At 38.0% G+C, this 144,179-nt stretch overlaps 8 protein-coding genes across 17 annotated transcripts in view; 4 read left to right on the forward strand and 4 right to left on the reverse strand.

Moving 5' to 3' along the window:
• Positions 1–16,427: 16,427 nt before the first annotated feature.
• Positions 16,428–85,951, reverse strand: LOC149934913 (glycine receptor subunit alpha-3-like). The gene is made up of 8 exons (XM_090180567.1): positions 85,649–85,951; positions 26,065–26,147; positions 25,061–25,128; positions 24,701–24,924; positions 20,414–20,496; positions 18,192–18,511; positions 17,430–17,666; positions 16,428–17,308 (listed from the first exon to the last, which is right to left on the reverse strand). Exons 1-8 carry the CDS (start codon positions 85,729–85,731, stop codon positions 17,036–17,038), a joined length of 1,371 nt encoding a protein of 456 aa, XP_090036693.1. The 5' UTR covers positions 85,732–85,951; the 3' UTR covers positions 16,428–17,035.
• A 21,169-nt stretch (positions 85,952–107,120) lies between these two features.
• Positions 107,121–108,824, forward strand: Fkbp12 (peptidyl-prolyl cis-trans isomerase Fkbp12). The gene is made up of 5 exons (XM_090181388.1): positions 107,121–107,321; positions 107,559–107,606; positions 107,672–107,761; positions 107,823–107,924; positions 108,006–108,824. The coding sequence occupies exons 1-5, from the start codon at positions 107,285–107,287 to the stop codon at positions 108,053–108,055; spliced, it is 327 nt and encodes a 108-aa protein (XP_090037514.1). The 5' UTR covers positions 107,121–107,284; the 3' UTR covers positions 108,056–108,824.
• cora (erythrocyte membrane protein band 4.1 like coracle) lies at positions 108,823–124,545 on the reverse strand. Of its 8 annotated transcripts, none has more exons than XM_090181384.1 (19): positions 124,371–124,545; positions 117,516–117,570; positions 117,204–117,429; positions 117,019–117,123; positions 116,899–116,941; positions 116,376–116,451; positions 116,270–116,314; positions 116,034–116,207; positions 115,736–115,976; positions 115,564–115,667; positions 115,312–115,496; positions 113,312–113,565; positions 113,078–113,245; positions 111,293–112,762; positions 110,786–111,052; positions 110,650–110,716; positions 110,420–110,580; positions 110,098–110,358; positions 108,823–110,009 (listed from the first exon to the last, which is right to left on the reverse strand). In XM_090181384.1, the coding sequence occupies exons 3-18, from the start codon at positions 117,402–117,404 to the stop codon at positions 110,176–110,178; spliced, it is 3,744 nt and encodes a 1,247-aa protein (XP_090037510.1). In that variant the 5' UTR covers positions 117,405–117,429; positions 117,516–117,570; positions 124,371–124,545; the 3' UTR covers positions 108,823–110,009; positions 110,098–110,175. The 8 variants fall into 8 exon arrangements, with proteins under 8 accessions (XP_090037510.1, XP_090037512.1, XP_090037506.1 ...); XM_090181386.1 differs by having other exon boundaries at positions 110,420–110,716; positions 117,204–117,274; positions 117,371–117,429; positions 124,371–124,544; XM_090181380.1 differs by having other exon boundaries at positions 110,420–110,716; positions 124,371–124,544.
• Positions 124,546–124,997: 452 nt separating this feature from the next.
• Positions 124,998–131,089, forward strand: LOC149934916 (calcium and integrin-binding family member 2-like). Its single transcript, XM_090181636.1, has 6 exons — positions 124,998–125,120; positions 125,198–125,232; positions 125,297–125,396; positions 126,327–126,474; positions 126,826–127,024; positions 130,955–131,089. The coding sequence occupies exons 1-6, from the start codon at positions 125,070–125,072 to the stop codon at positions 130,974–130,976; spliced, it is 555 nt and encodes a 184-aa protein (XP_090037762.1). The 5' UTR covers positions 124,998–125,069; the 3' UTR covers positions 130,977–131,089.
• On the reverse strand, positions 130,499–134,921 carry TrissinR (Trissin receptor). The gene is made up of 3 exons (XM_090181635.1): positions 134,253–134,921; positions 133,866–134,189; positions 130,499–132,827 (listed from the first exon to the last, which is right to left on the reverse strand). Exons 2-3 carry the CDS (start codon positions 134,050–134,052, stop codon positions 131,296–131,298), a joined length of 1,719 nt encoding a protein of 572 aa, XP_090037761.1. The 5' UTR covers positions 134,053–134,189; positions 134,253–134,921; the 3' UTR covers positions 130,499–131,295.
• A 351-nt stretch (positions 134,922–135,272) lies between these two features.
• LOC149934918 (deoxyribonuclease TATDN1-like) lies at positions 135,273–137,715 on the forward strand. Its single transcript, XM_090180877.1, has 9 exons — positions 135,273–135,593; positions 135,893–135,987; positions 136,052–136,115; positions 136,179–136,325; positions 136,385–136,554; positions 136,622–136,698; positions 136,791–136,861; positions 136,922–137,054; positions 137,126–137,715. Exons 1-9 carry the CDS (start codon positions 135,533–135,535, stop codon positions 137,235–137,237), a joined length of 930 nt encoding a protein of 309 aa, XP_090037003.1. The 5' UTR covers positions 135,273–135,532; the 3' UTR covers positions 137,238–137,715.
• Positions 137,716–138,158: 443 nt separating this feature from the next.
• Positions 138,159–143,230, reverse strand: Tmem214 (Transmembrane protein 214). Of its 2 annotated transcripts, none has more exons than XM_090154556.1 (14): positions 142,900–143,229; positions 142,621–142,832; positions 142,406–142,556; positions 142,108–142,331; positions 141,457–141,562; positions 141,321–141,402; positions 140,999–141,242; positions 140,844–140,935; positions 140,600–140,753; positions 139,638–139,755; positions 139,477–139,573; positions 139,234–139,402; positions 139,018–139,169; positions 138,159–138,474 (listed from the first exon to the last, which is right to left on the reverse strand). In XM_090154556.1, the coding sequence occupies exons 1-14, from the start codon at positions 143,024–143,026 to the stop codon at positions 138,360–138,362; spliced, it is 2,043 nt and encodes a 680-aa protein (XP_090010682.1). In that variant the 5' UTR covers positions 143,027–143,229; the 3' UTR covers positions 138,159–138,359. The 2 variants fall into 2 exon arrangements, with proteins under 2 accessions (XP_090010682.1, XP_090010683.1); XM_090154557.1 differs by lacking the exon at positions 138,159–138,474 and adding an exon at positions 138,661–138,845 and having other exon boundaries at positions 142,900–143,230.
• Positions 143,210–144,179, forward strand: part of LOC149934920 (calcium and integrin-binding family member 2-like) — a 1,340-nt gene continuing 370 nt past the window's right edge. Inside the window, exons 1-5 of one of the 2 annotated variants that reach the window (XM_090154562.1) lie at positions 143,210–143,534; positions 143,619–143,653; positions 143,718–143,817; positions 143,881–144,028; positions 144,127–144,179. The exon at positions 144,127–144,179 is cut by the window's right edge and continues 33 nt beyond it. In XM_090154562.1, coding sequence (XP_090010688.1) covers positions 143,484–143,534; positions 143,619–143,653; positions 143,718–143,817; positions 143,881–144,028; positions 144,127–144,179 — 387 coding nt within the window. In that variant the 5' untranslated portion in view covers positions 143,210–143,483. Of the gene's footprint in view, positions 143,535–143,618; positions 143,654–143,717; positions 143,818–143,880; positions 144,029–144,096 lie in introns of both variants that reach the window. The other variant, XM_090154561.1, reaches the window with a different exon arrangement.

The raw sequence follows: 144,179 nt of genomic DNA on the forward strand, positions 1-144,179 counted from the left end.
CTACCCGACCACCTTTTTCAAAAATAGCGCGCTGAGCTTAGCGGAAATGAATTTTAGAATTTTATCATTTGAATAATCGTTTGCAAAAGGAAACTTATTATATCGTTGAAATTGATGGTAAATGTAAGTTAAATCATAAGTAACATAATAATGATATGTTTGACTCTTCCTACTCTTCCAGCGCTAACTTTATAATGATGGTCTGTTTCGACAATGTTAAATCATTTTATAATTTGAATAATCGTTTTCAAAGGAAACCTTATTATTTCGTAGAAATTGATGGTAGATTTAGATTAAATCATAAGTAACAAAAAGCCGAAACATGTCACGCACCTCTTTCGTATAATTATAGAGCTTTTATAGTGTACAGAACAAGACGTACAACGGTCAGAATACACACAATCCTTCTAATGTATTAAGTTTGTTTGAGTTATTCAGAGCAGCCTGCAACGCCGATATCACAATCATTATATATCCACACCTATTTACTTATTTGTTACTTCTATTCATAATTTGAAAGCATCGAAGATTTCTTTTACTTCTGATCACACTTATTTTTTACTTTGGATCACACTTATTTGTTACTTCAGGTCATACGTTGTAAGCATCGCGTATTACTCCGATAAGTGTCCCACTTATTTGTTAGTTTTGGTCATAATAGAACGGCCTTGGAAAATGCCAGAGATAAATTCGCGTAAAGTCTCTATAACCACACGTATTTCCAATGTTGGAGTTGAGGGGGGTACTTATACGCTGTCCAAAAAACCTTACTAAGAATTAAAATTACGCAACGAAATGGCAATTCTAAGTTATATGGAAACCACAGCTATTCAAAAATATAACTTTCATGAAAATCGGACTTAAATTAAGGAACGTTATGTCGACTTTCAGGCGGAAATATAAAACCACGAACATTGGGGTCCCGTAAATAACCGCGAAAGCTATACTTAAATTTAATATTTACTGATATAACCGAAGTTGTAGTTCAACTTAATCCTAACCTATCCAATAATATATTTTTTACGTATTTTTTAAAATATCTACCACATAAAGGAAATCACCGAAAATAGTAAATTGGGCAAATGCCCAACTTCTTGGGCTCCGATTTGAAAACTTTATGAAAGGCTACGCCGCAAAATTTTCGTTTTGAAAACGAAAACATTTGAGAGAGTTATCTGGCAGCATTGCCTGCCTTCCGGACTGTATCTCCATACCGAAAATGGCCGACGATTACGCCGCCGAAAATATTTTACTAAACTGATCGGCGGCGTTTTTGACCGTTATTTTGAATTATCGACTAAGACTATGAAGAGAGTATGGAGTGACGTATTTCCTGTTAGAAATCGTCCGATTGCGCAATAGCTAGGTGACAGACTATGATTAACATAAATCGTTTAGTGTCACCAAGGATCCTATATGTTAGAAGGATAGGTAGCTCTCCGGCCAGCCCGTGTTTTCAAAACGCCGGCAGCGCCGTCGATATTGAGAGAGCCTCTAAACGTGGGACGTCTTGTTTCTATTCCCTCAAGGACAAATTTTGGCGGTGCTTCCTCCATGTTTTGTCCATGACGGAATCTAAAGACGAATTATCTATCGCGTATGACCCACCGACATCGCTGCCATTTTTCGTCCCTCGCTTCATATCCTTCTAACATATAGGATCCTTGGTGTCACACTTATAAAAATGATGTTACTTATGGTTAAATAAACTATTTTACAGGAAATTCTTTAGAATCGGATATCAAAGAGACAACTGGTTTTACAATTAATTTTACGATGTAAAAAATATTGTCTTGTTAAAAATCAATAAAATTCTTTTACCGTTATTGAAATTTTGCCCCAATAAAATCGGATTTTTTATTAAATGTCGTATGAAAAAGGACATCGAGCTATTTAGAGAAGCTTCGGAGGATTCGAGCTGTCAACCTGCCAGTAATGGGTAAGCCCTTCGAAAGTCCTGTTGGTAAATTGGAACAAGGGGTCATTCACTTCGTAGCTTGTATCCAATTATTGGAAACTCTCGAATAGATTTCTAATTAAGCAGTTAAATTTAAGGAAATCGTAGAACCGTCCTATAAGCCAAACATGTCACTATTTAAGCTAATTTAAGCTACTTTTTCGGTCATTTCTTTATAGTTACCAATGCAACGGTTTTTAATCAACTGAGAACGAATGCTCAAGCCCTCTGGGAAGACCATGTAGCCTATATTTTGTAATAGGACGTTCATTTTCTCTCGCGCATAATGTATAAAATCAATAAATACTGCAATTATTTTAATCTAACTACCGGATAGGGCGATCCAGAAATTGCGATCGTAGGAAAGGGAAATGGATCGATTCTGAAATCTCGATCGGATAAACCGGAATTGGAGCGATCTGAGAAACCGAAAATAGGGCCATCCTGAAATCTCGATCGGATAAACCGGAATTGGAGCGATCTGAGAAACCGAAAATAGGGCCATCCTGAAATCTTGATCGGATAATCCGGAATTGGAGCGATCTGAGAAACCGTAAATAAGACAATTCTGAAATCCCGATTGGATAAACCGTAAGTGGAGCGATCTTGAAATCCAAACCGGATAAACCGGAAATGGAACCTTTCGGAAATAGTTAGACCAGAAGCTTAGCAATACTGAAATACCGATCGGATAAACCGGAATTGGAGCGATTCTGGAATACCGATCGAATAAAACGGAATTGGAGCGATCTTGGAATACCGATCGGATAAACCGGAATTGGAGCGATCTTGGAATACCGATCGGATAAACCGGAATTGGAGCGATCCTGGAATACCGATCGGATAAACCGGAATTGGAGCGATCCTGGAATACCGATCGGATAAACCGGAATTGGAGTTATTCTGAAATACCGATCGAATAAACCGGAATTGGAGCGATCTTGGAATACCGATCGGATAAACCGGAATTGGAGCGATCCTGGAATACCGATCGGATAAACCGGAATTGGAGTTATTCTGAAATACCGATCGAATAAACCGGAATTGGAGTTATTCTGAAATACCGATCGAATAAACCGGAATTGGAGCGAACTTGGAATACCGATCGGATAAACTGGGATTTGAGCGATGTTGAAATACCGATCGGATAAACTGGACTTGGAGCGATCTTGGAATACCGATCGGATAAACCGGAATTGGAGCGATTCTGGAATACCGATCGATAAACCGGAATTGGAGCGATCCTGGAATACCGATCGATAAACCAGAATTGGAGCTATTGTGGAATACCGATCGGATAAACTGGGATTTGAGCGATATTGAAATACCGATCGGATAAACCGATCAGTAAATCAGAACAATTTCACCGGAAGTGTCACGATTCAAAAACCGGAATTGGAGCGATCTGAGAAACCGAAAATAGGGCCATCCTGAAATCTCGATCGGATAATCCGGAATTGGAGCGATCTGAGAAACCGTAAATAAGACAATTCTGAAATCCCGATTGGATAAACCGTAAGTGGAGCGATCTTGAAATCCAAACCGGATAAACCGGAAATGGAACCTTTCGGAAATAGTTAGACCAGAAGCTTAGCAATACTGAAATACGGATCGGATAAACCGGAATTGGAGCGATTCTGGAATACCGATCGAATAAAACGGAATTGGAGCGATCCTTGAATACCGATCGGATAAACCGGATTTAGAGCTATTCTGGAATACCGATCGAATAAACCGCAATTGGAGCGATCTTGGAATACCGATCGGATAAACCGGAATTGGAGCGATCTTGGAATACCGATCGGATAAACCGGAATTGGAGCGATCCTGGAATACCGATCGGATAAACCGGAATTGGAGTTATTCTGAAATACCGATCGAATAAACCGGAATTGGAGCGATCTTGGAATACCGATCGGATAAACCGGAATTGGAGCGATCCTGGAATACCGATCGGATAAACCGGAATTGGAGTTATTCTGAAATACCGATCGAATAAACCGGAATTGGAGCGAACTTGGAATACCGATCGGATAAACTGGGATTTGAGCGATGTTGAAATACCGATCGGATAAACTGGACTTGGAGCGATCTTGGAATACCGATCGGATAAACCGGAATTGGAGCGATTCTGGAATACCGATCGATAAACCGGAATTGGAGCGATCCTGGAATACCGATCGATAAACCAGAATTGGAGCTATTGTGGAATACCGATCGGATAAACTGGGATTTGAGCGATATTGAAATACCGATCGGATAAACCGATCAGTAAATCAGAACAATTTCACCGGAAGTGTCACGATTCAAAAACCGGAATTGGAGCGATCTGAGAAACCGAAAATAGGGCCATCCTGAAATCTCGATCGGATAATCCGGAATTGGAGCGATCTGAGAAACCGTAAATAAGACAATTCTGAAATCCCGATTGGATAAACCGTAAGTGGAGCGATCTTGAAATCCAAACCGGATAAACCGGAAATGGAACCTTTCGGAAATAGTTAGACCAGAAGCTTAGCAATACTGAAATACCGATCGGATAAACCGGAATTGGAGCGATTCTGGAATACCGATCGAATAAAACGGAATTGGAGCGATCCTTGAATACCGATCGGATAAACCGGATTTAGAGCTATTCTGGAATACCGATCGAATAAACCGCAATTGGAGCGATCTTGGAATACCGATCGGATAAACCGGAATTGGAGCGATCTTGGAATACCGATCGGATAAACCGGAATTGGAGCGATCCTGGAATACCGATCGAATAAACCGGAATTGGAGCGATCTTGGAATACCGATCGGATTAACCGGAATTGGAGTTATTCTGAAATACCGATCGAATAAACCGCAATTGGAGCGATCTTGGAATACCGATCGGATAAACCGGAATTGGAGCGATCTTGGAATACCGATCGAATAAACCGCAATTGGAGCGATCTTGGAATACCGATCGGATAAACCGGAATTGGAGCGATCTTGGAATACCGATCGGATAAACCGGAATTGGAGCGATCCTGGAATACCGATCGATAAACCGGAATTGGAGTTATTCTGAAATACCGATCGAATAAACCGGAATTGGAGCGAACTTGGAATACCGATCGGATAAACTGGGATTTGAGCGATGTTGAAATACCGATCGGATAAACTGGACTTGGAGCGATCTTGGAATACCGATCGGATAAACCGGAATTGGAGCGATTCTGGAATACCGATCGATAAACCGGAATTGGAGCGATCCTGGAATACCGATCGATAAACCGGAATTGGAGCTATTGTGGAATACCGATCGGATAAACTGGGATTTGAGCGATATTGAAATACCGATCGGATAAACCGATCAGTAAATCAGAACAATTTCACCGGAAGTGTCACGATTCAAAAACCGGAATTGGAGCGATCTGAGAAACCGAAAATAGGGCCATCCTGAAATCTCGATCGGATAATCCGGAATTGGAGCGATCTGAGAAACCGTAAATAAGACAATTCTGAAATCCCGATTGGATAAACCGTAAGTGGAGCGATCTTGAAATCCAAACCGGATAAACCGGAAATGGAACCTTTCGGAAATAGTTAGACCAGAAGCTTAGCAATACTGAAATACCGATCGGATAAACCGGAATTGGAGCGATTCTTGAATACCGATCGAATAAAACGGAATTGGAGCGATCCTTGAATACCGATCGGATAAACCGGATTTAGAGCTATTCTGGAATACCGATCGAATAAACCGCAATTGGAGCGATCTTGGAATACCGATCGAATAAACCGCAATTGGAGCGATCTTGGAATACCGATCGGATAAACCGGAATTGGAGCGATCTTGGAATACCGATCGGATAAACCGGAATTGGAGCGATCCTGGAATACCGATCGGATAAACCGGAATTGGAGTTATTCTGAAATACCGATCGAATAAACCGGAATTGGAGCGATCTTGGAATACCGATCGGATAAACCGGAATTGGAGTTATTCTGAAATACCGATCGAATAAACCGCAATTGGAGCGATCTTGGAATACCGATCGGATAAACCGGAATTGGAGCGATCTTGGAATACCGATCGAATAAACCGCAATTGGAGCGATCTTGGAATACCGATCGGATAAACCGGAATTGGAGCGATCTTGGAATACCGATCGGATAAACCGGAATTGGAGCGATCCTGGAATACCGATCGATAAACCGGAATTGGAGCTATTGTGGAATACCGATCGGATAAACTGGGATTTGAGCGATATTGAAATACCGATCGGATAAACCGATCAGTAAATCAGAACAATTTCACCGGAAGTGTCACGATTCAAAAACCTTGAACAGTTTGGCTGGTAGTGAACGAACCCTGAAATCCAGAACAATTTCATCCGAAATGAAAAAAAATTCCAAAGTTACAGCAGAAGTTAAACTATTCAAAAACTCACTTGATCGGAAGTTAGGCCATCAATCCAGATCAATTTCAACGGAATGAGTTAATCGATTTTAAAAGTGTACGCAGTTTTCCCCGGAAGTGAAGTAATTCTAAATTCTGAAAACTTACACCGGAAGTGAAACTATCTAAAAATTCGGAGTAGTTTGACCGGAAGTACGAGTAGATCTAAAAATCCCGTTGAAATTGAGGGGAATTGAAGCGAGTCCAAAATCCATCCTAGCTTTTTTTGAGCTGGAAATGAAGCTATCCTAAGACATCCTTTAAATGAGGCCCGAGGAGGTCGAGCTAATGAGCCTCGCCCGATCTCCCGAGTCTCTTATTTTTCTCTCATTCGGCGCACCCTTTGAAGGACGCTGCAGAAATAAGAAAATGAATTGGCCCTCTTTTGCGCCGAATTCGCAACTATGGGCGAAAGAATCACTTCATTAACGCCGTTTTTCCACCTTCTTTTTAATAGTCCATTCCTTTTCATTAAACGCGCTCGCCCGGCAAACGAACCAAAATGAAAGTCTGCCATCTTTCTCCATTCGTTTTACAAATATTTTACTCTTATTTAGCTGGTAACGACTTCCAGAAAAAATAAGAGAAAATGTTACGTTTTCAAAACACACCGTGGTGCTCAGGGATAAGTTCGTTTCCAGGGGTTTAATCAATTTAATTATTTTATTTTGTAACAAAGAAATCTAATAGATTTTCAAACAAATTATTAAATTGGCCGATTTGCTGATAAAATCCAGAAACTAACTGATATAAAATAAAAACTTGTAAAATGAAATTTGGTCGAAAAACTCTTATTTTTCAAATAGGCAGATACAAGACACTCTTATTCCGAGTGAGGCTCGAGATAAATAATTCGAAAGAAGATTTTATCTCTTCTAAAACTAAACAAAACGTGTTTGGGACGAGAAACAACCAAATCAGCGCAACCAGAGGGAAACAGCGCTGTCTCAAAACTACGAGAGAGAAGGGAAGAGATAGATGATAGCTCCTGGTTAAATGAACGAGGGCCTTGACCACTCGGCCAAAACGAACGAAGCCGCAGTTTTCCCGGAGCTGCTAAAAGCAAACAACAAAATAGTAGCTCCTTCGAAATAATTCGACTTGAGTTCCACTCAGACGGCTTTTGAATAAAGAATCAATTAGCTTTCAACTGAGCTGGACAAAAGCGAACCACGGTATAGTCAATAGCCGTAAATGAAGACCGAATTGTCTATATAGTCGGTATTTAAAGTGGCTAATTTCTGGCTATTTGGGGAAATGGTTCTCGCGCGCTATCTTTAAATATTGTAAATATTGGTAATGGAGCCTCCCCCTCACTAAATTGGCCGGGTTTCAATATATAGACGACGTGCAGGTTCAAAATATTAACCCTAATCGCTTTGATGACGCAAACTATTCGCGTACCATTTGGGCCACCGAATATTCCCAAACCTCCATATCTAAACGGACATTTACTACCGATTATACGTTTATGTTAATATAGCTAATTATATTACACTTCGTATCTGAGAATTTAACGCGGTAGACCAATTAATTTTCAAGACGATTTTATTCGCTTCAAACGCTAAGAGCCGACCAAACAGGTTAATTGTATGCGCCGCTTAAGATTTACTGTAGGTCGACGAACATTTTGGAAATATTTGGCTTTAGTTAAAACAAACGCTTATATACTTGATGATAACGAATACCACATGATCTGATAGTATTGTGCCTCCCCTTTAACAGTCAATCAAATTGCTCCGTTATCTCATTGGTTCCTTGATACTAAATATTCCGACGCAATTGAATCACACGGGGTGACGTTTTTCCTCGCCCCTTGACAAGGGAAAATTAGACCATGATGCGCACGGATCGTGTCAACGTAGTCTTTCTCTCTAATTCGAGATATATACATTCATGTATAAGATTAATCGCTAAATAAATACGAATCAAAGTTACGGTCTTTAGCATTCAAATTCCCGTGCTTTTGCGATCAAATTTACGCGCTGCTCCGATCAAAGTTACGGTCTTTAGCATTCAAATTCCCGCGCTTTTGGGATCAAATTTACGCGCTTCTCCGATCAAAGTTACGATCCTTAGCATTCAAATTCCCACGCTTTTACGATCAAATTTACGCGCTTCACCGATCAAATTTACGGTCTTTTGCTTTCAAATTCACGTGCTTCTTCGATCAAAAATACGGTCTCTAGCACTAAAATTCCAGCGCTTTAGCGATCAATTATACGCGCTTCACCGATCAAAGTTAAGGTCTTTAGCATTCAAATTCCCGCGATTCAGCGATTAAAGTTAAGGTCTTCAGCATTCAAATTCCCGCACTTTAGCGATCAATTATACGCGCTTCACCGATCAAAGTTAAGGTCTTTAGCATTCAAATTCCCGCGATTCAGCGATCAAAGTTAAGGTCTTTAGCATTCAAATTCCCGCGATTCAGCGATCAAATTTACGCGCTTCTCCGATCAAATTTACGGTTTTTAGCATTCAAATTCCCGTGCTTCTTCGATCAAAAATACGGTCTCTAGCACTAAAATTTCCGCGCTTTTGCGATCAAATATACGCGCTTCACCGATCAAAGTTAAGGTCTTTAGTATTCAAATTCCCGTGCTTTAGCGATCAAATTTACGCGCTTCTCCGATCAAAGTTACGGTCTTAGCATTAAAATTCCCGCGCTATAGCCATCAAATTTGTTCGCTTTTCCGAACGAAGTTAAGATCTTAAGCAAAAAATTTCTCGCGCTTTCACGTTCAAACACGCCGTTATTTTTTATTTCTTTCGGATATTTTTGCTCGAATTGTTGTTCAATTTGGCCTCTTTAGCGTTCCTTGTGTAATTAAGTGCTTTGGTTTTCAATAAAGGAAATTAAATTTTTCATGTATGAATATTTATTGGTAAAAACATTGAAAAAATAGCTACGTTAGACAGTCAATAAGTTTGTCGTATTTAATAGTTTTTTTTACTTCTCGCGGATATTATATCTAGAAAAAATAATAATCCGTGAATTTTGTTGTGACTGCACCTTCAATGGAGTTTACTTCGAAATGCACTCTTTTAATAACCATCATCTGTGATGGAAATCCACTCTTTTAATAACCATCATCTGTGATGGAAATCCACCCTTTTAATAACCTTCATCTGTGATGGAAAATAGTCATCATTAAAGAAGTGAACGATGGGATGCCTTGGTCCCTAGATGTACGAAAGAAAACTGAATATATGCAAATATAATTTATTATTATCAAGAACACGTCGCTACCTTAGCAATAATTAAAGCTAACTCGACTTACTCGAATTTGCTTGAATAAAATTTTTCGAACGGTTATTTCAACCTTCGTTTAAAATAATATTACAAATAAAAATCATTTATTTTCAAAGTTATAATTTTTTCCATTTTTAAAAAGAATTCTTTAAGTTTAAATAATTTAGTTAATAATGTCAAACCTTAATGTGAGTTTAAGTTAGGGAAATTCACAAATTACATAACACAAAAACTCATTTTTTTCGACACCTCCTCCTCCCCGTTATGTAGATTATCAAATAAACAGACCACTCACCCCTTAAATTACCAAACTAATGGAACCCCCTCAATCATTATAGTAACACTAACCTTCAATTGCTTGCCACCCCACTAAATAACCTTCAATTTATTAAAAACTATTCACACCGTATAAATAAAAAAACAAGTATGATATTGCGACTATTTGTAAATTCAAATTCGGTAGTTAAGTAAACCTTTATGTTACTTGAAATTTCCCAAAAGGAAAAGTTTCGACCGGCTTTAGTTTTTCCATGGCAACCAAAAATGTTTTTGATTACTTAGAAATTGACATGGAGAAATCGCAGATTTTTAGGGTCCGTCCTTTGAAAAATTTTAAAATATTAAAAAAATATATATTAAAAGAATTGTGCATTTTGTAAATTCAGGTTATTTGGGTAAATGCGTGTACATTTTTTTTAATATAATTTATTTTTCAATATTTTAAACTCCGTGTTAATTTCCATAAATAGGGAAAAGTAGATTTTAAGTAATCAAAAACATTTTTGGTTGCCATGGCAAAACTAAAGCCCGTCGAAACTTTTCCTTTTGGGAAATTTCAAGTAACATAAAGGTCTACTGATCCCCCGAATTTAACCAAAATCGGTGAAAATTAACCTTAAATAATTGATCATTTAGGTAAAGAATGGATAGCCAGGTAGAAACAGATGAATATAAGGTATGGTGGGGATACAATAAACCATTTATAAGAGATTGTTGTGTAATTTTTTTTAAATTAGTTTGCGTATGAATGCTCCACATGTTTGAACACACATTTGGTTATAGTAGGAATGGTTTCCCCTTGATTTGTTTGAAAATGAGCTTAGACTTTTTCGTTGTGATCTCTTTACTTTTTTAACACTCGTTCCTCTCCTTTAAAATTATTTTATTCGCAGAGTAATAATGTTTTCTTTATTAATTTATTATTAGGATAATTTATTTTAAATTTTAAAATTAATATATCTTAATTTGTTTGCTTCCAAAGCGAGCAAAGCAGACGACTTTTACACGCGCTTTCGAAATAATGACGTCACGGTTTGTTTACATCGACTCTCATTGCGCGAAAAGTATCCGCTGAGACGTGGGACGTTTCGCGGCGAAGTTTTCGTTTCAGTGACTAGTCCTGTATATTGAATGTCCGTGGTATAGATAACAGGAAAGGAGAGTAGAGAAATCTACATGTGACCTTGAAAAATTTGGGAATAACCAACGACTTTTGCTATTATAAGAAAGAAAATAATTAGCTTATTCGTGAACTGAAAAATGCTTAATATCTCAATTAGGAATTTACCGTAACTTTGTTAGCGATATTGAAGTGAATTTTAATTGGTAAATGCATGCGGGTAAATAATTTTGACTTTCAAAGTCTACCAATAATTTCATTAAATATTACCAATATCTTACATTAAAGGAATTCGTTGAAATACACTCAAAGATCAACATATGAATACGAATTAAGGACACAAAGCTTTAGTTCGGAAAAAAATGTTGTTAAAGGGTTTTTAAAAATAACGGTAATCTTACCTTTTGTATTATTAACCTTTCTCCAGATTTAAACCTAAATTTCAAATGATTCTAAAATTTGCGACGCTAATTTCAAACAAGTCTACTAAAAGTGTATTTTAATTATTGGTTAATTAATTTTGGCTCTAGGGTTTCATTACCGTCAGCAAAGGCAAGAAGGATTCTATGATTATACGCTACAGAAATAAGTCGGGTGTCCAAGTAATATAATTTAAAAAGCAATGGTAACAAATACACTTGAATAAAATAAAAGCACTCAAATAAAATATACACGGCACTAAAATAAACTGGGTATACAAATAAAATTCGTTTCGCGGGAATCACGCGGGGGAGTAACGCGGGCTCTCTCTCTCAAATTAATTTAAAGCCTTTCTTGGCTTTGGGTCGGTGTGGTCGGTGTCAGGTGACCTGGAATTTGTCGCCGGGTGACTTCGGACATGGACTTGCTCCAGCTGACTCCCGTTCGTACCGCAATGTTAGCTGACGTCCGCGAGCCTCGAACTCTACTTCGTCTTTTATAATATAAACTTCTATTAACTCTGCCTGATACTCCGCCCGAACTCTTTGTTGTCAATTTCGAACTTTTGGCCTTAACCCAGGACTGCTCGTCTTCGGACTCTACCTACAAGTTCCACTCACAAGGAGACATCCCGAAGTGTAACCCACCGATTTTGTTCAAACTCGGGGGATTGGTAGACCTTCATGTATCATGAAAAATCCTAAAGGGAATTTATTCAATGGGCAACCGTTTTGCCATGGCAACGAAAAATATTTTTGACAACAAAAAATTTAAATTTTCCCATTGAAAATAACATGGGGTTCAGACCGATTCCCCCTGTGAAAAATTTTAAAGAATTTCAAAAATTCAAAAATGCCAAAAATAGAAAAAATAGATAAAAATTGACAAAAAAAAACATCAAACTGATCAACATTTGATCAATTTCAGGTCAAAATCCCATGTTATTTGCAATGAGAAAATTTAATATTTTGTGTTGTTAAAAAAAAATTTTGTTGCCATGGCTAAACGGTTGCCCATTGAATAAATTCCCTTTAGGATTTTTCATGATACATGAAGGGCTACCAATCCCCCAAGTTTGAACAAAATCGGTGGGTTACACTTCGGGATGTCTCCTTGTCAGTAACCCTGAGGGACTCAAAATTGGCCAACTCTCTGGTTTTGTTCTTCGGGGATGTCACGTGATTATAATTTCGGGTTAAGTTAAGTTTGAAATATCTTAATTCTTCGGTTGATGATTGGAGAAAGTGAAATGTCTGAAGCGGCCTTTGAGGGGTGTTTCGTTGAGAGGTTATTGGTCGACGTATAGTTGTATGGATGGAAGCTAGTAGTTGATAGTCGGTAGTAGAAATTGGTGACGGCCGGTGACACGTTTCCGCGTGTGGCACCACTTTTTGGTTCCACTTTCGGGAGAGCAGAGAGTACAGTGTCATTAAAACATAATGTTTGTTAAAAAGTCAGATGACGAAGAATGTAGGGGGACTAAATATCAAAGAATAGAGAGGGGGGTTTGGTGGTGCGCAATAGGACAAGGTGTGTCCCGCGCATAAAACACCGTATGTAGAGGAGAGCCATTCGCACACACGTTTGGGTAAAAAACTTTCGCGAACAAGAATATACTTTTGTAAGAATAAGACCCTAATGAGAAACATTTGGGCTTGGACACCCGTACGGGGATAGCAAATATAAAAGGTCTTAAAGTAAAATTGCTTTCTGGATGTGGGAAAACTTAAAAGTCAAGATGGTAGAAAATATACGAAAAATTAAAGTTCCGCCAGATGTTTTAATCAATCGATGATGACGTTAAGAATATAGGAAATTTAAAACTATTTTAATAAATTAAGATTTACAAAATTAAGTGTAGCAAGCCACAAGGCGTTCATCCCCAAATACCCCACCTCAACCGGTGGCCGACGCGTTTTTTGGTACCGTGATGGGAAATTAAGTTGTGAACTTCGCTCCTAACCTCATCGGTGAAACAAACAAGACGTACGATGGTCAGAATACACACAATCCTTCTAATGTGTTAAGTTTGTTTGAGCTATTCACAGCAACCTGCAACGCCGGTATCGCAACCAAAGTATATCCACGGTCACACATATATACATATTTACACTTATTTGTTACTTCTAGTCATACTTTGAAAGCATCGAAGATACCTTCGATCAGTGTAACTTTTATTTTTTACTTCTGATCACACTTATTTCTTACTACTAGTCAGCCGTTGAGTGTCACACTTATTTCTTCTAGTAACTTATTTGTTACTTCTGATCACACTTTTTGGTTACTTCTGGTCATACGCCGAAGACTAGGCCGATCAGTGTCATACTTAATTGTTACTTTTGCTTATACGTTGAAAGTGCGGCCCACTCTGAATGGCCTTGAAAAACGCCAGAGGGAAACGGGCGCGTAGACCTCTATAAACACGCGGATTTACAATGTTGGAAATTGCGGGGGTCCGTATACGCTGCCCAAAAAACCTTACTTAGAATTAAATTTAAGGAACGTATTTGCAATTCTAGGTTAAATGTAAACCACAGCTATTCAAAAATATAACTTTCATGAAAATCGGACTTAAATATGTAGATTTTTAGGCGGAAATATAAAACCACGAAAATTGGGGTCCCGTAAATTACCCTGAAAACTATACTTAAATTTAATATTTACTGATATGACCGAAGTTGTAGGTCCGCTGAATCCTAACCTATCCAATAATATAATTTTTAACGTTATCGGACTTAATTTTAAACAAAATATCTACCACATAAAGGAAATCACCGAAAATAGTAAATTGGGCAAATTCCCAACTTCTTGGACTCCGATTTGAAAACTTTATGAAAGGCTATCAATGGCAATGTCTGTACATCCGAACAGTCCGAACGAGATATCATTGACTCATCTAGCCCTAACCGTTGAAGAGGTATGCGCGACACGGCGCCATCGGCGGCATCGGCGGCAACGGCTACACTGTGAGACTAATACACACAAATCCTTAGGATTGTGTAAAAACGTTTTCAGCCCACTCTTTAATCATCATTTTTTTCCTAGAATCGGGGGATTCGTACTTGACACAATTGTTTTCAAAATTGAAAGCTTAAAGGGTAAAAATCGTCGCTTTGCACGCTGCCAAGAGAATTGAACGCTAAGCTATTCGAGGTGTTTAATTTCGATAGCTAGTGCTCAAAAATGAACGCAGTTTGCAAACATATTTAACCCCTGTTTTCAATAATGCTAAGTTTATCTTAAAAAAATAGAGATTTATAAGTAAACCTTTTAAAATCTAAATAGGGTAGCTTTTAACGTAAGTGGTTAATTTTATATTTCTCTACATTTGGGTCAGTTTTATAGCTACCGAATCTATTGATTTGAGCCCTTAATAGTTTTTGGGCGCCGCTAAGTCGATTTGGTCAGTCTTTTTTAGAAGTTGTTTTAGCTTTTTTGCCAATGTGAGAAATACCAGAAAAAGCCATAAACATCCGTCAATTTACACAAGTACTTTTCCGTTTCGGAATTTACGAGACGAGCCATTTTTTTCTTATATTATATTAAAGGTGACATATCCGTTTTCAAAGTCTATGAAAAAAAAGACACGTTAAATTTATCAGACAGCCTACGAATTTTCCAGAAATAAAGTTATTGATGATAAGATGATCGACTCTTCTATGAAGTGTAGATCATAGATGTAGACGTCATCAGGAGACATTCCTTTTCCATTGGATAGTTGGTTAAAGGGGATCATAAATTGGACATTCCTCCGTAGCAATTATTCACTCGCTCTCGTATCTCTAACCATCCCCAGTACTTGAATTTCTCCCCCGTCTGACGTGTCCAAAATTTAAAATATGGCGGTTGGAAAATTTTCAGAATTATTTTGGAATCTCGGGTGAATTCATTATATAAAGACGACTAACGAAGACAAATCATGTAGAATAATATTTTATTGTTACTTATTTACATATACACGATGGGAAATATGCTTCCTCGGTTTATCCAACTTTGAACATATACCGGTTGATACATGTATACATCCATTCCAAGTTAACGTGCGTATATAATGGTGATTTTTTTGGTATTCACTTTTTGTAATCATTTATTTTTGTTCTCTATGTATGAGTAGCGCGCGCGAAAACACAATTTTCGATAAATCATTTTTTAGTTTTTCTTTAACGAGAAAAAAACATCCATTTTTATTCAATATTAAATCTAATATACGATCGTTTCCAAATTCTTCGAAATTTCAAACGCCGGTTTTATTATAATTCGCAATTAATTTAAACGCAATTCGTATATCCCAGTGAAATAAATAACCGTTAAATTGTAATAAAAATGGATGTTTTATTTTTTAACAAATACACCGATAACGATACAGAAATATCGTTTCGGAAAACGTTTTTATTAATGGCATTACAATTTGTTTGACTTTTCGTGAAAAACTACTACCGCGAAGTTTTAATTATATAGACTCTATAGTTACATCTTTTTTTATATATATTTATAACAATACTTGTAATAGAAAGCGTTTATTTCGAGTGCAGTTTGGTGATAGTTATATGTTTACATTATGTATGCGTTAACGCACGAAAGGTTTTGTTAATAATTCCTACTACCTATAATCGCTATAAACGATACCGATATCTTGTATGAGTCGATCCCATCGTTTACAAACATATGGAAATATTTATAAACGATTGCAAGAACGTATTTACGTTGCTGAGAACGTTGCGGAAACGAGAAGTACTACCTAGGCCAGATTGAAAATCGCTTTTTAAATTGTAACGGACACTAAACGTTTTATTCACACGATAATCGACAACCAACTAACTATTCTTCTATTTAATATTAATTAAATTAATTAAATCGGTAAATTTAGCTTTCATCAAAGTTCCACAAACTAAATTAAGAATTTTTCTTTAAATAGTTATAGACGCTTTGTCGAAAATAAATCCAAACGTTCTGGTGACCGATACCAGATGGCGTAATAAAATTCTGAACATAGAGAGGAATAGGTAGTAGATCATGAAACTGGAAAGTAGACTCTTACGTTCTCAGTAACCTAAATACGTTCTTGACGATTGCATGTAAATGTAAAAAATATTACCGGGTCAAAACACCCATTTATTTGTATATGTTTTTATATATATATATTATAATATGAACGATATTACGTGTGTATATCATCTCGGGATTATTACCAGTGATTAACTCCGACAGTGTCTTGTATTTTTGTATGTTTTCTTGTAGTTTTAATTTATGAGACTCGGAATCACGTGGTATGTGCAGCAGTGTGATAATTGCGGTAATATAACTGTCGTGGAAAACGTGGCAAAAATTGGATTAACGTCGACACACACAAGATATAATATTGGGCGGTAGAAAAGCAAACTTTAATGACGATCAGGCGAAAATCCTCTGGGTCTAGCGAAATAAATGGACCAGAGTAAAGAGAGTAAAGAAACGCTTTGGGAGTATTTCCTGAACAGAAACGTAAAAAGTACTTCGAGGAACGAAAGGGAAGGAGCGGGCTAGGACGCGAAAAAGAAAAAGGCTGACCAAGAGGAAGGGCAAATGACCGGTAGCTCAGAAGAGGTAATACGGCCAATATATGAGGTTGAAAATGAGGAAGAAAATGGGGAATACGACCCGACACATCTGGTCGATGCGTTTGGCTTGGAATTTGGGAGAACCGCCGCTGGGAACCACGATGGCTTCGGGCAGCCGGCCGATGGTCACCGTCGGTGGTCCTCCCGTTTGATCGATCTCGCGATGGGTCAGTTCCTGGTTCTCCCGGACAACTCCCTTCCAATGGCTTTCTTCCGGTTCGGTTCCTTCGGACGTATTCACAAATTTCTCCTATCGATCGCGAAGACCAGAAAAGGAATGGATCGTCATTACTCGAATACATTCCATCATTACAAATCAAATTAGGAGTCAAAGAGCCGATCTCCGAAGAATTCCCGGAATGAGCACTCACCGGCTTTTTGTCCGGATTGTTGGGAGCCACGTTCGAGATCCGATTGACGGCGTCCTTCCGGGGAATGAACTTGAAGCAGCCGCCCTGACCGGCGACGTGAGGTCGTTTCCTCCAGAGATAATTGACCAGCGTGAACTCCAGAAGGGCGGCGAAGACGAAGGTGGTGCAAGCTCCCATCCAAACGTCGATAGCTTTGACGTAGGAAACCGGTGGGAGGTTGCTCTGGATGCCGGAGCCCTTTCGGAGAAGGTTGGTGGAAAGAAGGTAGAGGTCAAAAAGGTCGACAGAAAGCGACGGCACAGCGAACAACGACCATAACTACGTTTGATTTCAATTACGAAAGCGAGAAGCGACTTAACAATGCAACGTACAAATCAAGATACATATCAATACGACACAATAACTACAAATGGTGATTTAAAAAAGGGCCATTGTCATGGTGGACACAAAATTATATCGCCTATACCTGAACTGTTATTGTGGCAGACGGATTAAGAACCAGGTGCTAACATCGAAAAAATACGGAAAAGGTTTTGAGCCATAAAAATGTAACAACGATCGAAGTAGGGATATTAGAAAATAAAAGTGTGGATAAAAACCTCTCGGATTAAACTATACCAGGAAACCAAATTCGCTTAAAAATGCACTAACAATAAGACAACATCGATTAAGTACCAAATAATATCAACGTGCCTAAGTACGGCATATCGGGGGAAAAGGACAGTTTCGAATAGAGACGCGGTGGCGAAGAGGCGGACCCACCTTCGAGGAAATGGTCAGAAGCGTCGTCACACCCAGAGTAATGCGAGCGGGGATGGACTCGACGTCCAGCCAGAATGAAACCCACGAGATGACCACGATCAAGATGGTCGGCAGATAGCTCTGGACCAAGTGAAAGCCCAATGATCGTCTCAGGTAAAATTCGGCTTTCAAGCACCCGTACTCGCCCATGTGGAACTTCTCTCGACAGAGAGCGGTGCTGACGTTCTCGATTTCGAATTGCGGTAGCTTCAGGTTCTCGTACAAAATGATGGGACTCCCCACCGACCATTGGAGGTGCAGCTCTTCCACCGTCTTGGAGACTGTCACGTTCGACGAAAATGGACGAACCACGTTCGTAATGACAGTCGAGAGGTGGAATAAGATCGAGAAAAGGAAAAATATAATAACGTTAGTACGTTACGACGTGTGTCGCGGCTTTCTTGTTTCGTATTGGACGAATAAACAACTGGACCCGCATCTAGATAGAGTGCTTAGTTCTTTTAAAGCAGCGCCGCCTGTAGCGCCACTTTGTCCGATATTGGAAAGATTTCCACAGAAATATCAAAGACGCTTAAGGCCCAAACACACATACGGTTCGCAAGCGATTTCGCCTGCGAATTTTCGCGCACGCGCCCATGCGCCATGACTTCCATTCTATTTAAGTCACGCGACGCGATGCGATTTGCCAGCGAAATTTCGCGCGCGAAGGCTATGTGTGCATCCGCCTTTACTTATCATCTAACACGCGTGCTTTGTATTTAGATAGATATGTTTCTCGATCAGTGGCGTAGCCAGAAATTCGTCAAGGGGGGGTCGAAGTACGTGAATGTTAAGAGGGGGTCGAGAAGGGGGTGGAAATTTAGTTCGGTCAAAGTTAGGCCCAAGGGGGGACTGAATACGTAACCCCCCTTGTCTACGCCACTGTTCGCGATTGTCTCGGTAGCTCTGGCAGACGATGCAGCTTGGATAATTTGGTTTTCTATTATGATTCGAGCCCATCATATTATTGGTCCACGAGCGTAATAAAATAAGCGAACGACGTTAGAACTAAAATCTTCGGCTCATCATACAACGTTTTAACTCGGGTGCTTTATATTTGGGTGGAAAGGCTTAGCGATTCTCTCGGTACGAGCGCTTCAGTAGTTTATTTGTCCAAGGTAACATATAGGCGTATAAGCGCAAGTCTATAATGATGTCCCGTAAGTGTGTAAGTTAGGCGAAATTTTTATTAACAACTGTGAATCGATGTTGAATTGACATCATACCTACTTTAGACCAATTATCTTCCTGCAACGTTAACACTTAAACCTCGTCCATTAAAATATATATTACCCAGTTCAAACCCCTATTAGAAACCACGATATAAATTTTAAAGCCATATTAAAGCTAGCGTTGCTACTCCTCTTCTATATTTTCTATGAGTATAAAAAAATTCGATTTGGGTACATTTGTTCGAATTTCATTCGTCCGAACGGTGGTACAAATGTCCGAATGATCATTTGTCCGAATGCCGGAAAACATGATCGTATGACCGAAAACGTATTTCATTTGCCCGAAAAATTTATCACAACTTTTGTTGGTGATTTAGTCGTTCAATTTATGTTAACTTTACTGGCGAATTTCATTTGTTCGAATAATCGTTTGTCCGTTTTTTCGAACATTAGGAATTTGTTGTTTTTTTTTAAATATTGTTAATATAAGAAAATAGTAACATTAACGTTAAACTAACCTAACCTAAAATATCCACAACATTCAACGCAATTACCACTTACTAACAAACAACGATATTTGCAATGTAGTTTTTTATTTTTAATTCTTGCACTAAAAAACATCCGGACCAAAAAAACAGCATTAAGAAATACTATTTTAGCGACAGAATTCGGACCAGTGATGCTACCGATTCGGACGAATGAAACAAACAAGATGTCCAATTCGAACAATTGAAACATTTGTTATTTCGGCGGTTCGGACGAATGAAATTCGAACGTTTGTTCCACGTTCGGACGATTGAAATTCGAACATTTGTTCCACCGTTCGGACGATTGAAATTCGAACAAATGTACCCACCCCAAAAATTCTAGAAATGCCTCACAGTAACAATATACAACGCTAAAGATGGGTAACTGACACACTTACGTAAAAGTGTATTTATAAACATATGGTACAACGTAAGATATGATATAAAGCGTCAAAATAAACAGTAAGAAAGAGTGACGACTCACAAGAGGCCAGCTCGATGGTGCAGATTTGAGTGTCCATGGGATAACGGTACAAGTCCATCATACAAGAAAAACGCAGCTTAAGTCTGTCCTCGTCGTCACGAAAAGAAACGGGATGAGGAGTAGAAAAATGAAGAAGAAAATATAGAAATAGTGGCTTGGCAATATAATAAAAAGTGACGGGTAAAGGCGGTCCAAAGGAAAATAAATAATTGCATCACGTAGTTCGGAGGTTAACGGCGAAACAGCGGCCGGACAAAGGTCAGCGAGGTGCGAAGGCCCGCGACGACGATGAAATCGGACAAGTAGAGAAAAGTACATCTTGTTAAGGGTCCGGGAAATCCGAAACCAACCTTTATAACAAGTCGAATAGAGTAACGTTCCCCAAAATAAGTGGAAAACCGAAATTGGAGGAATCCGCTTTTCCACCTTACGATGCGGGAACATAAAAATAAGAAAATAAGGCCCTGTCTCGCTCTGGCGATGTACGAAATGGAATCGTCTTTCATTCATTATATAACTGACAAGATTATTGCAAGCTCATTTCCACTTTCAATTTGCTTCTATACTAGTGGGGTGGCGGAGTGGTTAGCACTTTCGCCTCGCAGCAAGAGGAGCCGGGTTCAATACCAGTTTGTGACACTGGGAGAAAACTCGAAACCACTCCTTCTACGTTGAGTTTGCAAGTTATCTCACCACTGTTTTTAGGTGTTTTCCCCCGAGCTCTTCGGTTACCCCTTGCATAAAAACTTGATGCTGTCAACGGTAATAGTTAGTGCAGGGAGCTGTTGGCTGGTGTGGCATCAAGTGCTTGGTACCACCCTCCAACGCCTTGTTACCCGGCCCCCTGAATTAATGTTTTTAAAAGTCGCTTGATGACTTAGGTGGTGCTGATTATTGTTATTATTACCTTGTTTCACATACAATAAGTCGACCCGGAAATGGCAAACATTCTTATAATCCTTGTTCTATCGAAAAGGTTGCCATAGAAACAAAATCTCATCATCTACAGCCCGAACGAGTTAATCGCTTGATGACTTAGGCCTAAGGTTCTGCCTTGGGTATTATTCTAGTTGATTATTATTATAAAAAAAACTACTAGTTGAGGTACCGCCCGGTATAACCCGGGGAAATATAAATATTTGTATTATAACGTGTGGTATCTCTTCTTATGAAATTTTTAACAAATTTTACGATAATTATTTAATTATTTGGATTTTTTTATAAACTTAAATTGCAATTTAACATTTCCTGTACAAAAGAACCAAGGAATACCAAGGTAAAAGCGCCAGTGACGAAACTCCAACACATTTATCACGAAAATAGAACGCTATCATAACTGTCTCCACGCAGAGCAACGTACCAGCTGGTTAATGACAATTTTAACCAATTATACGTTGATTACATAATAATTTGCCTTTTATTATACGGTCTAGTGTCTATAGAAGAAGGCTTTTTAAAAAAATTCAATAATTTAAGCTTTTTTCTTGTGTATGCCTAAATAATTAAGAAACTCGGTCTTTGGGCTAAGATCAAAGTGTAGTATCTTTTTTATAGCGGATATACCTAATTATTAAATTAATTAATGTGGTCGACCTAAGTTGAAAACTGTAGATTCCTATAGCGGACAAACATACATATATATATACATATATATACATACACTCATCTTTATTTATCTTTATAAATTAGATAGCACTAATATATATTAAATACATTAGCTTCACCTGAAAAATGTAGTCCTGAAAAAGGTCGACTCCTCATTTTCCTTAATTTAAAATGGCTACCACGATAATAACTTTACAGTTTCAAAAATAGAAATACATTAAGAAAAGCTCTGTAACAAGTTTAAAACGGGAATTTCTGAACGTCGACGAACCACTGTGGAACCATAAAACCTTTCCGTTTATAAGGTATACACTACGGCGTATCTGATTATGAACTTTGAAGTTACATAAATGACTCTCCATCTCGAGTAATTTGCATAAACGTCTACAGCTGAAAAGGGCACGTCACGAACCATTGTTCGTAAGAGTTACTACCAAAAATATATTACTTTACTCAGTAACCCACTCACATAGAGTGGAAGGCTATCAGCGAAACTTGTTAACGCAACATTAACAAGGTGGCCTAAAGTTAATGTAAAATATCTGGATAAAAAAAGTAAGTTTATACTCTGAAAAATGTAAAAACAACACCATCGCTCTTCGGACTATATTTATTCACGAATCGAAAACAAGTTTGCACATTGGGATTAATGTTGGATGCCCATCCATAGGGCCTTCCACTCTAGTGGAATGGTTTACTCTATGGTTGCAGGTTAAGAAAGGCAAAATATCTGGTACTTTTAGCGTAAAGATATTAGCTCGAATTTCCGGTAAATTGGTGGCGGGAATTTCTAATTTGGCCTGTTTACGGTTGAATTTCTAAGTATACCCGCGCGTGCTATATAAATTTTGGAGAATACAGTCTATTGCGTTGTATTTTAAAGTGATAATTAATTAATTAACATAGTTATGATTAAAAACAGTTTAAATAACTTATTTTTGATATTACAAGTGAAGAAAACCTATAAAAGATCCGTTTAGCCAGTCCAGGGTAAGTATAGAACGGGTAATGCCGGGATTACCACGTTGATTGTATAGGACCATAACACTAAAAATACGCTATATTTCAGCTTTAAAATAATAATCTACATTGAATATTTATTGATTACTTTGAAATTTACGCAATATGCATTTCTAAAATGGATTAATATCACCCGCGTATCAACCTTTAGGCATTCAACAAAAAAAGGGGAAATTTGAAATTCCCGCTGGCGTGGCATGAAGGGCTGACCACCACCCTCCTACGCAATATAACCCGGCCACCAGAATTAAAGGCCATAAACGTCGCTAGCTGATTATAAGACGAAGTAAATTTTGTTCGTGGTGCGTTGTCTGCATCCAGTGGCGGCTTTTATGCATAGGCAGTCTTGGCAATGCCTAGGGGCCTCGCTAGGCCGATCAACATGTCAAGTTGAAATTAACATTTATAGATGGCTTAGTTTCCAGTATGATTTATAAAAATTTGATTGAACAGATTAAATGCGGATAAAATGCAAATTTATTTAATCCTTGCCAATTCATTGTATTAAATCCGGCACAAAACTTCATTAAATCTTATTGGATTAAAATATTTTGATTCTAAATTTCCTAAATCTCTCAGGATTAAAATATTTTGATTCTAAATTTCCTAAATCTCTCAGGATTAAAATATTTTGATTCTAAATTTCCTAAATCTCTCTGGATTAAAATATTTTGATTCTAAATTTCCTAAATCTCTCAGGATTAAAATATTTTGATTCTAAATTTCCTAAATCTCTCAGGATTAAAATATTTTGATTCTAAATTTCCTAAATCTCTCAGGATTAAAATATTTTGATTCTAAATTTCCTAAATCTCTCTGGATTAAAATATTTTGATTCTAAATTTCCTAAATCTGTCTGGATTAAAATATTTTGATTCTAAATTTCCTAAATCTCTCTGGATTAAAATATTTTGATTCTAAATTTCCTAAATCTCTCTGGATTAAAATATTTTGATTATAAATTTCCTAAATCTCTCTGGATTAAAATATTTTGATTCTAAATTTCCTAAATCTCTTAGGATTAAAATATTTTGATTCTAAATTTCCTAAATCTCTCTGGATTAAAATATTTTGATTCTAAATTTCCTAAATCTCTCTGGATTAAAATATTTTGATTCTAAATTTCCTAAATCTCTCAGGATTAAAATATTTTGATTCTAAATTTCCTAAATCTCTCTGGATTAAAATATTTTGATTATAAATTTCCTAAATCTCTCTGGATTAAAATATTTTGATTCTAAATTTCCTAAATCTCTCTGGATTAAAATATTTTGATTCTAAATTTCCTAAATCTCTCTGGATTAAAATATTTTGATTCTAAATTTCCTAAATATCTCTGGATTAAAACTATTTTTTTGGTCAAAGTTTGAACCACAAATATTTTCGATCCTTTCCAGATTTGATTGAATCCAAAATTAATTCTATGTCCAAAATCTTATGAAGTCAATGTAGTAAAGGACTATATTAAGAACTGTAACCATATGGCCTCCTGTTTTTTGAACTTTCCATATTTGCGTAGGACCTCGCAACCCCTAAGGCGGCTACTGTCTTCATACGCAGCTTGGCCTTAAATTACCACAAAAAGATTACTAAACTATCCATTTCTCACTATTTGATAGGCAAATATACTTGTCAAAGAACGTTAACAACAATGAGACAAACCTGAGCATGTAGAGGATTTTCCCTTCCGGTTTAACACGCACCAAAACATTGGGAACCGTGACGTATTGAAAATCGGCATCCTTCGCGTTGGGAAAAAACACTTCCGGTTTCCATATCTTCTGTACCAGTTTGGGGTCGTTGAGGTCGAGAGGTCGAGTGGAGTTGAGTCGTCGAAGCCGTTGATCGAGCCAACTTTGCCTCAAGTACAGGTCAACGGCGTAGTCCTGGAATAAAGCCAAACAAAGGAAACTGGGGTCAATAAAAGGTCAAATAAAACCTTCCCTAGTAGCGTAGTATGGTAGAATAATAATAATAAAAGCCAACACCCATGCTCGAAACGAAAAGGCTGAAGAATCTCACCATGGTAGCAGGGTTGATGGAGCCGAAACTTCGAATGTATATTTCGCACTCGACTTTAGTGGGAATTCCTGAGAGATCGCCGTCATAATGAAAAGTGAAGTGGTTTCCAACGAAAAAAAGTAAATACTCTTAAGTCAATATTTCATTTGGAGCCACCGCTTGCCTAAAACCTCTAATAAATTTAGGTCCGGGTTAGCCTTTTAAGACAAGTTAAGCGTTTCTCTTTAGAGAAAGTTTTCGTACATAGAGAGCCCCTATTAAGAACAAACGGTGCCGCTTTCGAACGCGAAACAGCGCTCAGCCATTACCCTGAAAAACCTGCCCCGAACAAAAAATAAATAAATAGGAAAAAATACTTTCGCGGTTTCGGCCTTTTTTTGCCTATTAAGGGAAAAGACGAACAACCTGCGGCCCGTTTTTCTAAATTGTAAATCGGTTTCCGTCTACGCCAGAGCAGGGCCCGACTAAAGGACAGGGAAAATGGGAGGACAAGGCCCTTGAATATATTAGGCCGCTAGAGAATAGATTTGTTGCCAGCCAACTGATGTAAACTATTACACGAACCAAAGGAAGAGAAAGAAACGATTCCTCCGCGAGAGGAGCGCCGATGAAGAAAATAGGTCCATTTCCTTGTTGCGTTTCAACGAGTTAGCCTAAGTGCTTTAGACTAAACTAACGTCGAAGGCAAAACGACGATGAAGGCTGTTCGCTTTCGACAAACCAAGGGTTAGCTAGGCATTATTTTTTTAACAATAAAGCAACTTTAAATGGTCTTCGGGATAAAAGGGGACTCGGGGGAACCTTTTGGCGCGCCATCTCTGGCACCCAATCGTACCAAAAATCCCATTTTAAGCCCTTTTTTATATCGAAACACGGACCAATTGAATCTCAAGCTGCGTTATTGCGAAATTTCCGGGCATTTCACCGTAGAGAATACGCCGCGGCGCCAAATGGGGCTTCTCTTTCGCGGCGCCAAGGCTTAACGAAGAATATAAAAGACTCGCCTAAGTGCGACTGCGGCAACTCTCGCCGGTCGTACGTTTTCAGCAGTTGATCCAGAGCGTCCAAATCGTCCATCGTGCCATTTCTGAAATTCCAAAAAGTGTCATTAGGTTACGAACACGTTTTAAAGTCTCTAAGCGCAAACCACGTATCCTTACTGGGTTCCTATTTTTTTAATACAAACGAATTTAAATATTGAAAGAAAGGGAAAATTTGATCTACTTTTAGGGTCACGGTTGGTTTTTTTTTATAGTGATGGGCACTTCAGCTCGGACACCGCTCATGGTATCTCGCGTGTTATCAGAATCGGTATGTCTAGACCACTTTTTCGCGATTGACATTATTAATCCCCCACCGCTCCGTGCAGGGGAAAATTCAATCAGGGATGCCATATTGGGCTGGAAATAGAGGATAGCGCCGCCGATCAAACGCCGCCGCCGCCGATTATTTAGATAACGCCGAAACGCCGCCGCTGATAAATTTAATTTCGGCGGCGCCGCCGCCGCCGCCGCCGAAACATTTTCATTTCGCCGCCGAATTAATTTCCATTATTAAAGTATAATAATTACGTTTTGAGATCTAAACTACATAGATTTTTCTTTTGGTAGTGCTACGATTCCTAGGCTGTTGGGTGCACCGTACTAGCGTTATAAAATGAAAAATAATTAATAATTTCCAAAAGATCTGGCACCACTGCACCGCGCGCACCAAGATTTTCTGCAGCAGATAGCTGGGATAGGAGAGAGAGAAACGAAAACGGCTTTGGAGTTGCGTCGCCTCGTATTTTGTATTAAGTACAGAAACGTATCAGCTGCATTGGCTGCACACAGCAATAACTATTCTATTACATTTTAAAAATTCCTTTGATACAAAGATAAAATGATTTGTGATAATAGAGTTAAAATAAAACCGGATTTGGGGGGATGAAATTTCTGCGGTAGAGGGCTGGCTGGTTGGTTGTCTGTACGATAATGGCGGCGCCCAGCAAAAGTGTCTAAAAAGAGTGTATAGATAATAATACTAGTAAAATGGTAGTAAATTAGTACAGTATTGTTATTACTAGCGTAAATGTTTTAGTTTAATAGTATCAAATGTGACATAGTTACTCATAAGTGTGCCTCTGTTTAACATATCTGTATTAAAAATTTAAATGAGACCTTGTTTCACAGCCACCAAAGACTATATAAAGCTACGAGTAACTTTATATAGTCTGTGACAGACACCAAAGAAAATACAGCACTAACATCGCGTAAAACTGGTTTTAACTTCCTTCCCCCTACGCGAGAACTAGTTTTGATGACGATAAAACCGTAATCGACTGGGAAGTGACGTCAATAACGTCATATCCTTGCAACAAGGTATCATTATGAAAAAATTCTTTCAGGCACACTTATGATTAAATAAGTTACATCTGATAGTATATAAACAAAGTTACCTCTTCTTTGTTTTGGAAACAAGTGGTACCTATTTTAATAAAATACATTCTATTAAACATGTATTTTTTAAATGTGTTTAACAATTTAAGTTCTAGCGGTCTATTAACAGGCTGGCGCTATTTCTGAGGGGGGGGGGGCGCCGCCGATTTTTTTCAACGCCGCCGATTATTTTCTGAAAATCGGCGCGCCACGCCGCCGCCGAACTAATTATCGTTCCCGCCGCCGCCGTTGAAAATTGGTTCGGCGCTATGCTCTAGCTGGAAAGCAGCCAATTGGGCTTCGTTTCCAGAATTCGTCAACACGAAATGGGTTTAATTTACATTTTACATTTTTTTAAATATAAAATTGGTACTACTGGGTTGGTATTATGTGTCTTAGTGTTCGGAATTGTTTATTCATTATCCACAAATTTTCCGCTTTATTTAAAAAACGTTGGTAAAAAGAATATCATTTTAACTTATTTAATTATGTTTTCTACGCAACCAAGCCTTTATTTGAATAAAAGTGGTATTTATTTAAATAATTGTTTGTTTTATTTAAATAATAGGCTTATTCACTTTCGATTATTTAAACATTTTACTATTTTTATTCAACCATAACCAATATATTGGTTATTTAAATAAACATTATTTAAATATAGCCGAGCTTATTTTATTCATGGATAAAAATTAATTGACTGCCGAGCACTAATGTGTCTTTAGCTTTAGAATAAAAAGCTTGTTTTTGGGAAAATCGATAGTTTTTGGGCGGATTTTCAGTTATATTTCGGCGGCTTTTCAGTTATATTTTGGCGGGTTTTCGTTTGATAATCTGGCATCCCTGGTCTTAACATAATCATTATCCTTAAGTATAAGTAAATACCTTCTGCTTTTGACTTTTTTTTTTAAATTCTAATCAATCGATTATTTTTATTTAAATCGGAACTTTTATTTTATTTACATTATTTTTAAGCGATTAAAAACTCTTTATCGGTCTATTCTATTGGTTATATTATATACAATTAAATGTAATTAAATTGAATTACAGTTTAATAATTTAGTTTTCTTAAATTTGCTTCGTATTGGAATTGTTAAAGGAAAAAATGTTACCGTTATTAAAAACCAATTTGAAATGCATTACAATATTTAATTAATTGATTGAAAACCATTCAATTTATTTAAATCATTATTTAATTCAAATTAATTGTAATCAGCCAACCTTATTTAGAATCGAAGGGATAAATATTTTACTTTACTATCCAAATTAAAGTTTATACGAACCCGAAACCAGAAAAAATAAAATTTAAAAAATAACGCAATTTTTAACTTATTTTAAATTCCGTAATTAATTACAGCATCTCATTAATTTAAATAAGAAATATTTCAAAAAATAATAAACTAAAAATAGAAGGGAAGCCTTTCAATTTAATTGGGAAAATATTTGGCTAAAGAATACGGGGTTTTATGAAAGCAATTTTCAAAAGAGCATATTTCCTTCGAAATAAATTAGAATGTACCCGATGGCGCGAGATTAAAAAAAATAATGACAAAACCCAAGAATAAAGAGAACGAACCAAACCGCCCAAGGTTACTTTTTAAAGTAAAATATCCCGCTTTTGATAAACTTCTGTAGAAAAATATTAACTTCGATGTAGTTTTTTTAATAATATTTTTTACGGGCACAGATAAGGGCTAGAGACATATTTTTCCTTTTTATTCCCAGCATTTAAAATTATTTTTCTATCATGATGCTATACTTTTATAACCACAATCAAAGAATGTGACCAATAGCTTATTTTATCTTTAACTTAAATCAAACTATAATTAAATAGAATACTATTTTATGACCAGTGCAAAAATAATATAAAAATGGTAGTAAATGTTTTACCCTGAAGATGGTGTCTACGTCTATCCCGCAATACACTAAAATATTGCGGTTGGAACACTTTTACAGGCGCAATAGACGAAAAATAGTCCAGATCAATGATTAATTTTCGAGGGATATTAAAAACATATTAATTTAAAGCCGTTACACGAAAAAAACAACGTTTTTGTTAAACGACTAACAAATGAAAGAAGCCATCAATTACGCCACCGAAATAAGCCAACGCCTTCGTTAATCACCTAATTATTTTTAATTAGAATATGTCGAGACTGTTTATTACTTTACACGACGAAAGAGGGCGTGCGTTACCGATCCTTTGTTATACTCTTAATTTATTCCCTCAGGAAGAGTGCGGGGAACTTTAAAAAAACTAAATTTTACGTTTTGAAAAAGTAAAGTAAAATAAAAATACAAGTAGTATCCGATTTTAAATATGGATTGTGGGGAATAAGACGAAACATCCCCCGGGGGTTGACACCCTCAAAACGCGTCACGGACATGTATCCGAGCATACAAAGTTCCTTTTTTTCGCCAAAAACAAAACATTTGAAACTTTATGTAGTCTGAAAATCCCCTTTAGGGACCGACTGGCACGAACAAAAGAAGATTTTTCTATTGTTTCGGTATTTTTTTTTACTTGTCCTTCGTGAGAATAAAAGTCAGGGGACAAACGTTAGCAGCGCCATCAATGAGAAAATTCAGGTGCTTTTATAGTTCCTATTATTTGCCTTGTAAAATCTTTACACAATAAATGCCGTGTAAATATCGAAGTTAACGAGTATTGCGATTGACGATTTAATCTGATAATTCAACAATGGCTCTTAAAGAATTTCTTTAGTAGGAAGAATAAAGTAAATTAAATTTACATACGAAGTTCCTCGACAGAGGGCGGTAGTTAGGTTTGCTTTCCCGTGATTCTTCCAACTTAAAATACTTTGACAATGGTTTATTTTTGCAATCTGTTGAGCTCTTTTATAAAGTCAGATTTTCTGTGATGTCATTATCCACATCAAGGCTTATCTAACAAACATCCCCTAAAAAACTATCTATTGAAATTCTAAACCGTCCTTTGGCGCTTTATACAGACTTTAACTCATTTCTATAGATTTTCTATAGAGTAACCTTTTAAAGGAAGTCATTCCATAGTTAATACCTAAGTTACTCTAAAAAACACAATTGATCCAAAGGTATTCTAAAAAAAATACCTTCTGAAAAATAACCCGTGTATTTCTTAGTTATTTTATAGATTATGTCTATAGAAACCACTTAAAATATCTTTAGAAAATTCTAAGTTTTTCTCAGAATACTAAAGTAAAATACTTTTTACAAAATCAATTAGTCTTAAAATTCTATCTCTTTAAATCTATTTAAATCTACTCTAACAAGGAGACTACCAGAGGTGGTTATCTCCGATTTTGTTGAAACTCGGGGATTAGGTAGACCTTATGATAGAATGAAAATTGACAAAGGGAAAAGTTGCAATGGGCTTTAGTTTTCCCATGGCAACCGAAAATGTTATTGATCTCTCAAAACAAAAAAATCTCCCATGCTTTTTTAAATGGAGAGGTCAATAACATTTTCGGTTGCCATGGGAAAACTAAAGCTCATTGCAACTTTTCCCTTTGCAAATTTTCATACTACCATAAGGTCTACCTAACCCCCGAGTTTCAACAAAATCGGTGAAAACCCCCTCGGGTAGTCTCCTTGTAAGTACACGTTGAAAGATTGTAGAAGTATGCGCAATCTCTTTTTAGAAACCATCCAAAGGATCAAGTTGCAAATAATATAAATGCAATTTTAAAAGTCGTTTTAATATTTTTTCTTTAACAGTCGCTAACAATGTCTTTAAAAGTCGCTAACAATGTCTTCAAGAGTCGTTAAGAATTTCTTTACATTTTAATAGAAATCTTCCGATCTGAATAAAATAATTAAATAGATCATTAGTGAGATTTCGTATTTACGAGTCATCATTAAAAAGGCGTATTATTTAACAACAGATGTTAATTTCGGAAAATGAAAGCCTTCGAATCATTAGGACTAACAAAGAAACCTAGTTTTCCGGAGTTAAACAACGCTCCAACGAATTCACTTTCATAAATTTATCTTTACGCTCACATAAAAATTAAAATAATTTTTTTGGAATAAAAATAATACTAATCATAATAAGAGTTAGATGGAGCGAGTTTTGACACATTTTATCTTTTGATACGAGCCTTTTTCTGGACACCAACGAGCGGATAAGAACAAACAGCGCGACAGTAGAATGGATACAGTCTTTTAATTTTGAAATTTAGATGAGATACGTTAAGCGAGGATATTCCGTAGTTGATGAATCGGGCAGGTTAGAGGCGAGAATGATACCAAAAAATATCTCTTGAAGTATCGTCGCTATTCCGAAACGTGTACCTACTCGAACCTTTCTTTTCCGAGAAGAGTATAAGGTATGGAGTTGTAAAAGGCGCGCTCAACTTTGTCTTTATCTTTGCGGTACAACGAACACTGAACCAAACTCTTCTGCCGGTAATGACTGCACCTTAAAAGGTCATTTGGCGTCAGCGCATTAGTTTACGAAAAATCGGAAATCTATAGAAAAACTTTAAGTCTAAAATCGAAAGAGGGTTAATTCCAAGCCTAAAAATAAAGATTTAAGTTTCGTTCGTACTTATATTAAAATCGAGAATTGGAAAATTAATATCAGTGTGAACGGGACTTTATTCGATTTTTTAAACGAATGAATCGATTTCGGTTCTTATCAAAATAACTCGAATTTTGCTTATCTATCTACCTAAATATTTGTGTTGTTATTCGAATATTTTAAATAGGTATTACATTTTATTTATTTTTTAAATAGGTATTACATTTTATTTATTTTTAAAAATAATATATTTTATTTATTTTTATTTATACAATGCGTAGGAGGGTGATGGCAAGCCGTGCAAGCCGCGCGAGCCAACAGCTCCCTAAACTAACTATTACCGTTAACCTGTACAAGTTTTTATGGAAGTGAAACCGAAGAGCTCGAGGGAAAAACCCCTTAAACCAGCGGGGAGAAAACTTGCGAACTCAACACGGAAGGAGTAGTTCCGAGTTTTCACCCAGTGCCACAAGCTAGTATCGAACCCGGCTCCTCTTGCTGCGAGGCGAAAGGGCTAACCACTCCGCCACCCCACCACAGGTGACCTGTGTAAATTGGGTAGGAGGGAAGTGGAAAGTTCTTGATGCCACGCGAGCCAACAGCGCTCTACACTTAGTATTACCGTTAACATCTACAAGTTTTTATAAAACTATAATATGTTGCGTAAAATTTGGGCGATCCAACACCCTCTCCCACTCCCTCCTTACTGCGTTACGTAATCCCCCCCCCCCCTAGAGACGAGGTCATACCGAGGGTCATACTAATTTCCAAAATACTAGGAAGCTTGTATCTGATACGGCCATGTGGTCCATTTCAATTCCACTTTATGCAATTTTGGAAAAACGCAATATTCGAACCAAATCGGAAGATGATCAGATCGAACAAGAAAAGAAAAACAAGCCCGCCACGTCACTAAACTGTTTCGCAATGAACGCGTACCAAAAGTACCGAGGCTGGACCACGGCTGAGGCTTCCAATTCTCCCATTGGTCTATTTTTGGCCTACCAGCGCCTGTAGAAGTGTTTCACCCGCAGTACTCAGATGTACTAGGAAAAGTACCGAGGCTGGGCCACGGCTGAGGCTTCCACCCTGTATAATAAATCAATATAATATACTATCGACTAAATTGAATTCATAAAATGAACTCTCCCCTCTCCAATACGGCAATATGCAAAACATGGAGATTTCAAAGAGACATTTCGAATCGTCAGAATTAAGTATGATGTTGTTCATTTCTTAGAAATGTATTTCTATTTCGAGCTATATTTACCCCACCACCGAGACGAGTAAAATGCCATTTTCCGCAAATTATTCCAATTTCGAGCGAGGAGTTTTAAGGGAATTTTCCGCTAGAACTGGCTTTTCGAGTTTCAATAGCATTAGAAAAGATCTAAGTCGTGCCTCAGAGAGAGAATGAAGAATCTCGATTGAGGTAGAATGAGGTGGAGAGGTGAGATTGTTGAAGCCACTTACGAAATTAATTCGTTATCAATGCGTCAGATAATATAATGAAGGCAATTTCACACTAAGATTTAAAGGACTAATTTATAAGTGTCTGACGGACGCCTTCTGCGAAGGGGGGAAGTAAAACAGTGGGGGAGAGAACCGGGAACTTACGTAATTAAGTCGAGAGGGTAAAAATAAGAAGCTCTCCTTCTCGTCTTTATCATTAATTAACAGGGAATTTTTAATGGGCTTAAAATGCGAACTTGCTATAGAGATGGATTCGATGTGGAATTAATTAAGAAATCGGAATTTAAACGCACTCTCGCCAGCTGAATTTTCTCACATAGGTAGCTTTTAGTTCTTTGATGAAAAAGAGATGGCGATGGAGTCTATCGCGACGCGTGCTACGAGCTATTCCAATCTCACTTCAATCTTTATTGTAAAAGTCGAACCTTAGAGTCTCATTGTCGCTACTATCTAATTGAAAAAATTGAAAGAAAATAAGTAGTCCCGAACTCGACGCTAACACTAATTTTGAGCTTATGAGAGTGCGTTTAAGATAATGATACCGTTGTGAAAATCTTAATATACTTACGTATATCCTACAATTAAAAATGGTACTCGTAAGGTTTATTGAACTTAGTTATTATCCTTAATTATAAATAAATACATACTATGTTGAGCCGAACCCTTGGTACCATGGTCTAGTTTATAGCGGTCACGAAAGGGCAGAGGTGTACCGACACGGGTTAAGGGGGTGAATATTTAACCGGGTGCCAAGCTGGCTAGCATGTAGGGAGGCGCCAAAACACTCCTATCTTTAATGTCCAATTGTTCCTTCAACCAGTGATAATTCAGATTCTTCGTTCAGTGTAATTTTAAATTTTCAGTTGTTCTGATTTCTATCTAAAACACTTTCTAGTTTTTCCAAAATTTATCTATGATACATTCAGAACAAAATCGAATTCAAGAATGACGGACTAACGTTGTGGTTGGTTAATTAATCGGTAGGTTATATAAAATTTTAAGTAAGACCGTACCAACGACGATACCAAATTAACGGTGAAAGGTAGCATTGTCTAGACTAAAATCACAGTCTTTAATAAATAAAAATACCAAGCTATTTTAAATTTTTTTGTATATAGAGGGGCACCATTTTGAAAACCCTCGGTACGCCACTGTGAGAGGGGGGAAGGAAAACGTCACAGGTGTGTGCTTCAAGACGTTTTAGGGAATGCCTCTTAGATTAGCTTTTAAGGGAAGGAGAATACTGGACTGGAAGAAATTTAAGTGAGGTGTATTGAGGTAGAAATAAGTTAAATGTTTTGAGATTCACTGCCTCGCGCGTAGTCAATAGCGTTTACCCACTTCCTGCCAGAAATCCGAAAAAAATAACTCCGTGGTAACCATGGTAACCAACAACCTCTGCTTGTAATGCTTATCCTGCCGTATTTCGTATGGTAAGATCACTCTGACCACTTTGAAAAAATCCCCTCTGCGGGCGCTCCGCACTCACATTGTTGTTTGTTAAGTGGGGTGGCGGAGTGGTTAGCACTTTCGCCTCGCAGCGAAAGGAGCCGGGTTCGATCCCAGCTTGTGGCACTGGGTGAAAACTCGGAACAACTCCTTCTGCGTAGAGTTTGCAAGTTCTCTCCCCACTGGTTTAAGGGGTTTTCCCCCGAGGTCTTCGGTTTCCCCTTCCATAAAAACTTGTCGAGGTTAACGGTAATAGTTAATGTAGGGAGCTGTTGGCTCGTTCGCGTGGCATACAGGGCTTGCTACCACCCTCCTACGCATTGTAACCCGGCCACCTGAATTAATGGCTTCAAAAGTCACTTGATGACTTAGGCCTAAGGTATTAGCCTAGCTGATTATTATATTAAAGTTAACATTGTGACGTCAAAAAAACCGTCAGCCACATCGAGAAGATAATCTGCCGCGATAAGCATTCCGAGTAGAGGTATGAATTCCTAACCAACTATAGATAAGACCATGGCTGCTTGCGCAAAGGCGCGTCATCAAAGTTGGCCGTGATAAGACAATACAGCGACCGATGGAGGCTGATTTTTTGGAGGTCACGTGCCGAAAGTGGGTAAACGACTCGTTAGAAAACCGTCAAGCAGAAAGCTCTCAGAATTCGAATATAGAGTACGGCGTTCTATATTATCTTTGAATTACAGACCACCTAACCCCAGAAGGACTCGCATCAACCAGGAAAAAAGGTGTCTCAAAAGTGACGCGCCTTTTTTTTACCGCAAACAGAAAATAACGCGCGAAAATTCTTTATTTTTTTCGAAATTAAAATTAAAAAGTCAACTTCAAAAACGAGGGGTAAAACAGTCAAGAACTCAGGTGTGCATTTGCTATTGGAACTCTTATGAACTCCCGATAACTCCCGAGATTTCTCAAGAACTCTCCTCGAACTCTTACGAACTCTCTGGAACTCACCCTTGAACTCTCCCGAGCTCTCACGAACTCTCGAGAACTCTGCAGAGTTCAAACTCCCGGTGTACACAAAAATCATGAGTGTCTTACCCCTCGTTCAAAAATGCGCACTCTTAAAAAAAGCCGCATCAAATTCGAAATTAAAATAAAAAAGTCGTGCGCGAACCAGCTTCTACAGTACATTTTTTATTCTCGTGCGTTTAAAACAGCCTCTACTTGCCTTGAGATGGCGCGCTCTTAAAAAAGCCGCATCACATTCGAGACATAAAAAAATTACTACCAGTGATACGTGTCCCTCTAGGGGTATGTGGTCTGAGATTCAGGCTTACAGAAAATATATTCGTGATCCCCGGAAGAAAAACCACGCCCCTCGGGTAATCACAAACGCTCTCTAGCTCTCTCTCCTCGTACGAGGAGAATATCTTCCGCATATTCGGAAATAAATAAATCGATGCAATTAATTCTGAATAAATCCCACAATCACCACTAAAGTTTAATGAATTTAATTAATTAATTTAACGTTGCCATTGAATTTTCCGGAACAAGTCGGCAATAAGGTTGACAATTTTCCTATTTGACCAAGATTAATTAAAGCTCTTGGTAGAAGTGGCTTCTAAAAAAAGAGCGGAGAAACAAGGATGCGCGTGATGAATTAGGATTGGGGTCGAAGGTCGAGCCCGTCCGGTCCAATGGAAAAAAAAAACCCACTCGACGAAAAGGTAGAATAAACAATTAAAGGTCGCTCACGGATTCCCCGCCGGAGGCCCGCTAATTAGTTAGGAACAAGAGGTGAGATATGAGAAGGAGGAGGTGAAAAGAGAGGTATACAGGCCAATCCACGTGTTCGCCGAGATAGGCAAATCGCGGATGAGAGATGACCCCGCCCGGAATGTCCCAACTTCCTGATGGATAGGCGCATTTGCCTCGCTTTGGGAAAAGTTTCTTCTCAATCGAAGATACGTGACTTCTACCACACCAAAACTCGCGCAACTTTATATCTTTCGTTTTAATGGAGAAAATTTACGCAACTTCTAGCGTCTTCATTTAAGAGTTTCCTTTGCCCTGACTTCCAGATATTTTGTAAGCCTGGGGCACTATGTAATTTAGTGCTCTTTTAGGCATTTACGGTACTTGTGGCAGGGAGTACAGAACGGGAGATGAAAAGAGGGGGGTTTTTTGGTTCTGCTGCAATGACCTACACTTCAGCCGGCGCCTCTGCAAAATACGGGACACCTCGACTAAATAACGCCATCTATTATCAGCGGCCATGTGGTTTTTGTTAAGAAATTCAAATTTTACACACGTGGAGAAAATAAGCATGGACCATTGTTACATAAATCGACTTTCAAAAGTCAAAAGAAAACAAATTGTAATTATTTTAACAGATCTTATAATTATTTTATATAATTTTATACAATTTATTTTTCTATTTTAGGGAATGTGTTTAAAAAGGACATGTTAAAGGCAAAAATCTGAAATATATTAGCCAATCATTGCAAAGGCTTAAGGTTTGAAATATGATACAAAATTATATTTACATTGATTTAGTACTATGATTTCAGTTGTATTATATCCTAAAAATGATACGCTTTACTCAAGAAACTTGGAATATTGCCGGTCGTAAGATAATTTAAATATTTACAATTAGGATCTACGTTATCTAATGAAAAACGGCAGCATCGACTTCCTCCATAAACAACAAAGCCACAAAAATTAGGTAGATGGCGCAAAAAGCCGTATTTTGCCAACCTTCCACCCCCTTTCAACCCACCCAACCTCGATTCTCTGGCTTCTTAGTTGAGAACCCTAAAAAATCTGTCAAAACGACTCCCGTTCTGTACTCCCTGCTTGTGGGACCGTTAATCGGACCTAAAATTTTAGTTCTGGTGGATAATATGTTTTTGTAGTACTCGATACCAAATCAGTTGGCGCGATACTAATAATAATAACAAATAATAAAAATAAACTGAAACTCGGAACAACTCTTACTGCGTTGAGTTTGTAGGGTTCTTTCCCCACTGGTTTAAGGGGTTTACCCCCGAGCTCTTCGGTTTCCCCTTCCATAAAAACTTGTAGAGATTAACGGTAATAGTTAGTGAAGGGAGCTATTGGCTCGCGTGGCAATAGTTCTTTCTATAAAATATTTACGCTTGCCCAATTTGTTTGAGATGGGTCCCGCTACGTCACGAAAACGTCATTTTCTTAGGGAATGGGGGGAGATTTTTTGGCCTAGGGAAACACGTGTTAGCAGCCTTTAGTGGCTCGAGTAAGAGAGCTACACGTGTATCTGATTGCCATAATATTAATTAAAAATAAGTCAGTCGGTTATTTAATTAGAATTTTACCACTTAAAATAATGTGTTAATCTTAAAGATTTAACTTGATTATTTACATAAAAAATGTCATACACCATACAAAGAACGTCCACAGCGAAATAAAAATAAAATACCCCGCTAACCCACTTAGAAATTTCTTAAGAATTTCGTCAAAATTCACGGCACTTTCTAAATTTTGTAGTAAAAGCCCCAATGCAGTGGCGTAGCTGAGGGTCCGCGGGGCCCGCGGTGCGGGGGGCCTCGAGCTTCGGGGGGGGGGCGCTAACCATAAAAAAATAAAAAAGGGGGCCTCCTAGAGATTTTTGAGGGGGGGGCCTCTGAGTTCTCAGCTACGCCACTGCCCCAATGACGTAGTTCGTGACTCGGCGGGTACATGCTTTCGCTCACCCCATTTTCTTGCCCCCCGATTTTATAGAAAGAACTATTGAACCCGGCCACCTGAATTTATGGCTTTAAAAAAGTCGCTTGATGACTTAGGTCTAAGGTGGTTCCTTGGGTATTAACCTAGATGATTTATTATTTAGCAAACGCCACAGTGGTCGCTCATCTCAACTGAATACAGTTCCGAGTCCTTAAATATTCCCACTGATCCTTACAAGTACCCTCGTTCCAAGCCTCGCTGGTCGCCCCGACTGAGGAATCAAAGCGCTTATTCGTCGACGCGTCATATTACTGGCCAAGCATCTTTTACAAAGTTTATAAAGGGCTTTCTACGAAAGATGAAAGGATATCTCACGTTCGGGTTCTATTTTAACTATCGACGCGTGAGTTTTCCAAGCCTCCGCGTCCGGAAATCTCTTTTACAGCTGAACGAGGACTTGATCCGAAAGATTCTCTGTTCAGGCGGACAAAACAAATAAAATTGGACGGAAAAGACCACGACTTCAACAAAAAAATTGACAAATAATAATCGGCCTGGATAATACCCAAGGCACCACCGTAGGCACGAGTCATATATCAACTTTTAATTAAACTTTGTTAGTTAACTACAGCTAATTCTCTAATTAAAAGAAAACAAGACAATGATTTAAAAAAAAGTGCACAAGAAAAAATATTTATTTAAAATATAAATAACAATTTAGACCCGACTATAGTTCCGGTCGGAGGAGCGTAAAATCGTTGTCTTGTAAATTCTTTTAATTAGTATCGACTTTTAATTCTTTTAAATCAGGTGGCCGGGTTACAATGCGTAGGAGGGCGGCGGCAAGCCTTTCATGCCACGCGAGCCAACAACACTCCGTTAACCTCAATACGTTTTATGGGAAGGGGAAACCGAAAAACTCGAGGGAAAACCCCTTAACCAGTAGGAATGAGAACTTGCAAACTCCACTCAGTAGTAGTTCCGAGCTTTCACCCAGTGCCACAAGCTGGGATCGAACCCGGTTCCTCTTAAAGATCTATATAAGCCACGGTCACACTAGAGCTTAAAACCCAGTTTTGGGGAAACCGAAGAACTCGAGGGAAAACCTCCTTTAACTTAACGCTAAAGGGCCACAAGCTGGGATCAAACCTGGTTCCTCTTGATGCGAAGCGAAATAATTAACTATTTAAAATATAAATTTACAAATATCTGAAACTATGGTAGCTAAAGTAAGATGTTTTTGACCTCTCCATTTAAAAAAGCATGGCATTTTCTCGGTTACCCAAATTTTGTTAAAATTTAACCAAAATCCTTGATCAATTTTACCCAAAATAGGTCAAATTCATCTTTTTGGGTAATTTTTGAAAATTTAATTTAATGTTATTAAGTACCCCGTGAAACCGAGAAAATCTCATGCTTTTTTAAATGGAGATTATTTGTTTTGAGAGATCAAAAACATTTTCGGTTACCATGGGAAAACTAAAGCCCATTGCAACTTTTCCCTTTGGCAATTTTCATACTATCATAGGGTCTACCTAACCCCCGAGTTTCAACAAAATCGGTGATAACCACCTCGGGTAGTCTCCTTGTAAGATGTACGTAGTAAAGAGCACGTATTAATTCTAATAACTTCAGAAGATAGGCCACTAGCTTGCTTTTGTGAAACATAAAATACCAGTTTCCAGTCTTCGTCTATATTATGGCGTATGGGAAAATATCGCTAGGTTTACAATTTCACAACGCGATGCAGCGTATAATGGACTTTAAACGCTGTAAAAATCTAAGCTAATCCTTGTACATCCAGTAGGACATATTTTTGACGCTTCCGTTATAAAAAAAAACTTTTACATCAGCTAGTGAGGAAAAAAAACGGAATCGATTTTCTTCCAAAAATGAAAAACAAATAGAAGAGAAAGTGCCGTCAACGATGACGTTTGGAGGAGTGTCCCTATTTTTTAGACCCACAAACTGGTCCTGTTGTATCTTTCTCCTTTTACGGCAGACCGTACATAGTCTAGAAGTCAATATTTATTTTCTTCATGGATCAAGAAGAAAATATCAACCCTAAAACGGCTTTCTTTACGACGAGGAGGAGGTCAAAATCCAAAGTATCCCAGACTTTGCTATCAACTTCGTAAAGATATATATATACATATAGATATAAATACAGGATGGAAGCCTCAGCCGTGGTCCAGCCTCGGTACTTCTCCTAGTACACCAGAGTGCTGCGGGTCAAACACTTCTACAGGCGCTGGTATTCAACAAATAGACCAATGGGGTTACTATAAGCGCATGTTTATCCAATCGCCCGAAAAAGCATTTGTAAGATGCGCTTCTAATTCTCCCATTGGTCTACTTTTGGCCTACCAGCGCCTGTAGAAGTGTTCCACCCGCAGCACTCTGGTGTACTAGGAGAAGTACCGAGGCTGGACCACAGCTGAGGCTTCCACCCTGTATATATATGTATATATATATATGATTTTTCACGTTACTAAATTCCTTGGTCAAATCATGCGATTTTTACGGCAGAATAATCTACTCCGATACTCTAATATTAAGAAGGTCGAAACTATAATTAAAACATTTTCTTATATTTATAAAACTTTTAACACCCAGTACAGTATTATTATAATAATTTAAAATTGGCAATGTTAAACAATCACTATTCAAAATTGATATAAAATTTATCCACCGCATAATTAACCAGAAAACTATTTGTACATTGCTTTTACAATCTCTTAATTTTAATTGCAGCAGTTACTGCTCGAGAAAAAAATTATATTTTACATAGATTAATGAATAATTTTAATGTATATGGATATAAGAATGATTTGTTTAATAAAGCCGTACTTAGAAATAATCGAATTGTTTTAAAAAACCTCGGTTAAATTTTAAAATATATTTCAATTTTTCCATTTTATCTTTATGTATTTTTATGTTCCGTTTTATGTAGTTTAGATATATTAACGACATTACAAAAACAAGCATACCTAACTTAATTTCATTTAATGTTTTTGTATTGAGATTAACGAATGTGTTATAACTGGTTTTGTAAAACTGTTTTATTGCACAATAAAGATATATATATATATATATATATATATATATATCTCTCTCTCTCTCTCTCTCTCTCTCTCTCTCTCTTTCTCTCTCTCTCTCTCTCTCTCTCTCTCTCTCTCTTTCTCTCTCTCTCTCTCTCTCTCTCTCTCTCTCTCTTTACGTCTAAAGATTTTATAGGGCCAAGAAAGGACTTATATTTTTAAATAGATAAAAAATAGGCTTTGAAGCCTGTTGGATCTCAAAATAATAAAGAAAAATTTACTTCTGCCTTCGACCGATTTCACATCAGAGCTGAATCGGCAACTTTCTTGTCGAGTTCTTATTTTTTCTTCAATGAAATTTCGACATTGAAGAGATTGGCTGTCGAAATCAATTTCAAAATATTTCCCACATCAACCTAAGATTTCCAATTTATATTCCACCGTATGTTATCAACGTTTGATCAAAGCGAATAAATATTTAGCTTTTCTGGTTAAGTTATAAAAACACGGTATTGTATATATATTTTTTCTACAAAGAACCCACTTTGAAATTTTCCGCCGGTATTTCTACGATATTCGGTGTACGTGAAATATCAAATTCAAATAGTAATTTATACAGTGACTCGCGAAATATATCGATTATTTAATTAACATTAGCTATTTGCAAGTTTTGTAGAGAATCACTACTAACTAAATAACATTCCAAAGGGAATTAAAATTGCCAAAATCCGCGACAGATATCCATTACGTAAAATTGTTAATGTATTCGAAACAAATCCGAAATTAGAATGCTTTGAACATCAATAATTTTAAATTCCCAGAGTATTAAATTAAACAATTTTAAACATTTTTTAAATAGAAAGTTTCGTGGAAATTAAAGACGGTGGATCCAATGACGGATTATCGAAAAGGACCCTTAATAACACACGCGGATCAAAATTAGCGCGGAAACGGCAGTCTACGTATAAATTAATCACTATACCAAGGATTGCAAATTAAATTAAATGGAAGTTATCAAATTACAATCCAACAAGGTTGAGAACTTTGTCTCAATAAATTGGCGACAAAGGCAATTGGAAAAAAGGCTGATTTTATCAGAAGGAAAGTAGCGCATTCCTAAAAGTGGACGGAGAAATTGGAGCCGGATATTCTGGTCAATTTAACGAAGCGAAAACTATACGGTAAAAGAAAAGAAGCAAAAACTTTTAATTAAGTTCTCGCGCCATCAACTTAAGGGCAGACACGCAGCCGAGAATGAGAATGGTGATTTTGCAAAGAAAAGATAATAAGGAGCGAGAAAAATAACGGAGGAAAAGTTCCAAATCAGGAGCTTCATCGCGTTAGGGCGAAAAAGCAGCCAATTTATTCCTCCCATACCTTGTCGCTGAGCGGGAAGCCCATTTTCAATGAGTTAATCGCCCGGATCGGCTCTTTCTCGATGCCCCCACCGAGCTGATATCGCGGATTTGCAGGAAAAATCCTACAATTTTTGTTTTCTCTCCTATCTCTTAGGGAAAAATGTCAGCTTTGACTAACAACGATCTCTTACTTCAAACAGAGCTTCCAAATTACCTTCGTGGCTACAATATTCGCGATGTAAGGTAAGGTTGACCGAGATTTTAGTGGTTGTAATACGTACAGGAGCGAAATATTATCCCGCCTGATTTGCTTTACATACCGGATTGGTAAAGCAAATCACCGCGTTCAACACCAAAAACAATATATGAAAAGAATGCCAACGGATAAGCCGTAAGGTTGGGTGTTGTCCGGTACCCATTGGGAGGCAAGTGGGCCATATAAAGGGTCCTTTTCATCGACAATTTATCGCGGTAGTGAGTGCCAGAGTCCGGTACGCTTCATTTCACATCCCGAAGGGGAGACGAAGATGGGAATTGGCGAGGGGAAAAAACATCACGAAGAATTCCCTTTTCATTGTCTTCAAACTGGCCGGCAATCCCGTTCTTCTATTGTACCCTCGCGCGGAGGGGTACGGAGAAGGGATGACGTAATTACGTCGGCACACATCTAAGGAAAAACTCTGTCCCTTCGCTTATAATCCCTAGGAAGCAGACGACAAGAAAATCGGAAAATATCGACTGACGCGCCCTTGGAGAGAAATCGCCGATGACTAGCGAGTGCGGCCGGTAGACATGGAACAGAAAACCTAATAACTGAGCCAAACCTAATAAAAGGGAAAGGCTCCATTATGCAACTTCACTGGAAGCCTTTGGATATCAGTATCGGACTCGTGGTTTCTTTCCTGGCCAATCAATAAAGAGCCGCGAATCCCAGAGTAACTCGAACGAAGAAAAGCCCGGTTTCTTGGCTAATTTATCCGGATATATTTCAATGGAGAAAGCCATTAGAGTTCCGACTATATTCTTTTGTTCCCACGAGAAGAACGGCCAATTGGTCCACAGCTCTGGGATTCACGATTGGAAATACTCTATCTAATAACGGCCAATTTTTCGCTGGATCGGAACGATAAAATTGGGGAGTTCGGATAGAAACGAATAAGATAGCGCATTAGGATATTTCCGTCAGATCGTATTATTCGTATACCGCGCTTTACTCTGAATCTCCTGTAAAGTGGTTGGCACTTTCGCCTAGCAGCGAGAGGAGCCGGGTTCGATCCCACATTGTGGTACTGGCTAAAACATAGGAACAACTCCTTCTGTGATAAGTTTGCAAGTTTTCTTCCAAGATATTCAGTCTCCCCTTTCCATAAAAACTTAACTTCGAGGTTAACGGTAATGTATAAGTGTAGGGAGCTGTTGGCTCGTGAAGGGCTTGCCAGCACCCTCCTACGCCCCAGAATTGGGCTATTTTAAGAAATTGAAGTATCGTGAAAAATTGACTGTTTATCCCCCCCCCTCTCCTCTTTATTAAACTGTGAACTATTTTGATGTAATACCTTCTTAAAAATTAAAAGTAAATTATTATAATAACTAACGATGTAACGTTATGATAAATTCAGACCACGGGAAATCTAGAATGCATACTTCAGCTCAATAGCACCCACACTAGAAATTAACTTGATGCTACCTTTAGCAGTGTTGTCATGCGGCAGCGCAATTCGAATGGACCCTTTACTTATCAACGATATAATTATTTAACCAAATTATTAAAATGCCCTCATTTGACCTTTTACTATTTTATGAGATTTAAATATAAAAAATAGTAAAAAGTCAAATGAAGAATATTTAGATAGTCTTTACTGGTAGATTAAATTTGTTTTTTCGTTAAATTGAATGTTTATACTAATATTAAGTATAGCAATAGACTCTTAATACAATAGTATTAATAAGTATATTTTTCTCCCTATATCTCTTTTGCTTAGGGTGCTCTTTACTTCTTCGCGTTATATTATCATTCTCCAGAGAAACGGTTCTTCTCAATTCTTCTATTGTATTTAAGCTAGGCTTCTGCCGATGTGTTTCGGTGGCCTGTTGAAAATCCGCATTGACCAAGTTCGACTTACGGCAATAGCCCACCTTTTTCTTAGTTTTTAGTGTTCGGAATTGTTTATTCATTATTCACAAATTTTCCGATTTATTTAAAAAACGTTGGTAAAAAGAATATCATTTTAACTTATTTAATTATGTTTTTTACGCAACCAAGCATTTATTTGAATAAAAGTGGCATTTATTTAAATAATTGTTTGTTTTATTTAAATAATAGGCTTATTCACTTTCGATTATTTAAAAAATTTACAATTTTATTCAACTATTGGTTATTTCAATAAATATTATTTAAATATAGCCGAGCTTATTTTATTCATGGATAAAAATTAATCGACGGCCGAGCACTAGTTTTAAATCGCTTTTGGAAACCTATTTTTAAGCCTTTAGGCTAGTTTCCACTAGTGTTGTTAATTTTCCGGAAAAATAAAATGCAGAAAATTTTCCGCAAATCGGAAAAATAAAAAAATTTACTTTTTAAGGGTTTTTAATGTTTTTAACTTTTTATCGATATAAAATGTCTAATATCAGTAACCATACTACAAAACATTGATATTGTTACATTGTTAATCAGTTTAAACTAGTCTAGAGGTTTAGTTTTACTTTCAGATTCCAAAAAATGAGGCGAAAATACCGCTTTATTTAAATTTGCAAACAATATATTAGACTAATCATGGAATGAAAACTTTTTTATTTTTTTCGGAAAAATACGGACAGAATCGCGAAACGTTTCCACCCAAATACAAAGATCGTCCGTAAAAACATTAAAGGGGGGTGGAGGGGGCGTTTTGAAAAGGCCCAAAATTATTCCATCTGTAAACGTTGCTTATATTCAAATGTTCGAATTAATGCCCGCGTAGAATTTAGTTTTTAAAGTTCTTAATGACAGTACACTCTCGTAGGTCGAACTCATTTGGATTTCGTTGGGAATTTAATCAGTAAATAAAATCAGTAGAACAGATACAACGACGTAATATGTAAGGGATAAATTAATATTTATTCCTAATTTATTTTATTAATGACATACATCGCAATTTCGAACCGGGCGCCACTACTAAATATATTAGGCCTATAACGTTTATTTCGAGCACGTGTTTGATAATTGGGTGGACATCTTTCCAATATCAGACATCGTGTCACTGCCATCTAGGAGCAACAAACACAAGGAGAACGCAGCTAGCCTTTAAACACTCTAACGAAGGGTTGTGTACGAATTTCATTGGATGAGCGTCACGAGCCTTTACACTGAACGTTTTACGGGCGGGGGGGGGGGGGAGACAATTTCCGAATTTTCCCCTTCCGACGGCAGCAGGCGCTAAGGCGTCTAGCCAATGAAAAATGTACACAAGAAAATCCACGACTCTTGACCGGTTGTGATCTCCTTGTGTGGGCCCGTGGGGTGTTGTGTTTGTTGCTCCTAGCTGCTACAAAAGTAATCAACAACGCAATCTAGATAAGGGTCCAGTAGTTTATGAGTCCAAGGCCTAACGTCGATTTTTAAAATATTATGCTTACAGCGTTCTTGAAAACTAGCCCTTAAATCAAGGTTTTAAAAATGGTGCATTCCCTTAAATGGAATTTCGGAAACAGGGCTTAATTTGATTGGTCAGGAAGACAGTTCGAAAGGGAAGAAGCCTAAACCAGTCTGTCACCTTTTAAGCGCTTTGGTAATAAACACACCTTAAATTTTGGATACATCCCAAATACAAAAATAACTTAGAAATTTTGGAACATTAAATCCTTTTCATTTGAAATAAAAACCTAGAAACGACAAACATTCATTTTTTATATTTTTTTATTATATCGCTAAACATTTACTATCATAAGCAAACGTAGAAAAATACCGCTATTTAAACTCTCGGTACATTAAACAAAGTGAGCGAAAAAACTAAGCTATTTGTCCCATTCGTTGTAAAACCCGATCTAAAGGGTGACAAAAAGAAACCGTTGACATTCTTTAATGTTCGAAAATACTCCCTTATTAACGCTATGAAAAAAAGTGATGAATTTTTTTTACTGATTACTAGCACCGCGGTCTCATCAAGGCTCGTAAAACTAATATTGTGCCAGAGAAAAGCGATAGAAATAGGTCAAAGTGTTTAAGGGAAGGGGGCTTGACAAATAAATGAAGAACGAAAAAATGAGCAAATAAAAACGATGCCAGGATAAAAGAAGGAATTATGAGGTGGCTAACTTGAAATTTTTTTCCCGTCAGGCCACAAACAGCCGCTTATAGTCGGAGCAAATCGCCTCGGGTGGCCAAAGCCGCTTATCGGTGGAGGGCGAGGTTTCTGTTTTTAAAACCGCAGCCATTCGGTGCACCAGCGCGATATCTTGTCCCGGGTGAGATTAATGTCAGCGTGTATAGACTGTACACTACTCATTTTTAGAGGATGAACGAGATGAGGACGGGCCAAAAGAAAGGTGGCAACTGTTGAAATGGATGATGCGAGTGCTTAAGAGGATGACGACGCGTGCTGGATAGCATCTCCGTATTGCTTCTATTTTCCAGGAATAGGATTAACAAAGGAAATGATGATGTGGAAGCCCAAGTATTAAACTTAAATAAAAACGTATAAGCCGTTCAAATTTGATCACTAGAGTACTAGCTTTTCTTAGCTTGTACCATAAGGTCGCCATTTTAGGCTCATTTTTTATCTATGGGGAAAAGCATGGATGACGTCGTAATATAAGGATGATAAAAATAGCGAATAAGTAGATTTACAATGCAGTCCATAGGTGGTTCCTTTTAACTTAACACTACTCTATAGCCATGTTCATACTTACCCCTAAAATCGCTTCGTTTTAGATAATTAGTTTTAAAAACCAGCGTGAGAAATCGCTTCGTGTTGGTTCTGGAAGCAACTCGTCCAAGTCCGTTCGATTAAAATCGCTTTTCAAAACGACAAGGCAAGGAAGTAAAATTGCTCGTATTTTCCAAAATAATGGGAATAAAATTCTAAATAATGTCAAATAATATTACTGTATGTATACTAAACATGATTAACTAGTTGTTTTGGGATACATTTTAGTATTTTTAAAATTCTGGTCATAATTTGAAATGACGGTAACCCTTGGCTATAAGCGAACCGGGGTGAAGCGATTTCACACGTGTGAACCAAGAATTATCGTCGGTGGTCAAAACTGGAAAAATTAGGCCCGAATTTAGCACCTGATAGCTAATACGACCAATCCTATTCTGGAAACGAGCGCGTGAAACAGGTCAAATTCAAACGCCGGTGTGGCCCTTGAACTCCGCTCACCCCAATACGTAAGTAATTCAAGCTGTTACGAATCTTGAATTATTCGTTCCTTAACGAGCTAAACTTGCAATTGTTAGTTTTGTGGTGAAACGGGGTTTACGGGCTGTTCGTGCCTGCCTTATTAAAACGTGATATTCTCTTTAAATCGTCCGAGAACGAACCAGCGCGACCTCTCTCGCGGGTAACGGTCTGGAAAATTAAAAGTTTCCCCAAATATAGTAAAAAGAAACGCCGAAAGAGGCGCTCGTGTTGACTTTGGAAAAATATGAATAAAAATATCTCTCTTCAGACTTTCAAAAATTAGGGGGAGGGGGAGGGGGTAGCGCGGAAGCCGGTTACGCCGCGGCGCTAGTAAACACACTCAAACGCCGTTGACAAGATGGTTCTTTTAGTCAAAGTTTCCTCGGGGAAACTTTTACGGCTTTCCAGGACAGATATTATTAATAGGAAATTCATGGTCTCAAAGCGGAAGCCAAAGGGAGGTATATTTCAATTTCACGCCGAAAATATCGAGTACGACCCGCGTCTCTGGTTTAGCGTAGAAGCCCTGGTTAAAACCGATATCCTTACAAGGACGAGAGGCTTAAAAAACGTGTCAGGCGGCACGAGAGTCAAATTTATTTTCGTTGAGAAAAGATTTTTGCTATTTGGATACGTTTCGAAAAATCGCCGGAGAAGTTTAGACGTGTTTGTTATCTTTTCTGATTTTATCTTGTCAAATAGCGACGCCGGTCGAGGTTTTGAAGCCCTGATTTGTATCTAATAAGGGTTTAACTTCCAAAATATGTAAACAAGATGGCAAACTAAAAATAATATTTCATTAATAGACGGGTTAGAATCGTAGGAATGGAGCCTTTGGTAATGCTAAATCCGTTATCAGTTTAAACAGGGTTCGTACAAAATTTCCGGAACGAAATTCCCTGACATTTCCAGGTTTTCCCTGACGAAATTTCCAAATTTTCCCTGACCATTTTTGTAGAATAAATGAATGATTTAAGGTAAAATCTTGAAAAATATTTGATGTTTTTTTAATACATCTTTCAAAAAGTTATTTGACTGATTTTTTTTGGGGTCATTTAAAAAAAATCCCTTTGGACCATTTTAAAGTTCCCTTACTTTTTGGACCATTTTAAAATTCCCTTACTTTTTTGGACCATTTTAAAATTATCTTACTTTTTTGGACCATTTTAAAATTCCTTGACTTTTCCCTGTCCTTTATTTTGGAATAATTTTCAAATTCCCCGACTTTTTCTCTGATCATTTAGAAACATTTTCAAATTCCCTGACTTTTCCCTGATCTTTTAGAAACATTTTCAAATTCCCTGACTTTTCCCTGATCTTTTAGAAACATTTTCAAATTCCCTGACTTTTCCAGGTTTTCCAGGTCGTGTCATCAGTTACTCACGGTTAAAGCTACAGATTTTCACACCTATAACGAGTTGTTATATATTTTCAGGTAGGCCAATGGGTAGGCCAAATTTCATTTTATTTATTTTGCTTCCCTTAGAAAGATTTTTGGGGTTCTTATTTTATTTCACAAAGTTAGCGTAATATCGAGATTTATCCTCAAAAATTCAACTTCTATACTCCATTTACTAAATTAAAGAATTTAAAAGCTAACCCACAAAACGTTTCGATTATTTTAAATCCTTTGAGCCCCTTGGTAGAATTTGGGGTAACTTCAAAATATCAAGGTGGGCCTAACCATGGCCTACTCCCTGCCGTATGTACAGTAGCTCTAATAATAACAATCTAGGCTAATACTTAATGCACCACCTTACGCCCAAGTCAGCTACAAACTTCTTAATGACTTTAAATCAGGTGGCTTGGTTATGACGCGTTGGAGGGTGGTGGCAAGCCCTTCATGCCACGCGAGCCAACAGCTCCCTACACTCACTATTAGTATTACCGTGAACATCAAAAAAATTTAAGGAAAGGGGTAACCGAAGAACTCGGCGGAAAACCTCTTTAACCAGTGGGGAGCGATTTTGCAAACTCAACGCGGCAAGACTAGTTCCGAGTTTTCACCCAGTGCCACAAGTTGGGATCAATCTCGTCTCCTCTCGCTGTGAAGCGAAAGTGCTGATCACCAGTGCCGTATTTCCGCCTAGGCCAACCTAGGCCGTGGCCTAGGGGCCCATCCTTGGAAGGGGCCCTCCAGTGACCGTAATTACTTTATTCGAAGACATAAATCTATAATATCAATCGAAATTTATATTGGAGAAATTCCTAGGTAGAAGATTTTGTTTTAAAATTACCAAAATTTCTGCCTGGCAGTTTACGGACGCAGCCTTAAATCGAAATGTTGCATAATTATCGCGTATTTAGTCGATGATTGTTAAGAGCTTTCATTTAGTAATATAACCGTGGAGCTCAGACTTCTACGCTGAATCAGGGAAATTCAGGCACAGCCTAGTTCAATTGATAAGAGTAAATGCAGCGCGTGAAAAGGGGGCCCAGACTCCTAATCTGCCTATGGACCCAGGATCTCTAAGTCCGGCCCTGCTGATCCGCGTTATGTCAAATATTGCACCCTTTTACTAAAATATAAACTCATCTATTTCAAGGTTTCAATTTTTCCCCCAATCATTCACTAACTATTACCGTTAACCTCAACAAGTTTCTATAGGAGGGGAAATTTAATTTAACGCGGAAGGAGTTGTTCCGAGTTTTCACCCAGTGCCACAAGTTGGGATCAAACCCGGCTCCTCTCGCTGCGAAGCGAAAGTACTGATAGCGCTTTTGTCGAATATTGCACCCTTTTACCCAAATTTTAAACTCATCTATTTCAAGGTTTCAATACTTCCCACAATCATTCCCCGTTAGAGAGCTGTTAATATCGTATACAGTATCGCAAGCGTTCTCTCATAATTCTGGCAACCCTTCCGGCAAATTAGATTTTCGCCTAAGCTAAGGTGATGCTAAGTTCCCGGAACTATAATAAAGTTAACCCAAGGTAACTCAAAGAGTCGGGTAAAATGGGTGGGATTAGAATAAGTCCTAACCCTTTGACGATATAAATCCGTCTTTACATTTCATTAGACAATGAGAAATAAGACATAGCCTTACCTGTCTTTTCTGTATCCATAAATTAGCGAATAACGGTGATAAAATTTTCGGAGGACGTAGCGAAAAGTTAACTTTTGTCACTATTATAATCCCTTTTAAAGTTTTAATACGATTCCCTTTAGAAAATTTATCCGCCATTCCATTAAACTATGGATAATTTAATGAAGCTGCTAATGCGCGCTTGGTAGTTAAATCCGTTTAGGTATTTACTATAACCCCTTAAAATTGAATTTCCACTAACCTCTTTATACAGGGTGTCTTTATTTGATCGGCTCGGGCATTTTTCTCAAAAACTATACTTTCTAGAAATTTTTATTATGTACTCTCTCGGAAGAGATCCTTGTTATTTGTAAATTTCAGGAAAATCATGATAATTTTCACGGTTTTAGAAGTGTTAGTTTTGGAACGCTACGTGGCAGACGAAAAGTTTCAATAAGCAAGTTGTAGAGCATAGTCTAAAACCGTTAATGGAATTGGTAGGGTGGAAATCGGACATTTCGTCACTGAAATAATTCGTCATGAAAAACAAACAAAATTGAAACTTTTCGTCTACCACGTAGCGTTCAAAAACGAACACTTCTAAAACCGTGAAAAATTTCATGATTTTTCAGAAATTTACAAACAACAACGATCCCCCCCGAGAGAGTACATACTGAAAATTTCACATTTCTAGAAAGTATAGTTTTTGAGAAAAATGCTTGAGCCGATCAAACGTAGACACCCTGTATATACGAAGATTAGGAAAGGAAAATTTTAAATAAAATTCCAGGTATAAAGTTGATAGGATTAGGGACTTTTTCCCATCGGGCGAAAGGCTAAAATTAGGATCGACATGAAAATTAAAAGTTTCAATATTATTATTTACTAGCGCGTTCGTTCGGGGCTTCTAGCGGTCCTTCGTCCTTTCAATGGGAAATCGCTTTTAAAAATTTCCAAAAGTTGAGCCAGACAATTCTAAGCCGATATGGGCGAAGGTGAAATGCCTCCCTTGAGAATACCGGGGAAGCGGAGGGAAATGAAAGTGGTGCATTATCTCCATGTTTCTGAAAAATCGGTAAGCCTACTACTCTAAAATTCATGAGCTTTTCGGATTTACGTATAGCGTGCGATAGACGAAAGGGTCGGGAATGTTGAATCTTTTGAGAAACTCTTATACGCGTTACGAATACAAAAATTGATGGTTTCACCACTACCTACGTAATTAATCAAGGCCGGTGCATACTCGAAAAATAAAATATTTTCTGGTCCTTCGAATTCGCCGCGAGTTCCCGCTAGGTGCGCGTGTCGAATTTACTGCTCAGGCCTTGTCTATAGCATTATGTGGTTGCATCGTAGCTTAAAGTGTTGGTTGCACGAAAAATCGATAGTAATAAAATCGAATGAAATGGGGCTTGTTTAGAAGCCCTGGAAGTTTTCTTTCCAAAAATGTCATTGTCAAAACAAATTTCCAAGCCTAAGTTTACTCATTTTGCGTCCGAAACTGACCTTTTTCGCTCCCCAAAATCCCGAAAGGTTTTCGCGAATTTTTATCACGAGCAAATCGAAGCTGTAGTTTTATTTCTAAAGTAGAAGGAACTGAATTGGAGGGATTCTGTTTATTTGTATAAGTTTACAAACCCGAGATTTTTTATTATAATTTTAGGCTTATTAACGAAATAAAAATATAAATTTTTTACGCACGCGCTTGGTGACGCGTGCGACACGACGTTTTTATGAGCGATGAACCTTCATATCATTTTCTACTGCGTAGCCTTGTGTATGCCTAATTCAATTACGACTGCGTAGGGTTTTTTCCTGGGTGTTAAATCAATAGCTGAAAACTATTCGTGAGTTCTGAACCGTTCAACCAGTCCCCATGCGCACTATTCGGCAAAAAAATTCTAGAACTACCCAAATTCAAACTATTCGCAGACAAGAACCTCTTGTTGAACCGTTCGGAACCGTTCTAAATGGTACCTGCTCAAGAGCAAGTACTGGTCGGAACTCAAGGTTGAAATCTTTAAAATTCGTCTGCACATCGGGCTGCGTACGTCAAATAGTACGAATCACAACTATTCGTACAAAAGTTCTGAACTATCCAGAACTTTTGTGTGACGTCACAGCTCAGTCCTAGGCCGTTCTCTTAACGGTTCAGAACTCACGAATAGTTTTCAGCTAATGCTTTTAATCCCAGATGTAGACAAATGTATTACAAACAATTAGCCAATGATACGCTTCGCATTTTCTGACGTCACGGGGGCCGAAATAAATTTTAGAAACCTGGAAATTCGCCGAAAAACTCGATTTCTACCATTTTGACTTCTTTTTATAATAATTCAAAGATCGCTTAACCGATTTTGATGAAATTTTCTGTACTTGCTATAAAATGTTTGCTCTTTCTGATGAATCATTGATTATCCATAGCTAAAATTTCGTGCAACCAACACTATTGTTTAAAGTTGTATATTTTGGAAATTTTCACAAGTAAAACATTTCGAAATTTTTAGCCAAGGCTTAAGAAAATCTTAATTTTTAATGTCATATTTATATTATCATTTTAAATAGATAATAGTTTTATTTGTGAAAATTTACAAAATAGACAACTTTAAACAATAGATATAGGTTAACTAATATTTCGATTTTAAAATAATGTAATATAAATATTGAGATTTATAAAAAAAATACTTGCTAATTAGTTTTATTCTTCAAACGCTGTCCTAAAAAGCGGCGTTGCAGCCACTACTGGCCGTAGCCTACGTGATTTAATCACCATGGCCTATGCTATAGACAAGGTCTGAGCAGTAGGTTCAATTTACACGCGCACCTAGCGGGAATTTGCGGTGAATTCGAAGGACTAGGAAATATTTTATTTTTTGAGCATGCACGGGCCTTGATTAATTACGTAGGTAGTGGCCTCACATTATTTACTATCGTACGAAACTGCAAAGTACAAGATCGAATAATTAATCTTATTTCTTCGACCAATAGTCGAGCAACTTTCCAACTACTTCTTAATGGAGAATTCGAAGAAAGCGTATTCATTTACTAGAACTTAGTTCTATTCAGATTTTCGGAAGTGCTTGATTTCTCTTGGTAAAAGTGCTCTTAAAAGTTTTGGGATACGAAGCTTAATGGATTTTAATTTAACGGAGCTCTTCCTATACGTGGAGTAGACACGCGCCGATTCTCTTCCAGATTGCTGAAGATACGGTGGCCATGCATCAAATAAAAACTTCGATTTACCATTTCTATCTGTTAAGTAATAGAGAGGTTAAGCCTGAAATCGTGTAGGTGGAACTTGTAGGCGTGTGGACGGCCCTAAATGGGTTAGAGTGTGCAATAACTGGTGGCTTTACCGGGAAGTCGGGGTCCGGTTCTTGTAACCCATAAGGGCGGTGGCGCACTAGGAGATGTTAGCTCTGATCAAATGGTCCTACCTCCACCTCCGACTTCGGTCAGGCTGGATACTGACCTTCGGTTCAGGCTAACGGAGAGGGTCCAGGCAAACTGGCCGCCTCGGCGGATTGGGTAGCCTGCTGTGGGGCGGTGGGCCTCCATATGCGGTCCTGTTTCCCGGCCTTTTGGGGCCCACCGGGATCTCCGGTGCCAGCTGTGCCGGGTTACTTGGGCTGCTGTGTGCTCGTCGTTCCCCTTTAGGAGCTCTCTCCAAAGGGTTTGGCTCCTTACCTTCGTAGGTAGGGTGTCGGCGGGAGATGCTATAGCATCCACTCTTAATCCCACTGCTGTGTGCGAAGTGGGGATTGGTCCACCCATTGCTGCACCTTCTGCTGGGTTGAGTGGCTTGCGTCAAAGGTGAGCTAGACCATCAGTAGTAGGGTTCTGCTACCCATGCTGGCTTTGTCACCTGTCCGGGCTAGGTGGACGCTGGCGTAGGGCACTATGAGGATAGGCCTGCGGTGGTATGGTCTCTGTTACTAGGTACACCGGGCTATAAATTCTGACACACTGTAAGCGTGTGGACGTGCCTTTGTGTGTACAGCCTGCACCTCCTACAAGTTTCCCTATACACGTTTTCGGGCGTTGGCTTAACCTAATGTCCCTATCTGCTTCTCTTGTTTTGTTCACGTAACATAGCGGAGAAAACGCGTTCACAGGGTGACCACAGGAAATCTCAAATAACATATATATATATATATATATATATATAGGAAAAATTGGAAATTTGTAGTCGATTTATAGGATTTTATTGATATTTTTGGAAAAATAATGGTAAATATAGGACTCAAATATTAATGAACTGAAACCAATGGTTTTTTAAAGAGAATTTTGTTTAAAAATTAGCTCAGCGAGCAGCGATTTATTATAGGTTGGAAAACATTTGGTCTTTCAAACTTTCTAATTTTGTAGTTTTTATTGCCAGCTTTATCAATACAAGCACATGTAACATAATACTTCATAAGTATGCCTCTATACAACATTTCCATAGAAAAAATTTCAATGAGACCTTGTTTCACACGGAACGTACAATAAGCGGACACAAAAATGCAAAAATTATTATAATCCTTGGGCTATTGGTAACGAAATCACGTGATCGTGAGGCACGAGCTAAACTGTAGATTACCAAAGCCAGAAACGCGCGAGGGATTCAAAATCCACTTCACTATCTTCCGTTTACCATCAGTACAGCTGATGACGCGTTATTCGTCACGGAGTTGGAAGTAACGTAAATTACGTCATATCTCGTGAACAAGGTTTCATTAAAGAAAATGATTTTTCGGCATACTTATGAGTAATTATGTTACATAATACATATGATACAAGTAATTGCAACGGGTCAGGTACGATAAAGTCCTAAGAAAAACAGGAAAATATTGTAATTATAGGAAGTTACAGCTAGGAGTAACAAACACAGCAACCCACACAAGGATAACGCAACCCGTCAAAAGTCGTGCATTTTCTTGTGTACATTTTTCATTGGGTAGACGCTTTAGCGCCGGCAGCCGTCGGAAGGGGAAATTTCGGAAATTGTCTTCCCCCTTTCCTTAAAACGCTCAGCGTAAGGGCTGGTCCAATGAAATTAGTACACAACACTGCGTTAGCGTGTTTAAAGGCTAGCTGCGTTCTCTTTGTGTTTGTTGCTCCTAGGTCACAGGAAGAAATTGAAATTAAAGGAAAAGTTTTAAAATATAGGAGGTATGGTCACTCTGCGCTCACTGCAATTTATCTTATCTGATCAGAAAAAAATTTTAGCCTTATCTAAATAAATTTTTGGTCGTTAGTTAACGAAATACAAAGGGTAAATTTAAAATAATAATAATCAGCTAGGCTAATACCCTAGAAGGATGATCAAATACGCGAAAAAGTAGATTAGTCCATAATAAAAGGGGAAAATATAGCTAAATCTCGAAGATCTATTTGATCCGAGTTTCGCGTTTTTTGTTTGCTCGAAGTACTATTGGTACAAGTAATTAGTAAGTTTTTTTAATTTCTTCAAATTTGTTAAGGATTTAGCTATATTTTCCCCTTTTATTATGGACTAATCTACTTTTTCGCGTATTTGAACATCCTTCTCACAGTCCATAGGTGGTTTCTTCCAACTTAACTTATCGTATATACTATTCTCCACCACCCTCCCCCCTTTTCGGCTTTCCGTTGCTATATGCAACGCGTTTTGAAATTTTTAATGTTTAGGCTTAGTTTCTCTTTTCGATTTGACAGTCGCCAGCCACATTTCCCGCACGGTACTGATGAGTTCCAACTAGAACGAAACCGGTCTACCGTTGGAATTTCTGGCTATATTTATTTTTAATTATTACTCGAAGATCTATTTGATCCGAGTTTCGCGTTTTTTGTTTGCTCGAAGTACTATTGGTACGAGTAATTAGTAAGTTTTTTTAATTTCTTCAAATTTGTTTAGGATTTAGCTATATTTTCCCCTTTTATTATGGACTAATCTACTTTTTCGCGTATTTGAACATCCTTCTCACAGTCCATAGGTGGTTTCTTCCAACTTAATACCCTAGAAGCCTACTGTGGCTTAGTGGTCTTTGTAAAAAATATTTCCAAAGTGACATAATCTTATGCTAATTTTGGGTTTTATGAAAAACTCTAGCAATAAAACTAAACTATTAAAGTTTAGTCATTAAACCCGGAATAAATTAATAAGATAAATCAGTGAAAAAACACCCTCTGGTGATAGAAAGTAACGCTGAGATGGAAAGAGAGGGGAACAAAATAGCCCCTCCCTTCTGTATAGATCATTCACGAAACTTAATTGAGTTTGAAAAGAAAAAGCGTTCAGCTGTGAACAAAAAAAACCATCTGGTTTTACTCGCTTCAAGCTAGCTCCATTTTCTTCTATACTGTAGCGAATCCATTATTAATTGGAAGAAGAGCGATATGAGAAAATGTGATGTAGGATAGAAGATGGCGATAGTTCTCATCAGGTATACTACGCTATATTATCCCTTAAACAGAAAATATTTATCTTATTAAAGGTCTTTTGTTGTTGGATATACGCGCTGCAAACGACAAAGAAAGGACAGGTTTATTTTACAAAAGCAAAAGTAGACATATTTTGGTCATTGTTACCTCTAGCCGCCTTAGGCAACGACAGACGCCAGCGACGCGTAACGGCGTGAAGCGTTACCATTAGAAATTAATTTGCCGTATGTCAACTCAGTCTACAAGGTGTGACACTTTTTCCGAGTTTCTTCGTGGTTTATGGTATAAAACAATATGATACCACTAGGCTTTGGTCTTCTTTATCTAACCCAAATCTTCTTCTAGGACTGTACCCAAGCGACATAAGGGACAACTTTGATATAAACCTTTGAATGTTATGAAATGCTTTTTTTTTCCAGTGGGTAAAAATTGCCTATATTGTGTTGCAATTTATTATCCCGTAACACCGTAAGTGTATAATATTGTTACATAAGTGTCACACTTCCTATTCTTCACATGCAAAAGTTTTACTAAGAGCTATTCACAAGACGGACTGCATAACGGGCTTCGTGGCCGTTTTGCGTCCGCTTGCTAACGCGTTACACGTAGCCTTTGACAGCGCCTCGCTAGGGGGAGATTTTCTTCTTGTGATGACATCACTCCGTTACTAGCTCTCACAATTTGTCAGTAAAATATTCCCCAAACATTATAGACTTATGGTAACACTAACCTTTGTGATTCAGAGTTGATTGAAATTAACGTACAAAATGTGCAATGGACCAATTTTAATTCATTTCGCAAGGTATAATTTTAACCCTAATACAAATTAATTTTGAATGCGCAAATCTAAAGGGCTGGCATTACTGATCTCCCGAAGGTTGGGCTTGTCTTCGAGACGTAATGTAACGGCTATTCTGTAACGGTATGTTTTCAGGTCCGTACGTTGAGGCGGTATTTGCCCGGTAAGTTGGTGGAACTACCGGAGCAACTCGAGGTGCGCTTAGGGAAGATCGTGGTGAAGATCGTACGGCAGATCGGGGGGTTACTGGTGCTCCGAAATGTTGCGGAGGTAAAGATCGTGATGGTTGTCGTATTCGGGAAACATTTGGAGTAGCGGGGCGTTGAGTACCAGTCAAAAGTCGACGATTTCTGGTAGATGGAGTTGTCGCTACACTCGGCACATTGGTAGCGGGTCTTTTTCGGGAATATCTACTTGGGGCTTGTACAGGAGATGCCGAATAAGTTCCTGATGCTTGGTCGTATCTTCTTGAAGCGTCGTAACGTCTGTTACGTCGCGGGTTGGTGTGCGATCCGTATGTTGAGCCAGTATGTTGACCACTTTCTGGCGAAGTAACACGAGAAGCAGATCGTGGTGGTACCGTGAGTCGCGGAACTTTGGGAGAGGATGTTGTCAAAGGTTCTCGACGTCCGGTGGATGTCGGCGTCGATACATTTGGATCATTTGCAGCTACCCTTTTTCTTAAAACTCTAGTTGGAGAGGCCGAAGATGTTATAGTGGTCTTCTTGGCTTTAGGTCCCGATGACAGACTATCCCGCTGACTTTCAGGGTTAGTGGCCGACGTAAGTGGATGCGGGATCAGGCCAGAGTTACTGGCTTCAGAAACACTTGACAAGTCTTTATTTATCAAAGGAGGTCCTAAGCTTGTCTCTTTTGCTTTTGCGATCTGTCCGATCACCGTATTAGACACGTTCGTTGAGTCAAGCTGAGGACTCATCTCGCTAGTGGATGTTTGGGATGTTTCTGCTTCTGTGGTGATTGTCATCTCGCTTTCTGGAGCTTCCTCGATCTGGACGATCACCGCCTTAGAAACGTTCGTTGAGTCAACCTGAGGACTCGTCTCCCTAGTGGATATTTCTGCTTTTGGAACCTCCTTGGTCCGGCCGATCACCACATTAGTCAAATTTGTTGTCGGAATACGCCCAATCTGATGGATTTCCGATGTATTGTCTGAAGAAACGTTGGATTCGTCGAATGGAGTTTCGGCAATTTGACTACCCATCGCTTTAATTTCCGAAAATGTCCTTGAGGGTTCCAATTTGTCTTTCGCATTTGGGTCAGTCCCCACAGTCGTTGAATTGGCCACGGATGAAGATGCGCTGAGTCCATCTGATTCCATTCGTTGAGAACTTGTCCCGTTAGTGAGCATTCGAGATGATTCGGTATTTCTGGATATCGTAATCTTTCTTTCTGGAATTTTCTCAATAACTGAATCCATGTTCATTCCAGATCTTTTCCAGCCAGAAAATAAAACCTTGACCGATGGGGCGTCGTAGTTAAGCCTACTTTTAAGTTTTAAAACAAGACGAAATATCACGCGGCAGCAGGTTGGATAATGTTTTTGGTCTCGCGAAATAAATCGCATTTGGAATCCAAATAACTGTGACGTCTGAAGTTCTACAGCCCACGCGCGAATTTACGTTAATTTGAATTTAAATAATTAAATAATTTTATAATATTATCTTCTATAGTTACGTATTTTGTATATAGGTAGCGCTTTATACGTTGACAAAGAAAGAACATGTAAGTATACCGAAATATCTGAAAGATTAAATAGGATTTTTCTTTTCTGACTTGTTGATTGCTTGACACAGAAAGAATCTAAGTTAAATTATTATTATTATTATTTAAATTAAATTCGTCCCTTCTAATCCATTATGAAATAAACGTTAAAATTTTCTTTTATGTCCAAATAAAAAGAAATATTTTGTTACTTTCGGCCAGTTTGTAGCAGCTAGAAAAACGGTCCCGTTTTTTTGAAAGTCCATTCGCAACGCCCTCTCGTTACTGAAGCGCGAACTATAAACTAATCCTAAAATATTCTCACACTTTTTTTCGGACACTGGACGCTTAAATTGTAAAGTCTTTTTTGTCACATTCCAAAAAGTGTTGACAGGACGACAGTGTCCCGAAAATTAGGCCATCATTTCGAGTTGCGCGTAGATTAAGAGCTGCTTGGACTAAGAGCTTTTTAAGCGGCGGGCCAGAGAGGAGAGAACTTTCTCTAAATCCCATTAGAGAAAGGTGGGGGGGACCAGGACATCTTTTCATAATCTCCCCTCTCTCGCGCAAGCCGGCTCGAAAAGTGTCACCCTTACGTTTCCAAAGTTCTCGTATTTCATTGGAATCACAATAGAAAGAGATAAGTGCGAGGGAAGCCGGACCGAGCAGAGAAAAACCCTATTACTTCAACTCCTGCGCGTAACTTGGGATATTGGCGTTTTCTTTTTTCCCCGCTACCATAGTCCATTCATTTTTTAGCTTCTCCAACCCGATCCGTTAATCGTACCGCGAAACGTTATGGAATTGTACCTCGTTTTAGTAGTCGCGTCGTCTAAAGAAGTTAGGGTTACGAGGGTGGAAATTTAAATAATGGGTCCCGACCAAACTTGTTCTCTTCCACATTTTTTGCCGCGGCCCGCGAAGCTATTCCGATTATCAACTGAAAAAAAACTGGTAAAAAGCTCTACTCGGTAAGTATAGAATTAAGTATGATAAAAGGGCAAACAGACTGTACCCATTTACGTACTTTAGGAGAAACTAGAAGGTAACCGTACATCTTCGCGCGAACTCCGAAAGCTATTTGAAAAGGGAAAAAATATGTATGGAAAAAAACGTAGATGACCAAAACGGGCTGGACGGTATGCGCAACTATATTTATACATTTTTTACGCTCAAGTATAAGGCGCCACCTTTCGCCTTATAAATATATATCTAAGAAATGGTAGAAATTGCTGCTTGGTAACAGTTTAAACTTTCTTTCACGATGCTAAAAATACTTGCTCTCGAGACAGGAATTTTAAAAACCTACTGAAAATTTGGGTTCGAAATTAAAACTCCGTCTTACGAAAGTTAATCCTTTACACTATTTTAATTAAAGAATTTTTTAATTAGCAATTAAAAAGTACCATTAAGTCTTGTTGATTCGTTCGAGTAAAGTTAAATATGCAAACGCATATTTAAAATTTTATAAAATGACTACGTTGAGACGATGCAATCCACTTAATTTAGGCTCGACGCCAACTGGCTCTCCGTTTCGTATCCTTCCACAATGCATTGTCTCCTTTACGAAGAGCGGTCTTTCAGTATGCTCTTCCCTCTAATGCCTACATTACTCTTTCTACGTGTAGGCGGATAATATCCTCAAGGAATCGTGAAATCAGAGGCTATATTCAGTTGCGGGTTAAGAAAGGCAAATTTAATATCTAGTACATTTGGCGGAAAGATACTAGCACGCCTTTCCGGTAAATCGAGTACCCGACATATTTTTAGGTCGGGTACCCGAACTCGTAACTCGATTAAGAAAAATGCAATACTATTGAAAATTTACATATTCGGGTACTCAAATGCTCGAATAAGCTGCCTTGCTGAATTCATTGGGTTATTTTTCACATCATGTTCGGGTACTCAACTATTCGACGATTATTTTATTAAATTTTGTGTTTCCACCGCAATAATGTCAACGAGACGTTCTGATATTACTATATGGCTTTTCTGCTTCTTGAGTTCGGATGGCGCTTTGGCGGTTACGGCGCCGTTAGGCTTAGGTCACTTAGGTATCAATTTAGTAGTTTAAGGGGGAAGACTACAGTGGAAATTGTCTACTTTCGCGCTATTTCAAGCTGAACTCTTTTAATTTTGTATTTTAACTTATAAAATTAATATTTAAGTGTAGAACAGCCTCTTGTTTAGTGCTTAAAATAATTTTGACAATTTTAAATTTTAAAGTAATTAAATTATTACGTTTTAATTCGGACCCCCGGAGCTAAACAAGTTGGGCAAGCGCCCTAACTACCCTTTAGTTAGGACCTTATATCTCGTTAACTATTAATATTAGAATTATCAAAATTATTTTAAGCACTAGAGGAAGGTTCAGTCTAATAAGAAACATATAATTCAATTATGTAATTGTTAACACAGAAACGTTCAGCTTGAACGAAAAAGAGGCTTTTACTGTATTATTCCCCCTTAAATGTTTAATAATACGGCAGTTAACTCATCTATGAATTGTTAAGTTTTAAATCGTTAATTCATTATGAATTATCATATATCAAGTTTAATTCAGCTATGAATAATCACGAATACCGTTATGAATATTTAAAGGGAATTACCTGAAAAAAACTCGATCGAATACCCGAACGTTTTTCTTAACTACTCGACTACTCGAATAAAGAATTTTTTGGCTTAATCTAGTACTCGATTACCCGACTCGACAAAAATACTATCCGACTCGGTACTCAACGAAATAATTTTCAGATACTCGGTACCCGACTCGATTGCCTAAAAACACAACTCGCACAGGCCTAGAATTTTGAATTTGCACTGCCTACGATTGAATTTTAAAGGATACCGGCGCGCGTTATATAATTTTGGATTGCTTTATATTTCAAAGTGATAATTAATTAACATAAATAAGATTTTAAAACAGATGTAATAATTCAATTTTAGTACTACAAGCGAGGCATACCTAAATAAAAATCCGTTTGGTGACTCCAGGGTAAGTATAGATTCTATACTTACCCTGGACTCGCCAAAAGGAATTTGGCTATAGAACAGGTAATTACGAGATTACCACGTGCGTTTTTAGGATTGCTTAGGAGCTTAATACTAAAAATACACTATAGTGAAACTTAAAAATTATAATCTACATTAAATATTTATTGATCAGTTTTAAATTTACTCAATAGCAGTACCGGATTTACTGAAAGTGTGGCCCTAGCCAGATTTTGGTGGGGGGCCTTTTCGGCTTTCCGTTGCTATGCAACGCGTTTTGAAATTTTTAATGTTTAGGCTTAGTTTCTCTTTTGTATATAACAGTCGCCAGCCAGATTTCCCGCACGGTACTGATGAGTTCCAAATAGAACGAAACCGGTCTACCGTTGGAATTTCTGGCTATTTTATTTAGTTTTTATGTAGTTTTTTACTCGAAGATCTCTTTGATCCGAGTTTCGCGTCTTTTTGTTTGCTCGAAGACCTATTGGTACGAGTTATTAGTAGGTTTTTTAATTTCTTAAAATTTGTTTAGGCTTTAGCTTAGCTATATTATCCCTTTTAATGATGGACTAATCTACTTTTTCGCGTATTTTATCATAAAAACGCAAAACTCGTGTGTTTCGAAGAAAAATTTATTGATTTCATCAGTGGTGGGGGCCCAGGCGAAAATTGCCCACGAGGGACTGGTAGGGGGCCCGTGGCTGTAGGGTCCATCGAAGAAGCTCAAGGGGGGTTGCAAATCAAGATAACCTGGGAAACGTTTTCAGGGCTCGAGGGGGGTGTAAATCATGATAACTGGAGAAAGGTTTTCAGGGCTCGAGAGGGGTGCAATTCGAAGGGGCCCGCGAGTAAGTTTGAACCCGGGCCCCAGGATACCTCTGCACGGCCCTGCCTAGTAAGCCTAGTCCTTAATCCGGCACTGCTCAATAGACATTCGTAAAATGGATTAATATAACACGCGTAGGCCCCTTTAGGAATTCAACAGAAAATAGGCGAAATTCGAAATTCCCGCCGCCGATTTACCGAAACTTGGTGCTTGTATCTTTCCGCCAATGTACTAGATATTTTGCCTTACTTAACCCGCTGCAAGCCAACATATTATCTTTTAACCAAAGTACATTTTTGGTATAATAATATGACAATAATCATCATTTTATCTTCTAATCCTCAAATATCGCGGGAAAATAGATTGAGAACGTTAAATATTCGGGATGAAAATATTGATTTTTTTTTATCCCATTGAGCGCGAGTATAATTAAATTGCGCCAATGGGGAGAAGAAAGAATTCGGAAGAGCCAGATTGGAATGGGCGGCTTGCTTCCAACGATTTGGTGTCCTTGGGCGTCATTAAAAAAAAAACTAATTTGCTATTGAGCAAAAGAACAGCGCAAGCTGTCCGCAACAGACATAAACTTTCTCATTTATCCCGAAGTTAAAAGCCTTAAAGGGGAATTGTCACCAAAACCAAAATTTACGAGGTTTTTTTACAGAATGATAGAAAATATATTAATGATCATGTCTATTAAATTTTATAGTTTTTGGGGAAGTATTTAAAAAGTGACGCTACTTTTTCCGCAGCCTACATCGAACGGCTCCAAAATTTCGGAAATCGCGGTTGAACCTACGTGCAGCGCCAAAAGAATGAAGCGGCAAAAATTTGAGAAAGAGTGGCGTGTAAAGCATTTTAAAAACACGATAAACTACAATCTACGAATATAACTGGTTAAAAAGCCAAGGAGAATGTCGTAGCAGACGACAGTTCCGACCGAAAAACGATAAAAACGGGGAAAATAATATTTCGTTCACGAGATGGCGCTGCAAGTAGGTTCAACCAAGTGGTTCCGAGATTCTCGAGTTGGGGGGATAAAACACGAAATTTGATTGCTAATAATAAATCAAATACTAGAAATATTAACATGAAATTTTTTGTATAACCATTTTCGGACGTTCTCTATCCATTTAAATGGTTTTTAACCAATTTTAGGGTGGCTACCATTCCCCTTTAAGCCAAATAACTCCCAAATCCCGGCCTACAACGGATAAAAACAAATTTGCAGCTTTCATTCGGTCATAGATTTGCAGTGACGCTTTGAAAATGTTAATCCTAAGCCTAACTGGTCCGACGCCGCGAAATTTTGATCGGCGGCGGCGCGATCGGCGTGCGTCGGGGAACCAAAATTTAACGGCAGCGGCGGTGTGGCGCGGCGTTTATATGAAATTTCGTTTTCATTGTAGGAAGTTTTAGCAATCCCTTTTCTAGGAGTTTAAGGCGTTCATTAAAATGTGATAAACGAAGAACTACATTTTTCTTAAAGCTGCAAAGAGACAGATATCAACGGAAAATCTGTAGCCCTGTAAAAAAATATTATAAACCGTCGGCGGCACGCCGAGAAAACAGCGGCGGCGGCACAAAAAAAACGATCGGCGTCAGCGGCGCGCCGGCGCTTACATCGGCGGCGTCGGGGTCTGCCAAGAGATAAACAAAAACGTCCACCATTTATGGTTTGGAAAAACAGCGTTGCCAGATAAACGTTTCTCAGTCTGCCAAAAAATACTTATATAGCAGTGCTGTCAGATTACTTTGTTTAAAATTCACAGAAAATGGCAGACTTTCGTTTTCCCGCCAAATTAATATTTAGTGGCATAGTATCGACTAGGACTATTATGAAATTTAAACAAAAAACTTCGGCCAATCATATGGTTGCATTAAATTACGTAATGGAAATTTCTAGTTTATATTCTACATTTTTGTTATTTTTTCTTTAACGTAACTAGCTTCCTTTAAAGCCTGGTTTTCACTTGGCGGTTTTTGGGCGAAAAAGCCCGGCGTCGACGGAAAATGGGCGAAAATTTCCGTCGACGCCGGGCGGAAATTCCGTCGGTTTTCGGTTTTGTGTGGCGATTTTCATTTCTATTTTTTTCGCTCAGTTGGGCGATTTCGCTCTTTTTCAACCAATCAAAAACCATTTTCGAAAGGTGACTGTGACGTCAGGGGGGATGGTTAATGCTTTTCTGTTAATTTTTTTAACGTGTTTTTTTTCATGATACCCTTGTTGCCTTCTTTTTCACACAAACCGATCTTTCATAACTCATATTTCTTTGAACACGATAGATCATGTAAAATAACATTAAATTTAAAATGCTTACATGAGCTTTAATCAATAGTTCACTATTATGATCAGATAAATCATCCATTTTTAGGCCTAGGCTTAAATCTCCACAATCAGACGAAAACCGACGAACTCGCTGGCAGAAACAAAATCGCTTTATTTCCGCCCAAAAAAAAACGACAAGTGAAAATGCTAAAACGCCGACAGTGAGCGAAACGTCGAAAATCATATCGCCGACGTTGAACTTTCTGTCGGTGATTTTCCGCCAAGTGAAAACCAGGCTTTTAAACCTAGTGGAGAAATTCGTTAGTCGATCATAAAAATGGAACTTCATGCTGTCATTTGTCAGTAGAGAAGATCATATCACAGTGGTAACGCCATAAGAGGGCAATTTTTAAATACTCGAAGTCCTACCAGATGGCGCCAACAGTTTGAAACGTTAAATTTTTACTTAGCTAAAAAGCGCGAAAAATATTAATTATTTAGTTTGATTTTCTTCCTGGTTTATAGTTGTTATAAATTAAATTAATACGCTTCCCGATAAAAGGATTTAGATTGGCGACATCTAGTATAAAAATAATCATTAAAATCGAACTAAGGGCTTCACTCTAAGCGGTTTATTCCCTGTCAGTAATTTTCTGAATCAGACTATTACGTTACTTATGATACTACGCAGGAATCCATATCTCTACTTGGAATGCTTATCGCGGCAGATTTTCGTCTCGATGTGGCTGGCGGTTTTTTTGACGTCACGTTAGCTTCACAAACAACTAAGTAATAGGGGAGCGCGTGCAAATAGGATTTTTTCTCTCGTAGGCGGGGCCAAAGCCGTCAGAGGATAAGCATTCCAAGTAGAGGTATGGATTCCTAGACTCCGTTATTTATAAGATAATTTAAAAACCCGAAGCCAAACCAATGTAAACATAACCTCCCTTCACAGTTAGAAAAAAGGGTTCGATTATAAACCCCCAAGGTTCTTAAAAAAAAATCCCCAAATTCAAACCCTCCAAAACCCTTTAACGGAAATTTTCAAACCCACAAGGCTTCAAAATGAGCACTTTTATGATTATAAATTGAACCATTAGAAACCCTTTGAAAACTTCCTAGGGTTTGCAACAAAACCCCGTAAATACAGACAATCGACACAACTCGGTTTATATTTAAACTCTTTTCAAACCCTTTAAACACTTCCTAGGGTTTTGTATTTATAGATTAAATTAAAATTAATTAATTTAATTCACGACTTCATAACAAATTTTGGCGATTGCAACGGGTGGGTTTCGAACCCAAGCCATCTAGAACGACAGGCGGGCGAATACCACAGAACCACCGAAAGATGTATGATTGCAACGATGTTTAGAGAAACCATTTTGGGGAAAGTCCGTCTTCCTTTACGCTTTATGAAATTATTATACGGCTTGATATCAAATTTCGGCGTAGATGGCGTGAGATAGTTTAAAACGTGCAGGGTTTGAAAAGGATTTTAAAAAGGGATAAATTATTATTTTTTTTTCTATAGGTTCTTAAATTGGAATCCTAAGGGTTTTCCATTGACCTATAGGGGTTTCCTTTAAACATTTAAACCCTTTTCAAACCGTGCAAGTTGCCAAAACAAACCTTAAGGGTTTATAATTTTTTCTTAAACCTTTTTTAAACCCAAAGCACACTCGCTTAAGATGCCTCGCTCGAAAGTGAGTACTCGAATAAACGAGCTCGAAAAATTTAAATGTTCGGGTGGTGAGCAGTGGTAGGTGGGCACACTCGCTTAAGATGCCTCGCTCGAAAGTGAGTACTCGAATAAACGAGCTTGGAAATTTTAAATGTTCGGGTGGTGAGCAGTGGTAGGTGGGCACGCTCGCTTAAGATGCCTCGCTCGAAAGTGAGTACTCGAATAAACGAGCTCTAAAATTTTAAATGCCCCATATGTACTTATAAATGCTCTAAAAGCCCCCCAATGAGATACTTATTTTCTTATTTAAATAAATCAACAAGAGACATTAAAAAACTTCATCACTCGTTACACCAAACAAAAGGTTCAAGACAAACTACGAGTTCAATCCACACTGACGAACTTCCTTTTTGGGTGATAAAAGCAATAGAACCATAGAGAAACAATTATAAATTGAAGTCACTATCGGGAGAAGGTATTATATTATTAAGAACACGCGTACGCTTAAAAAGTTAAAGCATTGAAGACTCTATTTCCCTTCACACACTTACGTACCGCCATTATTAATTATTGGACTCCCATACGCATCCAAAAACTAGGGGCAGGGGCATATGTAGCTTTATATCTATGAAGGTAAATCACTATCGGGAGAAGGTATTATATTATTGAGAACACGCGTACGCTTAAAAAGTTAAAGCATTGAAGACTCTATTTCCCTTCACACACTTACGTACCGCCATTATTAATTATTGGACTCCCATACGCATCCAAAAACTAGGGGCATTCGGGCATATGTAGTTTTATATCTATGAAAGTAAATCACTATCGGGAGAAGGTATTATATTATTGAGAACACGCGTACGCTTAAAAAGTTAAAGCATTGAAGACTCTATTTCCCTTCACACACTTACGTACCGCCATTATTAATTATTGGACTCCCATACGCATCCAAAAACTAGGGGCAGGGGCATATGTAGCTTTATATCTATGAAGGTAAATCACTATCGGGAGAAGGTATTATATTATTGAGAACACGCGTACGCTTAAAAAGTTAAAGCATTGAAGACTCTATTTCCCTTCACACACTTACGTACCGCCATTATTAATTATTGGACTCCCATACGCATCCAAAAACTTGGGGCATTCGGGCATATGTAGTTTTATATCTATGAAAGTAAATTTTTATTACGATAATCTTTGCCGTATACCATTCGCAAAACTTAGGTATATTAACTTACAAGTTCACGTAAAGACTACCCGTTTATAGCTCTACCACAAATAGATCGAAATTTAAAATATAGCTTTTTGTCAAATTACCTTGCAAGTTAAGTCAAAACCAATATGCATTAATCAAGAATGAATTTATGTACTTAGAATATGGGAGACCAAAAAATCCAAAGCAGTCGGACTTAAGCTTAATTACATTCAAGGGTATCTTTTTTTTGAATTTGTGCAATAATAGGAATTTTGGTGTTTGAACCATACCCAAATGTTTGACATAAATTTCCTAAAATAAACATATTTGAATCCCAGTTTCAGAATTTCTTTAAATCCTTTTTCCACTAATTTCAATAAGTTAAAAAAATTATGTTTGTCGTGTTTTGCTTACCTATTTCACCTTTGATACTTTACGTCTATCTAACGATAGGAAATCAAATGACCTCAACAGCTTATGAATTGGTTTGCCCACCCGTGTATCCTGAGGGTGGGCGGTGGCCTCTCTTTAACATAGGATGGTAAATAGTATATCTAACTATAGGACATCACATGGGCTCAACAGTTTTTATATTAGTTTGCCCACCCGGGTCTCCTGATGGTGGGCGGCATCCACCCTTTCACTTAGGGTGGCAATTTATATATCCAACGATAAGAAATCACAAAGCCTTAAAAGCTTTGTATTAGTTTGCCTACCTGTGTCTACTAAGGGTGTATGGCTTTGCCCATTCGAATACACTGATGTGGAACTAATATTACGGCCTGGGCCGACTTGTTTCTAACTGTGTTGAATTCGAAATTTCCGGTCGTCTACTCAAAAATAATACCATAGAATCGCGTCATCTTAGTAGTTGAGGCAGTAACGATGTAAATCGTCCACATCGCGTTTCTTAGGCCACGGCCAACTTTGATCACGCGCTGTTCGCGCTACAGCGGCCAACACATTCGTCGAAATTCCGCGAGCAAGGATTTTCCCCCTATAAACTGTACTATAACGTGTAGGAGCTCAGCGCCACGCTCAGTTTTTATATTGGCTTCAATGTAAAAGCTATTCTAAAAATAATAATCCGCTAGGGGCGCTCACGTCATACACATCTTTCGCTCATAGGTTAACACAGAAACGTCAACGAATGAGATGGCCGCTGTAGCGCGAGCGATGCGCGTGGGATCAAAGTTGGCCGTGCTTAGGCGGCCGTCACCACCCGCGCGTAAATAAACGCTGCGATTTAAAAACAGTGACTTTGGGAGGTCTCTGCCAGTCGATCCTATCATATCCGGGGTGGGCTTAGTTGGATATTTAATTGACGTAGCTAACACGTCGTCAGCGTCTTAGAGAACCAGGAGGAATTGAACGCGAAGGAAATGGGGCGAAACTTAACGACTTCAAGATGCGGCGACGAGTCAGTGACACGAAGAAGATTCCAATCGACTCGGTGGAGCTATTTAACGAACAGTCGCGGAAGTTGTCTAAGAGAGCCAACGCCTCGAAACACCCCAGATAAGAAAGGGTATACATCGACTCGATGATAGTTAAGCCGAACCGCTTTGGATTTTCCGCCGAGGATAGTTTGAAACATCGCAGACTCGACCCAATCGTTACCTTACGAGGTAACGTCAACAAACCAGGGATGCTAGTTACGGGAAGGAAGCGATAACGAGTCCCGTAACTTCCGGATGTTATCGAGAATAAAAGTCCTAGAAGAAAGGGGTATCCTACTTCGCCTTCCGTACAGTTATTAGGCGAGAATTTGACGCGACGATATGGCGATTCGTATCAAGCTTCGATTGCTAAGAAGGGGAAGTTTAACGGAGATTGTAAAGGGCTGCTATCAGCCTTTTGAAATAGGCTAGAGAGGCCCGTAAAGATACCACCAATATATAATTACAAAAGAAACTTTTATTTCTGGGGTGCAAAAAAGAGCTAGATAAGGCTGCGAGGTACGGCTATCAAGGTATTATAGGAGAGACATGCCCTAGAGTCGGGAATATCATGGCGGGACAGACCCGTTCGAAAGAGCGCTCGTAAACGTCGAGGGTAATAAAACACGCTAAATCTTTATGAGAAATAAATTAAGAGCGGGGTTGGCGGTGTACCGTCTATTACGGAGCCATTTTGGGGGTATTCGCCGGCTAGTGCCTCGCACTGGACGTACGCTCCCGAGTTAGTTGGACAGTAAATTTCGGAGTTAACGGTGCTCTACACGTACGCCACCGACTGTACGTAATTTAAGAAATATTTTCAACCCGGTCTATCCCGCCACGCTCTATAAAAGCGATTATACAACGGGAATGTAATGTACGTCCAAATGCGTCAAGGCCGTTGTCAGCACGACGTTTTTTCACTGCTGAAACGTAATTGAGCCTAAGTAAGCAGTCCATAATTTACGAGGTCGTTGTTATACAAAATTTTAACAAAACCAAATTCATACCTTTTCAAAAACTTAAATAGAATTTATTTAAAGGCCTAGGTTTTCCTCTGCCTGTCCCCCTTTAAATTAGGCCAACATGTTCAGTGGTTGGCCCACCACCAGGGTATTTGTGCTCCACTAAAGGCCTTTTCACACGAGCCAACTTTTTGATCCAACTAGATGAGTCAACTTGAGTTGAGTCAACTAGTTGGTTCTTGTGAATAAAAGTTCGATGAGTTGATCCACCAAAAAAGTAAGCGAGAAAAAAATGGATCACTGATCCATTTTTGCTGACTCAGCATTTTGATTTGAAAAGTTGGCTCGTGTGAAAAGGTCTTAAGTTAATTTAAAGGGTGACAGGCAGAAAAAAACCTAGGTCTTTAAGGACTACCTTCGCAACCAACCACTATACAGCGCCTACAATTTCAAAAGTCATAGGAGGAAGCGGCCAACATCGGAACCTTTTGGGAGCGACTGAAATACTAGAGGTTATAATAATAATTAAAGCTAGCGTTTTTTAATGCTATTAATTCAGGTGGCCGGGTTATATTGCGTAGGAGGGTGGTGGAAAGCCCTTCATTTCACGCGAGCCAACAGCTGCTCCCTACACTCACTATTACCGTTAACCTCAACGAGTTTTATGGGAAGGGGAACCAATTAAACAGTGAGGAGATAACTTGCAAACTCTACTAACAAGGACTCAAGGAATGTACTCGAGGTGTTTATTGCCGATTTTGTTCAAAGTCGGGCGTAATGTAGATTCGATTTGCCATGGCCACCGAAAACGTTTTTGACCACTTAAAACAAAAATAAGATTTTTTCCTTATTTTACCCAAACATTGTTACAATTTTACCCCAAAAATGTTCCAATTTACCCAAACTTGATGAAATTTACTTAAATGTGGTCCAAATTACCCATTTCGTGATTTTAAAATCCCATGCTTTTTTAAAATTGAGATTTTTTTGTTTTAAGTGGTCAAAAACATTTTCGGTTGCCATGGCAAATCGAATGGATAGTGCAACGTCTCCTTTTAGGAAATTTCATATCTCATACAGGTCTACATTACGCCCGCCTTTGAACAAAATCGGCAATAAGAAGAAATGGTGGAAATAGGTGTCAGCTAGGCTGGGGAGTCTCTAAGGGCGGTGTCACCCTTTGGAGCATTCGTACCAGACCATAAAGCAACATTAATCGTTTGTAAGGTTACTTGTAATTTGAAAATAATGCGTTTCGGACTATTCCAGTCGATATATCACTGAATAATCACTGCTTTACTTTTTAGTATAGTACTAGCGTAAGTAACATAATAGTCGTAAGTATGACATTGAAAGATTTCTGTTAATTATAGGGATTGCGTAATCGGAAGTTTCGGAAAAGGAAACAGGCTATTTTCTGGTGCCTTCGTTTTAAATTTTTTTAGTTTTAATAGAGTTGAATTTTTCACTAAGCCTTGGCGGGTTCGTTAAAAAGGCCATCGTTATCTAAAATAGCAGCGGTCTGTTAGTCCTTAACGGCGTTATGATTTAAGAGCTCACTGGCGAAACAGACTATCATTAAAGAAATTAACGCTTGGAGAATAGGAAGTGTCATACTTGTTTTTATTATGTTCCTTACGGTTCTAGCAGGTAAGCGCCTCTAGCGAGGAAAATTCGCAACCTCAAAAACAAATTATCTGGTGCCTATGCCACGCCTCGGCGTGTCATTTTGCACGCGCTCGCTATGACGACAAAACAAAGAGTGAGTATTAGGCCTAATGACTTTATTCTAAAGGACACCGGAAAGAGTAGCTTCGTTATTATAAAGGCCAGTTAAATGGAAATTTCTATTAATTTCTATCATTTTAATTCGACCATTTTGGCCACTAGGTTCTCTCGTATCTGGACCCCGTTTCCTAGGCAACAGCGAGATTTCAACTTTCAAAAGTGAAGAAATATGGCGTTCCAAAGTGCAAACTTTGGCATTATAACAAATTTGGGATGTCGTATAATTTTTTCCAGCTTCTTTAAAAAAGTGAAAATATAAGAAAAATAAATGTGTGTTTAATTGATTAAGTTTTTTTAATTTAAATCATTGTTTCGTTTTATTTGAAAAGGTTTAAACGCCCTCTCGCAAGCTCAAAATTTGTGTTAGCGTCGAGTTCGGGACTACTTATTTTTTTAATTTTTGTCCATTAGATAGTAGCGGCAATGAGAGTAGCGGAGGTTTCTCTAACTACGCTGTACAGCCAAAGGTAGCGGAGAGAGGATTTTCAGCCCCCTGGAGTGACTGATTTCTAACTCTTTGGGGCATATAGTTCATTCCTTCCCACATATACTTTTACTCTAAGGTTCGACTTTCGCAATAAAGATTGAAGTGAGATTTGAATAGCTCGTAGCATGCGCCATCTCTTTTTAATAAAAGAACTAAAAGCTACCTATGTGAGAAAACTCAGCTGGCGAGAGTGCGTTTAAGCTAGGAGCAAGAAACACAACCCCCCACACAAGGAGAACGCAACCCGTCGAAAGTCGTGGATTTTCTTGTGTACATTTTTTATTGGCTAGACGCTTTAGCGCCTGCTACCGTCGGAAGGGGAAAATTCGGAAATTGTCTTCCCCCCCGCCCGTAAAACGTTCAGCGTAAAGGCTCGTGACGCTCGTCCAATGAAATTCGTACACAACCCTTCGTTAGCGTGTTTAAAGGCTAGCTGCGTTCTCCTTATGTTTGTTGCTCCTAGGTTTAAGTATCTATTGGAAAACTCGTTATTAGATGCAAATCAGAGCGCCATCTTTCGTGAATAAGAAGTATATAATCTTCGTGTCGTTAAAGTGTACGTAACAAGATGGTAGAGCCAAAATAGTAGCCTCTTCCTCCTAGCACTCTTAATTTTACCCCTTTGATTAAAAACCGCGGCTCAGCACTGGCATAGTTAGATAGAGAGAACTGTACCAATCGAATGACGCCTGAATTAAATTTATATCGAGTGCCGTTGAAGAGAATTCGTCAATTCCCGGGGACCTACACGGAGCTATAGACTATAAATAATAATAATAATAATAATAATCAGCTAGGCTAATACCCAAGGCACCACCTTAGGCCTAAGTCATCAAAAGACTTTTAAAGCTGTTAATTCAGTTAGCCGGGTTACAATGCGTAGGATGACCTATAGCTTCCACTGGATTATTAAATGACAGCCTCTTTCCTCTATACTAGAGGAACAGGCTAAAAATCATAACTTTATCACCTTTACCACTCGAGTTATAACCATTAATCCACATTTTAAGCGTTGCTGAGATGCGGTGTATATGAGAAAACAAATTTAAAATGGCAATAAAATCAAATGTTGATAAAATTAGTTAATAAGTAGATTAGTCTATTATGAAAAGGGATAAAAAAGCTAAACCCTAATAAAATTTGAAGAAATTTAAAAACTTACAAATAGCTCGTACCGATAGGTCTTCGAGCAAACAAAATGACGCGAAACTCGGACCAATAGATCTACGAGTGAAAAACTAAATTAAATTAAATAAAATAGCCTGAATTTCCAACGGTAGACCGGTTTCATCCTATTTGGTTTAAATCTCAAATAAAATCTTAATAACTAAGATTTTTAGAAAGATGTGTGTCCAGTATCTAAGAGTATAGTTCAAGGTATGTGTATACCAATTTTTAAAGCTGTATGACAATTCCGAACCAATTATGTTAATGATAACGTATTCAAGAGCTATCTTTCAAGAAATGGCTCTAAGTAAGCCATTTACACTCGAAAACAGACGCACTTGCGTGAAACAAAATTTGAAACTTATGGTTATGGCGTGTCAGGTTGAAACACTGAGATATATTGGCCATTTGCAGAAAGAACCGTGTTATTTAAAGATAGTCAACCGTGAGAGAATTATCGATCCTGACCTTCTAAAAATAACAAGTTCCGTCCTACTAAAGAGGAATATAAACAAATGATGTCCAAAAGTAGGCCAAAGTCGCGACAAGATGTTCCTCGGGAACAAAGAAAGACGGAAACATCAAGGCGTGAATTCGGCGGCGTCGAGGTACTAGAATAATACCCTTACTAGGGTCTCCCAAATAATACCCTTACTAGGGTCTCACAAATAATACCCTTACTAGGGTCTCACAAATAATACCCTTACTAGGGTCTCACGAATAATACCCTTACTAGGGTCTCCCAAATAATACCCTTACTAGGGTCTCCCAAATAATACCCTTACTAGGGTCTCACAAATAATACCCTTACTAGGGTCTCCCAAATAATACCCTTACTAGGGTCTCCCAAATAATACCCTTACTAGGGTCTCCCAAATAATACCCTTACTAGGGTCTCACAAATAATACCCTTACTAGGGTCTCACGAATAATACCCTTACTAGGGTCTCACGAATAATACCCTTACTAGGGTCTCACAAATAATACACTTACCGATAAACGAGAAAACGGAGAAAACATTTTTGAAATATCTCTACTTTATTTTTAGGCACTTTGAGCCCGACCAATCAGCGAGCGTTACACTGTCACGTGATATAAAGAGCGAATTTGAAAGTAGGCCTAAAAGCAGGCTTACGAATTTTTTCGTCTATCACGTGACGGCATAACGCTCGCTGAATGGTCGAGCCCAACGCGCCTCATAAAAAGGTCATCAGTTTTCTCTTTTACCAACAGCGCTTGCGGCGGTAAAATCAGGAAAAAAATATTTCCGTGTGCACAACAACGGGAAAAGGCGGTAAAAATAGAAAATAGAGAAAACCAGGAGAACACTACATTGAGTTGGAAATATTAATCTAGAGATCCAATCAAATCTGCTCCCCGCGAAACAAGTTTTTGAAAAATACGAATGTGCCGTCTGCTCTAAAATGACGAGCAAACGTTATCATATGACCCGTGGCGCCATCCATTATTTTGAAGAAAAAAATATTTTTGCTTGAAAACGCGTCTTATTTGAAGGAACCATTGAGAGATAGATGGCGCCACGGGTAGAATGATAACGTTTTCTCGTTATTTGGGACGCCGAAATCCGACGTTTTGATTGGACCTCAAGATTAATATTCCCAACTCAATGGAACACTACCCGTGTGAACGAGCATTTACCCTACTTCGAAATCCCAGAACAAGCGAAAAGAAACCATCTAATAACGAAGATTTTTACTCGGGCACGTTTCAATTGGCACGTGCCATCGAGCATGCCTCTCGCGCCGTTATTAAATAGAAGCTAGAAAACCTCCTTGCGCTGTGTAGCGCCATCTACATCACAGTCTTCGTCATTGTAGTTTGTTAGTAGTATATTTATCTTGAATCTAGGGGTAAGACATTTACCGGAAAACAATCAAATTATTGGAAAGTACCAAAAGGATTACGTAGGAATACGGAAGGGTGTTTGCAAAATCGCATCTTTCAATCACTACAGTCACTTTCTACTCTAAAAATAGCTCAAGTAGATCCTCGCGTAAAATTATACGTATCATTATCACTCATAAGTATGCCATAAAAGAATTTTCTTTAATGAAACCTTTAATAATTAATAACGAGACATACGCGTACGAAATTCGTTAAGCCTAACCGCCGTTAATTTCAAAAATCCCGATCGCAAGAGCAGAACCCGTAACAAACGGAAACGGATTTCAAACGACTTCCGTCCAAAACACATCGTCGCGTTCGCAATGCACGCGTTACTGTAGAGTGATATATCCAGGTAACACCATAAGTATATAATATTGTTCCATAGGTTTGTCACTTTGGGAAATATTTTACTGAGAGCTAGTAACGGAGTGACGTGATCGCAAGAAGAAAATCTCCCCCTAGCGAGGCGCCGTCAAAGGCTTCGTGTGACGCGTTAGCGAGCGGACCCAAAACTGCGACGAAGCCCGTAATGTCTTGTGAATAGCTCTCAGTAAAACTTTTGCATGTGAAGAATAGGAAGTGTCCCACTTATGTAACAATATTATACACTTATATTATACAATTATGGTAACACTAATATTAATACAAGCTCTAATTAACTCGTTCGGGCTGTAGATGATGAGATTTTATTTCTATGGTAACCTTTTCGATAGAACAAGGATTATAAGAATTTTGGCTATTTTTGTGTCCACTTATTATATGTTTTGTGTGAAACAAGGTAATAATAATAATAATAATCAGCTAGGCTAATACCCAAGGCACCACCGTTGAGTCATCAAGCGACTTTTAAAGCCATTAATTCAGGTGGCCGGGTTACAATGCGTAGGAGGGTGGTGGCAAGCCCTTCATGCCACGCTAGCCAACAGCTACCTACACTCACTATTACCGTTAACGTCAACAAGTTTTTATGGAAGGGGAAACCGAAGGACTCGGGGAAAAACCCCTTAAACCAGTGGGAAGAGAACTTGCAAACTCCACGCGGAAGGAGTTGTTCCGAGTTTTCACCCAGTGCTATAAGCTTTAATCGAACCCGGCTCCTGTTGCTGCGAGGCAAAAGTGCGAACCACTCCGCCACTCCACCACTTAAAATACTTTTTTATTAATGTATTAATGTTATACCGAGGCATACTTACGAGTTATTTACATATGGTAAAATGCATACTAGCGTAATAACCGCTTAAAAGTGTTACAGTTCAGAAAAAATTTACATGAGCTACGAAAGTGTATGAAATACTCGTTTAACAAGAGGATCAGTAAAAGCACGTAACGCGCTATGGTAAAACGGAACCCAAGGGTGCATTATCAAAAGGGACTAAGGATTAAACGCGTATTTGGAGGGCATTTCCCCCCCATTGGGCTTAAGAACGGGGTCTGGAGAACTTAAAACGTCGTTGGCTTCCCAGCGTGTTTCGCTTGGCTAGTCTCAGCCAAATTGCTTCACGTCTGGTCATTAGCCTCGCCAGCCAGTACAGATTCACTCAGTTCGCGCTGAGATATTATTCTCCGCCACTCAGTCTGCCGAGAGAAAGACAGTGAGCGAAACTCGCAAATGATGAAACTGAACCGCGGAGCCGACCCTTAAACAAAGCCCGCCTAAATATCAATAAAAGGGACTTAAATTATTATTTATCGTGGTCATTTTTGCACGCCATTACCAAACGTCCGCTCGCCTCCAAAGTTCGCGTTATAAAATTCCCGAAGTTCACGCTTATTGTAATTAATATTCAAATATTCTCCGTCATCGTTACGCTACGCTTTCAGCCTTTATCTACAGGGTGTTTCAAAAGGGTTTGCAAAAATTTGAAGGAGTTGTAGGGGGTGAGTTGAGAATTATGCCTGTTTTTTCCCATTTTCCTACGATGAGTCAAAAGAGCGCCAGAGAGCTTCAAAGTGTGGCCTATAATCCTCTGGAAGTAGGCTGCAACAAGAGCAAAACTAACTAAACATTGCGGGCAACCAGGCCCATCTTTCCCACAGGGCTTTCTGCGCAAGGCCGTCTTAAGGCATGGGCTAAATGGGCTACAGCCCAGGGCCCCCAGCCAGTTTTGGGGCCCCGGAAAGGCCAGCCATACAGCCTCTACTCTAGGGATGAGGGTTTAGTTGGATAAATATTATTTATGCTCATTTAATGTTATGTATCTTTTAGTTACGTCTAAAGTAGTTTGACTCTTCGCCACATCGCGTATCATACGGTACCAACAATTTCAGCGAGTCACTGTCAGTAAAAATCTTATTTTCAGTAGGCCTATGTTATACTTTTGAAATGAAAAGTTTTGGTTTGATTTTTGTGTAGTTGAATTTAGACAACGGACATACAAAGGCTGACCGTTGGGGATCGCGAAGGTCTTAAGAAATAATTTAGCCCAAGGCCCCAAAAGGTCTTAAGACGGCCCTGGAGACCATTCGGGTACCTTTCCTGGTAGAGACGTTGAGCAGCCAAAGCATTGCAATCCGCTATTCCGTACACGAAATGAATATCCGCCAGTTGTTAAGAAGTGAACTCCATTGTTGCAGTTGGAAAGTGATGAGAAATCGCGGTCCATCACGACTTTAAATAATGTTTAAGTTTTCTTTTCTACACTGGTTACCTCGATTTGCTTACAAAGTCCTTTTTTACCTATCACACGAACCCAAACCTTAATGTTCCCATTTCCCTGCTGCTTGGTTTGGTGCTCGTTGCAGCCTACTTCCAGGGGCTAGTAGGCCACACTTTGAAGCTCTCTGGCGCTCTTTTCACTCATCGTAGGAAAATGGGGAAAAAACAGGCATACTTCTCAACTCACGCCCTACAACTCCTTCAAATTTTTGAATAATCTTTTGAAACACCCTGTATAGCGGACTAACATCGAACGCTGGATAAAATCAAACTCCATCTACCATCGCTAAAAAACGATTGCAGTTCGTACGCCCGACAGGTCGAACGACCGAAAAACACATTCTTAAACCCACTCTTTATTTGAAGGGTGAATTTCGATGGTAATTTCAGAGCGATCGAGAAGGCAAGCCCTGAACGTCAATAAGAAAACGAGTGACGGTTACTATACCCAAGACATCTATAAGTCCGTTTACTTATCAGATCAACCGTCAGATCGAAACCGCTAATACCGATATATATTTAGTTTCAAACGCGTTTTTCGATGGCTACTTGTCCATACTTGAACCAAAATAATATCGTTATTTTTTCTTCACGTATGTTAGCGTGAATAAAGTCACAGAACCGATAGTTCTCGGCAGAATCCCGATAGATTTTATATCGATTTTGGGAAACTTTCGCGACTTTATCGCGAATACGGGCAATACTAGTGGCAGTTTAAAGATTGAGTTGGACCTCTGAGCCACTTCTTTTTCTAATTTGGCCCGCCAGAACCCATTTCAGACATTTTCTCGCAAAAACAACTATTTTATAACGCGTAAAGAGATATTATTTTCTACGCCTCTTTGCTTGCTTTTTAAATGTAATTTAATCGCGAGTTTAATGGTCCTGTTGAAATTATGGGGTAAAAACAGGATTTATAGAATAGAATGGTTCGCCGGCTTCACGAAATTTCCCCTTTGTAAAATAAGGGTAAGCTTTCCCGCAAGACCGATGGTTAGTAAGATCATCGCCATTGTGTATTCAGAATTGTAACTAAGCTACGGCCTCCTGCACGCGCTTGCTTCAAAACGCGTTGGCTTTACGTTGCTACGCAACGCGTTTTGAATTTTTAAATGTTTTAGCTTAGTTTCAACTAGCACGCGTAAAATTTTTACGCGCCTAAAGGAAAATACATTATGACAGCTAGGAGCAACAAACACAAGGAGAACGCAGCTAGCCTTTAAACACGCTAACGACAGGGGCTAGTGGAAACTAAGCCAATCTATTCTATAAACCCTGGGTAAAACTATTTGTTTGCGGAATATGATGTAAATTACGTCACTTCCAACTCGGTGACGAAAAACGCGTCATCAACTTTACGGAATTTAGTATTACGATTTTGAAAACGTCCATAATTCCTCGCACGTTTCTGGCTTTTACAATGTACAGCTTTTCTCGTGTCTCGCGCTATTCGTAGCTTGCTCGTGGTTGTGACCTGTTTCTAAGGTAACGAGTTTAAGTCGGCCATAGCATTAAGACGCCCATGGTGGTGACGTGATTATTTGTATCTCAAGATCATGCGGTATTTTCCCTCGTTATTTGTAATGTTACAATAGTGTCATGGCGGCAGTTTCAAAAGCCAATAGATATTTTATTTCATTATTCGTGACACGAAACGAGTGTAGGTGGCGTAACGGCGCTACCTTATCCGAGGTCAGCCTATGATCTAGCGTCTGCTACAGACAAATTAAAAGGTCATATGTTTTGCTTAAATAAACTTATCAAAATATAAGCAAACGATGTAAAAATTATTTTAAAATGCAAGTATCTTTATTTATGAAGTCAAATGAGGAAAAACTAATAGTGTCTGCTTTAGCAGCTACCTATCTAGGTTTCAAAGGCGAAACAAAGGGGGCGTAGCGATAGTTTTCGGTCGCGAATACACTTTTGAGAACGGTCCTTTACGAATTAACTGAGAGCCAACATGGTGCAAGTCTAAACTAACCCAATTTTAAAACCAAATTAATAGAGACTTGGCACTCCGTAGCTTTGGCCATGGCCGCCATTGTGGTAACATCTTTCTCCCCACGATAAAAACTATTGAAAAAAAAACTGTGACGTAGTACTGCCAAGTCCCTATTTAGCATAATAATAATAATAATAATAATAATAATAATAATAATAATAATAATAATAATAATAATAATAATAATAATAATAATAATAATAATAATAATAATAATAATAATAATAATAATAATAATAATAATAATAATAATAATAATAATTTTAAAAAATCAGTAATGAGTCAGTTTAAGGGGGAAGACTACAGTGACCATTGTCTACTTTCGCGCTATTTCAAGCTGAACTCTTTTAATTTTGTATTTTAAATTATAAAATTAATATTTAAATGTAGAACAGCCTCTTGTTTAGTGCCTAAAATAATTTTGACAATTTTAAATTTAAAAGTAATTAAATTATTACGTTTTTATTCGGACCCCCGGAGCTAAACAAGTTGGGCAAGCGCCCAAACTACCCTTTAGTTAGGACCTTATATCTCGTTAACTATTAATATTAGAATTATCAAAAATATTTTAAGCACTAGAGGAAGGTTAAGCTTAATAACAAAAATATAATTCAATTGTGTAATTGTTAAAACAGAAACGTTCAGCTTGAACGAAAAAGAGGCTTTTACTGTATTCTTCCCCCTTAAAATAAAAAACTAGCTGAGTTTTTATTTCGAATATCTTTCAAATGTTACGTATCTTGACTAGCGTGACTTTTGCTTTTAGTTAACGTTTCCAAGCCAGAGAAAGAGGAGCCGTTTGTCTCGAATAAGCCTAATAAGGCTTTAATCTTCGCTTCGTACGGGCCAGTTTAATAATTACTTTGTGTTGGTAAACTGATTAAAAGCCTGGCTAGAAAACCCGTACAAAGACTGTTTACCCCACACGCTCCTCATAAGGGTTTTCTATGACAATCTTATCCTGTCCAAACAATTGAGCTCTTAAAAATGCTACTGCACCAGAAACCAATAGGGGCTTAAGTAAAAGATCTTCTCCTACATGGCGAAAAGAGGATCTCTGAATGAAATATTTTCGGTTGGTTGGTTACCATATTCGGTTCACTAACCAAAGAAGCCAACTATAATCCATTTTCAAGTTACACCAAGTCAATTACGCTCGTCGTTCATTTTAAAAACGCCAAAAATCACGGTTAGGCTTAAGACCATTGTTTTTGACGCAAAAATTATCCGTTAGGCCTAACAGGAGTTTTTCCCATCGACGCTCACCATCGCGGCATTTTTCCATTTTACACGGACATTATGAAGAGTTGCATCACGGCCAACTTTGATCTCTCGCGCTACAGCGGCCATCTCATTCGTTGACGTTTCTGTGTTAACCTATGAGCAAAAGATGTGTATGACGTGGGCGCCCCTAACGGATTATTATTTTTAGAATAGTTTTTACATGGAAGTCAATATAAAAACCGAGCGTGGCGCTGAACTCCTACACGTTATAGTACAGTTTATAGGGGGAAAATCCTTGCTAGCGGAATTTTGACGAATGTGTTGGCCGCTGTAGCGCGAACAGCGCGTGATCAAAGTTGGCCGTGGTAGCATGCATGTCCATGCTCTATGTATTATCAGTTCCTAGCGAATAGCAGAATGGGCATCCAAATAAAATAAAATCTTCATTGTACAGAAGCTACTTAATCGAACGTTTACAAAACATTGACGACACCTAATAAATATGATACTCCCACTGAAGGCTTAACATTTATAATTAGTGCTCGGCATTCGATTAATTTTTATCCATGAATAAAATAAGCTCGGCGATATTTAAATAATATTCATTTAAATAAACAAAAGTTGAATAAAACTTGTAAAATGTTTAAATAATCGAAAGTGAATAAGCCTATTATTTAAATAAAACAAACGAAAACTATCGCTACGCCCCCTTTAGTTCGCCTTTGAAACCTAGATAGTTAGCCGCTAAAGCAGACGCTATTAGTTTTTCCTTATCGTCATTCGTAAATTTGACTTTATAAATAATGATACTGGAATTTTTATAAAATTTTGAATCGATTGCTTATATTTTGATAAGTTTATTTAAGAATAAACGTTCTTATTACTTTTTAATTTTTGGATCCCCTTACTGTACCCTACGCACCCTAGATTCGAAATTACGGCGTTTCTCGATAGCGCGTTTTCTCGTGAGGCTTTTACTGAGTTCGCGCCGGAAGTCGGGCTCCATGGCAAGGTGAGAAATAAGGAGTTTCAATAGATAATCCAAGATTATATTACTCACCTTTAGTTTTCTTTCGTTTAGAAACCTTTTTAGAGCTACAGGCATGATCCATTATTGTTTTAAAACAATATAACGCAAAAATATCTGGTATCTTGAAAACCGCGAGTCAAAAACCACGGCGCAATTTTCACTAAAACTTTACGTTTTAACTATATGTCGGTAGCCCTGCCAGCTCCATGGAGGCAGTTTTTTCCGACTTCCGCCGGGAACTCAGTTTACGTGCAAGGAGATTGATTTCGAATCTAGGGTACGTAGTTATATTATATTTGTTGTATGTTCCGTATGACACAAGTCACACTATTTTTTATGGAAATGTTATACGGAGGCATACTTATGATAAATAATGTAAAAACTTCGCGCGTAGTTTAAAAATTGGTCAGAAGTATCGCCGCCTACCGACTGAGTTTTAAATCGAATGTGTGAAAGCTGTCTGCGTATTCAAAATTATCTCGATATAAAAGCGGAACGTTTCAGTTTATGAACATTCATATTAAAAAGTCGTCTGCTATTTCTTCACACATTTAGTTGACAGGTATTAAAGTAGATGGCTCTATCTTTTCTAAGCTCGAGTGAGATATAACAGTGGCTCTTGCTAGTTTTTATTTTAACTTTGTATTAATTTTCATTGCGGTCATACGTTTTAGTTTCACCTTTGCCTTAGTGCCTTAGTAAAGAATGAATTAAAAAAAAATTAGCTTCACAGAAATTGAAACAGGTTCCAAAATGCAATTGGTGAGCTCCCTGTTACACCTGTTATTGTTAGGGACATTTCATTTAATAATTTAAATTCAATAAGTTCAAATATTCATTTATCTCATAGTGTAGCAATTTATAAATAAATTTATGGTGTGCTCATTATCGTTAACTAGAATCTAAGAAAAGTTCTAATTAGCTGCTCTACTAAGTAATAAAGAAGTGAAACAGTGATTTAAATAAATCGGATTAAAAATAGACGAAAAAATAAAAATATTAAAACCATTGCGATTCTACGATTGTCTTAAAACAAGAAGAATAAATAACTTCTTTTATCTGATGAAACTAAAAAATATCTATTTCTTCTGATTGAAAAAGTTTGACTTTAATTAAATATTCTTTCTTATTTTATTATTTTTTTCAATTCCCACGAAAAGGGATCCAATTAACGTCTTCGATCAGATAAAGAAACTAATTTAAAAAAGGTTTGTTTTGAGAAATAAATTTAGAAATCTGTCTTGTGAAATTTTCAATATTTTTTTCTCATTACACAGAGCATTAGTATTTACTTTCTTTTTTATATGTAATCGTAAATCAGTAAAGTTTATCTTTAAATTCAACTTAATGCATAGTCCACATGAAAAATAATACAATCAAACCCTCTGAAAATTAAATTTACAGATAGTATATGAAAAACTTTACGTTTAAATTAAAAATGAATACTTTATAAGTGTAAAAATTCTCGATAAACCGTAAAACGAATAAATACAATTTTCAGATCGTATAAAAAAAGACTTTCTTCATATTAAAAATTAATATTTCATTAGATAAAAAAATCGAAACCCCACGTATTACAAATAAATAAATTAAATTTACAGATAGTATTAGAAAAAAATACAACGAATTAAAAATTAATACTTCGTAAAATGACTAAGAATAAAATTTAATGAATTAATAATGAATCTCACCTTCGAGGCTGGTCATTTTCGGCGTTGGTCACTAAACAGAGAAGGGACGCGAGCAGAAGCAGCAAAGTCCGGCCTGCGATCATTTTAGGTCTTCCGAAGCAAAACCGATCAGGAACTAAAACTCCCCTTGACCACGTCGTTTAAATAAAATGCTTTTACTGCCCCATACGAACTCCAACCAAAAAAAAAACAACTTTAAAACATTTAACTGTTTCTTGGAAATGTCAGAAAATTGAAATCGACTCCAAAAATGAAATAAAAACTTGTTTTATCGTTCGCGGGACAGCCTGCCAAGTCCGAGCCCACGAGCTACAATGCCAGAAACTTTGGTCGCGAGCCACGCTTAAAAGTGGCTTTTTATATACGTCCGAATGCTCTCTCCCATCCCATCGTGTCCAGGGCGCATGCGCGGAAGAGGCTGAGCCGTTTCCCTCTCTCTCTCTCTCTCTCTCTCTCTCTCTCTGTGTGTATCTCCGTCTCATCCCGGATCTCTTACGCCGACGGTCGTCTTACGAGAAGCACTCGGTTATAAAGTTACATTTAGGCGGATCACCGGCTGGTCGGCTGACGCGAATGGAAGGTGGGCTGATAATTTAGTAGTACGCTTTATAGTTTAACATACGCCCATAAATTTGCATGATAAGACGACGGGGAAAAATGCATTCTACGCGTTATCTTAATTATAAGGCTATTCTACGTAAGTTCTTTCGGGAAGAAAATTAATCGTTCACGCTCGGACAAACCTTAAACCCCAAGCGTTAAATTTAATTAACACGCGGTTAATTTTGCCTATACGCTTAGTCTACTAATTAAGACAATTTATCACTTCCAGCCTGGGATGCGATCGTCAAACAGGTGGCGAAATTTTACATGTTGATATTGGAAATTCAAAGTTTTAATTGGAATAACACGCCTACTAAACAAGGAGCAGGCCGGTAAAATCTCACGGGGAAGGCAGTGGTTTGTATGATAGTGGTTTGGCGCCTTGAGGCTATGATGACCACCCGAAGGAGTATTTAACCGCGGGGGTTTCAGCCCCAAATCGATCAAGGGGAGGATGCGCAGATTACCCCCCCCCAAATACATTTTCAATACACCCTTGTGCTCACCTTTAACGTTTGTGGGTCAACTTGCCTAACCTTTAGTGTGGGCACGAAAGTTGACCACCTCTTTGTCACTGCGTGCAATGAAATTACTTGAAATGAAACTTTTATAGTGTGTCTATGTCTCTTGACCATAGACAATTAATTTTTCCTCGACAATTGGCGTCCATTATTAAAATTCCAGATATGACGTTACGTAATGTGATAAATGTCAACGTAGCTTTTTACACTTCACATTGGTTTTCACGTGGAAAAATAACTATTAAGTTAGTTCTGTGGTAACTTCCTAGGATGGTCATCTCTCACAAGAGACTTAAAAGTAAATCTTTTCTGAAAATACAAAGTTATATCCAACAGAGATAACGAAAAGAGAGGTTGTACCTTGGGATTGTCCCATGGATGAATGAACTACGTGCTTTGCCAAATGTTAAGTTTAGATAAGATTTCAAGGTTACACGTACAATCCTTCTATAATAGTAGAATTTTTATTTCTAACAAAACATATAATATATAATGATTAGCCATGCTAATACCCAAGTCAGCTAGCGACTTATAATGCCTTTAAACAGGTGGCCGGGTTACAATGCGTAGGAGGGTGGTGGCAAGCCCTTCATGCTACGCGAGCCCAAGGCTCTTACAAGCGGCACATATACAAGCGGCACTTACAAGCGGCACATATACAAGCGGCACTTACAAGCGGCACATATACAAGCGGCACTTACAAGCGGCACATATGACGCGAGCCAACAGCCCCCTACACTCACTATAACCGTTAACCCTTGGAGGAGATAAGGGGTTCCTGGAGGGGAAAATATAATACCAAGAGCATAGGCGATAGGTACCCGAGCGCGGGACAGGGGGAAGGCAGGGGGTGGCAATTTTTGGTCGAACCCTAGGACTTTAGTAGCATCTAGCGGTGGATAAATTTATTAAAAAATTCGAATTAGTTGTGTGCACATTTGGAAGACGTTTAGGAATGCCCAACGGTCTTTTATACGTTAGTTTAAATATTATAACTTTTACAATTAATTCATTATTATGGGAAAGTACTGTTGTTATATAGATTGTAGAAGTGATTCAAGATTTCACAAGAATATAAATTTGTATCCAGTACCTAAACCTGGAAAGAGAAATTATTTTTGTAGTTTGCATTTCATTGATAAACGAGCCCCAACCCAAGAAAACCCATATCCATATCCATCTCAAAAACCAATTAAGGCTCTTGATGTTACGCGTGATGAGCGACCATTTTTTTTTGAATTTTAAGTAAACAGAAATGGAAATACAGGTGTAATTATGCTCTTGATAAACAACCGACTTTAAAAATATTTCATCTTCCATTTTAAGTTTATAACGTTATCAAAAACTGTATAAAACCTTGGAGGAATAAAACAAGTATACAGGAGTTGCGGAGAGCTGCGAAATCGGTTTCGTCAGTGACCGTGAACTCGTGCGAGACGGAGGGGTTCAAACGCGACTAGCGCCAACTGTATACGGAATTTTGCAACTATTATCGTTTTATATCATTGTTTTCGCGTCGTCTGGTTTGTTTTATTCCTCCAAACAAATACGAGTCATTTTGGAAAAAAGCGCAAAGAATTTAGAAATGTTTCAAAACAAACCAGACGACGTGAAAACAATGCTGTAAAATGATAATAGTTGCAAAATTCCGTATGCAGTTGGCGCTAGTCGCGTTTGAACCCCTCCGTCTCGCGCGAGTTCACGGTCACTGACGTAACCGATTTCGCAGCTCTCCGCAACTCCTGTATACTTGTTTTATTCCTCCAAGATAAAACATTCCGATCAACACCCTAAAAAGCTTGCTAATCGCGATCTGTGCTGTCGGTCAAGGTCAAATAGGAAAAAAATAATAAAATATAGTTCCAAATTCCTCTCAATGGTGGCAGCATTTAACGAGAGTCCGACCAAAAAAAAAACGTCCCGAGCTATGGTTTTCATATTTTCCCCTCCAGGAACCCCTTCTCCCCTCCAAGGTTAACCTCTCCACGGTTTTCTTTTCGCGTTTATACTTCGAAGTCGGAACCTTTAACAACTCGAAGACGCCGCCATATATCTGTCTAGCTAATGTGACAGAAATATAGCGTTTCAATAAAAATACTTTCCTGCTCAACAAATCGATAATTAATTGTGGCTGGTGGTTTATTTTCTAGCAACGTGCGTTTTACCAATCTTAAATACCGATTATAAATTTAAATGTTCCTAAGTCTAGTATAGGCGAAATCGGAGACACATTTAGAGTAAAACAAGGTACACGAAAACAATCGTTTGTGTTTAGACAATGCTAACAGCCATACATAAGGCGGTTTCAGTGTTGGTTAAACACTTTGTATTTTCTTCATGTACGCGGGTTTAGCAAATATTTCTCAAATATGTGTTAAAACTCTATTGTAACTATAAATGCAGGGCGCTCAATTTTTTGGGGGGAGCAACAATGCCTTGATACTAAAAATTGTAATTTTTAACTCCCACTCCTGAAATTAGTAGGCCTAAGTATACCGAAATTGACTTAATTTTGCTATTTTTGAAACTATGAATTTCGACTTCATTGAAAAAAGAATATTGTATTAAAATTACAGATAACCGATGTAAGTTGGTCGTTGGGCAATCCATTTTTTTTGGGTTGTCGGGTTGGTGATGCTCAAGTATTCATTTGGGGACGCTAAGCATCCCCTGGTGCCCCACCCCCATATACGGGCCTGTATTAATGTTTTCTTTAGCAGTCAGAGTGAAAGTGAAAGCACGCTTAACAGATTTTAAAGCAATTAAATTCACGACATTGTCGTTGAAACTTCCAGAGCATCCTGCTTAACCTCTTTTAGATATACTTCTGTAGCTATCTAGGTCGTGGGGGTTGCGCAACAGTTTAGAAATCTTGTCCGTGGGGAGAATGAATGGATTTTCGATCGATTTGGAATTTTTAGATCTAGTTATCAAGCAGTCCCTCTTCGCGGATCGCATTGAAAACCTTATACCGGAAACTCGTGACGACGGACAATCTATAAGACAGAATCTTAGAGAGAATAGGCTTACATTCACATTCCTTCGTCTAAACAAATAGAAGCTGATAACGTTTGCTGGAAAGGGCCAGAGTTTCAACATTTTGGCCCGCCTATATCGAAGGTCTAGATCGAAGATAGACATCTAATGATATACGCTACCTTGTTTAATGTCGTATCTTTCGCGCGACATATCCTTAATGGAAATTGCTAAGCCTAATTCAAATAAACCGACCGATAGCACCTATTGAAATTGGTCAAATTAGTATTTGCCAAAATGGAAAACAATTGAAAGAGTTTCTCCACCTTTAATGGAACAAAATGTAAATTTTGAGATACGCGTTACTCGTAAATTAGCAGGAGGCTTCGAGCTTAGAATAGCGCCCTCTGCTTTAATACTTGTCAACTAAATGTGTGGGGAAATATGTTTGGATTTTAATATTTTAAAGATGAGACCTGCTGTTTTTAATTTCAAATGTATAACACATTGAGTTGGGAATATTATTCTAGAGATCCAATCAAATCTGCTCCCCGCGAAACCAGTTTTTGGAAATTACGAATGTGTCGTAGCCTCTAAAATGACGAGAAAACGTTATCATATGACCCGTGGCGCCATCCATTATTTTTGAAAAAAAAAACTTTTTGGTGGAAAACGCGTCTTATTTGAACGAACCAGTGAGAGATAGACGGCGCCACGGGTAGAATGATAAAGTTTTCTCGTTATTTGGGAGCAGACGGCAGTATTCTTATTTTTTAAAACTTGTTTCGCGAAATACTGAAATCCGACGTTTTGATTGGACCTCTAGATTAATATTCCCAACTCAATGGTATAACATAGGCCTACTGAAAATAATATTTTTACTGACAGTGACTCGCTGAAATTGTTGGTACCGTATGAAACGCGATGTGGCGATGAGTCAAATTACTTTAGACGTAACTAAAAGATACGTAATATTAAATGAGCATAAATAATATTTAACCAATTAAACCCTTATCCCTAGGGTAGAGGCTGTATGGCGGGCCTTTCTGGGGCCCCAAAACTGGCTGGGGGTCCTTGGCTGTAGCCCATTTCTAAGTGCTTCCATAATATCCCCATCAAAGTAAAATATACATTCCGCGAATCGAGTTACATTTTTCGTTATACTGCCAAAGCTGTCATCAAAGTTTTGGCAGCAATGTACGGCAGGTAAGGCAAGACAGTTAAGGATGATTTAATAGGAAGAAGTATTGCCTGGCTAACTTCTGTTAAATGTGGTGACAGAAATGCATAATCCCTTTAAACTAAGCGAGAGACATACATCGTCACGGACCAAACTATCGAGTTTGTCAAGTCGTACTTCGACCACCGGAATAATCCTACTTTATATGCCATACCGTTTCATTTGGCTTAAAACGAACATCAACCTTACATTCTAGAATAGTAGAATAGCCGTTTAATTAACTGATATCGGGAAGGTGATAGCGGTAAATTAGAACGGATTCGATTTACGGCATATCCTTCGTCTTTACTACACCTTAAACCTTTCAACGCCGAAACTCAGGATGGACTATCCAAACCAGGACGATTCGGAGAAAATGACTTATAAAAAAAGTACGATTAGTTCTAAGCGCGTCCATTTATCTCGGGAACTACACGAATGATGCTTTAAGGTTAAATTTAAAGTTAGGCGCTTATTTTTCGTTAAAAGGATTTTTCTTAACGGCCACCCTAATTAAAATTCTCATTAAAATACAACAAGTAAACAAATCTTGAGATTAGTCGTACAAAACATTGAAATTTAAACTAAGAGCTTTATCGCCCGGTTCTATTCAAAGATTAATTACGCGAAGCAAGTTTGAATACAAGCGTGACTAAACGTTCGGTAACAAGTTATATTTTAATACCTGAACCTACATTTTGATAAGAAATATATTTCCATTGACTAGCCTAGTTTATACATCTCGAAATAAGCGAGTTACAATATTATATGACACAGGCGCAGTTAGACCAAAGGTCCTATATGTTAGAAGGATATGAGGCGAGGGACGAAAAATGGCAGCGCCGTCGGTGGGTCATGCGCGATAGAAAAACCGTCTTTAGATTCCGTCGAGGACAAAACATGGAGGAAGCACCGCCAAAATTTGTCCTTGAGGGAATAGAAACAAGAAGTTACACGTTTAGAGGCTCTCTTAATATCAACGGCGTTTTGAAAACACGGGCTGGCTGGAGGGCTACCTATCCTTCTAACATATAGGATCCTTGGTTAGACGAAAAAGCCGACGAGGATGGTACCTTGGATTAATAATAGTAGTTCCTACCTGGATATATCACTTGGGAAAAACCTGACCAGCAAATGGCTTTTGCGACAGCAGCGCCGCTTCGGCGAAGTTAACGGAGAATTTCCGAAACTCCCGTAACACGGAGCCTTCTACAAGGCAGAACCCGTAACAAACACCATGCAAATGCACGCGGAACGCTAGAGTGATATATCCAGGTAGGAACTACTATTATCTATCCAAGATGGTACTTTGACGTCATACCTCAGAGGGACCTCAGTGATCTATGACGTCAGTTCAGTCTTCTCTTTGTTAGGAAAAAGTACCATTCTAATAGTTATTTTAAAGCCAATAGAAGGCGGTATTGTTATTGGATCGAAATTTTACGAAATAGGCGCTTAAATAAACCCCTCTCTGACTGTCTTGCCCCCCTGTTGGAAAATGCTGCCAGATCTATGCATAGAAAATTCTCAGCCTTGGCAGTATGAAGAGAAACCATAGACCAAACCAGTTACATGTCCAGTCGTAGCAGCACAAACTCTATAATCGGCTATGAATGATCTTTAATTTAGAGGACTATTAAGGGTAGCATTGTCTTCGTACTGGGGTATCTAAAAATGTTTTGAAAGCTGACCGTAGTAATTGCAAATGATACATGTTTCAGACCATAAGTAAAATACCATTCATAAGTATAACACTGAACGATTTGTGTTAATGACAGTCGGTCACAAAGTGATTTCGTAATTGGAAGTTTTCGCACAGGAAATACGTCACTCATTGTCCTAGAATTTATTCTGTTCGAAATTAGATTTTTTACGAAACTAAGTGTAGCATAGCCTTTATACGAAGGTATGTTTTAAACATTGGCCCATTGGGGGTAGTAATTGTGGAGGGCGATTGTAGATTAGTGTCAAGGAATCTTAATTGAACGAATTATCTTCCACTGGGCTATAGGAACAATGAATTATATTCCAACCTTGAATGCCAAACGAATTGAAATTTTGCATAATGGGGCAATAGACTTTTCACCATGGTTGGCAAAAACCGGCTTTTTTTAAATTAAAAAATCCAGTATGGTTAAACGCACTCTCCCCAGCTGAATTTTCTCACATAGGTAGCTTTTAGTTGTTTGATTAAAAAGAGATGGCGATGGAGTCTATCGCGACGCGTGCTACGAGCTATTCCAATCTCACTTCAATCTTTATTGTGAAAGTCGAACCTTAGAGTAAATGTATACGTGGGAAGGAATGAACTATATGCCCCAAAGAGTTAGAAATCAGTCACTCCAGGGGGCTGAAAATCCTCTCTCCGCTACCTTTGGCTGTACAGCATAGTTAGAGAAACCTCCGCTACTCTCATTGCCGCTACTATCTAATGGACAAAAATTGAAAGAAAATAAGTAGTCCCGAACTCGACGCTAACACTAATTTTGAGCTTGCGAGAGTGCGTTTAAAACCACTAATAAAAAATGCTCAAATTGCTTATATCTAGTCCTCATTACTTCGAAAATGCTCAAATTAACCGATTTCAAAATTACGTTGCTTTTATACCCTAACACGGCGGCGTATTTTGATGTGCAAAATGATTTTTAAAATCCCCCAATTGCTTATATCTAGCCCTCATTACTTCGTGAGACGACGTAGCAGACGATAAAAAGTGAAGGTTAAGTTTTAGTTTCTTTTTGGAAAAAAAAATGCAAAATATTCTATTCTGGATTTTTATTTGAAATAAATTGTATTTAAATTTTTAATATTTCTAATTCATTTTTCAATATTTTGTTTAATAAAAAAAGTGGTTTAACCATGGATTTTTTTAAACCAGGGTTTAAACCAGTCTGACTGGTTCTTGCCAACCCTGCTTTTCACTGCACCATCTTATGTTCTAATCCCTTTAAGCATTTAAGTAAAAGTATGGAGGCCAATGTGGACATTGAAATTCTCATTAAAAATGGTTTAGATTTAAGATTTTTCAAAGTCTATATTATCAAACCTGTTGTACATTATATAATATTCTTAGTATAATATGTCATGTACCTGTATATCGGTTTGTTATATATCGCCAGAGGGCGCCTCATTCTATAATCAAGGTCATTGACCTCCCAGCAACAAAAGTAAAACTAAAACTTAGTAGAACAGGGAGATAGAGACCAAGGATCCTATATGTTAGAAGGATATGAGGCGAGGGACGAAAAATGGCAGCGCCGTCGGTGAGTCATGCGCGATAGAGAATCCGTCTTTAGATTCCGTCAAGGACAAAACATGGAGGAAGCACCGCCAAAATTTGTCCTTGAGGGAATAGAAACAAGACGTCCTACGTTTAGAGGCTCTCTTAATATCGACGGTGCTGCCGGCGTTTGGAAACACGGGCTGGCCGGAGGGCTACCTATCCTTCTAACATATAGGATCCTTGGAGAGACCAAGCGAGATAGACTTTTCTTTTAGCGTATCAATTTTAACCTTTATAATAAATAGTTATATTATTATTGCGATCACTCTATCATTCTTACAACGTCCCACAAATACAACAAAACCTAAAAACGTTTATCGTTCCGTCGTGTTTAGCAATGTAAATTGGTTTACGTAGCGCTGTTTCCCTGGCTGTAGAAACTACTAGGTGCTTTGGTCTTCAGAGAGAGCATGCGAACTACTCTAGTTCTATCGTAATCGCTAGAACAGGTAGCAGTTAAATTTAATTTAAGTAAGAGCTTAAATAAAACATCTTCAAGTAAATCAACAAGAAGTTATATTTCTGAGAGCCAGGATCTGGGGTCTGCATATTACTGTTTAAATAGTGCTTGTTGAAATAATCGAAACTTTTCATCGGTAAATAGAACGTCATGTTTTTGCTAAGCCTTATTATGTCAAAAAAAACTACGTACACGTTAAAAGTTCCCATCAGGGGCGCGTTTAGGTAAATTGTGGCACTAGGCGCAGTTTGATTTTGGGGCCCCTTTTTTCACAAGGTCATTTAAGTCAAGGGCGTATCCAGGATTCCATTTCGGGAATTTTCAGATAACGTATTGAGTAGCTTAGTATCGGTTGAAAATTTTATTTCATGTTGAGACAAGTGTTGTATGTAAATAAATAATTATTTATTTTTATAAATTTAATTTTGTTTAAAATATTTATTACGAAAAATAAAGCTACTTAGGCACACTTAAACATTTCTAATGGATTTCGGTTTTTTGGCTAAAATGGGGCCCCTAGAAATCGGGGGCCCTAGGGCACGAGCCTTGTGCGCCTGTGGGGAAAATCGCCACTGGTTACCATTACTTCAACAAGCACTATATAAACAGTATCATTACTTCTAAACAATTTCCTTTGAGATGTTTTATAGAAGCGTCAAAACACAAGTAATTTGTTAGAAAAATTTAATGAAATTTTTCTCTTTGTTCTACCCGACTGCTCCCGGGGTGCTCAGAAAACCATTGTGTCCCTCTTTTCACGGAGAGAATTGAGAAGGTAGTTAATACCTTGCTCCCAGCTATGAGCAACAAACACAAGGAGAACGCAGCTAGCCTTTAAACACGCTAACGAAGGGTTGTGTACGAATTTCATTGGACGAGCGTCACGAGCCTTTACGCTGAACGTTTTACGGACGGGGGGGGAAGACAATTTCCGAATGTTTCCCTACCGACGGCAGCAGGCGCTAAAGTGTCTAGCCAATGAAAGATGTACACAAGAAAATCCACGACTTTTGACGGGTTGCGTTCTCCTTGTGTGGGGTATTGTGTTTGTTGCTCCTAGCTCCCAGTCAGTTCAAGGTCAGTGACGGAGCAACGGAACAGTGCTTCCACTTGGACTATTTCATTTCTCCCTCTGGTGGTTCTAATAAATCCCTTTTTATCCCTTTCACAAAGAAAAATCATTTTCTTTCTCCCAATTAAATAATTTTTTAAACTAAATCTCTTTTAAAACGGCTGTTTACATATTCTCTGCTCATCAGCGTGTATTCTTGATTTGGATAGCAGAGATCTCATACGGGCAAGAACGCATAAACGTATGTACCATAACATTATCCCATGCTGCCATCTAGGAGCCACAAACCCAGCAACAACCACCAGGAGAACGCAACCCGTTAAAAGTCGTGCATTTTCTTGCGTACAGTTTTCATTGGTTAGACGAATTAGCGCCGGCTGCCGTCGGAAGGGGGAAATTCGGAAATTGTCTTCCCCCGCCCGTAAAACGTTCAGTGTAAAGGCTCGTCCAATGAAATTTTTACACAACACTGCGTTAGCGTGTTTAAAGGCTAGCTGCTTTCTCCTTGTGTTTGTTGCTCCTAGCTAGCAGAATGGCGCGCTCGGAGAGCAAGTGCTAGTGCGCCTCCGCCTGCGATTCCGAAATCCCAGTTTATTGGAACCATGGATTAAATAACTTGACAGGGATAGTTCTCTCTAATACATTTGACTATACTACGAGTTGAAGATGTTTGTTTCAAACGAGGCTGCCAGATATTTTTGCCGTCCCCTCAATTTTACCCCTTTTACCGATACAAATCCGGAATAAGATTTCTTGACACGTCGCCATCTCGCGGCGGCTTTTGGCGAATTTAATATTTTTCCAACGGTTTGTTTTATTACATTTGAAATTGAAATATTCAATCGTGGTCAGTACCTCAGTGGCTCTGGAGCTTCCTGGTTAAATGTGGGAAATAATAAGTACCGTAAGCGACCTTTTTCATATTGTTTTTTAGCCATTTATGTATATCACTTAATTTTTCGTTAAATTTTTTATAGGCTTTCAAACTGTAAACAAGTTTTCAATAGATAGGCCTTGGCCTACAAAAATAATAATTTCATCAATCGCGATTGCACCCCCTTTGCAATTTTTCCCCCGTGTATCGGTAAAATCGAGACTTCCGGTCGTCGACAATTCTGGCCACCAGGGTACGTCTAGAGCAAATATTGTACCGCAGAGAACTATCCCTGTAAGCAAAAGTGGATATATTTAATCCATGTTGGAACCCACGAATGAAATGAAGGTTGACGCGTGGTATTTGAAGCACTAGACCAAAATATTTCTGGGGAAATTTAGGAAAATTCCCAAAATCGGGCCGTTCAACATTCTTGAAAATGGGTGTATTTTTAAAAAAAAGTTTATAGATTTTCTGACCAAGAAAAATATCTTGTTTAATCAGTAATGAAATATTGTAAAATCTGTATTTAAAATGTATCTTAAATTGCCCCCCCCCCCCGAAACCCTGCTCCAAAAAAATATCGAAGAGGAATTTTATAATTGCGCACTACCGGAAGTTGAAGTACCTCACGACGTAAAATCTATCGCGTTGCTATTCCATTTCTATATTTTCTATGGAAATCTGGTATTAGCCTCAGAGGCATATAAATACCTCGATTTTTCCTTCAATAAAAATACGGTCTTATATTTTATTCATAATATTATGACCGTACGTGGTTTCTTCTCCTCGAATAATATGGATGCAAACTGCGTTGTCTTTGCGATGGGTTGAATACCGAAGCTGGATTAACACTAGGCGGAAAATATGACGGAATCAAGTCGGTAAAGTGGGTAAACGACGAGTGGAAATTGGTTTCTTACTCGATTTAGCATTGACGTCCAACTTCAAACAAATAATTTTCCGTCCAGTGTGAATTAGCGTTTAAGCGCTTCAATAAAACCCATTATCTATTAATACATAGAGCATGGACGTGCAATCTACTTTTTATATAGTCCTTGTAAAAGGGCAAATCGACGCTATAGTGAGTGTCCACCAAAAAAAAATGGAGAATAGTCCTAGTCGACACTACGACACCTAATATTAATTTTATCGGGAAAACGAAAGTTAAACATTTTCGTTAGGGCAAAAACACAGCATCGATGCAATAAATGTATGAAGGATAGTTTTAATCATTCCGGCCAAAATGCCGTGACGGCGAGCGTCGACGTAAAAGTAAAATTGTAGTGAGACTGGTTACTACCCCACAAAAGCGCTGCGTCGGCAAAAATATATTAAAGGGCCCCATAATTACCAAAAGTGTGACAATACTTTCGTATGCTAAAGGTTTAATGAATACTCGACTCGAGATCGACCACATAAAAGACTATTTATTGTCGCCTTTCTGGATCTTTTTTAGTCTATGGTATTAAATCGTTGGTAGATGTCGATAGCATCTAAACAGAACGACGAAAGAAATTCACTAACTTTGACCAGTGCTACTTACGTTAGTTCCTCCGTTCCTCGCTACGAGGCGTTAGTTGTTGGTTCTAACTTCCTTCCCTCATCAAGGCAAAGAGTATAAAAACTACGTAACCTAGAGATATAATGACGGTCGAAAGCAGTAAAGGAAGTTGTAGCGACCGGGGGGGAAGTCACTCAGTGAATTTGCACTTCAAATTTCGGTACCGCAGCGCCACTACGGCAGTTTTAAGTGGCAATCATTTTGATTTAGTTCAACATTCTTGAAAATTCCTTAAGGAATTGGTTACCTTTAAGACTTGGCAACGTTAGAGAACAAACGCCTTATTCTTCACTTTTTGAAAATAAACACCGAAACAACGAATCCACAAATTCTAACTAAAAAAATCACGAAACAGTAACCAATTACTGTCAATTTTGAATTGACAGATATTAGACAATTAAATATCCAAAATGCCAAATTTAGCATCTCCGCAACACCGTAACTGCCATTTGTCTCCGGTTTTATTATTTATTGTACTAAATACTGCCGTAGTGGCGCTGCGGTACCGAAATTTGAAGTGCAAATTCACTGAGACCCTTCCCCCCCGGTCGCTACAACTTCCTTTACTGCTTTCGACCGTCATTATATCTCTAGGTTACGTAGTTTTTATACTCTTTGATCAAGGCATACTTTCCCTTCTCCCTTCCCAACTTGTATTTCGCTCGTATCATTCATTACGAAATAGGTCAGATTGACTCACTTTTGGTAATTATGTCACTTTTGAGTATATGAATACTTCGGATGAAACTTTATTTGGTGTTTTTGAAAACTTAATAATAATAGTAATAATAATCAGCTAGGCTAATACCCAAGGCACCACCTTAGGCCTAAGTCATCAAGCGACTTTTGAAGCCTTTAATTCAGGTGGCCGGGTTACACTGCGTAGGAGGGTGGTACCAATCCCAGACCTTCATTTGACAATTGCAATTTAGACCACCCAAAAGAAAGGGCGTAGGTAAGCTTGTATCGGAGGCTTCTCTCACCCGTCTCAAGTGTACCTCGGTAAACGTGACTTAAACTACTTAATCCTGATATAGTGTAGGGTTATTATCGGAGGAAACAAGAGGTCTAAAGCTAGGGACCGTCGTAAATAAGACCAGGGCTCCAATTCCCAGAGATACAACTACCATCGGAGTACATGTAGCATGGCTCGTATAGTAGGAGTCCTTATTTATAATGATGCCCGTTTTGAGATTTCGGTTCTACGAAATAGGTGTATTAATTTATCAAATTAACTATATTAGCGAGAGGAGCCAATCTGGAATTGGAGAACGCGGGTCTTGAATATCTAATTTACTATAGTTGAGCTTCGTACGAGTTCAATGAAGCTTCGCGGACTTGATAGAGATGCTTTAAAGGGAAACCCGGGCCTTGGCTCGATTAAGAGATATCAACGGTATATTTCAATACCTATAGTGAACGTGGCAGTTAAATGATTGGCCCGCATAGGCGTGCGCAGGGAGTGGCCAGGTCGGGCCATGGCCTCATCTGAAACTTTCCTAAGGGGCGCAAACATCAGGAAAATTGGGGCGCAAACATTGAGAAAATAAGGACTTTAAATTGAAAAAGTGTGGAAAGCAAAAGTCGTAAAATTAATAGAAATAGAGGGGCTGCAATATTGTCCAAACATTTTTTTAATAATCGTCGTGTGTTCTTTTTCACTTTGAAAATATAAAATATACATAAAACCGAGAAAGAAACCAGTCGGACCGTCACTGCGGCTACGCGTCGCACGATTATCCATTTATCACGAAGTAGGCAGTGGCACTAGGCTGTATGACTGTGAGTGTTAGTGAATAGTGATTCAGTCTGTGAGACACTGTAAGGGTTATGAACATAGTTTAGTATTTAAATAATGTTTAGGCCAAAGCGTAAGTCGGGTGCCGAATGTAGAAAGGAGCGCCAAAATAGACTAAAAGCAGAAAACCAGCTTTTGAACAATCTCCTCCGAGACCATTCGGTTCTCGTTTAAGGAACTTCCAAAGTTCTTGGTATAACCATTGAATTGGGAATAATACTGCTAGAATTACAATTACGATTTCGGTTGCCATGGTTACGCGGGACCTGTTCTGAAAAGACTGTACGAAATTCATCTTTATAATTAGGCGGTAGCGCCATCTATATTATGTAAAGTTATATGATTCGCGCAAAAATTCAATTGCAATATAGTTGCCACCACTAGAGACAGATGCCGCCACGGTTGAACGATATAGTTGAAAAAGTCTCCATATTGAACGAAATTGGTCCCGCGCCAGCCAGATTTAGTTGTACCTCTATTCATTCCCAACTCAATGGGTATAACCGTTTCACTTGGCTCGAGTACAGCTCCGTCAAAGATGCCGCGTTCTGTTTCATGTGTCGTTGCTTCCCATCAACAATTTCAGATCCAAATCATTTGACTTTCGCACAAACAGGGTTTACAAACTGGAAGAATGCAACGCGTTCCTTTAATTCGCATCAACAAAGTGAACATCATTTACAACGCAAAGATTCATATCAGATCTATAAAAAGGGAAAACCTATTGAAGAACAACTAGATAATCAAATTGCGAAGGCATTAACTATTAGGGAGACTAAGAGACTCCGAAACCGTGATATCCTGCATCGCTTTATTGATTTAACCATTTACTTGCTAAATGTGGTAAACCCTTTAGAGGACACTTGGAATCAAAATTAAGACCAGATCGCGGTCTTTTTTTTTAAATAGCTGAATTACTCGGTAGGTACGACCCCCTAAGGAAATCGCACTTACAAAACGGTCCAAAAAACGCAACGTACACCAGTAATCACATTCAAAATGATTAGATTTCGTCGGTTCATAATGTAATGATAGAAGGTATAAAAGAGGCTCTTGTAGGGAAGAAAATATCAATAATGTGCGACGAAACAAGCGACTGCGGACATCATGAACAAATGCCGTGTGTTATTCGATATTTTAACGATAATGAAAATAAACCCGTTGAAATATTTTTATCAATGGAAAGGCTTTTATCTACTAAGGCTCAAACTATTTTCAATGCAATAGATGAACTAGTTCATAAATTTGGATTACTTTAGGAAAATGTAATGTCTGAATGTTTTGATGGGGCTTCAACAATGGCGGGATAATTAAGCGGTGTGCAAGCCCATTGCAAAGAAAGAAATAAAAAAATTATAAATGTTCATTGCTACGCGCATTGCCTTAACTTGGTTCTCGTGTCCGCGTGCATATCCCGTAAGGAAAATTGTATCCTTTTCGATTTTTTTGGAACCCTTCAAATGCTTCACAATTTTATTGAAGCTAGTCCTGTTCGCCATGCCGTTTTTGAAGCGATTAGAAATGAAATGGGAATTGCGTTAAAAAGTCTTAAATCTGTATCAACAACAAGATGGGCGTACAGAGCTGAAGCTGCCACGTCGGTTAGAGAACAATACCCAGCAATCGTTTTGATTTTGTTTGTTGCTTAGAGGTTGTTCATCCTATTCTTCAGTTAATAGTGAAAGTGAGCAGAATTTTACAAGACCGAAAAATTAACATTCTAATTGCGTTTAATGAGGTAAATTATCTAAAATCAACTCTGCAAGGAATACGAAGTGATCCCGAAGTTTTCCGTAAAAGTTTTAAGGAAGTCACTGAAAAATGTGAAGCGAACGGAATAGAAATCCCCCAACCAAAGAAACGAAGAGTTTCACGACGGTTAGATGAACACTACAAAAACCAATATCATGCGCAAACGAAAGAAGAAGAATTAAGGTGCAATTTGTTCCACCCGATGCTTGTTTTTGAAATTTCGAAAAATTATATTTTAAATATCTTTCCTCCTGTTAGTTGGATTTTCTTCCACAATATCTCGAATGAAAGATATGTTTTAGTTATATTTGTCAATGGACACGAATATTTTATTTCTTATGTGGGTTTTGTATAATATTCAAAATTGTCAAAAGAAAAGTGGGTGGGTCAATTTAAAAAGCGTGGAATTTACAAAATGGCTACAGATAGCTAATATCATTATACCAAATGAAATATAGTGCATGGTTGTAGCTTTCAATTGATGTATAGTACGAATCATACCGACAATTAAAACCGAAGTTATAGGCAATAAAGTAAATTGCGCGTCGGCCATCTTGAATGGCCGCCATCTTGGAACGCAAGCGTCCGTCAGCTTGGGACTTTCAGTATATTGTTTCTAATGGTTAGTACTATTTCTACTCCAAAATCCAACCTTTACCTAAAATTCCCCGTATACGGCCCATTTTTATTTTATCTGTCCTGGCCTATATGTGATTGGGCGAAATTCCCTAACGATCAGCAATGACGTTAGTAAGATAATTTAGAGAAATATGGAAATTTTTTATGAGTATCTACAAAATAAATCTACGTTTCTGGTATGTTCATCAAATATTAATTTTTAGGCTGGGGATCATTAGAGACCGACCCTTAATCGATTAAAAGTAATGGCTGTTTTATCGACTATTCAATTTTACTACAAATAGAGATTTCAACTCGTGAACGTACTAAGATAATTTTATAAGGCCATTTTTACATAGCGCGGTGTAGGTACATTGAAAAGTGGAATTACCAAATAATTGTTATCAGTTACTGGAACTTTATTTTTTTACAACAATAATAATAATAATAAATTTTAAAAGTTTCCGTTTCCACAAGTTTTGTCAGGTGTTCATCAAGATAAGAGCTATGATAATCAACTGCCATTTTGGTGTAAACAAACACAAGCAGACACGCTTCGTTATGTCCGACGTGATATCTGTTGCAAATTTGCAATTCCTGTGAAGCTATCTCGCGCTACCAATCGATCAAAGGCGAAACTAAATTAAGATCAACAGGGTATAGAACAGGCTGAGAAATAAGGAATTTTTTTAAACTGGACCTGTGGTCAGTAGAGCCTAGGTAGTTTAATTAAAAAACTGGCCATTGGCCACTTACCATTTTTAACCTTCAAAATCAGGCTTTCATAATTTATGGTCAAATTATCTTGACGATATGTGCTAGGGCATAGGCTTAGTAGGTTAGTTATTATTGGTATTTCAAAATTTTAGAGTGTTAAATAAAGAACTATAAATCTTGAAGGGAAAAAACTTTGAATTAATTAGGTTGTCACCAGGGCCACTAACACCCCAATCATTTAATTTTTAAACTGGCGATTGACCTGTGATAGTGCCTTATTTCTCACACTGGTATAGAAACGACGCCGGTTGGTCGCTTTTGATTCGTCATCCAATTATTTACATATTTTTAATTTTTAACCATTAAAATGTCGAGTTTGATCAATGAGGTAGAATATAAACTACCTCATTGGGTTCGATAGACGCCGTTCAAGCTTGAACACCTATATATTATTATAACTTCAACTAGTGTATTTTAGTGTTCTCTCCCCCCACCCGAAACGAAATGGTATTTAAAAATAATTTCATCGTTTCAGTTGTACAAGACAGTGACTTTTTAAATAATCAAAAGTTTTTAGCGCTATAGAATTTTTAATTATTTAAAAAGTTGCGTTATAGGTTTCGCCACTGGGCGAGTACGCCGCTGTTCACGAACGCGTAAAAACCAATCTAACTATTAGAATATTCTGACAATGACGTAAAAACGGCACATATGCCTTCTCAGGTTCGTTGTAATTTATCCTGCTTAATGGTGAAAATGTAAAAACTAGACTAACTAAAAATATTTACTGATTTATAAAATCATATCATTAGACTATCAAGACCTAAGTTTGAAACGAATGTGATTTCAACGTTAGGCTAATGACTGGCCAAACTGGCTACATGAATCCACGTGGTGTTGAAAAACCATAACTTATGGACTAATCCCCCAATGCATGCTACCGGAAACTGCTTCGTAGATAGCATGACTGCCCTACGTTTCCGAAACGCACTATCTCCAAAAATGGCATTTCGAGACCAATCGATTTTTGTAATTCTTATGAAAAATAACAATACTACAGTATTTAGGTAACTTAAAACTAGTTGTTTCTTTTAGTCCGAAATCTAAATATGACAACGATTATCGCCAAAATTAAGTAAATCTCAGAATAATTTGACATAATACGTTTTTGGCTAAAACTCTGGGCAGAAACGCATTATTTCGTATAATAATACTGAGTAACGACCATTGTGGCTGTTACCCTGGGAATGCGGCTGAAGAAATTAAGAGCGGACGAAATTATACGAAATGAAGACTCTTCTTGGTTAATAACGACATCAGACTTGGAAATAAGGTTTATTTCTAAACTGGTCTATTTGGCCAGTGACTCCCAACTATTGAATTATTTAAGTGGTCACGTAGACCAGTTGGTTAATAATACGGTAGATAATTTTGAATTAATAAACTGGACACTGCGTTTTTGCAGTTTCACATCTCGAAAACGTAGGGCAGAACAGGACGGTAGTATAGGTGGTGGGGTGACAGGGATTGGAAGGATTTGCTCTTTTTCTCCGCCAGGTAGCGTAGATCCTAGTTTTGATTTATCCCACACCTGTTTAGTGCTGAATACATGGGCTCTTATGCCCAATTCAAACTTAATGGGGGCTTTGATAGTCTTATGATTATATTAATATCAATAGTAAGAACAATTAACTACCAAATTTTTAACATTCAATTCCAGGAAAATGTAGCTTGAAATTGGCCTTGCACTATTTTTTCTTCCGAAGTATTTTGAAAATTCAGAGAATGACGTTAGCGTTAAATTTCTATCGTTCGTAAGAGTTATATATTAAATACTTCTGGAACTAAAGTGGTATTAATTATAAGCAAAAGTGAGATAATTACCATTATTTATTATTTATTTATAAATTACGTCATTTTTGTTATAAGGAAAATATTATGCGGGATGTCGGTGGGGGGGGAGTCCCCAAAATTTACCGCAATCTTGGAAAATAGCGTTTCATCTTTCTTATGAACCCGTACTAGTGTTGTAAGTTGGAAAATTTCCCGCTTGGTAAATTTTCCGGAAAATGACCGAGGCCTTTTTTTTCCGAAAAAAATAAAAAAAAGTTTTCATTCCATGATTAGTCTAATATATTGTTTGCAAATTTAAATAAAGCGGTATTTTCGCCTCATTTTTTGGAATCTGAAAGTAAAACTAAACCTCTAGACTAGCTTTAAACTGATTAACAATGTAACACTATTAATGTTTTGTAGTATGTTTACTGATATTTGACATTTTATATCGATCAAAAGTTAAAAACATTAAAAACCCTTAAAAAGTAATGTATGTTTCTTTTTTTCTTTTTCCGATTTGCGGAAAATTTTCCGCAATTCGGAAAATTTTCCGGACAATTTTCTAGCAAGTTTTCCGCATTTTATTTTTCCGGAAAATTAACAACCCTAACCCGTACGATTATCTAATGGCTTTTGATTCCACTCTCTATTTCCGTTTCAAAAGTTATGTGCATTATCTCGTCAAGGAAAATTAGTTTATGTAAATTTTGACTATGTCGATTTTGGGGTGCCTTTTCGCATTGTGTAACCATCCTAGGAATCATCCCAATAAATTCATCCACTATCTCTAACTTTTGGTAAATACCATAAGTTTTGACAATGCACGAAAATATTTAGTAAAACCCAATAATACTCGTTAAAACGCGATAACACTTTGTAAAATGCGAGAATACTCGCTAAAACGCAAGGGGTAAGACACTCTGCGAACTCGGTGTACACTGCCGTACTTTTGACAGTGCTAAATGGAACTCGCGAACTCTTGAAAATATGTACCTTTAACAGTGCTAAATGCACGAACTCGGTGTACAGATTATCTGAGACTGTCTTACCCCTCGGTAAAAAGCGAAAATTCTCGGTAATAAATAGTATTTAGTAATACCACCCAGGCCCAAAGGCTTGAGCTTCATTGCCCCTCGCCCCTGACCTTTTTCGGGCTTCAACCAGGTCCCCCCATACTTGCAAAGTTGCTTAAGCAGGGCCGGATTAACCAATAGGCCGAATAGGCCTGGGCCTAGGGCACCAAGCCGACAAGGGGCACCAAGAGGGTTCGAAAAAAATAGAAGTACAAAACTTTAATCATTTGCTTTTCACAAAATATTTTCTGGAGTAATTTTAGTAAATGCGTCCCCCCCTATGAACCAAAAACGTTTGATTGTCACATTCTCTGACGGACTTCCGTCTAGCCCCTGACGACATACTAAATCTGGCAGCAAAATGAATTTTCCTTCCATTTCTCAATTATAAATTGAGGAAGCGCCTAGCTCGCTTCGCTCGCTATTGAAAGGGGGCGCCAAAATTAACTTGGGCCTAGGGCCCCATAAAGTCTTAATCCGGCCCTGTGCTTAAGCCTACTCAGTTAATCTGCAGCTCAGCTGATGTCCTCAAGCGGTGATTACTCCTTTTTTAGAGTCTTTACAGCACCAGTTAATTTCTCCATGGAATAAATATGGGGGGCTTAAAAGGGGTAAACACTGGCCTTATGGTGACGCGTCAAAATCGTTTTACAAACGACATCAGACAGACATACTTGGGGTACGTTCAGCAGCAGTCAACGGAAAAAAACCCGATGGATTTGATATTTTCCACCGATGAGCTTTTTCGTCACAATGACGTCGTAAGTTGCTGAACGCTTTTATTCAGTCATCGGTGTTTTTTAAAATGGCGTAGCTTTTATAGTAGTTTTACGTCAGTAATGACGTCAGTCATCGGAAAAACCGACTCTTCCAGCCGATGACTTCGGTGAGTAACCGATGACTATCGTGACGTCAAAACCGGAAACGCGAAAAAGCGTACAGTAGGAAACCGATGTCACCGATTAGTAATCGGTGAGTCCGATGAGCTCTGCTGAACGTAGCCTTGATGAGAGCAAAATTTTTAGGCAAGAAAAACGGGGATTACCCTAACAGCCAATCACAACCCTCAGGCATTCTGAGCTCAGAGTTAAAATTTTCAAGGCCTTTTACGTACGTCCCTCGACTTCCTCCCCCATAAATCCCGGCTCTGGCCGACCGCCGTTATCGGTAGCGTCTATTAGCTGTCTGCATCGCCGAATTTTAAAGTGGTGATATATTTATTGATAATATTAGATCAAATTTACGAAATCATAAGGCAGCTTGCGTAAAAATGGGAGTTGAAGTAGAAACCATAAGCCCGGGTGATGGTAAAAATCTTTTAAAACATTTAACGCTTTCAATGCATACATACAAGGCTTAAGCATTTGTGTGTGTTTTTTTTTTGTTCTTTTCCAAGAAAAGCCACGCCTAGCATTCGTTTAAAACTGTTCATAGTTGAGATATTAGGCATATCCCCTTTTAAATCTAAAATTGGCGTATCTTGCATGACTGTGAAAACTTCCAGGTTTCTATTAAACTCGTAACTCTGTGATTTTTACCCCTAGGACAAACCTTCCCAAAAACTGGTCAAACTGTTGTTGTCCACTACACAGGTGATCTTCATTACATAATTTTACTTTTGTAACTGATTTTAAATGTTACCTCTTTTTTGGTCCAGGAACGTTGGAAAATGGAGATAAATTTGATTCTTCCAGAGATAGGGGAAAGCCATTTACGTTTCGTATTGGCAGAGGCGAAGTGATTAAAGGTTGGGTCATTTTCACATTAAATTCATCTGGTAATGCGTTAATTTTAAAATCATTTTAAAGGTTGGGATGTTGGTGTAGCTCAAATGAGTGTAGGACAGCGAGCGAAACTTATTTGTTCTCCAGATTATGCGTATGGCGCAATCGGACATCCTGGAATATATCCTTATAATTAACTAGCGTAGTTTACACTCCAACACAAATTATTTTCACTAAACAATTTTCCTTAATTCTTTCACACTATACCTCCAAATGCGCAATTAACGTTTGATGTTGAACTCCTGAGACTGGAATAAAGTCATCCCACCGCCATATGTAAAAGTGCTACTTTTCACCAAAATCAGATTTAGAGCATCAGTCAAAGAACCCTCCTCCTTCTAAACCTAAAAAAATCTCCTAATTTTAATTTTTACTTTTAAATTACTGGATCATGTTTTAAATTGATTGAATCCTTTAAGATTTAAAAAAAAAATTACTTTTCTCTTCAGCGAAACATTGCCGTAGGGTTATATTGTTATCTTTTTCTTTAATAATGAAGGGGCCCATTATAATTTTTTGTACATTTAAATTTTCATCCTTTTTACAGAAAATTGGCACATTGATGTTCCTTTAACTTTCCCCTATGTGATAAATGTTAAAAAATGAGTTCTTCCTTTAATAACAAAATTTAAGAGGGCAATTTATTATTCTCCGAGTGAAAAAAGCTCGAAGTGTAAGGCAATACTTGTTGTTTAAAACATTTTTTGTCCCAACGTAATCAGAATAAAAGCTGTAAATAAACACTTAAATATTTGAGTATTGGGATGATGTTTGAAACTTAATGTAATTTTAACCCTTTATAATTTGCTCTCCCCGCATCTGAATCAAGTAATTCTGTGTTAAAATAAACGTGACTTTCCTTTCTATGTTTACAGCTTATCTTTTAAATGTATCTTAAGTTAGGTTCGTAGATTACCAAAATTAAGATTTTCTTGTATCCCAATTTCAAAGAATATACCGCAAACATTTTGTAATATGTTCTATACTATGCAGCATTTTAAAAATAAAAATCCCACATAAACAGTATCATACAGGAATAATTTTTATTATTAAGGGTATTTTTTTGTAGCAAATACAATTTTTTCCCCCATTTCTGGTGTCTTACTTCCCTTTCTATTAACTCCGTAGTCCCTATTACATTTCCTAAGAATATTTCAACCATGTCTCACTCTCCTACATATCTGTTCTTTTAGAAACTGAATTTTTTGAAACCCCAGTAGGATTTTTAATTTTTAACCCTTTTAAAGAACTACAAAAAACTTTCGCATAAAAAGGAAATTTTCATTAACATTTTTTTACACAGGGTAAAGGGAAGATATTTTTTGAATCCCTATATTACTTTTTCTTATTATATCCCAATTTCCATAAAACTGTGTAGTATTTTCGTAATATTTTATCTTTTTTACATTGAAAAACAGCTGCGAAAAATGACACCCACTTAAATGTTGTATTTGCTGGATTATGCGTGAAATATTAAAAACAAAAAGTGATTCTCTTGAAAAATAAACTTAAATATAACCGGGCTGATCAAAAAATAAAAATTACTTTAAAAAATATTTTAAAAGGATTGGGAACGTTACTCAATACACTCGACGGATACATTGTTCAACTTTCTTTTTTGATAACGTACTGAGGACTTCTTTAAACCCTGTTTTAAACGTAGAAACAAATCTCTAATATTTAAATTCTGGCAGCGAGTTGAGCCTTTTTCTTTTGTAAATGTATTCGTAGCCACATGAAGATTTTTTAAATATAACTCTGCCAGCACCAGAGTTTTTATAAGGCTTTTGGAAGTCTACAAATTCTAGATTGAGTCGTAAAAACAATGACATTTCTTTTAAAAAGTTGTTTTTTTGACACTGCCACAATATAAAATCATTTCCTAAACTGGGTTTGATCAGAAACAAAAAAAACGCCTCTGACAAATATAAAAACTTTGATTTAAAAAAATTATAGAGGAGTGAATACAGCTGGAATTCTTTAAGCGTTTTAAAAGCTTGTCTTCTAAATTTTATACATAGCTGCTTCGTATTAAAACGCTTTTTATAAGTCTTATATTTCCTAACTTTTATATTTAAACATTTTTTTGCTGCGTATACTTTTTATGGTTTTTGATAAAAACAAAGCTGCGCTGTAATTAGTTGGGCACTCAAATATACACACAAATGGAAAGAAAGCCGATGTGAGAAAGACGGAGCCACTGATATGAATCTGAGCAAAAATAAGTAAAATGTCTTTCATTGATACAAAAGCTTTAATAATATTTATGACTATTTCAAAAATTTAAGTTGGCACATACCTTTTTTCGTTCATATATGGATTTGTCTCCCAATTAACAAAAAAAAATGGAAGGGTGAAGGATTTGGATTATGGGTTATCACTGCGCCGTTGACTGCTGTTGAATCTCGATTTTCTCTACCGTCATGTCAGGGTTCATTTTTGTCGCTTCTTGAATAGCTTCAGCTAATGCCAAGTCATGATCAATCGGGTCTCCGTCACTCTGAATCGTTATTTTCTGTTCAACTCGTGTCTCGACTAATCCATCATTTTCAATTTTATACTGCATTTAAAGAAAAGTTTATTAGTAGGGGGAAAGATAAATAACTGATTACGGATCTTACCGTTATTGTTTCAACGGTTCGTGTTTTACTGGAGACAGTTTGAGAACTGACCATTTCCTCCCGAGGACCATAGTTGTAACCAGGCGGCGGTGGTGGTGGCGGCGGTGGAGGAGGAGGAGCCGGGTGCTTTGAGGATGCAGAACCACTGCTGGGAATGCCTCCTGATGAAGAATCAACGGGATAGTTCACTTTTCGTGTCTCAGTGGGAACCACTGGAACTGATGTCGTACTTGTATGTGGGGAAGTGTTCATGGAATTTGCATCATACTTGATAGACTCTGTTTTGATAATTGCTGGCTGAAATTTCAATTAAAGGGTTGAAAGAAACCTATAACAAATGGGATAGAGTATAGAAGTGTATATTACCTGAATAAGATCATCAATAGGTCCAGCGATAACTCTGGTGCTCTTAGATACCTGTTGGGTCATCGTTTTCTGCTCACTCAGTGTGGTACTTGTGGTTTTTGTTGAAGTTACACCCTTGGCTGGTGTTGTCACTTCTTGGCCGTGTGTCTGTTCAGTTTTAACAGATGATACTGTTGATGATGCCGTAGTATTGGATTCCGAAACTAGCGGAGTTATAGTAGGCAGAACAAAACCTCCCCTGCTTCCAGTACTGATACCACTATCAGCCTATGGTTAAAAAAGAATTAATCAAGCTCTTGTACCCTGTAGGTAAACATAAAATTAATTTTTAGAATAGAAAAGTAGAGCAACAGAATACCAAAGCCAAGCCAAAATTTGCATTCAAAAAATAAAACAAAAAAAATATGAGATTAAAATTATTATTTAGAAGGTGAAATGTGAAATAAATCCTTCAGGATTATTGTTTTACTACAGCCGATTTAGAGCGAGAAAGTGTAAAGCAAAAACCTTTGGAGAAGCCTGACTCTCGCTAGTGGTCGAAGCGGGCACAACGCCAATGATTACTGGTTTAGTAGGCACTGTTACGTCTCTAGGAGAGCTCGAAGGTGAAGCTTCGAAAACCTCCTCAACCTCTTCAACGGAACCATCAGGACCTCTTACAACTGTGCGTTTTGTAACAGTTGTATAAGTTCCAAGTGGTACACCGGGAGCTGCTTGGCCTACTTTTAAAGCTGCTTCCTTGACTTGGGTTTCTTTAGCATAAGCGTCCAAACTGTTTGTTGATGAACTGGTCTCCGAGGAAGAGCTTGATATGGAACTAACTCTTCTCTTAGGATCCTTTTTAGGAGCTCCTTTGACAATTTGGGCAGGTACATCTTTGATGTCCTCTGATTTTTTACTAACACTGTCTTTAAGAGATTCTTTATCCTTGCCACCTTTCTTGCTATCCTTAGCTCCTTTATCTTTAGATTTTTTTTCTTTCTTGTCCTTATCTTTCTCCTTTCCTTTCCCTTCTTTTCCTGGTTCTTCCGGAGATTTTGACCCTCTACTATCCTTATCCTTGTCCTTAGTCTTTCCATCTTCCTTCTCTTTCTTAGATTTCTTTTCCTTGCCCTTGTCAGGGCTAATTGCGGCTGCCATTCTAGCTCCAATCCCCTTCTTTTCCTTAACTTCACCTTTTTTCTCTTTGTCATCATCCTTTGAAGGACTAGCTTCCTCACTCTGATGTTTAGAACTACCTTTCTTGTCCTCATCAACTCCTTTCTTACTCTTCTTATCCTTGTCTTTTTTACCCTTTTCCTTAGAATCTTTGACTTCTTTATCTTTTGGGTCGCTTTTCTTGTCTTTAGCATCGCCCTTTTTACTTTTTTCCTTCTCAGAATCTTTTTTCTTTTTCTCAGATTTTTTATCCTCCTGAGTAGTTACTCTAGGGCTAGAAGCAGCTGCAGGTGCGGCAATTGTTTTGAGCTTACTCGGAGATGGAGATCGATCCTCAGAGTCCTTTGAGGTATTAACATCTGAAGGGAGATGTCTGGATGGAGTAGGAGGGGACGGAGATGCTTCTTGAGGAGGACTGTAAGTGAATGCCAATCCTTTTGCCTTTCTGCTTGATGGCGACAAATCATAATTTTCAATCATAGAATCGTTGCCACCCTTAGGCTCTTGCGTATATGAAAACCCATACTCTTTGGGGCTGTATGGGCGTTGTTTATTGTCATCCATTTCGTAAGTATATTCCTTGGTGTAAATAGGCAAGGGTTGCGGATAAGTTTTCCCAGGTTTGGGGCTACCACCGTCATTAGTTTCCTTCGCTGCCAAAGGAGCTGTCTTAGATAGTCCACCTTTTATGGGTGTGCTCGTTCTAGTTGGTTTGTTAGAATGTTTCCCCGATTCCTCTCCTGACTGGCTATCAGGAGTCTTAGCTCGGTCATTTGTCGGTTGACCATAAACACTACTGGGTGCGGAAGAGGCGATAGACTGTGCATGTTTGGTAATCCAGAAGTTTGCAACATTTGTTTGATATTTCAGTTTATAAAGGCAAACAAACAAAATCCATGCAAAAAAAAAGATAAAAACCAAATCAGAAAAAGCATTCACTTTAGGTTTATCAGTGCATTTTTCAAAAATAATTTTTACCAAGCATTCTCTGAATGCAAAAATCTTATAGCGTTCAAATTAGAAATAACATTTTAATAAAATCACCATTCAAAAAAATTAACAAGTAACAAAACTACATAACCATATCCTATTCAAACAATAGGGAAAGGGGAGTTAATTACAAAAAGGACTGACCTCATCAGGTGTTCTTCTATTTGATGGATGTTCACCTTTTCTGAAACCTTTGGAATCTCTCTTGGACTCTTCAGGGCCGGAACCAGGTTGTTGTTCAATGTAGCTTTGCCTTTCCCCCGCTTTCTTCATTTCCATAGGTGGTAGAACTGCAACCCCTCCGATAGGTTTCTAATTATTAAACCAATGGTAAAAATGAAAATTTTCCAAGAATTCTCCATAAAAGGCGTCTCATACTCTGCTCTCTCTTTTCCTCTCCGGATCAGATTCCAATTCCCTTATTTTCTCTGGAGGTTCAGGAGTGGTTGCTCCACCTGTTGAGGGTGTTTTTGTTCTCAAATACTCCGCACTTCCGGGAGATCGATCATGGAGTCCTCCCATGGGACTTCTCTGTTGGCGGGAAGCAGCGGGCAGACCTGCAAGAGTGTGTCGTTTGCTGCTTTCATCTGGACGTGAGGAGGGTGAAAGTCGCCCTCTGTTGAATCCATAAGCTGCTCTCCCCAATTTATCCGCAAAAAGGTAGGAGAGAAAGGATCACCCCCAACCACAACCAAACCCAATTTAAGTCACCAAAAAGGATATTTGGTGTACAGGTTATTTAATTTTTGGTTGGTAGGTTAAAAGGGTGATGTAAAAAAAATAAGAAAACAACAGGGAAAACAAAAAAACTTGTGTTAGGGGGATTAGTTTAACCTTGTGGGAAACACGAAACACCTCTACATGCAAGTATATGAATTAACGGCATGCTACACTTTCACAAAATAATCTTAATGTTTAGGTTAATACAGGCCCACTTTACAAAATTATTAATATAACCTAAAAAAATGAAGGTGAATCATTATATATAAACTGCATGTCATACATCTTATTGAAATGCCTTTTCCCTATAGCGCTAATGTTATTCAGTTAAAACATGTACCATTTCAAGCTTCTTCTGCTTTTATAAAACTCATTTTGGAAGATAAATGAAATGTGGCAAGCGTCAAAATATTGTATATTGACCTCCTAAAATTATTAAATCAGAAAAAATATGGGGTGCTATGTTTTCCCTTAACATGTAGATGTAGCATAAGTTTTTCGGAACAAAATAGATATTTTTTAAAGATAAATGAATATTAAACTCTGAGTGGCAGGTTCAATTCTCTAAGCCCGTGGCTAATTTGACCCCTTTGATTGGTTAAGCATTGTGTAGTCCTCAAAGATTACAATATCCCTTTAGGTTGCCAGAAAGCATGGGATGGTCCCAGGGGCAATGCAACACCTTTAACGGTTAAGATTAAGAAAGTTTTTAAATCATCAGACGTTAAATTTTCTGCCATGATTCTTTTTAAAAATCTGCAATTTGGTAGGAAATTAAGCCCATCGAAACTCAAACTCAAACCTGGTGTGGTACCCATTTCATTTTTATAGCCTGGGCTTTTCTCGTTAGAGAAATTATATTTGTTTATCAATTGAGCATGTGATATGAAATTCTTTTAAAAAACATACTATATTCATAATGATTCACCAAAAACAAACTGTGAACTTTGGTCAAGTTAGTTACAATTAAACATAACAATAACTGTGTATAACAATTACGTAAAGGATCAATATACGAATACGTAACTTTAAACGTAAATAGGTTATTACTGGGGTTAATTACAATTAAAAGTATAACAAGAGAAGAAATATGCAGAAAATATATATGAAAAGGAAAAAATTAAAAGTTATGTAATGTTACGAGTTATAGTGGATTATTAAAATCGGGAAACCAAAAAAACCCAAACACTAGTAGGAAAAATATTGCAAAATGAAGAAAAAGCTTTTTAAGACAATAAGAGCGACAAACTTGGAGACTTACGTATGGCAAACAAAAAATGTACTACTAGTTTCAGGAATGGCATTGGCATTTTCAAATAATACAGATATTAAAAACAAGTCAAATAAATTCTACTGGAAAAGGAAATCGAGCATCATTCATTAGATTTAGAAACAAGCAAAATGATTAAGGAATGAAAGCAAATTAACTTTTTTACTGATGGGAAAACTTTTAAAGATTAGCTCCTCAAAAATCCTAAACAAAAAACTATTACGTTCAAATTAAATTGAATCAACTTCTCCCAATGTCCCCAAAATATTCGTATATCATCGTAATGACTCCCAAATATATCGTAGCACATACTTCAATTTTGTAGCGAGCAACTGCTTGCTCAGCAGATAATTAGATTCTACGCTATGAATAAACAAAAAAATCTTACCTCCATCCATACTCCTCGAGGAGAATCTCTTGTTGCTTTGTGTCCTTTCAAAATGAGGTGGGGGTCGATCGATAAGGGCACTTGCCATTCTTGTCTGATATTGAGTGCGTCCAGAGTAACGGAACTTGGAGCCAAAACGGGGCAAGAACAGCTTTGGCTTGGGAGCCGGTTCGGGCGACATCAGCCTACAAAAATAAATGAAATTTAATAAAAGTTGTCCCGACGGAAAATTAAGAAGTAAAAATATCATACATATACCTAAAGAAAGTATGATGTTCAACACACACTTTCCATAATCGTTTAGCTGCTTTGTGATTGGGCAATTTGAACCCTATCGTACTCTCAAATTGTTCAAACTGTTCAAAATGAAATTAATACTCGTTAATCCAACAGTTAGTAGCTACTGAACTTCCGAAATACGTACTTCTCCCGGTCTAATTTTTATGTAGAAACTATTCCTTTTGTAAGAAATTTTAAGGATTTTTGGCCAAGCAAATCTGTTAATCCTTAGCCTGTCTCTATATACAAGAAGTCCAGAGGCGCAGACACCTAGCATAATGTCAACGCCTTCGGAATCTTTCGCCTGATGAAGATCAACTCCATACATGGCCAATTTCTTAGCATTTTCCAAATAGTGAAGCTCAGCTTCCGCTGGAGTTTGACCCCTGTAGTAACGAGATTTAGAAACATATACGTAAGAGCACTGACAGTAAAAACTTTACTTGTGCTGCTTGTGAAGTTCCATGACTTTCTCCTCCAGTTCGGGAGTTTGATTGGGAGCAAAATGAAACTCGGAAAGATAGTTACTTGCGTGTTCCTCTGGATCATAATCTCCAATCTCAGCCTGAACCAAATAGGAACCTAGTAGAGCGTGTGTTACAAAGGAACACGGAAGTCTAAAAGAAATCAAAACACTTGAGGCTTTCGAACAATAAACCAGTTAAAAAAATATCAGTACTTTCCAGTCAGAATGTCATTTCTTATTTGTAAACACAGCTGATACCTGTTAAATATATTCCATTATTAAATAAATTTTTATGATTAACGCAATTACAATATTTCACCTCGTGATATCTTCTTGAAGTTGAGCAGGATCAGGCGGATAAAACTTTACTTCAAAGTTAAATATCCAGGGGCCAGCTATTAAAAAAATGGCGAGCAATATTTTATGATTACAGTAATTTTCATATTATGTTTTTTATATTTTATACAAGCAACTAATTATGTGGGAAACTTGCAAAGGTCAAAAACCTTAACGTATTAAGCTAAATGGTTCTATGTACTCTGAAAGGGACCACTGGGAGTTTCTTTTCAATCAATAATTTTGTCTCGTGCCTAAATTACAGTCGAAGACTTTCCCTTCTGGGAACCTCCCTTCCTAACAATTCCCTTTTCAAAGGGTGTGGTCATAATGTATTCTCCAATACACTGACTGGACTGAAGTAGATAAAGAAAAAGAGCTCTAACGGACTTGGGACTGGTAGAATGATGACCACCATTAGATACCAACAAGAAATGTTTCTCGCTTTTCACTTACACTAACATCAAAGATTTCAAGAAAATTATATTTTAAATGTGATTACTCACTTTTAATTTGTTTGCTGATTCGTTTATCATTATTTATCCAGTGCTGCGGGGGTTTAAAACAACACAATATAAAAAATGGGTGAAATCTATGTTTACATACTTAAGGGAATTGTAATTTACCCTAATTTCATCACTGTCCCTAAATGTCATTCCAAAATAATCACGCTCTAACAAATTCAGTTGCTCGCATATTCGTTCAAAGAGTTCACCTCCACGAGCTTTTCTCTAAAATACAAAAATTCAGATATTACTCTACTAAGTGGTCAAACATTTCATTTTGCCTTTAAGTAAACCAAATCTCTTACGTCTATTTGAGACTCATAGTCAGTTCCGTCAAGCAGACGAACTCTGCAAAGAGCCATCTTCCCTCTAGCTCCTGAAATATGTTTGCCGCTTTTAGTGCTGGTAGGAGACTCCAAGCCATTCTGAGGAGGATGTGAGGGTGGGAGAGGGGTACCGGGGGTTCCAGTACCTTGATCCTGAGAGTCGCCCTTCTCTTCAGCCATCGTTCAAATAAAAGAAAAAGCTCACCTGGACAAATGAGAAAACATAGGAACTAAGTGGTACTTAGACCATCCCCAGCTCTTAAGGTAGAAACTTAATACTAGGGAACTTACCCTTCAAATATGCCTGTCATGCCTTGAAGAGACGCTACGTAAATGCCTTCGAACACTGTACAAAATAAAATGAGGATTATGAAATGTTGTTTAGCTTAAAAGATTATAGGCAATCAAAAATATTGCTCCCTGCCCAAATATTTTTCTCGTTAACAGGGAACCAGCTTATAAACCCCACTCCAAATACCAGAAGGAGAAACTGGCTTAAGTTGAGTTTCGTAACATCTGTTATTAACCAAAATATGTGCCAAGTTCCTCTCTTTACCGCGTCGATATTAACTTTGGTCATAAAACGGGCTGAAAACCTAAAAAAGAACCCTTTTTTGCAGGGGGTTAAAGGGCGTCTTGAAGAGGCGTGGGTGTGTTTTATTAACCACTTCAATATCTTCCATTTCGAACATTTTTTTCCCTGTTTTTCACTTAGGAAAGCTTTTTCCTTCGACGCGAACCGGGAAAGAAAACTCAATATTCCAACTCCTAAGAAAGGGAAAAGATGCAAAAATATCCCATCAGCGGGGAAAAGGGAGACGCGAAAATTTCTAGAGGCGGACGGGGAGGGGGGGGGGGGTAGCGAGGATCAGGCCCCTCCCTCCCTTTACCAAGATCAATAAATCATACATTCAATGGGGGAGGACTCGCCCAGCTAGAGGCTGCGGAAGGAGAACCGGTGATGAAACTGATGATCCCGAAGATGTCTTCGTCACATGGTCCGCAAGGGTTGGCCCACTTTTAGGGTTTTAAGAGAGGTCTCTATCAATAGATACAAGCAAAGAAGGAGGGCTCGCTTTTTTGATATTAAAAGAGTCGTACGAAGTGCGATGGAAGGGTCTGCAAAGGGCGGATGTTAAAGTGAAAGTAGGATGAAGAGCAAAAAGGGGGGGGGGGGGGTACAATGCGCGGTCTTCAAAGAACAAAATTCTACACCGAGTGACATTCCAGCATCGTCCATTATCTCTAGGTCCAACGAATCGATCCTTTCACCCCGACGAATAAGACTATTTTTCTTTACCGTATTATTATTTAGGCTGAATGCCGGAATCTTTCTTTTTTAATGAAGAACTTGGGTAAAAAAAACAACACTAGTACTTTTTTTTTTCGTAGCTTTACATAAATTTTAAAGTCCCTTTGAATAAAAAAATCCTCAAAGAAAGAAAATTTTAAAAAAATATCAAAAGAAGTGACAAGAGAAGAAAAAAACGAACTCGCCTCGGAGCAATTAAAAAAAAATTGTTCGATAAAAAATTTAAGATTTAAAGTTAAAAGGAATAGGGCCCCCCCGAACCGTTCCTTCCTAAATAGACCCGTTCCGACTCACTTTTTGATAAAGAATTTTATCTCCCCTCCAGACTTTTCAATAGATAAGGTCAACTTCGAAAGTTCGGTGCATTTTTTTTTTCTCCAGATAGGGGAATGTAGATACGAAATGACCGCGTATCTAATTTTGGAACTGCTGGTAGCATCATCACAAATACAAAATTGTATTTCTACCACAGACTACATATATATATATATATATATATATATATATATATATATATATATATATATATATATAAAATACATATCGTGTTCACGGAATAAAAACAGCGTTAAAAACGTGATTTGGCTTTATATTTTTGTTGGCGGGTTTTTTTTTGACCAGTTCCGTGTATATTGCAAAGTCCCTGACCAGTTCCGTCGCGAACAAAAGAATATACTGAAAAGTCCCTGACCGAGAGAGGTCGAAGACTTGTCCAACCAGAAAACCAAAACGTTTAACCACTAAGATGTAGGTCGGAAGAAAGGCGAAACAACCATTATAGCATAACGTCATACCATAAGTATATAATACACAGCTTACGAAAGAAGTAACCCTCTCCTTATGTTGTTAATTTTATTCGTTTGAAAAACGCACCTTCGCAGACTACCACTATTCCAAAAAACGTTTCAGAAGAAAGAATAAGCCTTTTCAGCTTACATAAAGCCACGTAGCGGCCAACGTGAGAAGCTCACACACTGTTGGATTTTCGTCTGCTAAGCGAATATTGTGTTTTAAAATGACCAATCGTGCTAAGCAGTGTTCGCGTTGTAAACTAAGAAACCTAATAATTTAACGCTAAATATGGATTTGATGTAATTTATATTTCACATCATTAGCGGTAGAATTTTAACGTCCGCAATTTTCGACGATAAAATACTCCAATTAAAAAAGCCTGAAGCCTAGGACACGTTTTACTTATCTCGTGAGAGATCAACTATAAGCTTCTGGTCATACTTAGGACAGGGAACTGAAAAAAAGGGGGCCCCCAAGACGAAAAGAAAATAAAGATGACAATATACGTGGGCCGTAATTTGCCAATTACCGGCAAAACAACAAAGCCTTAGCCGCCAGAGAGAGGATACGTTTCTTTCTCGGAAGAGACGATAGCGCGTATTGTATTTGGAGCGGGAATTAAAGGAATCTATAAACGCTTTATCATCTTACACCACGAGACCTGGGGGCTCGTCTCTTTGAAGCTCTTCAGCGCAGTGTTGGGCATTTTCGTCAAGAGCCGATCAGGTCACTCACAGCCGCTCGCACTAGCTAGCCTAATATCCGCTAACGTTCACACTTTTTGGAGCGGTAAATAAGCGCTCCTCTCTTATCGCTCTTTTTTGAGCGGTTAAATTGGCGCTTTTCTCTTTTCACTCTTTTTTTGAGCGATAAAATAAGCGCTCCTCTCTTTTCGCTCTTTAATGAGTGGTAAAATAAGCGCTCCTCTCTTTTCGCTCTTTAATGAGTGGTAAAATAAGCGCTCCTCTCTTTTCGCTCTTTAATGAGTGGTAAAATAAGCGATCCTCTCTTTTCGCTCTTTAATGAGTGGTAAAATAAGCGCTCCTCTCTTTCCGCTCTTTTTTAGCGGTAAAATCGGCGCTCCTCTCATTTTGCTCTTTATTGAGCGGTAAATAAGCGCTCCTCACCTTTCGCTCTTTAATGAGTGGTAAAATAAGCGCTCCTCTCTTTCCGCTCTTTTTTTAGCGGTAAAATCGGCGCTCCTCTCATTTTGCTCTTTATTGAGCGGTAAATAAGCGCTCCTCACCTTTCGCTCTTTAATGAGTGGTAAAATAAGCGCTCCTCTCTTTCCGCTCTTTTTTTAGCGGTAAAATCGGCGCTCCTCTCATTTTGCTCTTTATTGAGCGGTAAATAAGCGCTCCTCACCTTTCGCTCTTTTTGGAGCGGTAAATTAGCGCTTCTCTCTTTTCGCTCTTTTTTGAACGGTAAATTAGCGCTTCTCTTTTCGCTCTTTTTGAGCGGTAAAATAAGCACTCCTCTCTTTTCGCTCTTTTTTGAACAGTAAAAAAAGCGCTCCTCCCTTTTCGCTCTTTTTCGAGCGGTAAAATCGGCGCTCCTATCTCATCGCTAATTTTTGAGCGATAAACTAAGAGCTGCTCTCTTTTCGCTCTTTTTTGAACAGTAAAAAAAGCGCTCCTCCCTTTTCGCTCTTTTTCGAGCGGTAAAATCGGCGCTCCTATCTCATCGCTAATTTTTGAGCGATAAACTAAGAGCTGCTCTCTTTTCGCTCTTTTTTTGGCGCTCAATTTCGCACATAATAACAAAAACGCTCACAATGAGAGGAGCGGTGCCCATACTGCTTCAGCGCCGACTCTCTAGTTCAACCCCCCCACCGTTCCCAGCACCAACGACCTACAAAGATGATATTCCCGCGGTTCCGGTACCAGTTATAACAGGGACCCCGAAGGAAGTATTATAAGAAGCCAAGCAGTTACTCGAGTGGGTCTACGAACTACCCGAAATCACTTTGCATTTCTGTAGGCGCCGCCAATCACGTAATCGGTCGTTGACTACTCCGATATCTCTATCGAGAGAAGAAAGGAGGAAGAAATGTCGTGGGCGGTTACCTAAACATCACCGAATATTAATAGTAGAAACTGGTTTCCGAAGCACTCCTATACTACCACCAACTTTAATAATACTGTCCGGTGACGTTATATTCTGTTAGGACTATAAAATAAACCAAGTGGGAAACTAAAAGTTACGCGACGATTACGTCAAATATAAAAGCGTAATAGCCGAAAATATCGCCAATGTCATATCCGGTTTATTTAGACAGCCCCAACAATGAAGTCTTTGTGCTGAAGTATATAGGAGGGCTCCTAGCCAGACTAACCGTAATTGCCAGCCATTCTTAAATGTACTTTCCACATCAAAAAAAACTAGGCGGCTTCATTTTCACACCCATAAGACGATAGAATGGAACTACAAACGCGTACTTGTAGCGTCAAGAACCCGAAACCTGAAAAGCTAGGAAGAAATTAGGCCCACGAGAATAGAGGAAGAGTCGAAAGTAGTCGAGTCGGGCTATAAAAACATTCGCCGGAATTAATCTACTCATCGGATTAATTAAAAGTGACGTTGTCATACTAGGAAACGCGATTAGGAAGCGGTAATTTAAAAAGAAGTTAACTTCCCCTTATCTAGACCCTAACACGAAGTCGATTAATTTGGTAAAAATTGCAGATTTTTTCTCCTATTAAAAAAAACGTGGTGAACAGAAAAAAAAGGGAGGAGCGTCCATCGCCAAATCGCTTAGATTTACATCCATCAAAAAAGGACAAATTCAACAGAGAAAAAAAGATCATGCATTGAGGGAAATATTACGAGGCTTACGACGACGATGAACCTGGAAAGAGCAATATCCAAAGAGCGTTTTTCACGATCGGACGTTCAAAGATTAGAGAGAGTGTTAGGAGGATATGGAGGGAGGGTTTAACATTAAAAACGTGTCATTACAGAAAGCCGCTATCTCCAGGGGGAAACGTAACTTCTAACTCACCAAAACATACGGCGATACCTGTATCTAAAGAATTCGTTTATAGGGGAGGGTGGTAGAAGTCTCGATAAAAGCTACAAGTATCTTTATTACATTCTAGGAGAAAGGACTACTCGGACGAAATCTTTTCCTTTTTATCGCGCTCTCGGAGACAAATTCGAACCTGTCACGCCATTGTTCACTTAGTCAAAAGGTTCCTACACATCGTCGCCTTAAAGAGTACCACAGCCCGAGAGAAGAAAATCAAAACTTTTAACAGCCTGTTGAAACCTCTCAAAGAGGACGAATCAAAAGGGAGAGGGGAGGTTGAAAATGTCATTTATGTACAGGGTTTATTAAACAAATAAATGGACCTCGAGGGGGCGGTGCGGGGGGTACACTATTTAGAAACGGAAATGGCACGGTTAAACCAACCGCCGCCATGACACCGAAAAAAAAAACAGGAAACTGAAACCTAACATCCACCAAAGCCTAGATTGATACCATTCTTTCCCAAGCCTGCCATATTATATTCACCACTTTCTCACTATTTTACAACTAAAACGGGGGGGGGGCCATTGTTAAGCGGGAACCCTTCTTTTAGAAAGTACAGCGGCACGCGACCAAAAATTGCCCCGGGGAAAGGAAGCCAGCTTCTGCTATTGTATTACAGTATAACAATAACGGGGGGAGGGTCCTAGAACGGGGGGGGGGGAGGCGAAATAAAACGTTAAAGTACATTATAGCCTTAATACGTCCCCACATGCGATAGCCACGCCATGAATTGATGTACTGGATTTTTGAACATACCAATGGAAGTTTGCCGCAAAATTCTTTCGTATCCTCGAAGGGTCAAATTCTTAATCCGGAGGCATAGAGAGAAGACTCTATAGAGGCAACGACTACTAGTCTCCGCTATCACAGAGGAGGGGGTGTTTAGTGACGCTTATTTTATGGATATCAAAAAACGCCGGGTGTTCGAAAAAAATAAAAACGTCCCCAGTACCCTGTTACTTTTCAAGTGGCCTGGCCTACACTGTTTTATGACACGACGCCGTTTCCCTTTGAGGATTTAAATAAAAGAACCCCGCTTCTAAAAGCGTAAGGGGCGAAAAAACACATAAAAGATAATATCCTTGTTTAAAACCAGACTGTAAATTTCTTACGAATACCTCCATCTCCGGTTTATCCTACCTCTTTTATAGATTATAAACAGGTCTCGAGTCTTGTGACTTCGAAAGGTTTTTATGTGAAAATTCATGTGATTTTCCCTCAAAAATCACGAGATTGGTTTATCAGTCGGGTTGGGTCATCCGGGGATCAGGGGTAGCGAAACAACTTAACAAGTTCTTCTTTTTTCACTTTCTTGGTTCATTAAAATTAACGGATTTCGATTCGCCTAATTAAATTCGTAATCTACCCTCTACAGGTAAAAAAATTCAACTGCGTGATTTCATTTGCTCATCAGTTCATAGCCCATCGGACCGTAACACCACATTAATTCCTCGAAAAACGCGCTACAGCCACCGCAAACAATTTTTGTTGACTATTTTATCGTTATGTGGTAAAAATAAAATTACATTCAACACTTGTCGACCCGTAAACATTTTGGATATTCAAATGCCCATCCCTGCCAAATTTCGCGTTGCAACGATTTTACCTGAGGGGTAAAAAGTACCGCGGGGGTATGCAATGTTTGACTTTTTACGTTAAGATTGCGTTAGGCTTAGCTATAACTCAATTTTGCAAACTTTTTATAGCCGTAACTACGATATTTTAACGGAAAATCCTGACATCCTTATTCGTAATTATCCAACACAAACAATTTAAGAAGTCTTCATTGCGAGGCTTAGCGTTATATAGGGAAAATTTAGGCTGGGCGTAGCCCGGGCTTGACCTCGCCTCGTACTCGGCACGCGGCGTTCGTCGGGTCATCATCATGGCGTTGCCCGCCGAAAAGAGCGTCAGGTACGGGGCGGAATAGGCTTCTTTCGGATAAAACGAAAAACAGCGCCCCAAACGCTTCTTTTGCCGATTTAGATTAGAAGAATAGACAGCTACTCACCACAATATGAGGCTTATCCCTTTCGATATTTTCGCCAATACTCGTAGCTGAAGATAATCCAGGTGAAATCATTCAATTTCAATTTAAAAGTCGACTCGGAAGCCAAAAACAACGCGCGGCGCGCAGCCTTTTCGAAAATACGGAATGCCGTCAGCGGAATGATTCGTATCCCTCCGCGCGATAATCGACCGAATTACTCCCTTACGAAAAAGGGGCCTTCCCTAAAGTGCGAAATAAAAATATCATTGAATTCTTCGTAATAAAAAAAAGCTTATATTTGAAATTTGAAGATAATTATTCATCCGGAATTTCGAAAACTAAAAATTAACAAAAGTGGTTTACATTTTCAAACAAAATTGGCGAGAATTTACGGTGTAGTAAGAAAATGGGGTAAGCTTCGGTAAACAATGAAATTTCATCGTAAATATTAATTAATAAATTAAAATATATGAGAAACTCGTAACTTTAGTGTAGCTGAATAAATATTATTTCGTTTTATCGGGCATTCTCGTTTAGACTGAGCGATAAAAAAAAACAGAGAACAATTGAAAACGCATTAAAACTCGATATTCTGATAACGAGTCGATAACTTTTCGATCCAAAGTTCAGAAAAAGAAAGGATGAATGATGAACTTGGAAATTGGTTATAGAGGAGGCTTTCTTTAATACATAAGTCCATTTTTTGTCTTGACTGTTAACATGGGAGGAAACCAAAGTAGATTAACACAGGATGAGTTGGAAGATTACAATGTCTATATAATTTAATATTGTTTTGTCTATAATATTATAACTTTATTAAAATTATATTTGCTCTTAAACTCTTACAGTATCTAACGTATCTAACCAAACAGGAAATAGTCCAGTAGGTCCATCAGAATAATTATTCAATTTGTTGGCAAAAATTCTAACATTTTGTTTTCTTTTAGCGCGTTCAATCGCTTCCGAGAACTGGCACCTACGGCAGTAGACGAAGACAAAACTAGTCGTTTACCATTTTCCATCATATTAGAAATGAGGGAGTTTAAGGTAAGGGTTTTAGAGGTTCGGCCGACGAGGAAGGCGCCGAAGCGCAGTCGGTAAAAAAACCCGGGATGCATTAACATTTTCGGCGCCCATTGGGCCTTTGAAATGTTCAACGGTTTTAATCCGACATATTTTCACGCCTTTAGAAATTTGGCGCCCTAGGCCTCGGTATCATATAGACCTATTCACAAATTGCTTACTGGGAAACAAACAACTAGAGTGAAGGTATTAGAAGTTCGATTTTAACACTTTTATTTACACTAGATGACGCCAATTTATTTATTTTATTTTTTGCGGCAAGGTAATAACCACTTCTTTAAGCGATGTTTTATGTAAAATTTATAAACAAAAGTTCAACTCGGGGGAAATAGGGGTAAAAAGACACACGAAAACACTTTTTCGCATGCAATTTAAAATAACTACGTTTAGACTGTTGGCGCCATCTGGTAAGACATCCTAAAAAATCTACCTCTAATGGCGTTACTCCTGTGAAAGAATCTTCACCCTCGACAAGCGTGAATCGGTTTATTCGTGAATATACTTCAGTTCCAAAACCCGCTAACTTGACTTACGCGAATTTGGTTTCTTCCGCGGTTTTCGAAAGATCATTTCAACCACCGTTTATATTAAAAATGTTAAAAAAAAACGCCGATATAATTACTAAGTTATCGAGTTTTAATAATTTTTAAAAGCTTTTTAAAAATGCTACTTTTTGAAATTTAAATAATTTTTTAAAAATTTTGTGTTTTGAGTCACCTGATTTTGGAACTAAGGTAACGAATTTCAAATAGTGCCCCTAAACCCAAAACTAGACTCAAATGCTTTTCGCATTACCTTATCGTGCATTCGAATGAGTAAAACTCCATTTCGCTAAATTTGAATTCCTGCTCTCTTTTCTCTCTTTCGGTATTTCGCTTTTTCACAAAACAAAAGAATAATCCCTTCGCGGATCGGATGTTTTCTGTTTTTTCCTCCGAATCCGACGACCGCCTTTCTTTCGAGGACTTTTTGGACATGATAGCGGTTTTCAACGAGTCCGCCCCCACCAAAAAGAAAGCGGCCTACGCTTTCAAGATTTATGGTATTTAAAAGAAAAACGAGATTTTTACGTATATATAATTAAGTCGTACCAAGAATGCATTGAGGTACCTAAGAATATGGTAATATAGTATTAGCCTCTGGTACAATCCTCGCGTACTTCCTAGAGTAAGTTCGTCCGCTTTTTGTTCACCAAATATAAACATAGATGGCGATCGCCTGCGCGCAAAGAGTGCCACGGTATATCAAAAGCAGACGAACTTTCGCTAGAAAGTATACGAGGATGGGGCTTAGAATCTTCGTTTTCCCATATTTTTGTTACTTAAATTTATTCTTAGTCGTACAGTTTGGATGGCAGGGCGGATGATAAAGGTTTTGTTTTTGCGATAAGCAGATTTCGACGAAGATGGATTCATATCCAAAGACGACGTTGCCGAAATGATACGGCGAATGACCGCTGATCAACCCATGGACGAGAGATACCGAGGAATATTGGCCAAAAAGACGGTGGAGGAAGCCGACCTGGATAAAGACGGGCTTCTATCATTTCCAGAATTTCAACATGTTATTTCCAAATCACCATCCTTTTTGGAGTAAGTTTTAATAAGAATGTATTTATTTATATTATGAATGTATTCATTTCAACCATGAATATCGAGCTATATCATTACCCTTTCTACCATCTGGGGTTAAGATGGGCGGTGTCTTTCTGTGTTTTACGTCATTACTTGAGCCAATCAGGAGACAAGCGTTTGTCGTTGACTCGATCCACAAAAAGCTTCCCGGACGCGATTTCACCGGCGAAGAAAATCGATTCAATAAAAAAGAGGTGTATTAAATTTTTATAAGGTAAATTTCGCGATAAGCCGTGGCACTGAAAGCTAGTCAAGTTTCAAAATGTTGCCCTTCAACACAATTTTAAAGCGGCGGCGCGCGACAACGTCATAAAAACTAAGCCCCTCCCATCCTAGCGACTGAAGCTAGACCATGGACGTAATATATTACGTCCATGGCTAGACTACCTAATGCAGTTCGATATTCATGGTTAGCGTGTTTAAAGGCTAGCTGGGTTCTTCTGGTGTTTGTTGCTCCTAGGTGCCAACCAAAAACTATTCGATTTTAAGAAGTAGACAGGAACTTCGGAAATAATGTATATGTTGAGTACCAGAGTTCAGGGTTCGTACAAAATTTTTGGAGTTAAATTCTCTGACCAAATTAATTGTAGAATAAATTAATGGTTTGAAGTAAAAATCTTGAAAAAATTTTCTTTCAAAAATTTATTTGCCTAATTTATTTGGCGTCATTTTAAAATGCCTTTACTTTTTGGGACCATTTTCAAATTCCCTGATTTTCCCTGGCCTTATGGAAATCTTTTAAAATTCCTTGACTTTTCCCTGACCTTTTAGAAACTTTTCAAATTCCCTGACTTTTCCAGGTTTTCCAGGTCGTGTACGAACCCTGGAGTTGCAAACTCCCCGGTTTTCCGCGGCTTACCACGGTATTGCATTTCCTTTCACTGGAAAAAATTGCTCAGCAGCAGGTTTCAACGCGGGTTTTATAAATGTTTACAATAGTATTTTGGGTGGGGTGGCGGAGTGGTTAGCACTTTCGCCTCGTAGCAAAAGGAGCCGGGTTTGATCCCAGCTAGTGGCACTGGGTGAAAATCCGAAACCCCTCCTTCCGCGTAGAGTTTGTAAGTTATCTCCCCACTGGTTAAAGGGGTTTTCCCCCGAGATCTCCGGTTTCTCCTTCCCATAAAAACTTGCTGAGGTTAACGGTAATAATAAGTGTAGGGAGCTGACGGTTGGCTCGCGTGGCATGAAGGGCTTGCCACCACCCTCCTACGCATTTTAACCCGGCCACCTGTTACTTGATCACGCACAATCAACATTGCTTATGTGGTCGAAGGTGGTGCCTTGGGTATTAGCTCTATTTTAAATAAAAATAAAATCCTTACTAACAATATTTAAAAACCAAAAACCGACTTCCGAGTTTCCTTATAGAATCGGTAGAAAAATAAAAGGCCAGACCGGCTTTAGATTCCGCGGTTTTTTCACCTTTTGTTCGCGGGAAACGAAGTTCGTATGTTGGCAACCGTGCAATTCACGTGTCAGTCTCATCAACGATGTTGTATCAAGAATTCATTCTAGTGGCTAAGAATACGACTGCTCATTTGAACGACTGCTCATTTGGCCGACTGCTCATTTGGCATAGTATAGGACAGGCTATAGTATAACAGTCGGTCAAATGAGCCGTACATCTGACCGACTGAGCTATCGGCCAAATTAGCAGTAGGATGTTTTTCCGTTATTAGAATCCGCGATAGGTGAGTCATTAAAACTAGTTTATGATTTAGAAAAAACAGTAGTTTGTAACCAAGCTTCAAAGAATAATAATAATGGTCCGTAAAGATGAAGTCTATTTTCCTCTAAATCCTGAACAAAGGCCTAACAGCTGAGATTTAGAAGCGTGGAGTGAAGCAAATTGTTATCAAAATCCTGCGAGAGTTATCATAACATCCAACAAATTAAAGGCCATCCTATCATGATAGGATTTCAAAATTCATAGTGCTTGGCACAAAGTGTTAAAACCATTGGGTCTTTTCCTTGCATGAACCATGCATGCATGAACTCAATAAGTCTTTAAAACGGTGCGGAGGGAATATTAAAAATGCCGTTCCCAAAAAATATGTTCATTTCTTATTCATATTTTGGTCTATAAGAACTTTATAACATTATAATCAACTCCACCAAAGACCTAATTAGCAAGCAGGCGACAGATCAAACGACACATTAGTCACGTGGTTTTATGAGAGGAGGAGCTAACACTCGGCTTATAAGCTCCATCTACTATGTTCCGCCACAACGACGGGGAATGAAAGTCGTTATTCATTCCTGTGCGAGGGTGTAGATTATAATATCCACAGTATCATATTCTCAGGCAGGGCCGTTTTAACCTTTCCGTAGGCCTTAGGCAAAAATCTCTCATTTACCGACTTTTCGGACCTTCGTAGGCCCTATTTTATAGAATCGCAGGCCCTAATGTCTACTAAAATTTTCGTAGGCCTAGTGTGCCTTATGGATAAGCCGGCCCTGATCAGGTACATTAATTCATTGTTGATTGTATTTGTAGAATACATTTGAATTTCCCCGCGTTATCTCCGGAAATAGAGCTGGACAAATCTCAGAATGTGATTTTCCGTATCTGCTATCACGGGCTACAAAAGAGGTGGAGCTACTCAATTTTCAGGGTGACCACAACTCCTATGTTTAAATTTTTTTCCTATTTTTTCAATGTTTTCCTATAGGTTTCGAACTTAGGAAATATAGCTGCATCTGCCTTAATATCCGTGAACTAAATATGTGACGAAATAGCAGACGACTTTTGAATTTTAATGTTTTTCAGTTGAAACTTTCAGCTGTTGCGCAGCAGAGATGGGCTTTTTAATATTGAGCTAGATAGCGGCGCTCGCGCTCACACTCGTATTCTTTTTTTTGCCTGAGACTGGAGCTCGTGCTCGCGCTCTTCTCTTTTTTTGCCGGAGAGTGGAGCTCACGCTCTTCTCTTTTTTTTTTGCCTGAGACTGGAGCTCGCGCTCACGTTCTTCTCTTTTTTTTGCCGGAGAGTGGAGCTCGCGCTCGCGCTCTTCTCTTTTTTTGCCGGAGAGTGGAGCTCACACTCTTCTCTTTTTTTTTGCCTGAGACTGGAGCTCGCGCTCACGCTCTTCTCTTTTTTTGCCTGAGACTGGAGCTCGCGCTCGCGCTCGCGCTTTTCTCTTTTTTTTTTGCCTGAGACTGTAGCTCGCGCTCGCGCTCTTCTCTTTTTTTGCCGGAGAGTGGAGCTCGCGCTCGCGCTTTTTTCTTATTTGCAGGAGAATGGAGCTCAAAAATAGCTCTCGCACTCTTTGGGGCTCAGACCACCTCTGTTGTGCAGAGATAATTTTGGATGAACAGACAGCTTTCATATACGCAATTTAAAACTCGGTCGGTAGGCGGCGATACTTATGAGCAAAATTTAAACTACGCACGAAGCTTATAATGGAATTTATCCTATACTCCTACAATTTTTTTTTATTCCTATAAGATTTTTGTGAGTTTTCAGTGGTCACCCTGAATTTTTAACCCAGTTTTTTTAAACGCCAAACTCTTCAACGTCACCCGTCAAATTAGTTACCTCGTAAATACAAAAATTATGTTAATAATCGCGTATTTATACGCAGATAATTAACACTTGAATAAGTAAAACAGTCCCTGTAGGCATTTGAGAAAAACACGATGAGCGTTGAAAATTGAAATATATCGTTGCACGTGTCCTTATGCTATATACGAGGGCGGCTTTTGCGCTTATTTGATATTTTTCAATGAAATTCACGAAAAATATCTCGCTCCTTATCGCGGCCCAGATCTGGTTCCCCTTTCAATGACGCAACGATTAACCGCTTTTAATTGATGTGGCCAAATTAGAACGCCGCAACAATTTTTTTTTATTCGGTCTTGATTTTGAACGTTTCCTATATTTTACAGAACATTCAACGTGAGATTGTAGATGCTTTCGGATGTTTCGTCACCCATCGACGTTATAACAAGTACATGTATATATTAATATATTTAGAAGAATTCGAAATAAAATATTTCGGTGTTTTATCAATTTTAAAAATCCATATGTCTCTATATGTTTTAGGTATATAGGACACTGTAGGAATCTGGGGGCGGGTAGATATTATCAGCCCCTCTTTGGAGGATTTCAAACATTTCTAGGTACTTCACGCACTTACATTGAGCAGCTGGATCTAAAATATAACAATTTAGTTTTTAACGTTATATAAAACTGAGAAAATGACCCGAAATAGCGGCGGTTCTTTGACTTAGACGCTATTTTGTTTAAAGCCCGATCGGTTGCTTCTATCCGAGGAACCTTTCCGGCCCGTGGACAAAGGGGACAAATCTTGCAAGTCCCACTTCCGTTTACGACACAAGAAAATGTCGGCGATGCACATACGGAAATTTTTGGACAAGAAGGCGTAGAGAAAGGGATTAATGCCCGAGTTCATGTAAAAGATCAGGGTGGTCGCGATGGTAAAAAATATCGAAGATGGTTTGGTGCCGTCGTAGGACGAAGACCAGTTTTGCCAGAACTTCCTGGCGTGGTAGGGCAAGTTGCAAGCCACGAAACAAACCACGATCGCCACCAAAAGTCGTATAATCCTGCGGCGCATGCGTAGAACCCTGGTACCGGTCGACCAATCGCCCCTCTTCCGTTTGACGGAGTTGAGCGACATGGAAGAACGTAGTCTCTTATTTTTCAATCTGGAACGGAACAGGCCGAGATCAATCGAAACGCTTTTGCCCTTTTTCGCCTTGAGCGTACGCTGTCCGTTCGAGCTACTGGCGCTGGTACTCATACTGGAAGCTAGCGCGTTACGACTTAGTTGTTTCCTACTACCGAAGAAACTACGCCGAGCGCGCCACGATTTAGAAAAATCAAAAGCGCGATATTTCTTAGTCGAATTCTTGGACTCGGTGTCGTTATTGTTGTTCACGCATTCCCAATCCTCGTCGTTTTCGTACAAGGGGGCCTCTTCCATCTGAACCTTAGTAGACGATTCCTTTTTGCCATTAAGTTCGGTCTGCTCTTCTACCGGGCTACTTTTCGATCCGAAACGCCTCGGCTCTTCCTCGTACTCTTCTCTATCTTTAGCGGGGTTGTCCATAAGCGCGAAATTGGAACTGGGTACGCTGGCCGGTCTACTAACCACTCTGGGTTTCTCCTCCCTTAGAACCGCCTCTCTGGTGGAATCTCTCCGGACGCCAGTCTGATCCCTGATTCGCCTCACGCGAAACGATTCTCCGCTCTTCCACAATTTCGAACCGATGATTATGTACAAGATAATCATAATCAGAACCGGAATGGCGAAAAGGATCACGAAGTTGTACAGGTCGTAGTTCTTGTTGTTGTAGTAGGAGCGCTTCAGGACGCAAAGAGTGTCCATACCGTCCTCCTCGCTCATGGAAGGCACTTGGACCGTGCCGTATACGAAAAGACGAGGGCTGTTGTAAATGGCGCTTAGGGTCCAAACCAAAGCGAGGACGATCTTAAGTCGTTTCAAGGTGATGAATCGTCGACCCCAGAGGGTATGGACGATGACGACGTAGCGTTCGACGCTGATGACAATCAGAACCAGGATTGAAGCCGTGTAGCTCAGACCGTGGACGAAATGGTACATGCGACACAAGAAATCACCCAAAGCCCAGCTGGAGGTCAAATAAAGCAGGAGATTCTGGTAGACGCAAAAGATACCGACGCAAATATCGGCGAATGCCAGGTTGGCCAGGAAAAAATTGGTCGCCGTTCGCATACGTCGATGAAGACATATCACCGTTATCACAACCAAATTTCCTGAAACAACATTAAATTATCTGTATAATCATTCTATTTTTGAAATATATACCCAAAATGTAGAACGCTTAAAATTTGCCCACCGGCTTTCCTCCAATATAAACCTAGTTAAGTTTAAAATTAGGGATGCACCGATATGGGTACAGCCGATATTAACAAAGCTATCTATCATAAGAGTAGTTTTAATTTGTTTATACTCGTAACCCCTGTCTAAAAAAAGGTATGATCTAGCCTCTGAAGTCAGGCGCGCGTGGCACGGCCAATCAAATAAAATAATATCATTAGTTAAGCTAATCGAGAATTTTCTTATTTTTAAAAGTTTTTCCGGAAAATGTTTTTCTAATACCGGTATCGGCCAATATCGATATATCGGTGCCTCCCTACTTAAAATTAGACGAAAAAACCTTAAAAATTCAAATCGAGTACGAAATTTATCACCCGCACAAATTCAATACGTTCTAAATTGTTAGTGGTTGAGTGGTGAAAGTTTTTTTTTAGTTTTTATTTTTAACTATACATCTAGACTATGACAACGTATTAGAAGTAAACAAATTAGCTGACATGTGTTCGAGCCCGGATTGTGGGTCTAGGTGGATGATGAATTTTGCGTGTGCGCGTGTACGACTGTATTGAGCCAGTTTATATTACGCCTAACCGTGGTATAACCTAAAAACCCAAACAAAATTAAACAAACCAAAGACACTAAAATAAAAAATCCATTAATTTCGCCATATATTAGTAGCGCGCTAGTGATGAGACCCCAAAAACTCCAGGGAAACGCTTTCCGAATTTTAAGCAGTATAAAACGATATCGGCGGTTTTTTTTAGGAAAAAACAATTGCAACATATTACAAAAACATCTCCTCGATAGAGTCAAAGAGGGAGGTACAGTTTGTTTCTTTTTCGGCCCTACACTTACCCCCTTCATACATTTCGCAATAATATTTCCCCGGACAACATTTTTTTGTTTTTCCTAAACGATTTTACAATGTCAGCTTAGAGGGTCGGATACATCTTAGATAATATATTGAATCTCACCGAAAAAACAGCACAAGAAAACTATGGAATAAGCGGCGATCAGGCTATTTCGGACGTGACTGTAACGGAAAACATCTTCGACGCTCTCAAAGTAGAAGTGGTCGGACTCATTACTGCCTGTCGAGTTTTCGATATCACGAGCGAGAACTCCACTGGCATTGTCGGACGCAGACTGATTCGCGGACATGATTACCAGAGTTGACTCTCATCATTCCTTCGAGGAGAAGAAGGAATGAAAGAATGCTCCGACATTGGAACAATTTTCTCTTCGATTCAATAAACGTTCATTGATTTGACTTTCGTGCCTTTGTATAGCGAGAATTTCTGCAAATATTTCGTAATAAAAGCCCAAAGAATTTATATAAATAGCACGATCTATATACTTACGTAGAAATCACGGATAACTGGAGGCTAGTGATCGGCGGTGATGGCTCGCGGCCTTCTTACAGCAGACAGTGCATTAGCGCTGAGTATCCCATTTCCCGAAAACGTCGAAGTAGATATTAAATTGTGTCTCAATGGAGTTGGATGATGACTAGGTGAAAGTACGGTGGAGTCGAGACTTGAATTAGTGAACAGGTGGCAGGGTGCCCGAGCTACATGTTTTCGGAAACATGGCAGCTTTCGAACACACGATTTCTAATGGCGTACACTAGAAACCCATATATAATGTTACGCTCGTTACCTTACTGATTACGTCTGCAGTTGATCCTGACACACTTTCGCCGTTCACAAATTGAGTCAAAACGTTGTAAATTATTACGAATTATTGGAAATATTACTTCTCCCCAATGACAAAATGAGAGAGAAAAAGCTCAATTTTTTTTAATATCCTTCTGGGGGGTGTGAATTTCGCGTATCCGGTAGAAAATGCGTCGCTGTTTTTCTCTGAAAGTACCAACCACGAATGAACCTCGCGGTTCAATATAAAAGTTTGAAACGCTAAGATAAGATCTTTATAAAATTAGCCCACGTTTATTTCAAAACTTAAAATGAAGATGAAAGACTTTTATTATACTATTAAGGTCTTAATAAAAATCTGCTTAAAATGTAAGAGACTACCTGTAACGCAACTAACGTTGAATGCTTGAACTAGCAAGTGTCACACAAGTTACTAAACTCGATATTTTTTTCGGGAAACCGGTTGACCCATACCGTTTCATTCCTAATCAGATCTATTGTGTCGGAATATTTAGCATGGTAATTTTCTTAAATAAAACCCCAACTGTTTGTTATGTTTAAACTGTCGAATGCCTATTTAATATTTATCCAAATTTACTATGTTCTTATCATAATTTGTTTGATTTAAACAGCTTATTTTGGGTATGAAAACGGGTAATATCGTTTTCGAAATTTGCCGCGATATTTTAGCGGTACATTTGGCGCGTCGAACGCGAAACGCTCCGTGATCGCGTTGCTTGTCTGCTAGAAAAAAGCGCATTTTCCAATCGTTGTCAAAAGCTTTCTTTCCGCTTAAATACTAATATTATTTGATCGAAATATTCTTTGCGAAATTAAATGTTAAAACTTAATTCGTTGTTTCGCGTTTTCTTGATGCTGAAGTTAAGTTTCGACTAAAACGCGCCCTAAAACGGGAAAACGGCTTTTTTCCATCCAATAACAAAGGGTTTTTAGGCCTAGCCGCTAAAGACCTACTCGCGAAAGCCATGGCCTCTTCGTTGCCGCTCATTCAAAGGAGATTGATTGATATCGGATCTAATTTAACTGGTATCAATTCTTTTTTTGGAGTTTAAACTTGATAAGATTATGAATTTTGAAATGTTTTTATAGTGCAATTTAGTTTTTATACAAAAAAGGCATTCTGATGCTGTTTTTTTAAATTTTTAATTTCGCCTATTTTTTTTTCAATTTTTGTCTATTTTGTTTTAAGAATTTATAAAAAAAATGTTTTCCCGCCATTTTTCTAATGGCATGGTTTTTGTTTCATATTTTAACTTTATAATTTTCTAATGCTAGATTTATATTTTTGCCATACTGAAATAAAATATTTTTTTGACATTTATTAGATCCTATGTTTAGAGGTATTTATAATGGAACTAAAAAGCACGCTGATGATTTACACGAAGTGATAAGGAGAGCTATTGCGAATGGATTAGAAAGGGTATAGGCTTACTAATTAAATTATTTAAATAGTTAATTTAACATGTTTTTATTAATATTTAAAGATCATCGTGACTGGTGGAAGTTTGGAAGACAGTAGGGCTGCATTAGAATTAGCAAAAAGCAGCTGTAATATTTATTAATTAGATGATTGTTTATTTGAAATACAATTATAATTAAACTATATTTTAGCTATGCTCTACAGCACTGTCGGTTGCCATCCGACTAGATGCTTAGAATTTGAGGCATGTGGTGATCCTGGGGGCTATTTACAACAGCTAAAATTGTTAGCTTTAGAAAATGGTCACAAAGTCGTTGCAGTTGGTGAATGTGGCTTAGGTGAGCCCCATTACTCACCAATAAAAAAAACTTCGTAATTAACCTAACTATATTTTTAGACTATGAAAGATTAGAGTACTGTCCTAAAGAAACCCAACTAAGGTATTTTGAATGCCAATTTGATATAGCTGAGGCTGCCCGAATGCCTATGTTTTTGCATTGCCGAAAATCTGCTGCTGATCTCTTAACAATTGTTCGGAGAAATCGAGAGAGATTCAGCAATGGAGTGGTATATTTAAATTACATTATGAGATTTTGCTAACTATTTACTCTGTAATAATGACTTTAATTTATAGGTACATTCCTTCGACGGTACCAAAGAAGAGGCTAAAGCCATTTTGGATTTAGGCCTCTTCATCGGGATCAATGGCTGGTTTGTACTATATTTAAGCATGGAACTAATAAACTAATTTAAGGCTAATGAAAAAAATAATGTCTCAACTAAATGTTAAAATTAATTTTCAGTTCATTGAAAACTAAAGAAAATCTTGAAGTGGTAGCTAGCCTTCCAGCGGAAAGACTTATGATAGAAACTGGTATTTATTTTTTAATTTTCATTTTATTTAATCATGTCTAAATTTAATATTTAATTTTAGACTCTCCTTGGTGTGAAATAAGAGTGGCTCACGCAGGCTCAAAATTAGTCAAAACAACATTTCCTTGTAAAAAGAAGGAAAAATTTGAACTGGGCTTTCAAGTTAAGAGTCGCAACGAACCAGCCAATATAGTGTAATTTTTTTTTGGGCAATAGCAAAATTTTATGGGTAATATTAGAAGTATTAATATTTTTTTTTAAACAGCCAAGTTTTGGATATTTTAGCGGCAATAAGAGGAGAAGATATCAATGAACTGGCCAACGTACTATACGAAAACACTATCAAGGTTTTTTTTCCACGAGGAAAGGATATCTAAAACTATACAATTTATCGATGCAACTAAATAATAAAACATTAAATCTCTGAAAAATCAAAATTTTTTTAAAAGTCTAATTAAGAAATTGTAGCGAGCTTAATGAGTAAAATAATTATAATGTTAGTTCTTTTGTTGTGCGCTTGTGGTGCTTTAAAAAGAACAAAAAAAAATTGTAAATAGTTTTATCAGGACGTGTGAGAGCAATGTCGTTATTAAATAAATAGGCGCTAATTATGTTGATTAGTACTTAAATATTAAAAAAAGCATATTATAGGATTTCCTCTCTAAAAATATCTCAATAAAAAAATGTGTCAAAAGGAGGAAGAATCCAAAATGTTTGTACTTTTTAGTGTGTTTTTGCGTTTTTTGATGTGTAAATAACCTACAAAATTTGGTCAAAATTGTCTTAAAGACACAAATTTGTAAATTTTGGTGTTTCACTGCCTAGAAGAGTATTTTAGCCATTTTTAATAAAAATAATTTGGTGCAATTGATATTTTTAACTGAATTATACCCAAACTTAGTTCTCTTAAACAGGGTTGCCACAATATTCTCGGATTCAAATTCCCTGATCATTTTAGTTATTTTTTTCCTAATTTTTTAAGGTCGAAATTAGACAGTTTTTAACTATTACATTTATCAGAAGTTAATAAATTTAATTATATTTCAGTGCAAAAGTTAATTCAACGTTAAAAATCCTTTCAAAGATCTAAACAATAACAGAATTTGTCAAAGATCTAGAGTAAAATTACCTTAAAAACTGTCAAGATTAAACTGTATTCCCTGACATTTTCCACCCAATTTTAAATTCCCTGACGTGTCGCAACCCTGTTAAATAAAATGGTGTACCAAGAAATGATAGGGGAAGCGAAGAAATCAGTACCAAAGATACCATTTTGCGCCACCAATAAGTAACCATAATTCCGTAACATAATTTTTATTGACTTTGTATCTTTTTAAAGCAAAACGCATTTAATCAAGTGGAATGGAATAGAATTTAGGAATGAATAAAGAGTAATGGAAATAAAGAAGAACCGAAATGTTAAAAGTAAAAAAGTACAAATGGGTACAATTTTTTTTTTCTGGATTTAGAAATTAAGTGTGTTACGGGCGGAGTGTGATTTACACGTTAGACATTGTTTGCATAAACCACTTGTAGGCTGTTTTAGTGTAATCCTGCATTCCAGCCACCAAACCACCTGCCATTCTTTGGATCTTATCCGGAGACAATTCGCCACTAAAACCATAAGAACAACTCAGCAGTTAGTTGGTGGACGACAGCATGAGATTTCTTTTTGAAAATTACAATGAATAAAACAAATAACACTCCAATTGGCAGTGAAAAGACCCAAAATAGCTTGTTAATCAACTTTGAAATCTGTTATCTAAAATACTTCAACAAAAACAATTTTACAGCTTATAAAATTTATTTACGAAAAATCATAAAACAAGTAAGTTTCTTTAATAAACCCAAAATAAAACCCCTATATATAAATATCCCTAAATTTTTATATTATTTCAATTTAAAAACCTAATATTTTGTAATTATAACTCAATTTTTACGCTGGTACACTGGGATATTCATCACATTCACCTTCAGTTTTAAGACTGTTTGGGTAAAAATATTTAATAAAATTTTAATTTCAGTCAACTTTTCACCCCACCCATAAAGCTCCAGAGCATAAATTTATGTGAAAAAAAAAATAATACCCAACAAACCACCCCACCTCATGGCATTGTAATTTTCAATTATGCATGGTTAAAATGCTAAACATCTTACGTAAATACATGTTCTTGTAGCCAATGGCCAGCCAAGGACAGATAGTAAACGATGTTGGTCCAACACAATAACAAGTAAGTACTCGCTATCTCGCTAATAGATATGAACTGAGCTCTTAGAGTTGACCAAAATTGAGGGAAATTATCAGAAACCTTTTATATAAAAATGACCAAAGTTAGCCTTTAGTAATAACCACCTATAATTATTTCATATTACCGATTGAAGCAATGGTGGAACTGATTTATTGAGCCATAACCAAAAGGGTTGACTACATTCCCAGAGATACAGAGAAGCTGCTAAAATGTATTTCCATATCTCCTTTAAATATGGACCGACAATTTTGCAAGCTTTGCTGTAATAGAGGGGCACGTGTTTCTCCAGATAACTGCGCAAGAGACAAACAAAATATAAGTGTCTACTTAAAAGCTCAAAACTAAAAGGTGGTGTATGAGAATTTACTTGTAAGTCTTTCTCCAGTATATAAGAGTTTTAACTCTCGCATGATCAGAAACAGCTAGGACTCCGTAGTCTTTAAGGTACTTTCCCGTTTTTGAAGCTATTGAGTATTATATTTGATAATTTGTATATATTTGACAAGTAGGCTTACGGCACAAACTTACCTTTGAATGAACCATGTAAATTTATATCATAGAAGACAAGAGCTGTTATTGTAAAAATTAATGCAAACATCAACCCTCTCCACGGAAACCTCCAAACACTCATTTTGGCAATTAGTTCCTAAAGAATATGGAAATTTTTATACTTGGTACTGAAAGACCTTAGGAGTCCAGTTATTTATTTTGGAGTATCCCCAAAACCAAATATTTTCTTACCAAGTACAATGATTAATACTGTAATTCATTAAAAACGTAAAGAATTTTATGGGACTAGATGAAAATTGATAAATTTTGGATAGATTATATCACTTCATTACATTTAATAACCAATGGGCGACATATCAACCTGCCAACAGCGAACGAACCTCCCGACCTTTTGTACCGCGGTCGCCGAAAAATATGTAAAACTAAACCAGAGGCATCGATCGTCTTTTACCGGCGCGACAAAATATTCTGCCACGATCAAGAAGAAGCCCCTAAAACTGACCAATCAGAAAGGGAATATGGAAAATCCGAAAAACAAGACGTCGCGTCAATTAACTTATATAACCCAGTGATGCCAGATTGAGGGAAATTTTGACCCCTAAAAACGGTAAAAAGGGAAAACGGAAATTCGACGACTTTTTCCCGCTATATCCCTAGCACAAACTGTATACTGGTAAATATTGTTCCTATTTTTTACTCGTTGAGAGATGAAAATATAAGTATTAATTTCTTCAGGTCATTTGTTACTTTCGTTTTACAACGTCCCCTGTAATTGTTTTACCCAAATATCATTGTTTTTAGTTTAAAACTAAGAAAATTATAGTCCAAAAGGGGGAAATTTCAATGTGCGGAAAGGGAAATTCCATTTTCACAACAAAACTGGATTTTTTTTTTTAAATTACCATTCAGCTACCCCAACGAAAACCAAAAATACCTTTTAAAATCAAGCACAAAACACATTTGATACTTTTTCAACTTACATTGCAACTTTTAGTTGATTCCAATCCAATTTTCTTTGGACCCCCAATTTCTTCATTCGTAACTTTAAACGAATTCACAGTCTCCTTCAACAATTTTTGAGGAAATCCAGATGGCAATTTCTCAAAATTTGTGGTAAGGTGTTGCAGAAGGATACTGAAATAAATACATATTTACCAATAAACTGCCAAAATTAATTTTTAAATTTTAGCACAAATACAATTAACTTTTCCCACTATAATGTACCTGGATTCTGTTAAATGTTTAGTGTACATTTGCCGCCAAACACTGTAACTGAGTTTATCTTTCGTTAAACATTCCACTAGGCTTGACAGCAACTAAACAATTGTTAAGTTCTGTTAAAATTTTTCAAACTAAGATTGATTTTTTGTCCTTTTCACCTCCTCTTTCATAGCACTGGCAGTAGATGTTTGTAGCCGGCTCAAATAAGAGGGGAAAAAATGCCTCAGAACTGGCTCTTGATTTGAGTAATAAGATAAGGCTTTGAGTTTTGGGTACAGGTTCAAAAGTTGTTTGTGGTAAAGGCCGCTGGAACCCATTGATGATGAGTAGAGAAAATCAAACACAGGAAAAAATTCCCGCACCCCCAACACGTCTGAAACGGATTTTATTTCTGGGTGTAATCTAAATTATTAAAACAAAACAGGAAATTAACCCCCTACCATATCCAAGCTATAACTATAATATAATTAATTAATTTACTGTAAAAGGCATTCTAGATATTCAACGGTGTATTTTGAGAAAGCTCTCATGCCCAAAACTGGGAACATTAACTCCAGCCAAACTAAATGAATAAAGATTAGCTCCGATCTGTGATGTATTGAAATTCAAAACGTACCTTTTAACCCTGCCTTTAAACTAGACAATCCAGCTTGTCCAGCAGCCCACAAAATTGTTAAACATACTGGATGCCTATTTTGACAGTTGTTTCTCATTTCTATTAGCTAAAGATTAAAGAAAAATTATTATAGGTACAACCATAAGTGGATAATAACCACAAGTATGACACTTCCTATTCCCCCAATGCAAATTTTTTAATGGTAGTCTGTTTCGCCAATGACAACATAAACCATTAAGTACCGCTAACTGCTCCTAGTATTTGGATGGTCCACCGGCAGCCTTTTCGACAGACGAGCCAAGGACAATTGAAATGCTTTAAAGTGTAAATAATGCTTACTTTTGGAAAATAATTATGAATTATTGAAGCGGAAGATAAAAATAACTATCATAAACAGTGGCTCCATTTCAGAAGTTAGTTTTTTTCTAATTTCAAACCTAAACGCATGTTTGCTCTTATTTCTCGCCATCAAACTAACCAACTATTTTGCCAATGGAAAGAGTAGGAAGGGACGTATTTCCTGTTCGGAAACCTCCAATTTTGCAATCACTCCACGACAGACTATCATTCACCGAATTTGTTCTGTGCCATACTTATGTTTATTATTCACTTATGGTACAACTAATAATTTTTCCCCCCTAAAAATCTCACCTTTGGCAAGTTATTAAGGATAATTTCCGGTTTAACTTGTCCCAGGCACTGAAAAAAAACTCTGTAACCATTTACATGCTGTGAGAAGTCACTTTTCGAACCCTCTTGCACTATTGAAGTAATGCAGTGATCGAAAAATAGAACTAATGTTTGAGTGGTGCATTGATTGAGCGTGCTCTTCAAAAGTTGATGAATTCCTTTTGGAAGAGTACTCGATGGATAACCTATTATTAAATTTCCAAATGAATTGAACAAGGGATAACTTGAAAGCCTTATGAACAACAACATTTTCACTCACTAGTAAGCTTATTAGTGAAAACTGGGTCGGAAATTTCAACCTTTAGCTTCAAATTCAAGTAAGCAGCCAGATCTTTCAACCAAATCGATGGAATTTCAGGAAATCGGCTTTGAACTGTATCCAACAATGATTTTATTTCTTTTATTGACAGCTGTAAATGAGAAGAAATGAGTTAGTAATAAATCAATTTAAAATAGATATGAATGAGCTTCTACTTGATCAACAACTTCCTCAAATGTGGCTATCTTCGGAGCATCCTTCTTTTTCTCTTGAGTTTTCTTCTTGGGTTGAGTCTGCGTTACTGCTTTCTTGCTTTTATTTTCTACGGTTCCATTTGTTTTAGGATCACTTTTCTTTTTCAAATCATCATTTTTCCGTTCCTTCTCCAAGAATGCTTCAAAAATGGTTCGATCCTCCTTCAATGTACCTTAATACGTAAACCGAAACAAGTGCAAGTTAATTAAAAATTCCAGAAAAAAATCATTGCACTGTACCTCGCTCATCTAATTTTGGTAAATTATCAATTTTTTTCTTGGCTGGAGGTTTAATTTTGCCATTGACATCTGGTACACTACGTTTTTTACTGGATTTCACCACTTCCCATGAATTTGAAGATGACATTTTCAAACTAATCTTTCTTACGCATGCGATTTAATTCAGAACTTGTTATTAGAGATTATAATGGGTTTAACAATTTAGAAAATAGTAAAAGAGTTTAAAAAAAATCTCGAATGCGCGTGTCGTCACCTCAGCAGATCATCACTTTTAAAAAGAGATCGACCGGCGATTCTTCAGAGAGCCACGTCAAAGACCTGCCAAATATCTCTTGCGCGGAGGGGAGGGGGAGACAGTTACATAAAAAAATACCCATGATAAAAAAAAACAAGTAGCACCAAATGCACCTAGAATTTGCATGTCAAACCGGATAATTTTTTCAGCGAATGGTTCAAAGACAGACAGACAGACATATATGCAATAATTTAGCCGATGGTTTAAGTTTTTGCATAACCTAAAGCAAAAAAAGTTTATTTTTCTTTCATGCTTCCACTTTTCTGATTTCGTTTAAACTTTTAAAAAAATGGGCTCGGCGGCTAGCGCTTTTACAGAAGAAGAACTGGATGATTATCAAGTAAATAAAAAAGAAAATATTAAATAACTACTACTACTACTACTACTACGAATAATAATAATAAGCCTTTGCATATGTATTTAGGAATTAACTTATTTCACCAAAAAAGAAATCTTGCAGTGAGTTAAAACACTATCAGTATTTTTATATAGCAGATAATTAATTACTCTTTCATTTTTGAAGCGCTTATAAAAGATTTAAAACTCTCGCCCCAGAAATAATAAGCAAAGACAGAAACGCCAAACTTCCCAGAGAAAAGATTTTAAGTCTACCAGAATTGCATGTAAAAATTCCTAGAAAACCCGGAAACCTAGTCAAAACTAAATATATTTGTTTCAAAATCAAGGTGAATCCATTCAAAGACAGGATCTGCAAAGTTTTTAGCTCAGATCAAGATGGAAATTTAACATTTGAAGACTTCTTAGACATGATGTCCGTTTTTAGCGAGACTGCACCTAAGTCAGTTAAAACTGAATACGCCTTTAGAATATATGGTAATTCCTAAAATGTTGAAAAAAAATTATAAGTTGCCTCCATTATACGTATTTTCTCATTCATAAAGATTTTGATGAAGATGATATGCTCTCAACAGGCGATTTAAAAGAGATTATCAAAAGATTAACAGAACCTGGTGGCCAAAAATTA

The sequence above is a fragment of the Leiobunum rupestre genome, chromosome 7, assembly GCF_980474605.1.
Source record: "Leiobunum rupestre chromosome 7, qqLeiRupe1.1.hap1, whole genome shotgun sequence".
NCBI lineage: Eukaryota > Metazoa > Arthropoda > Arachnida > Opiliones > Sclerosomatidae > Leiobunum > Leiobunum rupestre.

What these genes read in the sequence shown, in the direction of transcription:
- Fkbp12 (XM_090181388.1), top strand. Translation starts at nt 107,285, where the DNA reads ATGGGAGTTGAAGTAGAAACCATAAGCCCGGGTGATG. An exon ending in AACCATAAGCCCGGGTGATG is followed by an intron (nt 107,322 to 107,558) that starts GTAAAAATCTTT and finishes TTTTACCCCTAG; the next exon opens with GACAAACCTTCCCAAAAACT. An exon ending in CGGACATCCTGGAATATATC is followed by an intron (nt 107,925 to 108,005) that starts CTTATAATTAAC and finishes TTCACACTATAC; the next exon opens with CTCCAAATGCGCAATTAACG.
- cora (XM_090181380.1), bottom strand. Translation starts at nt 117,404, where the DNA reads ATGGCTGAAGAGAAGGGCGACTCTCAGGATCAAGGTACTGGAACCCCC. An exon ending in ACTATGAGTCTCAAATAGAC is followed by an intron (nt 117,124 to 117,203) that starts GTAAGAGATTTG and finishes TTTGTATTTTAG; the next exon opens with AGAAAAGCTCGTGGAGGTGA. An exon ending in GAACCGTTGAAACAATAACG is followed by an intron (nt 110,359 to 110,419) that starts GTAAGATCCGTA and finishes CTTTAAATGCAG; the next exon opens with TATAAAATTGAAAATGATGG.
- Tmem214 (XM_090154556.1), bottom strand. Translation starts at nt 143,026, where the DNA reads ATGTCATCTTCAAATTCATGGGAAGTGGTGAAATCCAGTAAAAAACGT. An exon ending in TTTAAAGGCAGGGTTAAAAG is followed by an intron (nt 141,403 to 141,456) that starts GTACGTTTTGAA and finishes TTATTCATTTAG; the next exon opens with TTTGGCTGGAGTTAATGTTC. An exon ending in CTACAAGAACATGTATTTAC is followed by an intron (nt 138,475 to 139,017) that starts GTAAGATGTTTA and finishes TTATGGTTTTAG; the next exon opens with TGGCGAATTGTCTCCGGATA.
- LOC149934916 (XM_090181636.1), top strand. Translation starts at nt 125,070, where the DNA reads ATGGGAGGAAACCAAAGTAGATTAACACAGGATGAGTTGGAAGATTAC. An exon ending in ATGAGTTGGAAGATTACAAT is followed by an intron (nt 125,121 to 125,197) that starts GTCTATATAATT and finishes AAACTCTTACAG; the next exon opens with TATCTAACGTATCTAACCAA. An exon ending in TAGAAATGAGGGAGTTTAAG is followed by an intron (nt 125,397 to 126,326) that starts GTAAGGGTTTTA and finishes ACAAAACAAAAG; the next exon opens with AATAATCCCTTCGCGGATCG.
- LOC149934918 (XM_090180877.1), top strand. Translation starts at nt 135,533, where the DNA reads ATGGCCTCTTCGTTGCCGCTCATTCAAAGGAGATTGATTGATATCGGA. An exon ending in TATCGGATCTAATTTAACTG is followed by an intron (nt 135,594 to 135,892) that starts GTATCAATTCTT and finishes GACATTTATTAG; the next exon opens with ATCCTATGTTTAGAGGTATT. An exon ending in AAGACTTATGATAGAAACTG is followed by an intron (nt 136,862 to 136,921) that starts GTATTTATTTTT and finishes ATTTAATTTTAG; the next exon opens with ACTCTCCTTGGTGTGAAATA.
- LOC149934913 (XM_090180567.1), bottom strand. Translation starts at nt 85,731, where the DNA reads ATGATCGCAGGCCGGACTTTGCTGCTTCTGCTCGCGTCCCTTCTCTGT. An exon ending in CCATCAACCCTGCTACCATG is followed by an intron (nt 24,925 to 25,060) that starts GTGAGATTCTTC and finishes GCTTTATTCCAG; the next exon opens with GACTACGCCGTTGACCTGTA. An exon ending in ACAATCCGGACAAAAAGCCG is followed by an intron (nt 17,309 to 17,429) that starts GTGAGTGCTCAT and finishes CGCGATCGATAG; the next exon opens with GAGAAATTTGTGAATACGTC.
- TrissinR (XM_090181635.1), bottom strand. Translation starts at nt 134,052, where the DNA reads ATGTCCGCGAATCAGTCTGCGTCCGACAATGCCAGTGGAGTTCTCGCT. An exon ending in TTTCTTGTGCTGTTTTTTCG is followed by an intron (nt 132,828 to 133,865) that starts GTGAGATTCAAT and finishes ATGTTGTTTCAG; the next exon opens with GAAATTTGGTTGTGATAACG.